Source organism: Periplaneta americana, chromosome 8 (assembly GCF_040183065.1).
Source record: "Periplaneta americana isolate PAMFEO1 chromosome 8, P.americana_PAMFEO1_priV1, whole genome shotgun sequence".
In the NCBI taxonomy this organism is placed as follows: Eukaryota; Metazoa; Arthropoda; class Insecta; order Blattodea; family Blattidae; genus Periplaneta; species Periplaneta americana.
This window is the reverse complement of record NC_091124.1, coordinates 12,478,388-12,622,566: the sequence shown is the minus strand read 5'-3', so window position 1 is coordinate 12,622,566 and position 144,179 is coordinate 12,478,388. Positions and strand designations below refer to the sequence as shown.

Below are 144,179 nucleotides of genomic sequence, written 5' to 3'. Positions count from 1 at the left end.
ATTAATCCAGTCTCTATCATCATACCCCACCTCCCTCAAATCCATTTTAATATCCTCCCATCTACGTCTCGGCCTCCCTAAAGGTCTTTTTCCCTCCGGTCTCCCAACTAACACTCAATATGCATTTCTGGATTCGCCCATACGTGCTACATGCCCTGCCCATCTCAAACGTCTGGATTTAATGTTCCTAATTATATCAGGTGAAGAATACAATGCGTGCAGTTCTGTGTTTTGTAACTTTCTCCATCCTCCTGTAACTTCATCCCGCTTAGCCCCAAATATTTTCCTAAGCACCTTATTCTCTCAAACACCCTTAACCTATGTTCCTCTCTCAGAGTGAGAGTCCAAGTTTCACAACCATACAGAACAACCGGTAATATAACTGTTTTTATAAATTCTAACTTTCAGATTTTTGGACAGCAGACTGGATGATAAGAGCTTCTCAACCGAATAATAACACGCATTTCCCATATTTATTCTGCGTTTAATTTCCTCCCGAGTGTCATTTATATCTGTTACTGTTGCTCCAAGATATTTGAATTTTTCCACCCCTTCGAAGGATAAATCTCTAATTTTTATATTTCCATTTCGTACAATATTCTGGTCACGGGACATAATCATATACTTAGCCTTTTCGGGGTGGTAAAGACTATTAACAAATAAACAAGTAAAATAATTTTTTTTCTCTCTCTCTATGAGGGCGGGAGGGGAACATCCCTGTGCACCGCGACCTATTGTGCACTCTGGGTTGAATTGCAAGCCCATCGACTCCACTAACGCCGAACTGACCGCTAACACCCTAACGACCAGTCCCACCATCCTTCCAAATCCGTGTACCATTCCACCCCGACAGCCCCCGTCACCCCAAAGCACAGTGTGCAATTTTTCCGATCTATGTGGACAAAATACAAATTTCGACTTGTTTAGTTACGCATAGGTGAATATGAATTCGTGTTCTTTAACATTTGAAGAATGTTGTGAGTAATAGCTTTTACTGATTTATCAGCGGAAAACTATATTTATAAGAGTATAAAGTTTGAGTTCTTCATAACACTTCTAGCTCCAGTTCAGTCGTAGAGAGAGAGGTTTACTGTGTGTGTGAAAAAGAGCGAATTGTTAATGATTTATTGCACTGTGAAGCATGGAATCTGTTCATATGGGTACGTTCTTACTAATATAACTTCAATTACAAGTTTATGAAGTATTTTCGTTCTTACAGTAGGGTTTAAATATTACAATTGAAAAACTTAAGCTTTTAAAGTTCTCCAAATATAATGTCAGTTTTAGTATAGCCGATCATGTCCGGTTACAACAATTCTTTTACCATTTAATACAGCATCATTTAGAGTGTTGAATCCTTGTTTTAAAGTTTGCGCGTTCTTGCGCATTTATCAGCAATTAATTTTTTTTTCAGTGGTGGGGCATACGGTAACTGTTCCATGTTCGGCTTAACAGCACAAAAAAATCATTGACTAATTAATCACTATGAGAGTGTTTTAGAACACACAATAAATGTGGGAAATGCCTGCTATTATTCGGTTGAGAAGCTTTCATCATCCAGTCTGCTGTCAAAAAATCTGGAAGTTAGAATTTATGAAAGTTATATTACCGGTTGTTCTTTGTGGTTGTGAAACTTGGACTCTCACTTTGAGAGAGGAACAGAGGTTAAGGGTGTTTGAGAATAAGGTGCTTAGGAAAATATTTGGGGCTAAGAGAGATGAAGTTACATGAGAATGGAGAAAGTTAGACAACACAGAACTGCACGCATTGTATTCTTCAACTGATATAATTAGGAACATTAAATCCAGACGTTTGAGATGGGCAGGGCATGTAGCACGTATGGGCGAATCTAGAAATGCATGTAGAGTGTTAGTTGGGAGGCCGGAGGGAAAAAGACCTTTTGGGGGGGCCGAGACGTAGATGGGAAGCTAATATTAAAATGGATTTGAGGGAGGTGGGGTATGATGATAGAGACTGGATTAATCTTGCTCAGGATAGGGACCTATGGCGGGCTTATGTGAGGGCGGCAATGAACCTCCGGGCTCCTTAAAAGCCAGTAAGTAAGTAAGTAAGTAAGTAAGTAAGTAAGTAAGTAAGTAAGTAAGTAAGTAAGTAAGTGTTTTAGGCCTACAAAATTATTTATATGATATGGAATATCAGTTTAAAACTACATTGGACACATTTTATCTAATCTTAACAAACACACAATAAAGCAGAATGCAAATCATTAGCTGGACAAAATTAATAACTTCTCTGCAGTCTAACGGATTGTCATGAAGCTTTGTACATGCCATACAGGTGGCACATATGATTTGTGTACAAAGTCTGATTACGTTTGCACAAGAAAAACTACTCCTTTATAGAGAGTGCGTTTAGACAGAGTTAATAACTTCTCTCCTATGTAACATATTTTTCTGAAACATTGTACGGAAGTTACAGGTAGCATATATTTTTGTGCACAAACTACATTTACGGTTCCATAAGTGAAACTACTCCTTTTAGGGATGCATTTAAACAAAATTAATAAATTATCTCCTATGTAACAGACGTTTATGAAACTTTATAGGCTACAGAATTTTTAGGTAGAATATATTTTTGTCTACAAAGTCTGATTATGTTTTACAAAAGGAACTACCTCTTTATAGTGGTGCATTTAGACAAAATTAACAACTTCTCTCCTATATAATATATTTTTATGCAACTTTGTACAACTACTAGGCCTACAGGTAGCATACAGATGTAATAAGAATTTATACACAAAAAGTAACTTATATGCTACCTGTAACTCCTGTACAAAATTTATGTACAGGAGAGAAGTTAATCTTGTGACACTACACCCCTGTAAAGAGGTGCTGGGATGCTTCCTCTTTTGGAACCGTAAATATAGTTTGTACGTAAAAAATATATCCTACTTTTACTTCCGTGCAATTTTTCATAAAAATCTGCTAGATAGGAGAAACGTTACTATTTTTGTCTAAAACCATCCCGTATAAAGGGGTTGTGCCTCTTGCACAATCGTAGTTAGAGTTTGTACACAAAGAATATGTGCTATCTATAAGATCTGTACAAAATATTTCATAACGATCCATTGGAATGCAGAGAAGCTATGCATTTTGTCCAGATAGATTTGCGTTATTGCACACTGTGCAACGGTCCGAGGTGTAGGCCCCCCTCTCCCGTCGGCTGGCCATCAGCTACCGCGCATGGAAATTAATTTAACAAAAATATAGGGGGGAGGGGGAACAGGAATGCATGATAGCGAGGTCGAACATGCGACCGACTGATTCGGAAACAGGCACTCCGTCCACTAGAATAAAGCCATCCGTGAAAACATTCCATATGAACCAATGCAATACTCCAGGATATGACTATACGAGTATCTCGAAATTGGACATTAACTTGATTTACTTGAAATTAATTAGACACGGTTCGTATTAGTTATGGAAATATGTTTTGCCCTGTGACTTATAAATAAAGTAATTGCGTGTGAAAATTATTTTTCTTTAACTATATGCAACTTAAATCTTAATTAATATTTAATATTTTATTATGTTTAATAGTCACACCGGACGCTATACTATACAGCACTATGATTTTGTGCGATATTATAGCTAGCGATAAGATATGAACATGGGCACACTAGATGCTACAGGGACATCACTTTATTTTTACCAACATTTTTAACATTAACCTGGCTATACTCGGAAACACTGTTTCCCCCTTCCATTACAGGAGTTTGATGTTACTAGTGCAATATGTAAACAAATCATTTTACTAGGTATAGGAGGAGAGAAAATTAGTGTATCCATTTATGTTGTAGGGAAATACGATATTACGATTTTCAGTTTGATCATCACTTTTACGGAATTTATCAAAATACAGTAGAGTAGTAACATTTTTTTTTCAAAAACTCAACATTTCAGGCGGCTATGTTCGTTATGTAATGTCTACTTTATTTAGCATATTAATTATTGATGTTATCATACAATATAAAGAGTGCATTTAAATTGAGGGGGTCATAAGTAAAGGGCTGTAAGTGCACTTAAGTTACTTTTGAGAAAATGGGGTTTAAATATTTAAGCTTTCGTAAAATCGGTGAAATTTTTTATTTAAATTTTAATGTGTGATGCGATTAAAATATCCCTTTACCACTAAAATTTTAGATACTTTTACTTACACTGGATGCACTTAACTCATGTTATTACAAATGTCACTAGCATTCCTTTGCTTCTAGCCACCTCAATTCAAAAAAGCTAATCTGAATTTTTAAACAAGTTGCTGAAAATGGTTGCCGTTCATTACAATGCAGGCTTCAATTCAGTACGCATATTATTAAAAACATTTGAAGCATATTCTCTGAAATTGAATTTATCGTTTCTTGAATATAAGTTTTTAGTACGATATTATTAATATAGGTTCTTTCTTCTATAGAAAACGCAATCATATTTATGAAACACACTATACACTGCAGTGTTTACTTCACTGCTTGAAGACTTCGAATGCAACAGCGGCCGTAAGTTTGTGTGTCTGACGGGAGCAAGGACATTAGTGAAGGGGTGAGAATGAAGTACATTCAGAAATGCAGGTACAGTAAAAATGCAAGTAAAAATAAAATGATGTCCCTGTATAATAATGGTTCGTCAGAGATATTTTCTACAAAATGGCCAAGAGGATGGATCCAGAGGAATTGTTATTGTTTGCGCTGACTTTAAAACAGAAGCGGAAGAACAGGATTCATGAAATTTATAATCGTTTTTTTCCGAAGGAAATTTAATTTTTCATCAGGATAACTAACCCGCGCATATCGCCATAAATGTTCAAAGATCGTTCACGGGAAGACCTGAAAAAGGAAGACTGACAAGTACTGTATCGAGACAACCCACTCAAAATCAAAATCAGTTGTGGGATCAAGTTCTGGCTACCTGGGAAGCATTTGCACCCATTCTTCCAAAATCAACTTTCCGACTGACTACTTTTCCGAATGATCATTTTTTCAAATGGTCATTATTCCGAATGATCATTTCTCCAAATTATTACTGTTCACTAATATCTTGAAATGAACAAGTTGCAATGGATGTACAAATTATTACTTACGGGGTACGAAAATATTAATGAATGGTTATGTATTAAAAACATAAAATTGTTTAGTCACAAGTTAAAAAGTGTTAAAATTAAAAAAAAAAGTTATATACCTTGGATAGACGGTCCGTTTCGACGTGATGTTACGTCTTCAAAAGTGTCTCCTGAACTACTGGTGATCTTGAATTCTGCGATGCGCATTTGTCGGTTGTAGGGGTGGGGGTGTGTTGCTCTTATAGTGAGGGCTGGTTGTTTGTGTGTTATGACGTATCATGACATCGAATAATGTGTGGGTATTGAACTTTAATTGTGTATTAAGTATATGTTGTGGGTGTGTTATTGTATGATTATATATTTCGTACTGTTCTAAGATGTTTAACTGTGAACTTTTTGGTGTGATGTGTAAAATTTCCATATTTGTTTCTATATTATTGTAGTCATGATTATTGTTGATTTTACACATCACACCAAAAAGTTCACAGTTAAACATCTTAGAACAATACGAAATATATAAACATACAATAACATACCCACAACATATACTTAATACACAATTACAGTTCAATACCCACACATTATTCGATGTCATGATACGTCATAACACACAAACAATCAGCCCCTACCATAAGAGCAACACACCCCCACCCCTACAACCGACAAATGCACATCGCAGAATTCAAGATCACCAGTAGTTCAGGAGACAGTGATGAAGACGCAACATCACGTCGAAACGGGCCGTCTGTCCAGGTATATACCTTAAAAAAACACTTTTTAACGTGTGACTAAACAATTTTATGTTTTTAACAAATAAAGTGTTAACGTGAACTATAATCAATGGTTATATATTACAAAGGTAAAAAATTGTCCTGGTGGAAATATATATTGGGAACTGTAAGACTGAGACAGAAGGAGTATAGGGATATTCTGAACTAGCACCAACAGATAGCGCACGTGTACTATGAGGAATGCGCTTTGCGTGTGCATTTGTTTTTCGGTATATGAACATTGAGGATTTACGTAGTGTATTAGTATATTAAATACTCTTAAAAACAACTAAAAATGGCAAATTTTTGTTATGTTCCTATATGTAAATACCAGGGAAAGCTTTTTGTCTTCAATCAGGTCCCGAAATATTCTGAATATATGCTTTAAACCTTAAAAAATATAAGTAATAAAGTATGACTTGAGGCTTTCCCGGCGTTTGATGTAGAATAACTCTTCTCTGGTTCTCAGCCAGGTGAGTTGGAGATTAGCTTCCAAGCTTTCGACGGCTAGCTCTGCCATCTTCTTCAGGGACGAAGTGATGTGGGACCACGTCTAGCCGGCATATATGCAAAAGTAGGGCTTCCCGCTGCGGGCCAATCAGGAGCTAGTTCCTAGTCCCGACCGCCAGGCGCATTCTGGTTGGTGGACACGTCAGCCAATCAGGAGCCACTTGCTGGTCCCGACTGTCCGCCGTGTGCTGGTGGTCTAAGCGTATTGAGACAACTCATCTCGCCTAAGGTATTCCGTGGTTTTCCTCAGGCGTGAGACAAATGTCGGGATGAGCCCTATAAGAAATGGGCCACGGACCTATATGCCCTTCCCCATATATATTCCACCCTTATTATAAACGATGTATGCCCTAGTTCAGATAATATATAAATAGTCTATTAAATATACGAGGTCACTCAATAAGTCGCAAATTGAAAGGACAGGGACCTCTCAAATTGCAGATTAGATTTCACGGCGCTTCTTCCGACGGCCTTCACGTGCTTTGTCATCGAACAACAGATGACGGCGTCTTGCCATTCTAACGGCAAACACCAGCCAAATCCTCCTCGCCCCGTTCCGTGATCAATTGATCAATGTCAGCCCCCCCCCCCCGCGTATGTGGTACCTAAGAGGTTACGTCCAATTTCGGCTTCCCTTTCAAAATTTTCTAGAGCTCCCTCAGGGGAGCAGCGTAACCCGGAGTGAGACTAGTGGCCAACAGGCTTGGAGCTCACATATTTAGTTTTGTACAGCCCCCAACCCCTTGCAAGGACGCGTCTTGCGTACCTTTTAAATTTTCCTCCCAATTCTCCTTCGATTTTTCGTCCCACATCACTTCGTCCCTGAAGAAGATGGTAGAGCTAGCCGTCGAAAGCTTGGAAGCTAATCTCCAACTCATCTGGCTGAGAACCCGAGAAGAGTTATTCTATAAGTAATAAAATTGGGCCTCGAAAGTGTTCGCTATTAAATAAAAGTAACTACTTCAAGTAAGGAATTGTTGACTATAGTTTCATTTTGGAAGAGGAAAAAGAAAAATTAATAAAAACATATTCAACCTCGACAGCGAGCTATGTTAGCTTAGATTATATGCAGTAGTTGTAGGAGTCTCCAAATTTTACGCCTGCAGTAAACTCTCGATAAACTGGAATGTTTATTATCCAGGACGATCCGTAGTGAAATCCATTTCGTGAATAATGTTTTTAATGTACTGTACCCTAATTATTAAAGCTATGTTTTAAGTTCAAATTTTCAAAATCATCCCACACAATATTCAAAACTGCATGTCCTTAACCTACAAAACACACTACTAATCGTGATGCTATTGCGATCATATTATATCATACTTACTTACTGACTTTTAAGGAACCCGGAGGTTCAATGCCGCCCTCACATAAGCCCGCCATTGGTCCCTATCCTGAGCAAGCTTAATCCAGTCTCTACCATCATATCCTACCTCCCTCAAATCCATTTTAATATTATCTTCCCATCTACGTCTCGGCCTCCCCAAAGGTTTTTTTCCCTCCGGCCTCCCAACTAACACTCTATATGCATTTCTGGATTCGCCCATACGTGCTACATGTCCTGCCCATCTCAAACGTCTTGATTTTATGTTCCTAATTATGTCAGGTGAAGTATACAATGCGTGCAGCTCTGCGTTGTGTCATATTATATCATCCTATTAAAAATTGCATTTGATCTTTCTGCAATTACAGAAAAAATACAAGGAATTCAATCTCGATAGTCTCTTCCCTATAAAAACACATTGGTGGCTGCATATCCTGCTTTTAGCGTACGGTTCTTAAATACTAATTATTAAAAAGGGCAATATTGACTTTCGACATGTTTCCTATTTTTTTATTCGTGCATATTGTTCTCAAAGTTCTTGTTTAGGTTCATGAACATTCAATTTACTCGTATCTATATTTTGCATTACTGCAGATTTCCCCTCCCATCTCGGGGAATAGCTCAATATTATACAGGTTTACGTTATTATTTATTGTAAATTAAATTAAATTATGAGGTAAGAAAAATATTGAATTATATTAAATTATACCAGGTTATACAAAATAATTGTAAATATAATTTTGACACGTACAGAAAACCAACAAGCGGGAAAACGTAATCAACTGAAGCATATGACAAAACATAGCCCTACAACATGTTGCGCCGCATGGAACACTCCTGCCATCTGACGGTAAAACTTCGCATAAGATATCCCTATTCAGCAAGAGCCATAACAGACAGAAATGGTGAAGGCATAGTCATTCTTAAAGGTGTTGACCTGTCGCCTCACTCTCATGCTCCGAATAGAGATGAAGCACAAGCAGAGTTGGTGAAAAGTAGAAATGAGATTGAGAAGGAACGTAAAAGCACAGCCAAGAGAGCGGTGGATAGCAGCATAAAATAGAAACAGGGCAATAACATTGGAATACGAAACATACAAGGAAGAAAACCTCCTCTTCAGTACTTAAGAAGAATTGAGTACAATTCAAGGTTCTGAAAAGGAATGAAATACAGGCCATGTAATAAATTCAGTTGTTATTGTAAAGTCACAATAAATTTAATGTTTTCTTAACTTTACTAATTATTTCATTTAATATTCTTGATTTCGGAAAATAGGTCCTATGAAAAATGGTCATCCGAAAATGGGGAATTTGGAAAAATGTTCATTCGGAAAAATTGACATTCGGAAAGTTTGTTTCGGAAAAATGACCTGAAACCCCTGGGAAGATCTCGCTGAAGACCAGAACTATTTCCGCGATCTGGTGGACTCAATGCGCCAAGTTGCCAGGCAGTTACAGACGCCGGTGGCATGTGGACAAAGTATTAGGTCCACATGTGTATTTCTTTATTTTTCTTTCATTTGTTTGTTTATCTTTGTTTTATTTCGGGAAGAAAATTGATCTTCCAAGAGTTTTTTATTCTCCTAGTCGAGCCAAGTCCCGCGCCGTGGCGTCGCGGTCTAAGGCATCCTGCGTAGGACTCGCGTTACGGAATGCGCGCTGGTTTGAGTCCTCATGAGGGAAGAAATTCTCTCATGAAATTTCGGCCAGTGTATGGGACCGGTGCCCACCCAGCATCGTGATGCACTTGGGGAGCTACGATAGGTAGCGAAATCCGGTTGCGAATACCAGCTATAACGGCTGGAGGGGACCATCGTGCTAACCACACGATACTCCATTCTGGTTGGATGATCGTCCACCTCTGCTTCGGCGTGGGCGTGAGGCCAGCAGCCGACTGGTCGGTCTAGGCCCTTCACGGGCTGTAGCGCCACAGATGATGATGATGATGGATGATGATGATTATGGATGATGATGATGATTATTATTATTATTATTATTATTATTATTATTATTATTATTATTATTATTATTATTATTATTAATCCTCGAGCCAAAGTTGGAAAATAATTCGTTACACTATTAAAAAAAAATAAAAAATGAAGGGAGGTAACATGTATAAAAATTAGTTAAGTTAATGAAAAAAAAGAGAGCTAATCGGGAATCGAATGCAGGTGGAGGAGACCATAAGCCAGCACGCTACTGGCCGCTCCACCGGAGAGTAATTATACAGGTTGTAAGGGGTACAAGTGCCATTAATTTAAGTGATGATTATTCATGTCATAAGGAAGAAAAATTGTCCTCACAATTGTTTTCTAATTGCAATATTTAACGAATTAGTAAAGTTCACAATATGCAATGTTTGACAACGTTGCTGGATGGGAGGAGGGGGTTTACAGGTAGGATACACGGTACAGCTGAAGCGGGTACAGACATACCGATACAGCTGTTGTTTACATAAAACGCGCAGCAAATACAAACTTTAAATCTCATGAATGGAACATTATGGTTAATGTCCATTTCATTTACCAATATTGCTCCATTCCTTATTGTACGTCTAAAAAATAAACAATCTTTTACTACACGAAATCACACGAACTTCTTTTTCTAGTGCAAAATTTTAATCTCTCCCGCTCCCGCTTGTTGAATTCTTTGTAAGTTCATACACATACACTTTTTGCTGGTTGAGTGGAAGTGAAGGCCTTACGGCCTTAACTCTGCCAGCTAAAATAAATAAATAATAATAATAATAATAATTATTATTATTATAAAGTAGTAACATTTTAAAGAAACTTTAAGTTTGCAGTTTGTCATATTTGTGGACATGACACTTGATGAAAAATCACTTCTTACAGATAAAACATTCATAATTGGTTGTCTAAGTTAGCTTATTTTCGTATCAATACGAACCCATTAAATTACGTTTGAAAATTGTACGTACCTATTTATATCAGATTTTCCAAGTGTTCACCGTCGTTCTGAAGGCAGGCATCACGTCTTGTAGTCCAGTTGTCGCGGACACGTTCAAGACTCCCGAGTTTCTAATAATCGTTGAGGAACTGTTACAAAAGTTCACCGATTAGGTAACCTTCTTTGAGGAAAACGTTGACGGTACATCCTTCTTGCCGCACTTGAATTACGACGACTTTTTCCATAAATTATTAACATATCATGGTATTCCTGAACTGTGAATGACATTGTAAGTTGTTTATTGAATACCCTGTACTGAGCTGTCATCCGCTCGGTAGTAGAGCTATGAACAGAGAGCTTGTACTCAGCTGATTCATACTTACGTTTGTGCAAAGTACTGCCAGCTGAATAGCCTACGTTCACGCCTAATATTAACAAATTTAGGCATGCATTTTATTTAATTTCACGAAAACGTAATAGAACATACAAACATTTGATGAGAGAGAGATGGAACGGAGAAAAATTCTCTCCGGCGCCGGGATTTGAACCCGGGTTTTCAGCTCTCCGTGCTGATGCTTTAACCACTAAGCCACGCCGGATACAATCCCGACACCGTTGAGAATCGTCTCAGATTAAGCTCCATCTCTTGGGTTCCCTCTAGTGGCCGCCCTCTGCACTACGTCATAGATGTCTATGCACGCAGGACCGAAGTCCATACATGTGTAGAGGTGCACTCAGATGAGTGACTGGTTGGCCGGGGTCCGACGGTATGGGCGCCGTCTTTAAATCACAAAGTGATTTTTTATTACGCATATCATATTTATTTTGAATTTTTCTCCGTTCCATCTCTCTCTCATCATCTGAGAAAGCAGAATATCTGCATGGAAATATCATATGTACTTTGGTACATCAAAATAAATATACAAACATTTATTTAAACTAATATTAACTCTTTGCTAGATGTATCTACCGATGTAATTGTTTTCGTAATTTTAGTAACGATATAAGCAGTATAACGCAAATAAAATAAGGAAAAATATTTTTTTCTGGGAAAACTATCGAGTTTTGACCCTATGTTGCATTGGCATTTTTTTATCCTGTAGACCGCCCCCGACGACTGTGAAAAGGACGGCACTTATACCCCTTACATTCTGTATACAGAATGTCCCATTTATCTTGTGCACCTTTTATAACTTTTTTTTTGGATAGGTATTGGAATTTTTGTTTTTGAGCGTTATGTTAGAACGAGGGGCTAACATGAGTGTTGAGATTTGGTGCATGTAACTACATTATGGTACAAGATACACGTTAAGTCATCAATTTTTCAAATAGCACTACATACTTTAATCATGTTACATTGATTACACACATTAAGACGAGTTAAAAAATGTATCACAATGTCACCTTCCTAATCAATAACAACAAAACAAAACAAAAACGTACTTCCAATGTGATAATATGCTTTGAGAGTCACAGAAGATGTTCCAAAAGGTGACCATTCACATTGATGCAGATTCGAAGGCGTTCCCCGAAAGACCATATGACTGCCCGGTATGTTGCTGGCTGAATGGACACACAAGCCTCTCGAATGCATTGCTGCATGTCGTCTAGTGTTGTCAGAATGTTCTGGTACACACTGTCCTTCACGGTTCCTCACAAGAAGAAGTCGAGCGGCGACAGGTCCGGAGAACGTGCAGACCACTGGACGTGGATTGTGGCGTCGACAGTTATTGTGGTTTGTTTACATGTTAAGACAGCAAACATACAACACAAGACGTGTATGGACGTCAGTCGTCTTTCGTTTTGTGTACGTTAATGCACAAGATAAATGGGTCACTCTGTATGCAGCACTATGAAAGACTTACAGCCGTTCGACTTGAAATAAATGAAGACGCCACACATAAAGAGTTAAAAGTAGTTAAAGTGACAAACTGCGGGAAGTTGTATGGGACATCAAAACAAACTGTTTTCTCTAATGTCATATTTTCCTCAGAGGTTTTGTTAAACAGGCAGAAGACATGTACGTTCTTCAGTTCATGACGACTCTACAAATTCACATTTTGTTGTAAGTTTTGACCTAGTAGTGCAGTGTTTTATTGAATTGGTCTGATGGTGCGAACATTAGCTGCAACAGAGGAAATAAACGATAATCCTCAAGTCTTTCACCGCTTTTGACAATCCATGTCTCGAAGATGAAAACTTTGTGTACTGTACAGGTCGATGGAGATACTTTGAACATCTTTTGCAGTGATTTTGGTGTGTAAGTGTTTTTCAACATCTTTTGCAGTGATTTTGATCTGCAAATGTTTTATAAGAGACTCAAGCAATAAAGCATGGCATAGGTTTGTCTTGCATCATGATCTAGTGTCCTCGCGAAATAGTGCCTCACAGCACAATATGACATTAAAGAAAAGTGTTTGTATTAAAGTCACATACAGTACAACCTCCCGAGTTTGTCTGTTTAATACTTAACATCCAGTATAAACGTTGTTGTTTTCTAGTGCCAAGTGTTTGACAATAAAGTCATTTGACCTCTTGCACTCCAATATTTTTCAAAGATATTGTCATGGTCAGCCACTGAAGCACAGATTTTGAGGGTTCCGAATCCAAGATCTCCCAGCTAGGTCCAATGGACCCGTCGACCAACAGCAGGTGTGGTCCTCCAGACATCCTGGGGGTTGTGTGTGAATGAAGTAGCCACCAAAACGTTAAGATATGGTGTTCACTTAAATCGGCTACAACTTGCCAACTCCAATATAAAATGAGTACCATTAAGGTAAAATTATCCGGAGGTAAAATAGTCCCCCAATCGGATCTCCGGGCGGGGACTAATTTAATGGTACAGAATCAACTAAACATCATACAATGGAATGCTGGCGGTATAACATCAGCCAGTATAAACGTAATCGTGTAAATCGCAGTCAAAACTTCAACATTTCCACCACCAAGAGACAAGACAAAACTTTTTTCTAAGACTGTACACGATTTGCGATATACGAGTAGTTTGCTGTTTATAAAAAAGTGTTCTGATATAGTTATGACAAATTCATTGATCGCACTTATCTGTAATGAGCCATTATTTACTGTTGGTTAAATGTTAAGAAAATTTGTTTGGTGAACAGCTCGCATTTTAGTGAAATATTTTAATGTTCACTAGTTAATGTTTCATTTGGGTTGATTTATCGAAGCTTGTTGAAACCGGCCCTGAATAACTAACTTTTTTCGAATATTGATATAATATTGTATGGTTTGTCTCCAACAGTTATTGTACAGGGACATCATTTTATTTTTACTTCAATTTTTATTGTACTTCAGTTTTTGAATGTACTTCAATCCCACCCCTTCTACTAATCAAATTCAACCGTCCTGCACACAGATCCAAGACCGCATTACAGTCATAGTAGCCTTACGGTCATAGTAAACAGTACGTCCCAAAAAGATGTTCGCGTTTTCCAGTGACGAAAGAGTTTTCAATATTGAATCATTTTTGCACAGGTACTGCCGTCCATTTGCCTACGTCGTATCTCGGTTTCCCCCACCAGCTTTTATTCCCCAGCTAGTGGCTGGGCTGTCTTAGCTCTTATCTGAGAACATTGATTTCTGTTAGGAATTGGACGTCTACGTAATATTATACAACTGTTTAAAATAGCTTAAATAAAAGGAGCTCGTTAAGTAATTAACTGTCACGTGATTTCCTCCCTTTCTACGACCCTAGGACTTGGACGGACAGCAGATAGTAGGTCTGAGTAATTTTGTCTTTTCGGATCGGGCAGAAGTGAAGAATGAATTTACAGTATGTAAGGTACTCTTTTATAGAGTAGGTACAGAATTATTTCAACTTGAGTTACTAGTACGAAGGACGAAACTGATAATTGGAATTAGGTACAATAGTCTGTAGTGCAATAATATGCACAAAAGAATTGAAGCCTGTATCGAAATGAACGGCCACCATTTTAAAAATGTGTTTAAATATCCATATTATGATTATTTTTCAATTTAACTTCATTCTCTATATTGTATGCTAATGTGCTGTAACAGTACAATATACGCTGCATAATTAATACGTCCGAATGGATAGCTCAATTCGTGAGTAAAAACACTAAGCGTTAATACATTACTGTATTTTGATTAAACAAAAACCTAATGAAAATTATCAAACTCAAAATTGCGATATTTCCTAGTTTACATAAATGGATGAACTACTTTTCTTCCCTCCTATACCTAGTAAAGTGATTTGTATTTTACGCCAGTATCATCGAACTCCAGTCTTGGAAGGGGGAGCAAGCGGTGTTTTCGGTTCTAGGCCCTTAATCCAAAGATATAGACAGGTTAATATTAAAAATGTTAGTAAAAATAAAATGTCCCTGTATTAATGTCACATACAATCTCCCGAGTTTGTCGGTTTAATATTTTTCATTCTGTGTAAAAGTAATCGTGTAAATCGCGGTCAAAACTTCAACATTTCCACCACCAAGAGACAAGACAAAACTTTTTTCTAAGACTGTACACGATTTGCGATATACGAGTAGTTTGCTGTTTATAAAAAAAAGTGTTCCGATATAGTTATGACAATACTGTTGGTTAAATGTTAAGAAAATTTGTTTGGTGAACAGCTCGCATTTTAGTGAAATATTTTAATGTTCACTAGTTAATGTTTCATTTCGGTTGATTTATTGAAGCTTGTTGAACCCGGTCCTGAATATCTAACTTTTTTCGAATACTGACATAATATTGTATGGTTTGTCTCCAACAGTTATTGTACAGGGACATCATTTTATTTTTACTTCAATTTTTATTGTACCTGAGTTTTTGAATGTACTTCACTCCCACCCCTTCTACTAATGAAATTCAACCGTCCTGCACACAGATCCAAGACCGCATTACAGTCATAGTAGCCTTACGGTCATAGTAAACAGTACGTTCCAAAAAGATGTTCGCGTTTTCCAGTGACGAAAGAATTTTCAATATTGAATCATTTTTGCACAGGTACTGCCGTCCATTTGCCTACGTCGTATCTCGGTTTCCCCCACCAGCTTTTATTCGCCAGCTAGTGGCTGGGCTGTCTTAGCTCTTTTCTGAGAACATTGATTTCTGTTAGGAATTGGACGTCTACGTAATATTATACAACTGTTTAAAATAGCTTAAATAAAAGGAGATCGTTAAGTAATTAAATGTCATGTGATTTCCTCCCTTTCTACGACCCTACGACATAACCACTTGGACGGACAGCAGATAGTATGAGTAATTTTATCTTTTCGGATCGGGCAGAAGTGAAGAATGAATTTACAGTACGTAAGGTACTCTTTTATATTGTAGGTACAGAATTATTTCAACGTGAGTTATTAGTACGAAGGACGAAACTGATAATTGGAATTAGGTACAATAGTCTACAGTACAATAATATGCACAAAAGAACTGAAGCCTGCATCGAAATGAACGGCCACCATTTTAAAAATGTGTTTAAATATCCATATTATGACCATTTTTCAATTTAACTTCTTTCTTGTACGCTAATATGCTGTAGACAGTATAATATACACTGCATAATGAATAGTACGTCCACATAGACAGCTCAGTTCGTGAGTAAAAACACTCATTGTTAATACTGTAATGTATTTTGATTAAAAAAAATCTAATGAAAATTATCAAACTCAAAAGCGCGATATTTCCTAGTTTACGTAAATGGATGACCTACTTTTCTTCCCTCCTATACCTAGTAAAGTGATTTGTATTCTACATCAGTATCATTGAACTTCAGTCGTGGAAGGAGGTAGCAAACGGCGTTGATCCAGAGGTATAGCCAAGTTAATATTAAAAATGTTAGTAAAAATAAAATTATGTCCCAGCATAAAACTTTTTTTTTGTAAAATTAAAATTTAAGAAGTTGTTAACAATATTCCATACTTATTGTTCACTCTGCATAAGGCGTAAGGGAATTTAAGAAAATATATCAGCAAGGATAAACGCGATAAAGAATGAGAATTGTGGCTTGCTTAGAAACTCTCATTTCATCCTGAACAAATAGAAAAACTATTTTGGGCAACTGCTAAATTTACACAAACCAAATAGAAATGATCGGGCGATATTAAAATACAAACTGCTGAGCCGTTTATACCCGAACCAACACTTTCTGAAGTCGAAATTGCGATAGAAAAGCTGAAAAATATGTCTCCAGGTATCGATCACATTCTAGTGTGTAAAATTAATAGAAGAGATTGTAACACATTATCCGGTGAAATAAGCTTGTACTTGCTATTTGGAGAAAGGAAATTGTACCAGAGCCAATAGGAGTCCATAACTGAACACTGTACAATATCTTTCAGAAGGGAGAAAAGACTAACTGTACAGCTGGCGCCAGCGTTTTTGGTGTGTGTCCTAGATATATAGTGCCCGGTTTGTGTGCATGTTGCTAGTGCAGCTGAGAATGGTACCACTTCATATACACGTCACAACAACCATTTGCCAGACACAGTTGTCAGACTGATTGCGGCAAATGTAAAACACTTGCACTTAAAATTCCCATTACTTATTTCACACGCCAAAAACCATGACGCGGACTGTAGTAACTTTCGCTGACGTCGTACAAAATTTTGTCCAATATTCTTTTGATAAAACTAACTCCATATGTAGATGAAATTATTGGAGATCATCAGTGTGGTTTTAGGCGAAATAGATCGACTATTGATAAAATTTTTTGTATTCGACAGATATTGGAGAAGAAAATGGGAGTATAAGAGTACTGTACGGGGCATTCCATGTTAAATCAACACAAAAAAGTGGACTTTTCAACCCGACCACCTCAGATTTTCATTAAATTTGGTAGATGGTAAAGAACCTTAAGTTAAGTAATTATGTAAAATTTTAGCTCTCAGTAATGCACGATATCCCTACAGCAATTCTGTCAATACGAAAAAAAAAAAATGTAAAAATGTCGCATACTATGTCAACAAAAATAATTCATAACTTCTCTTCTAATTGAGGTAGAATCTTAAACTTGGGCTTATTTTAAAGTCAAGGGATCATACGTTTCAATAAAAATAGGTTTGCGTCAAAGTAATGAATTCTTTATTGAATAGTCACGTGAAACACATTTTAACATTGAATATCTATAAATGCAGGACATAAATTATTTCGCGAAAAATGTATGTCATAGAGGTAAGAGTATTCTCCCCTTGGTGTAAGTTTCATTTTGGAAACGTTTCAGGAATATCAGTAAAAAAATATATCAATGTATTGGTTTGTAGCACTTAACCCCGTCTTACACCAACACTGCATGCGCACGAGTTCCTACTTGTCTGATAAGCTGCGTCATCGATCTGTCAGGCCGTCATGAGTGGCAGTTTATACAATACAGTCTTCAATTTATACAAAACGTGCAATCTCTTTCAAGTGCAGTGTCGTTAGTTTTCGTAGTATGTGGTAGTTTTGTGCGATGTAATGGAGTCGCGTTTTAAGTTATAGGCCTGTGTTTGCTGCAATCCCTTAGAGAAATCAGGGCACTGTAATTAGAGGAAAAATTTAAGAAGTCTTATATCGTGGATGCTTAATGTATTTCCTGATTTAAAACAGGAACAAAAGGTGTGCGCTATGTGTCGCAAAGAAATAAAAATATAATATGATGCTGTTACGCAGAATCCTCATAATGACTCTAGTAATGAAGAATACGTCGACTCTACAGCAAATGTAAGTTCATTAAATACAAGTCTTTTTGACCAAGGTGTGTTCCTTATTAAACAAGAAAGGCTACAACAAGAGAAATATAAGAGACAGAAATTTGAAAATATTGTAAAAGACAAAGTCTTCGATATAAAGATGCCGAGGAACCAGGACCTTTCTGATTCTGAAATTCTGTCTCAGTTGCAGGAAAATTTTCAAAATTCAGGTAAAAGTGAGAAAATCACCATTTTAACACTAATACCTAAAAGCTGCAGCGTAAATAATATAAAAAAGAGTTTCTTTCAGCTTTCGAATACATAATTCGGAAAGCCAAAGTCCTGGCAAAGGGAAAGGGAATTTTGTGTTCACCAAATCCGAAACCTGGAAAACCCTTGCTCGCGGCTGTTGCCGATAAAGTTAAAGAATTCTGTTGTTCTGACGAGATAAGCAGAATGATGCCTGGTAAGAAATATTTGTTGTGATTAAAGAATCAGGGAGTAAATCACATGAGCAGAAATTAATTACATGCAGTGTTTAAAAATTCTAACCATGACAAAGAAATTGTATTCTAGCTAGAGTTAGTGGACTATACTGTCTGTGTTTGTGTCCTATCAGAATGTAAAACTTATGCCGGAAGCAATTTATTTAAGTTTCAGGTCTACGTGGATTTCAAGAAAATTTTTCTTTATACTTTCCAACTTAACATTTCTTGGCAACTATGGTGTGCAATCCTTCTCATATAAATTGCTTGTTCAGGAAATGTACAGAATGTCCTGAACCATTCAAAATAAGAGAGGGTTTAGAGAAATGTTTCGTATAAAACTGCAGTGAATCAGTGACCTACAAGCAGTAGATGACGACTGACCGATCAACGCTTGAGACTATAATGAAACCCACAGACAAATTTTTCGACTGTCTCTTGGAGAAACTTGGTGATTTACTGAATCACTCATTTATATCATCTGAACAAAGTAAGTTTCTACGTGATATGAAATCATTTCTACAGCCATGCCTGCTTGTTGTGTTATGCGACTTCGCTGAAAACTATTATTTCGCAATCCAAGATGAAATTCAGTCATATCACAGGACTAATGTGCAGACAACCATTCATACTTTCGTAATATATCATAACGAATCGTCATCCGATACAGTCTCTATTAAAAATCTGGTAATAATTTCACACTGCCCGAAATATGACACTACAGCTGTACATCTGTTTCAAAAATATCTAATGGAGTCATTAAAACAAACATCTGTAATTCACCACAAAAATTATGTATTTCTCCGATGGATTCTCTGCTCAGTATAAAAATAGAAAAAAATTTCCTGAACCTCACATTACATGAAGAAGATTTTGGATTTCCAACAGAATTGCATTATTTTTGCATATCGCATGGCAAAAGAGCATGCGACGTTGTAGGTGGGACACTTAAAAGGTTGCGGCTTGTGCTAGTTTGCAGAGACCATCCGATAAACAAATAACTACCCCTAGGGAATTGTACGACTGGACAAGGCATCATCTCCCAAACATTAATATCGTTTATGTGACTAAAAAATGCAATACTGAAGAGGAAAACATGCTTGCTCTTCGATTTGCAAAATCCACGGCAGTGCCTGGAACAAGTTTCATGCAGTCTTGCTGTTTAGGATGGGTATTATACTTGCTAAGCAGTTTTAAAATGCAGTTGAAACAACGCAGCATCCTGTCTGGAAAGATGATCAGGCTATTTCATCTCAGCAATGAAAGGTAAGCATTTCTTACAGAACTTCAGGTTTAACAAAATCCATGTAACAATAATTTATTTCAGGTAATAATTTAAAAAATTCGAATTATGTACTACATGTTAAATTACATAGCGACATTCAAGAATATGATCAAATATAATTAAATACAACGAATGTGTGGGACATAATTATCGCGACTTAGACGGTTAGCTTACGCTTGCTGTGACATAATAATTTTTATCTTTATAAACTATGAAGATTCCAAGTTGAAACTTATCAGTTCATTATATCACTAATTGAGGCGTACTATATATTTTTTTCATTAAAATAGAACCCCCGCATTTTTAAATATGAATACCGTATATGAAAATTGCTTCACCATGTTTTTTTAGTGTAATTGAATACATGCAGAAAACAATATAAGTAATAAAAACTATCACATATTAAGAATGTATCACCCAATTTTTGTAAATTTATCTGGAGACGTTGTTGAGATATATAATTTTAATTGAAGCGGCGTGCTTACAAAAATGTGAGTTTTCTTCATGTTTGAAACGCCACTGACAGAAAACGAAAAGCACAGGACATATGAAACTCTGCAGTTTTAGTTAGCACGGCAGGTCAAACAAACCCTCAAATTTTGAAAGAAACCTGAGTCGGTCGGGTTGAGTGCCTTGTTGATTTGATATGGAATGACCCGTATATCAGTTATTTACATATTTAAAAAAGGGCATGTGACTCGGTTAAGAGAGAATTTTTACACGATATTCTTATTGAACTCGGTATTTCCAAGGAACTAGTTCGATTAATTAAAATGTGTATCAGTGAAACGTACGGCAGAGTCCGTATAGGCCAATTTCTGTCAGACTTTTTTAAATTCACTGCGGGCTAAAGCAAGGAGATGCAATATCACCCTTGCTTTTTAACTTAGCTCTAGAATATGCCATTAGGAAAGTCCAGGAAAATACAGAGGGTTCGGAATTGAATGGGTTACATCAGCTGCTTGTTTATGCGAAAGATATGAATATGTTAGGATAAAATCCACAAACTATTAGGGGGAAAAAAGAGAATTTTACTTGAAGTGATGAACCGTACTGGGTCACCTTGTACCATAATTCGGCCGTAAACCCTTGAATAATGATGAAAACCTTGTTGGAATAATGGGATTAACAAAATAGCTTTACCTGAATAACAATTTATTTTTATAAAATATGGTAATAACAATTGAAAAATATGAATGCAATATAAGAACAATTGGTTGCCTGTAAATATGTATCTATATACAAATACTTAAATATAAAAGAAAAGCAAACATCAATAGAGACTAGAAAGTTAATACCAATAAGGAGAGAAAAGGGGCGCGCTTCCGAACAGGGATAGCGGAATTTCCTCTAAGGTTAGAATCCAGTTTAGGTGTGTGTGTGTATTAATCGAAAATTAGGGGCTAGAAAATATTGAGAATAGGACGCATGTTTATATGATATTTTTTCGATTAAGGGTATATGTACGTGAACGACCACAAATATTCTCAGAAAATGCAAGGCTCTAAATTTCTAAAATTTTATAAGGAAATTAACTCACAATTGGACAAAAATTACAAGGTACCACAACAAGTCTTATTAGAACTTAAATATCTTATAAAGGTATAAAAAGGTTACTAATAATATTTTTAAGAATTCACTTTTTACTTCAAATTAAATTTTCCAAAATTTGAAAATTTTCACATATATTTCATAACTCCACAACCGTTAGAGATAGAATTCTGAAATTTTGTACACTGATTTAACATGCATTTATGCAAAAGGTAGACTACAATAACGACTATTTCTTGGAAAATTGAAAAATTATGTCACAAAACATTATGTAAATTTTAATATATTTTATATAGAACAAGTAAAGAATTAATTGTATTAAAGTAAATAACTCTACATGTCTGAGAGTAGTCTACTTTTTAGAAATAAAGCGTTTATTACATACAGGAAAAATATTAAAGATATCAGAGACACCATAACAATGTTATGGTTACCAAATGATGTAACTGCAGAATGTTTTTTTTCTCATACTCTGATAAAACTGGTTTGAAGAATATTATTAGTAACATTTTTTATTTTTTTTTTTTATCAGATATTTAAGTTTTAATAAGTCTTGTTGTAGGGTGGTTGCACCAATGAATGACCGGATCCAGTAAATGACCATCTTGTAAAATATATGTTTAAAATAGGAGTCAGGGCTGCAAAAACCTATCTGAAACTCCGAATTACAGAAGATCAACTATGTTTTGAAATATTCTCTCTCAGTGGTCACTCAGAATCACGTAACTGTGTATAAAATATGACAGTTTTCTTCAGGTGTGCATCAAATGTGCAATCCTGCTTGCACTCCTAATAAGGTAAAACTAATGACAACGATTCATATAGCAGCCTTTTAATGCAATTATTTGTTATTTTTCTTAGATATTAAGCAAGGAATTAATTATATAGGTATTTAAATAATGATTTCAGTAAAAAGGTAAATTCTAACAACAAAGCTGTATAAATAACGTGGGTGGTTATTCACTGGATGTGAATAATGGGTCTTCCCCAATGAATGACTACTTTGGTCATTTACTAGTGATATCGTCATATGCGTTATTTTTATTTCTAAGCACGAAATTCAAAATCTGTGACTGTTGTTTCATATGTATGTGGTAGTGAATGACCGAAAAACGAACTTGTACCAGTAAATGACCATGGTCCAAAGTTGGGTGGTCATTCACTGGAGGCTAGAGACATTTACTGGTTCGTATTCAAATGAGTTTAAATTAACAATTGAAATCCTTTAAATTTACTTTTCTGCAAATCAGCCAAAAATGCGCATGAAGGAAATAAAAAGAAGAAAACATACAGATGTTTTCAATATAGCGAAGGAGATCTCTATGCAGCTGTAGAATCAACACGTAGAAATCAAATCAGTACCAATACGGCTAGCAAAGAATATAACAATTCCAAAAGCTACTTTAATAAATAAATTACATGGAAAAGTAACAGTGGAGCGAAAAATGGATCCCACAGCTACATTAACGAAAGAAGGGGAAGGCCGGTTCGAAAATTGGATTATTGCTGAAGCCAAATTGGGATTGCCGTGCATCCCGACGAAGTTAAAGATTCAGTTCAGAAGGTTATGAAAGACATTAAACGAAATAACCCATTTACTGTAATGGTGGTCGCCCAGGGCAAAAATGGCTAGAATTTTTTTCTAAAAAGACATCCTTTTGTGACAATAAAGAACATAGAAGTTATATTCAGAGCTTTGGATATCATCCAGAGCAATCCTCTGTTTCCAAATAATCATAGATTTGTAAATATTCAGAGAAATGTTGCAATAGTAGAAGATACTCATGCCAATTTTTTGGTTCCTAATAATAGTGAATCTACAGATTCTTATAGAAATTTTGAAGAATGTTGTGATGGAAATAATGTGGAGAATGAATGTGTTGAAACTAATAGGATTACTGGAAATGGAATCCAAAGCATTATTCCAAGTGATGACCTCGACAAAGTAGTATTATTAATGATATGATTGTTGCAGAACTATCTGAGATTGGAAGTGTTGAAAGTAATATGGAGATTAGAAATGGGATCCAAAGTATCAGTCCAAGCAATTATGTTGATGGAAGTTGTATTAATGAACTAAATGCTACAGGACCATCAAATAATGTGACATCAGAAACTGTCTGAAAAAGTGATTTGCATTGGCCAAAAGTAGAAGACAATAATAATAATGAAATAATATAAAAAGAACCCCTCCTGATGTTCCATTTGCAGTAACTTCTAAAGAGTGGAAAGAGTATCATGATAAAAGAAAACTAAAGGAAGAGAAGTAAAACGTGAAGAAACAGCGTAAAGAAGATGTATACGCAAAGAAAAACAGAGAAAGAAACTACAAAGAAGGGAACTCTGAGACAAACAAAAAATAAAAAAAAAAAAAAAACTATCTGAGAGCGAAACAGAAATTGACTCTTTGTCTTTACTCTTTCGAATTCTGCACACTTCAACACCAAATTACCTTTCGTCTCGTTTCTCTTATCTATACTCTAACCACGACGTAAATACCAGATCACTTATCTGTGGCACGCTAAGTATACCTCTTCATAGAACATCTTGTTATTCATCATCTTTTACAATATCCACCTCGCGTCAATGGAATTCCTTGTCACAAAGTATTAGGGGCTGCAAGACAATAAACACCTTTAAGAACAGCTTAAAAGATAACCTTATTAGCATTTCACTCCAATCATACTGATTTAAACTATCACTGACTACATTGTTACTTTTTTCTTTAGACATCATCCTGATTGTGCTGTATTTTAATTGTCTCGTAATAATCTCTTTCTATTATCTAATATTATTTGAAATATATTAACATTCTATGTATTTTAGTTTAATTCTGCTACACAGTTTATTTCAGTGTTTAATCAATAGTTCATAGTATTTTGTTGTTTAATTTGTAAATAACTTTTGTATACATGTAACTCTCATCTAAATCAAATTGTTGGATTCTTTGTAAGTTCATGCATATGTATATACACTTTTTGCTGGTTGAGTGGAAGAGAAGGCCTTACGGCCTTAACTCTGCCAGCTAAAATAAATCATTATTATTATTATTATTATTATTATTATTATTATTATTATTATTATTATTATTATTATAATGTCACTTGTATCTGACACTGATTCAGGAAACATTGACTGTTTGAAAGTAATGTATGGGCCTAGTTCTTAACCTAGTGCTATCACTACATTAGAAGAAGATATCTATCGCAAAATGTAGTACGTTATTGTGAAACATAAAGAAACATATTTTTCGGGGGTAGTGAAGAAAAACGGATAAAACAGAATCAGAAGTGAAAGTTGTGGAAAGATGTGCACTTGATACTTGGAAATGGCCAAATGAAATTGACCAAATATAGTAAAAAGATCATAACATTGTCGCAAAAATTACTACGCTTAAATTAGCATAAAAATATATATTATTTATTCAGTGCTGGAAATAAATTTCTTAATTAAAACTAGGGCTAATTGAACAGTTTAATTTTGAGCAAATTACTTGTATACATTTTACTACATTATTCTTACAATGTAGCCTCTTGCGAGTAATTATAAAACAAATTTGTACCGATAATGGAAAATCAATCCGGTAACAAGGCCTAGTTATACATTTATATAAAATATTCTTGAATATTAAAAAATTTCTCAAGAAATTTATATTTTTATTTCAGTTCTTAAATTTAATATTATTGGACCGAAAACCATAATAGTAACCACATAAGATACAGTACACAATGTTATATCATTGCATAGAGCCCCAAACCACAGTCTATTCCAATTATCCATCATTCGACATTTGCGGTCATTCACTAGTGCTCATCTGGTCAACTACTGGAACAATATGGTCATTCACTGGTGATTTTTAAATCATAAAAATATGATGCCATAAATTTAACCAATATGAGAGAAAAATTAAAATTCACTCATTGAATGGGTAGTGCGAGTCTTCAGGAACCAGCGAAGCCTATTACTTATGTCGAACGCCTATTTTTATAAGTGGTAATATTCAAATATTTTTATCAAGGTGCTTAACAGGTCATTCACTAGAGCAACTACCCTAGTACCTTGTAATTTTTGTTCAATTGTGAGTTCATTTCCTTATAAAATTTTAGAAATTTAAAGCCTGCATTTTCTGATGATATTTGTGGTCGTTCACGTACATATGCCCTTAATACACACACACCTAACAGGGTTCTAATCTTAGGGGTAATGCCGCTGCTCCGTTCGGAAGCGCGCCCGAGTAAAGCTCTTAAGAGAAAAATATGTGAGAATAAATGTATGAAGGCCAAGAGCAACTAGGGATGAATGAGAAATTGGTAGATGCCGAAAGAGAGAGCATAAAGGAAAACTAGTTCACTCTCATTCACTATTACAAATCAGAATCTGTCATAATCAGGCTTCGGCCTAGGGACACAGAGTAACCAGTATGAGGTTTAGAGTACACGGAGTATAAATGACGTCATGACCCGTGTGGGCTGACTGCAACAGCATAGGTGGATCCGTAATGTTTATTACCGTTGTGTGTATTGCTACTTGGCTGCGGTACGTGTAACAGGCTTTGGCGTAGGGACACCTGAATGAAGGTTACAACTCACGTTAATACTTTAATGGTAGACATTTATTGTCTACACTAGGAATGTACTGTATATACTGCATCTGTACAGGGTAAATATATTTTGTGACGGACTTTTTACATGTTGAGACACGAAGTAACGGCGTGCTCCATCTCCCAGTCCACTCGACCAACACAACACTATCGCCCGTGCGTTCTGAACTTCATGCGTTTCTGTGCCCAGAACCGAAGGCTGCTCATAATTGCGCAAGTAAATAGGTCACGCAGAATCCATAACATATCGCAATATTACTGTTCTCCAACCAGGAGATAAACCGTGAAAGGAATGTGCTTACTATTGGGTCATCTATTGGAGCGAAGTAGATAGAATAATATTAGAGTTATAACGTCAGTTTAAAAATCATGTGCTCTCCTGCATATGTTATTTCCTGTATGGAGGGATTAAAAGACCAGGAGATTAACCGTGATCTAATTTTGTAACTAGGGTAGTATAAAAATGTGTATGTCAGTGTTATTGTTTGAGCTGTGAGAGCTAGCCAATAGAGATACGAGTACCCACGTGTGTGACCTTATAACATCTACATTCATTCACAGCATCACCCCGCTCCCTCTCATACCCTGGAGACTTTCTCGTGGTTGGAGTACAGTACTCACCAATCCATAACGTACATCAATGTGAACCACAATAACAATTAATTATAAACCAGTCCACGCATACATTTACTCAAAATTCCACGTAAATAGTAAATCGGCACCAAACTTCAGAATATATGAGGATAATAAATTTAACATGAAAAACAATAGCCTATGTATATATTTAGGTAGCGAATGAGGGTGAACAGAATAGTTATTTAAATACTCAAACAAGTAACAGAAGCTAGAATAATATGCGGGTGCTCCTGTAAAGGGGTTAAGTATGAACTGACTAACAGGAATAAGTTTAAATTTGAATGTTAAAATTAAACGTTATGTTTTATTTAACGACGCTCGCAACTGCAGAGGATATATCAGCGTCGCCGGATGTGTCGGAATTTTGTCCCGCAGGAGTTCTTTTACATGCCAGTCAATCTACTGACATGAGCCTGTCGCATTTAAGCACACTTAAATGCCATCGACCTGGTCCGGGATCGAACCCGCAACCTTGGGCATAGAAGGTCAGCGCTATACCACAGTCTACTATATACAGTCACGAAGCTTGAGTTTTGAGGGTGCTAGAAACAATAGACTGTGACGGTACTATTTTCAATTGCCTGTAATGAGGCGATATTAGCGATCCTAGTGGTGAGCAACTATTTAATGTTTGCACTATTTACTACGTATTGAGCTTCGCGACTGTATATACTAGAACTAGACTGTGGCTATACCAACTCGCCAACCAGGTCGATTTTAGATTTGAGCTATCCACAATTATTTTTCTCTTATGTTGAAGGGGTTAAGTAATTCTTCCATCCTTGATGCAGTTACAGTGCTCCATATTTTGTGACAAAGGGGTTTTGTTCAGTACCAAAGGAAAAAAGATTACATACCTTGCAATTTGACTTAGCCCCCTTTACATGCCCGCGAATATACTTGCAAAACCAATAACCAAATAGAAAATATCATTATCAAACCCGAATAAATGTCTTTTCCTCTCTTTAAACAACCCTTCACATTTCACAATTCCTCGTCCATCACAAACGGCTTGGTCATAACCAAACCATCCATCTCTTCGCACTTTCGGTCTGCCACAACCAAAGACACAGCTCCAACCAGTCCATCTCGCTGTCCCCAGACAACTCCCACACGTCCTTCCTTATCAGGTCAGGGCGGAAGAGATCAACTCCCAACGGAAAAATTAAAAAAACAACCAACAGGTGAGCAACCAGCCTCTAATCTATTTTAACACTAATTGTAGTAGTAAAAATTACAAATATTTAAAAAGGCCCACTACGGCAGATAAATTAATGAATAAATCCATACGAGTTAGACACCCTCTATTCAAAATTGCCAACAACGCTCTAATTGATTTACCAACACGATCCTCGAAACCCGAAAATAATCTCGTCTCCCCACATATATTAAATAATAAAAGAAATGACATACAACAGAAAAAAAAAAATAAGCTAAGAGAGAGCCATCTATAGGAAAAGGAAAAAAGTAAAGAAAACCGACCACGGAGGATCAACACGAGAAAAATCAATAACAAGCATAGAAAGGAAAATAACAGGGTGCCGGAAATTAACCGGCACAGCGAGTAGTGAGATAGATCTGGAAGTAAATCCCGAGAAAATAAAGTAAATGAATATGTATCGTGACCAGAACATAAATTAGCATGAAATAGAAATATAAAAATAGAAGTTGCAAATTTATCCTTTGAAGAGGTGGAAAAATTCGAATATCTTGGAGCAACAGTACCAAATATAAATTATAGTCGCGAGGAAATAAAATGCAGAATAAATAAGGGAAATGCATGTTATTATTCGGTTGAGAAGCTTTTGTCATCAAGTCTACTTAAAAAAAAAAACTGAAAGTTAGAATCTATAAAACAGCTATATTACCGGTTGTTCAGTATGGTAGTGAAAATTGGACTCTCACTTTGAGAGAGGAACAGAAGTTAAGAATATTTGAGAATAAGTTTCTTAGGAAAATATTTAGGGCTAAGAGGGATGACGTTATAGGAGAATGGCTAAATTTACATAACGCAGAACTGCAAGCTTTGCATTCTTCGCCTAACATAATTGAAACATTAAATTCAGACACTTCAGATGGGTAGGGCATGTAACACGTATGGGTATATTGGGTTATTTTACGACGCTGTATCAACATCTCAGGTTATTTAGCGTCTGAGTGAAATGAAGGTGATAATGCCGGTGAAATGAATCCGGGGTCCAGCACCGAAAGATACCCAGCATTTGCTCGTATTGGGTTGAGGAAAAACCCCGGGATTCGAACCCGGGCCACCTGGTTTCGCGGCCAGACGCGCTGACCGTTACTCCACAGATGTGGACAACACGTATGAGTGAATCCAGGAATTCATATAGAGTATTAGTTGGAAGATATGAGGGGAGAAAGACCTTTGGGGAGGCCGAAGTGTAGATGTGAGGATAATATTAAAATGGATTTGAGGGAGGTGAGATGTGATGGTAGAAACTGGAATAATCTTGCTCAGAATAGGGACCGATGTCGGATTTATGTGAGGGCGGCAATGAACCTCCGGGGTCTCTAAAAGCTATTTGTAATTTATTATTATTATTATTATTATTATTATTATTATTATTATTTTTATTTATTATTATTGTTACAGTGTAAAACTTGTTCACACTCGGGAGAAAAACGTACTTAAATCATTAAAAATATCTTCAGAATTGTAACATTATATTCTAGAGACATGATTTCTTCACCAGCAAGGTTATATTAGTACCTAGATAAAAGTTTCAAAAAAGTATTTCCTTTTTTCAGCCGTTGAACGCAACTGTCTAAATACAGATTCAATAGCCATCGATGACTGTCATAATTGTTTTGCGTTTCTTCCGGAAAAATACTCCAAAAGCTGTTTAAAATTATGCAAATATAATTGCATGTCCACAAAAACAAACTCTATATTTGTTGTATCATACGACACATAAGTTAACTAAATTTTTCACGATTTTTGTAATGCACTGAAATGAACCAAATTTCTTTTTGTCAAGTAATGTCTACTAGAAATCAAGTTTCCTTATAAATTCTCTGTCGACATTTTGGTCTTGCAAGCTACTATTCGAAGTGTTTAAGTGTTCGAAAAATACACATCAGCAAGATAGACCAGTCAAGAAGCCAAAGGGTATTGGCAAGTAGGTCTGCATAATCCGATTTCTCGTCTTGCAGATACCGATACGTTAAAAGTTGTGTGGTATTCACTGGTTTTAGAGTAAAATTGTCTTTTTCGATTTTACAGGAATTTATATTTGTGGAATGGAGTTAAGTAGGCTACAGGTACTGTAGTGGGGACGGGTCGCAAACAAATGTCTCGGCCAAAAATGGGTTGCATCTTCAAAAAGTTTGGGAACCACTGACCTAGAGAATGAAAATGACCAGGTCTACTAGGTCCATGGTGAAATACTAATTTTTACTTAATTTGTATTTTACTTTTTGGTACAGGGAAAATACCCTTCCTTGACAACGCTCACAAAAATACGATTATGATGATGATGATGATTATGATTATGATTATGATTATGATTATGATTATGATTATGATTATTATTATTATTATTATTATTATTATTATTATTATTATTATTATTATTATGGTAGATAGGCAATAGCTATGTTAAATGGGGTGTGGTGTGATAAGACAATAACAATTGAAACAAAACTACAAATCTATAATAGTACATAATGCAACGAGCCTATAATGATAGTAATTAAGACGCAAGTATGTTCGTTTATGAAACGAGCGAAAGCGAGTTTCATAATTTTCATACGAGCGTCTTAGTTACCAAAGGCAAGTTTCATACGACTTTTTATGCTCGACCATATTTCTAACTTGAAATTATTCAGAAGTATACATTTTATTTGTATCTGACAGAAGATCGGAAGTGACCTTGTTCATAGCTCATGAATTGTGAGATGTACGCAGACGCGAAAGTATTGATTTTTTCCGAGGAACAATAATGTCATTGACCTTGATGTAACGGAGGGAATGTAGCCTATAACCTGGAAATTGATTTAGAATTGAAAACCGAGATGACAAATTGAATGTATTTGAATATTATTTACAATTAACGCTAATTATTGTAGTAACAGAACATAACCTTCTGAGACAGTATTGGATTTCCAGCCTCCGTGACGTTTCCCTCGTCTTTCGATTGCATATCAGAGAAAAATCGAAAACCTGAACTTTAATGAATAGGTGTACTTTAATGACATGCATTAAAGGACTGCTACCAGGTGTATAATTACTACATTTCGGCATGGTCGAGCATAAATCTATAATGAGTACTATAACATATGGGGCGGAAACGTGGCATTTAAACATGAATCTGAGATTGAAACTCCTCTCCACTGAAATGAATTGTTTTAGACTTTCCACTAGACCAGGGGTCGTCAGCACAGAGCAGGCTGGGGCTAGCATCTCTTACCCGCTGGAAATGCAGCGCACCACAGTGCACTGCGTAGCTGCTAGCGGGTATGCTGCAATGGCGGTTCCTCCATGGAACAGAGGGAACAGGCTGTTCCCTTCCTCCCTGCCCCTTAACTGAGATTGTGAGATATGTCTTCATTCTAATGGATAGACCTACTTGCAGTTTTCGAAAAGCGAAAACAGCTATCGTTAGCAGGCTTATTGCAGCGAAGTGTAAACGACTCGAGCCCTTCTCGTCTGCTGTGCGTGATGATGTGAGTGGGAGTTGCAAGCAATGTTTTCTTCGAAGCAGGCTCGAGTGGACACGAACTTACCCGAGTATCGCTGTAAGCTGTAAAGTTACCTCTTCCCTCGCGGAGTATTGAGAAGTGTGTAATATACTGTTTCATCAAGCTAGTTTATTTATATAGTGATAATTCGGAAAACAATTAAGTTCGAAGAGTTTTTCGTGTAACATAATAATGTGTGTGAAATTATACAATAGTTCCTAAAAAAATCCGTACGATTTACATATTCGCGGCCTGAGTTAAATCTGACGAAATACTGGCAATGGAACAGGAGACTCCTGCCTGTTCCAACTTCAAAGAGAGAGAGCGCGAGCGTCATGATGCGAACCAAGACAGCGAGTGTTGTGTTATCGATCAGCAGAAGTCGAGAGCGTTTAGTTCGATCAATTTTGCTGAGAAAAGCGCGGTTATTTTGAATGGCAAACCTACTCCTCTCCTTACAGAACTTAAAACTAAAACAAAATCTTATACAAGACATTTTCAAAATAGTTACTGTAATTCTGTGAAATGGTTAACTGGGTGCCCGTCAAGCGGTAAATTGTAGGTTTAATTTAGGTTTATTTATTTTTAGTTAACGATGTTATATATTTAGGTCTAATAATAATAACGATAATATAATATCATTAATTTGTTTTATATTACATACTCTTTTTCTAATTAAGTTGTAAATGAAGTAAAAAAAAAGAATTGATAATGTTGCTACATCATAATACAGATTATTATTATTATTATTATATTATTATTATTATTATTATTATTATTATGTGTTGTTTCTGACCTGTTCCCCATCGAGAAATAGCACCGCACGCCACTGGTATGCTGTCTATCTCTCCCTGCTGCACGACGGTGTACATGGCACGGCACCGCGTACCCGTTGCACATTTCAGCGAGTGCTGACGACCACTGCACTAGACATTCTAAATTGGAAAAAATTCGAAACACAACCATTAGACAAGAAATGGGAGTTAATAGTACACTGTTAGATTTCCTTAGCTATAAGCAATTAGAATGGTATGGCCACGTACGCAGAATGCCAGAAACAAGATTGCCCAGACAGATTTTGGAATGGATTCCATCAGGAAGAGGAAAGAGGGGAAGACCAAGGAAAACCTGGATGGACGATATAAGAAGTGGAATGAAGGAGAGAGGCTTGGAAGAACGGGATTGGGAGGCGAGAGAAGAATGGAGGAAGAAGATAATATTTTAAATACTTTGGATACAGGAAGATGTAGTTTACATTGTAACCCTGTTAATAAATATATTATTATTATTATTATTATTATTATTATTATTATTATTATTATCATCATCATCATTATTATCATCATCGTTATCATCATCATCATCATTACACATTTATTGAAGTGGTGTAACTGTAGAATTGAAACTATATTAATAATGCACATACAATGTCAAAAACTTGCATTTTAAATTTAGTTTAAAGTGCACATTCACTATAATCAGGCCGTGTCTCAAAGCTACATTTTCAGCTGAAGTAAACTAGATTGTTGACTAAATAGCCGGATGTGACATCAGAAGTTACGATCCAAAGCTACGTAGTGAATAGCAATCAAGTCTGTAGAACAACCCATCACCGTAAAAAACAGCTTGTTACGAATCCCTTACTTTTTAACTTCGCTCTAGAATATGCCATTAGGAAAGTTCAGGATAACAGGCAGGGTTTGGAATTGAACGGGTTACATCAGCTTCTTGTCTATGCAGATGACGTGAATATGTTAGGACAAAATACACAAACGATTAGGGAAAACACGGAAATTTTACTTGAAGCAAGTAAAGCGATCGGTTTGGAAGTAAATCCCGAAAAGACAAAGTATATGATTATGTCTCGTGACCAGAATATTGTACGAAATGGAAATATAAAATTGGAGATTTATCCTTCGAAGAGGTGGAAAGATTCAAATATCTTGGAGCAACAGTAACAAATATAAATGACACTCGGGAGGAAATTAAACGGAGAATAAATATGGGAAATGCGTGTTATTATTCGGTTGAGAAGCTCTTATCATCCAGTCTGCTGTCCAAAAATTTGAAAGTTAGAATTTATAAAACAGTTAATATTACCGGTTGTTCTGTATGGTTGTGAAACTTGGACTCTCACTCTGAGAGAGGAACATAGGTTAAGGGTGTTCGAGAATAAGGTGCTTAGGAAAATATTAGGGGCTAAGAGGGATGAAGTTGCAGGAGAATGGAGAAAGTTACACAACACAGAACTGCACGCATTGTATTCTTCACCTGACATAATTAGGAACTTAAAATCCAGAAGTTTGAGATGGGCAGGGCATGTAGCACGTATGGGCGAATCCAGAAATGCATATTGAGTGTTAGTTGGGAGACCGGAGGGAAAAAGACCTTTAGGGAGGCCGAGACGTAGATGGGAGGATAATATTAAAATGGATTTGAGGGAGGTGGGGTATGATGATAGAGACTGGATTAATCTTGCACAGGATAGGGACCGATGGCGGGCTTATGTGAGGGCGGCAATGAACCTTCGGGTTCCTTAAAAGCCATTTGTAAGTAAGTAAGTAAGTCAGTAAGTTTGTAAGTAGCTAGCAAACGAAAATGCTTGAATCAATCGTTGACTTGTAGTATACTAAAACAAACATGGGTACCTCTTTAACAATTGGGGATTATGAAATCTGATGCTTTGGAAATAAAATGTGAGTTCAATGTAGAATAAACATGTTAACTTGAAACACTGACATTGTTGGTATCTGCGTAACGTTTTTTTAATACTGTAACATTTCAGGCTCTTATCTTATACACATATATTTCGATTGTTGATAGCTAAACGTAATTTTCTAGTGTCTGAGGAAATTACCATTCAGTTCATAAACCTGAGAATCAAGTTTCATGAACTGTTTACTGGAAAACTGTTTATAAACACAGAATTAAAATTTCCAAAAAAATAACAGCTGGTAAATTGTAATTAAAATGCATTAGGTCACTGGCTTCTTAATTTAGTGCTACATCGTAATTTCATGGATTTCAGAAAAATAGTCTTTGAAAAAGGCCATAATTCTAACATACATGTTCAAATCTCTCTAGTGTATAGTTTACGAGTCAGCTAGTTGTTAGTCACTGGCATGTAGTAGCCTATAGCAAGTATAGACTTGAGGTTTGACACACGGTCTCAGTAAGCCTACTATGAACTTTTATGAACTCTTTAGAATAATAAAAAACAAAACAAAATAATCCTTGGTACAATGCAAATGTTAATATATTTTAATAGTATCTAATACTTAACACACGTAATGATATAAAATCTAGTATTCAATTGTTCTGTTCCGTTTGATAGATATGTTCAATTTTAAAGGCTACAAAATTTTGTATAATCATTTGGTTCTAGGGGGGAAAGCTGTAGCTTCATTTCTGCTTCTGCATTTAGCCTATTTCGGTAATTTGTTTTCAGGATAAATACGCATAGAATCCAGACATGAAACTTATAAATATTATATTTATTTTTTAGATCTTTAATAATATTAATGATATTAATAATAAAGAAGTGTAATAATTAATACCTTATTTTGTAATTATATAATAATAATAATAATAATAATAATAATAATAATAATAATAATAATAATAATAATAATTGGTGATTTTGAATTCATTTTTGAAAATTCCAATAAGTCGAATACGAATTAAAAAAGAATGGTATTGAATCATATGACTTATTTTAATGTAAATTATGCAATTATTAATTTACATTATATTTTAACATTGTTAACGTTTTCGCCATTCAGTACATGACATCTTCAGACATTGATATAATTAGATATATCTTGTGCAAAAATACACTGCATTAAAATTGTAGTGAAGATTTTTACATAATATCGAAGTATAGATTGTTGAAGTCGAAATTAAAAAAAAAATAACGTTAACGAACAGTGAAACAACTTAAGTGTACCAATTAAAATCAAAATTTCAAAAATCCATAAGGAGAGTCCACTGCAAGAATGATGGATGTCATTTGGAATACATTTTTCAGGAGAAGCAATTGAAAGTTTGAAATGCTTAGTGCTCAAAGCTTAACTGTGATTTTCCGATCATTACTGGACAATGACTATCAGTGTTAATGCCATATAACTCTCTATGTACATTCTATATGTCTTAAGCTATGCATTGACAGTCTTGGTTCATTTTCGACAAGAAAGTGACATCCATTGTTCTTGCAGTGGACTCTTCATATTTAATCGGAGTTAAGTAATGGTATCATATTACGCTAAAATAAATGTGCAGGAACACTGTTAATAAAATGTGTATATCACTTGTATTACCTTTTAAATTATAACGTAAATTTATAATTGTATAATTTACATTGAAATAAGTCATATGATTGCATATCATTCTTTTTGAATTATCAGTGATGTTTCATATTTTTATTGATTCGTATTTTCGTGAATTTGCATTCATTTTACACTATTCTTCAAATTTAATATACTATTTAAATACAATTTACGATTCACAGAATTACAGACTTTCAGAAACGCTGCATTATACGATTTATGTTGTTTATATGTGTTGCTAAGGAAGGATAATCATAAAACAATGTACTAATATATTAAAACCGAAAAACCTCAATGTCTTCAGTAATTTTTAAATTGTGTCGCGCATTCGGTAGTATTTTTAAATGTGCCTGCCCAGTCGAGGCTTAATTATCAGCCCCCAATATACACATTTATGCTATTCCTAGAATCGTTGTTGACGCTACAAAACGTAAATGATTTTATTCCCTACTTACTATTGCAGTCTTCAAGCAGAAACCGTAATAAAACTTAGAAAGCTTACCTCAGTGGGAAGAGGTCCATTCTTGTTGTCCCATGAGAATCGAACCGAGCTCTTCAATACACATACTCTCCATAAAACGCTAACTTTGCTTGATTTCACTGAAATCACATATCATCATGGCGGTCCAATATGTCATTTTCATTATTGAAGACGGCATTGTTACGCGCTGAGCGATGAACGCCAATTCCATAGAGAATGAAAAAATGGAACTAGCGTCAATGAGTAGAAGATGTAGGTAGCGTATAGAGAATATTCGCTGTTGTAGGTAAGAAAACTTTGATAGTACTTGGGTTGAGAACTTTCGACCTAATGTTAAATGTAGTCAACCGGCCGGGCGGGGATTTAAATATTGTGGTTTTTTAATTTTATATTTAAAACGCATTTTTTAAAATAGGCGGCCACTTACCGGAATTGATCAGTACACCGCCTTCGGATTTTTATTCTTTGCATTATTTTAAATGGAGCATCGCTCTCTTGGCCGTACCGTCTCTGTCCGCATGACTAGATTCCGTTCAGAATTCTTGCCAGATAATTTATTCTAAGTATTTCAACTCATAGCTGGTTAATTCTTATAGTAACACAACTTCCTTCACTACTAGAACCTTTGGATTTTAATGTTAACAGATGTTAAAACATTAAAAATAATTTTAGGAGTCTGGAAAGATTCTTGCCGTGAGCGGAGTTTTATCTTCATCCTACTGGGCTCCTTGTCTTACTTTCAGACATTCAAATAAAGAAAATCTCATCCAGAGAATTGGCGTCTGGAAAGGTTCCCAAAATGCTGGCTGCGTTTCCACGTTGGATGGTATTCCTATTCGTTGCCGTAGTTAATTAGTGCAGTGAGGGTCTCCAGTAACAGTCACCAAACTTCTACGAGAGATAATTTGTATAAACAAAAGCCTCCCTAAATAAGGGTTCGATAGGATGGCCTACTAATCAATTCATAAAGAATAATAAGTAAACAAAACAATTTTGTGACACTTGGAAAGAAAAAAAAAACATTAAGATAAGAAAACGTAGGAAATCATTTACAATAAAAATTTTGTTGGGTACAAATGATTACTAATTATAGCTAAGGATGATTTTAACACGTGAGATCCTTTGGCATCAATCGTTGCATCAGAAATTTTATATTGTTTAAGTTGATTTAAAGTTTCACGTGGGATCGTGTCACGGGCACCGAACATGAGCCCAAAAACTGTCCAATGTGTGATGTGGTATTGTGCTCCAAGATGCTGACAACAAGGCTCATAAATGACTTGTTTTTCACGACACACCTCTTGTGGCTGTTGCTCATGCATCTCAAAACGGATTGTGGGATCAAGAATGACACCCTTATCCTTCTGCCGATCAATTATGATGATATCAGCACGTCTAGTAGAGCCATCAGAAGAGACGCAACCAACCTCCTCATAAACCTCATAGGAAGCATTCTGACGGATTGAAGCTGCGATGAGAGAACGAACCGTATTATGTCTGTTGATTCGGAGCAATTCTCCATGATGGCAGAAACCCAAGACGTGAGATTTCCATACGGTCAAAGATCGAAATATAGAATGTCATGGCAAATTATATCGCGGTAATATTGAAGGATGTTATGTTTTTATTTAACGACGCTCGCAACTGCAGAGGTTATATCAGCGTCGCCGGATGTGCCGGAATTTTGTCCCGCAGGAGTTCTTTTACATGCCAGTAAATCTACTGACATGAGCCTGTCGCATTTAAGCACACTTAAATGCCATCGACCTGGCCCGGGATCGAACCCGCAACCTTGGGCATAGAAGGCCAGCGCTATACCAACTTGCCAACCAGGTCGACTAATATTGAAGGTATATGCTATTTTATTAAGGTCAACAGTATAAAGAGCTTTATGAAATTAGAATAGCAATATAAAATGGAAAAAGAACATATGGGATGAGGTTGGAAAATAATGAATTAGCCAGGTATGTCCTCATTTTAATTAAGTTACAGAGCTATTCATTTTATTTCCAGGTTCAGTTCGGAACACTACAACGAAATAATGCGCTCTAGCGGTAAGTTATAACACTATTTGATGATTCATTCGGAAATGTGGACAAGTGAGCGATACTATAATAAAAATCCGAACACAACGAACGAATTTTCATTATTCGATGTAAACTCCACTCCCGGCCACAAGCTTTTGCTTCATCGGGAGTGCGAATCAAAAGAGTACCATTATTATGATCGTTCAAATAAATTATTTTTTTTTTCCGGTAAGTGAAGTCTACCTTAAGTTTCCTGAAGAAATTAATAACGTACATTTTATGATGCAGTTATGCATTGCTTTCATGTTATACTTGATTTTAATCGGTATAAAAACCACAAATCTTCGCTTTTTCCGATAATATTAATTTTACTACTTACTGCACCATTGACCAATAGCAGTTCTCCGTTATTTCTCTCTGTATTTACTTACTTACTGGTTTTTAAGGAACCCGGAGGTTCATTGCCGCCCTCACATAAGCCCGCCATTGGTCCCTATCCTCAGCAAGATTAATCCATTCTCTATCATCATATCCCACCTCCCTCAAATCCATTTTAATATTATCTTCCCATCTACGTTTCGGCCTCCCCAAAGGTCTTTTTCCCTTCGGCCTCCCAACTAACACTCTATATGCATTTCTGGATTCGCCCATACGTGCTACATGCCGTGCCCATCTCAAACGTCTGGATTTAATGTTCCTAATAATGTCAGGTGAAGAATACAATGCGTGCAGTTCTGTGTTGTGTAACTTTCTCCAGTCTCCTGTAACTTCATCCCTCTTAGCCCCAAATATTTTCCTAAGAACCTTATTTTCAAACACCCTTAACCTATGTTCCTCTCTCAAAGTGAGAGTCCAAGCTTCACAACCATAAAGAACAACCGGTAATGTAGCGGTTTTATAAATTCTAACTTTCAAAAGCCTCTCTGTATTGACTAATTTTATAAATTCATCAACTTATTTCGCATTTTAAGTAGGATGGATAACGTTTTCTCCACTATGTGTATAAGTTCTTCTTGCTAGATTTGTAGCCATAGGTCTGTCGAATATGTCTTCATCATAGGCTTTGTATTTAGCGACATTTGTCATCGTTTGACGGTGTACAATAACATCTTAATTGTGATTTTTTTCTTTACCTAAAAGAATGCCATCTTTCGTAGTTGATATTAGTTTTGCATTATAAGGTTTCACTGTACACCACCACACTTCTTTCTGAAAAATCCAATGGAATTGGACTTAACATATCCCCTAGTGTCACTGTGATGAATTGTCGCATGTAGCAGAAATAGGGAGAGAAAGATGTGAGGGTTGGTCCGACCGCGATGGACAACTGCGCTGCTGAATAAACAAAATATTGGCAGTTGCCCAACTTCGTAACAATTTCTGGGTATCTGAAAGGAGGTGTAATATTTTCAGTATATAATTTCTGAGTGTTTGAAAGAGGCAGACTATTTTTGGTATACAGTTTCTTGGTGTCTGAAAGAAGGTAAAATATTTTTGGTATAGGCATACATTTTCGGAATGTTTGAAAGAATGTAAAATATTTTTGGTGTACAGTTTCTGAGTGTTTGAAACAATGTAGCATAATTTTGGTGTACAATTTATGAGTGTTTGAAAGAGGTAGAATATTTTTGGTATACAGTTTCTGAATGTCTGAAAGATGGTACAATATTTTTGGTGTAGACATAGGCCTACATTTTCTGAATGTTTAAAATAATTTAAAATATTTTTGGTGTACAGTTTCTGAGTGTTTGAAAAAAAAAAGTACGGTAGCATAATTTTGGAGTGCAATTTATGAGTGTTTGAAAGAGGCAGAATATTTTTGGTGTACAGTTTCTGAGTGTCTGAAAGAAGGTATAATATTTTTTTGGTGTAGACATAGGCCTACATTTTCTGACTGTTTAAAATAATGTAACATATTTTTGGTGTACAGTTTCTAAGTGTTTGAAGAATGTAGTATAATTTTTATGTACAATTTCTGAGCGTTTGAAAGAGGTAGAACATTTTTCGTATATAGTTTCAGGATGTTTGAAAGGACGCACAGCATTCTTGATGTAGGTCTACAGTTTACGAGCGTTCGAAATAATATGATATATTTTTGGTGTACAGTTTCTGAATATTAGCAAGGATGTGGGATATTTTTGGTATACACTTTCTGAGCATTTAAAAGAGACAGGGTATTTTTGGCGTACCGTTTCAGGTGCCTGAAAGGTGGTATGATAATTTACAATTTCCGATCGTTTGAAAGAATATAGAATAATACTTTAGTATACTGTTTCTGAGCGTTTGAAAGAGGTGGAGGTATTCGGTTTCTGGGTATCTGAAAGGAGCTTATTATTTTTTGTATATATCAACAGTTTCCGAGTGTTTGAAGGGAGGTATAATATTTTTTTAACTTGGTTATTTAACGACGCTGTAACAACTACGAGGTTATTTAGCATCGATGGAACTGGTGATACCGATATGATATTTGACGAGATGAGGCCGAGGATTCGCCATACATTACCTAACATTTGCCTTACGGTTGGGGAAAACCTCGGAAAAAAACCCATCCAGGTAATCAGTCCAAGCGGAAATCGAACCCGCGCCCGAGCGCAACTCCGAATCGGCAGGCAAGCGCCTTAACCGACCGAGTAGGTCGGTGGCTCGGTAGAATATTTTTGGTGTGTAGTTTCTGAATCAGTGAAAGGAGGTAGAATATTTTGGGTGTGCAGTTTATAAATGTGTGAAAGGAAGTAAAATGTTTTGGGTGTGTGAAGAGAGGTAGAATATTTTTAGTATGCATTTCTTGCATATCTGAAAGAAGACAGAACATTTTTTTAGCAATTCTCAGTGACTAGAAGAAGGAAAAATATATCTGGTGCGCAGTTTCTGGTGTCTGAAAGCGGGTAGAATATTTTTAGTGTACACTTCCTGGATGTGTGAAAGAAGGAAACATATTATGATACTGTTTGTAGCGCCTGTTTCTACAGCGTCACAGAATGTACGACGAAATTAATTATTTCGTTGGAACCATTTTGAGTAAATCACTATTCTTTGTAAGTGGTTTATCCAATTTATTTCTATAATTTTTCGTTAGATTCCAAATTGAGTTTTTATAATATCTTCATTCTGTCCGACATACCGTGTGTTTCTTACAGTTCTTCTAATAAATTTCAAAGCAGGTTCTGTTCCATTAACTTTCATTTGTTTTTCACATCGTCCATACCTCAATATTATACACCCAAAACTATCGAGCGAAGATTTTATGGACTTTTAATCTGCTGAATTGTAGATTGTTTTAACTAATAAAATTCTTTTGCCATATGTATTCTTTATATCAAATTTCACACACATTCTGCATCAGTTCTACCATCAGCAAATATTTTTATGGGAACTGAACGAGTGTCTCACGTACCTTTCCAATCACAAAGACTGGTGAGAACAGCTGTTATGAAGGCGCGTTAGTAATGGAGCAATATTAGAATTAAAATGGAAGTAATCTGAGAAAAATGTATTCTACAACTGGTGTTACTACCAAAAACCTTTCACTGGGAAAACTGAAATGAAAAAACTGATCCATTAGTAAGAAGTTGCCAGTTCAGATAAAAATGGATCCATTTTATAAGTTTCGACTGCAAGTAGATCACGAATTAAGCACGTGTACACCTGAATCAACAATTGCTATGCATGTTTTTGACTGTCATAGCCTGACATTTCTCACCTCTCAAGGTGAGACTAAATAGAAAAGCTTTGTTACTAGCTGTGTAGTAAATCCCCTTGCACATAGAAACAAGACGAGGTCGTATTTTTGGACTGCGTGGTAGGGCAATTGATCTGTCAGGCATCTCAATTACTTTATTAAATCCAATCTGAAGTCCTTGTTTGAGTTGGGATAAAGCCCTGCCTTCCTGCGACGCACTCCGCATTCAGTTGGGACTCGGGAGCAACGCCACAGGTTCGAGGTGAGTGCATAGTTACATGCATGTAAAGAATTCATCTACTGACAACGTAACAGTAATAGTGGTCAAGTATTTTGTTTCAAATTCCTGCTTTGTTTTTCACTGTCCTCTATTTTCCTAATACTTTTCAACTTTATTTTTCCGCTACCCACTTCTCCTAGTTTTCGTCATTTCTTCTATTTCCCATTCTCATTTGCTTTAATGTCATCTTTCTTCTTCCATTTCCTGCCAAATTTCTCTTTCTCGGTTCCTTTTCATCGTCACTTTCACGTTCATGTTGCTATTATTCTTTATCATTTTCATTTTCTTCATTAGCAAATTCGTCTTTTGTCTCCTGTTCACCACAGCCACCACTTCCATCATAATCTCTACTTTCACCAACGTTACCACATTAATCTGATTCCTCATTTTTATTGTTACTCCACTTTTATTTATTCTTCTTATCTTCTTCTTCCACTTCTTTCTGTTATTTATCATCTGATTCTTCCTTAGTCTTGTTATTCCATTTCTTCATCTTCATTATTATTCCTTTTCTCTTCTCTCCTTTATATTTCCTCCTCATAATTTTCCTTCCCTTCTTTCTGTTACTTACTATCACTTGATTTTTCTTTATTTTTGTTATTTCATTTATTCTTCTTTATCATCGACCTTTTTCCTTTCTGTTCTTTCCTTTTCCCCAACATCAGTCCCTTTATTTGGCATCTGATTCCTCCTTATTCTTGTTATTAAATTTCTTCATCATCATTATCGTCCCTTTTCCTTTCTATTCTTTTCTTTCCACCCTCATCAATCCTTTCTTTCTCTTCTTTCTTATTTATCATCTGATTCTTCCTTTTTCTTGTTATTCAATTTCTTCTTCTTCTTCTTCGTCGTCTTTATTTTCTTTCCCCCCTCATCAGTTCCTTCTTTCTCTTATTTATCATCTGATTCTTCCTTACTTTTGTTATTATATTTCTTACTTCTTCATTATTGTCCCCTTTCTCTTCTCTCCTTTATTTTCTTCATCATCTTCCTTCTCGAATTTGTTGTTTTACTTACCATCAACTGATTTTTCTTATTCTTCTTATTCCATTTCTCTTTCTTTATCATCGCCCTTTTTCCTTCCTCTTCTTTCCTTTTCCCCGCATCAGTCCCTTATTTCTCTCCTTTTTCTTATTTGTCATTTGATCCTTCCATATTGTTGTTATTCCATTTCTTCTTCTTCATCATCGTCCTCTTTCTTTCCTCTTCTTCCTCATCAGCTCTTCCATCCTCTTCGTTCTATTATTTATTATCTCCGATTTTTACTCATTCTTGTTATGCCATTAATTAATTTATTTAGTAGATTTATTTCTACTGACCATAAAGTATTCTCTTCCACTCAGCGAGTATTAGAACAATAGTAAATATAAAAATGACAGAAATACAGGAACAATATACAATTAATTATGATGATGATGATGATAATAACAATACCGGTAATAATAATAATAATAATAATAATAATAATAATAATAATAATAATAATAATAATCAGCGCTTTTTTTTTAGCCGGAACAGTCCGGAACCCGTTCCGGTAAACTTTTTGCCATTACAAATTCCAACAAGATATATTTTATAAGCGAAATTGAAAATTAAAATTGCCGCCACTGCCGAGTCCAAGAGTTAACATTTTCTCATTAATATCGTTGGTGCAAACGTAACTCATGCAATCTAGTGCTGCCATCTTCCGTTATTGATCCTGAATCTATAGCTCGAAATCGCAAAATTTCCGTTATGCTTAAAATCGATGAGCTCCGTTTGGAACTTATTGTAATATAAGGTATGTAGGCCTAATATTTTTAAACCTACGTTTTTGTTGTATAATGTGATCGAATGATAGAGTTCCGGTAAACTTTTTTCCAGAAAAAAAAAAGCACTGATAATAATAATAATAATAATAATAATAATAATAATAACAATAATAATAATAATAATAATAATAATAAGAAAATGAAATCAAGTTTAGTTACATATAATTCTAAGAATCAAACAATTATATTAATGTAAATTGAGCTAATTGTTAAGATAATGAAGAAAATGTATAATTATGTTAAAAATAAGAATCATATATTATAAAAAATTATATTTTGCGAAGGCTCACAATCTAAGCAGTCTTTCTGACAAGAGGGTTTAATTTATCATCATTCTCATATTTTACCATCGTTGTCGTCATCATCATCATATCATCTTTTCTGTCTTCTTTCTTTTTCCCTTATCACACCTTCTTCCTATTCTTTATCTATTTATTATCACCATTAGCTGGGAATAGATCTTAATCCTTAGACTCGATCAGGCAATAGATGCTTGCTGCTTCACATATCGCTCCTGTTGCTGTAATCCAGGTTGCCAGATACAGAGTTCAGCTCCGTCAGCTCAAATAGGATGAGGGAAGGAACTGTGGCAGAGGGTGGTTCTGCCTTAAGTGCTGCCGATCTGAAGTTGCGTTCGGGCGCGGGTTCGGTTCTTTCAGAAGTTTTTTCCAACCGTAAAGCGAATGTCAGGTAACCTCTGACGAATCCTCGGCCTCATCTCGCCAAATATCATCTCGTTATTACCTATCCCATCGACGCTAATTGACCTAATAGTTGATATAGCGTCGTACATTAACCAAGTAAGAAAAAACGATGGTCTGAGGGTGGAAACTGATCAGAAGCCTTGAAGAAGCAATGAGTAACCCAAAGATGAAGGAATTTTGGCGCTGGCTCTACACTTAACTGTAACGTAACGCAGTTTTTTTTCTTCGAAGAGCCCTTCCGCATAGAAGTATTTACTTCAAAAAGTAACAGTCTTTATTTGGGATAAAAAAATACAAAATGGTCATGGACTAGAAATCGAGTCTAACAACATTAATTGTATTTGGTTCTATGCATGAAGAGAGAAACGAAATGAGCGGCCTAGTATGTCCTCAGATACGGTACTTAAGTATTAGGCCTAAATGCAAAATTGTTTACACTTTTCTTACAAATATTGGAAATCGCAATAGTTCTAGTGCGAAGGAGAAATCTCAGGTAGACTCAACAACTGCTTGTCAACATCATGGCCAGAGCAAGATATAAGTTGCAATAAAGGGTTAAAGAACATTTTTGTGGAGGTTTCGGTATGTTCTTTCTGATTATGTTACTGTTTTTATTCTATTTCTGTCATTTCCATGAGATACAGTGAGGTGAACTCAGTATTTTTAATCAAAACCGGATAATTCCATATCATACTAATGCCAATATTTTCATAGTCTTTTTTGCACCAAAAAAACGGACATTTCCATTTGCAATTGCCAATCCATTCAAAATCGCTCATTTACACTTCTATGTTCAAGAGTGATAATATCTTATTGCTAATAGAAATTGTTAAAATGTTATAATATATTAATTTTTTCATGATACAGTAGAATGAAGCGAAGGATATCTAGAGAGATAAGCTTTCAATTCTTAATTTTATATTCATGCAATGTGCATTCACATAGTTGAGCTAAATGTTGTTTAATTGAAATTATTATAAAAGTGTTACGGTACGGGTGATTATGTACCAGCCAGGCCGCCATATTCCTGCAATAGAGATCCTGGACACACATTTTCCCCGTTAAAGTGTGAAGTGACTCATAAGAACGTGTTCAAAATTTAATTAAAACATACATTCAACTCCGGATATAGTGAACCTCTGCGGACTTGCATATTTCGTTCACTATATCCGAGGTTCACTATATCCGAAGTGTCTCTCCCCTAACCTTAAATGGCAGAAATGAATGAAATTGTGAACAAGAAAATAAAATATTTCATTTTTGTGGAATGCATTGCACTGTATACTGTTACTCACAGTTGATTTACTTAAACTATGCTGTCGACCCACGTCCGCTTGCGAAAGACCACGTTCAATGTCACTTATAATATTCGCTTTAACTTATCTTCCAAAGAAAACACTTTACGCTTCGACATTTTTATACAGTACATTCACTGTTGGAACACTAGAAACAGACTGATCAGTTAGAAATGACAAATGCTGTTATAGTGTGACTGCGTACTCAGCCTTGGAATTTCTCGGGTCACTTAATGGAAACTGGGAGAGGGTTGATGTTTGTAAGCCTTCGAAATCTTACCTTCACTTATGCTCTGGACATAATAATAAAAGAAGGCAATTTTATTTTCCGTTGTTTCGATGCTATCCGTCATAATGGAAATGTTTCTGAGAACAAAAGACAACCCTTTGAATTAACAGTAGAGTAGAGTGCCTGAGAACAGAATGTTAACCCTTCGACGGTGGAGTGAGGCAAGGTCGTCACGCGTAGCCTGGATTTACAGTACAGCTCATTGTCCAGGAATCACTAATCCTACCTTTTGTTCTTTGACTAAAGGAGTAAGAAATTTAGAATGTTGTTCTCAACACATTATTTCAATTTTATACAAGAAGGTCTGACTTCAAATAACAATTTGTCAGGATACAAGGTTCACTACAACAGGAAATATTAATGAACTTTTTAATTTATGCGGGCCGGGACCAACGATTTAGGTTCACTATAGCCGAATGTTCACTATAACCGAGTTCACTATATCCAGAGTTGACTGTATTATATTTGGTAATGTAAGTTGCCCACGTTCCCTGGATTCCTGCTGCTGGAAGATTGCCTGGCCGATGCTTACTGCATAATTACCATGTATACGGGTGGAATTCATAGTCGTCACTTATAAAATGAGTGAACCCTTAAGTAATAAGTGTTTGCTTATAATAAGGGAACCCTTAAGTCAATTCCGAATTCATAGACAACACTTATTTTCACGTTATGAGTGCTCACTTACAGCTGCCGGACATGACGTCATAACAAAAGCTGACTCTCATTGAATTAATCGAAAGCAGCTCTACATGTGGAGTTGCTATAACAACGAGTTATCAGTATTATTGTACTGAATAAGTTATATACAGCAATACTTTCATGATATGTTAAATTCTAGTAGCATGTTAGTTATGGTTATAATCAGATATCCTACTAATTGGAACACATGTTCTGTAATAGTGAATTTCTTAAATAAACAAATTAAGCCTATTAGGTCTACTATATAATACTGTATATAGAATTTATTAAAATAGTGTTATATTAACTCTGTAATTTGCCAATTATAGCTACATTTTAAGTTAGAATTTATAAAACAGTTATATTACCGGTTGTTGTGTATGGTTGTGAAACTTGGACTCTCACTCTGAAAGAGGAACATAGGTTAAGGGTGTTTGAGAATAAGGTGCTTAGGAAAATATTTGGGGCTAAGCGGGACGAAGTTACAGGAGAATGGAGAAAGTTACACAACACAGAACTGCACGCATTGTATTCTTCACCTGACATAGGAACATTAAATCCAGACGTTTGAGATGGGCAGGGCATGTAGCACGTATGGGCGAATCCAGAAATGCATATAGAGAGTTAGTTGGGAGACCGGAGGGAAAAAGACCTTTAGGGAGGCCGAGATGTAGATGGGAGGATAATATTAAAATGGATTTGAGGGAGGTGGGGTATGATGATAGAGATTGGATTAATCTTGCAAAGGATAGGGACCGATGGCGGGCTTATGTGAGGGCGGCAATGAACCTTCGGGTTCCTTAAAAGCCATTTGTAAGTAAGTAAGTAAGTAAGCTACATTTTACATTTTTGGCTATGATATCTATACTTAACTCTTTTTAATTTATTTTCAGTTGGTATTTTTCATTTATATCTAGATCTGTGTTTCTTATTTAGGTAGTATCTATTTGTTTTTTTAATTTGTAATTACACTTGTATCTGTTTTATCTCTTTTTTCATGTTATATGCAATTCTATGTTTTTTAAACAAATATCTGTACTGTCTACTGTAATTGGGGCTTTGCCCTGTTATAGACATAAATAAATAAATAAATAAATAAATAAGTAAATAAATAAATAAATAAATAAATAACTATCAATTTGGCTAGAGCAACAACTTCGAATTGATCTGAAAACGATATCGCTTCTTAAATTGCAGTTCACTATATATTTCCAGAGGATTCTCCATGTCTCTAATATACCTTTTTGGGACACATATATTTTCCTCATTTCGTTCAACAAACTCCACAAAATCCTCAAAATCATTCTCAGTATCCATTTTGAAAATGAGTGGTCACTTAAGGGTACAGATCAGCTCACTTAAGTAATCACTCATTATGTGAATGAGGGACAATTATGAATTAGGAATGAGTATAAGTAACCACTTAAGGGTTCACTCATTTATAAGTGACGACTATGAATTCCGTCCTACGTCTCGCAAGCACGGAATACCGACGGAAGGAATGCGAATCAAACACTGCGATAAGGAAGAGCGGGCGACAGGAAAGATCACGAGATAACTTGAATGATATTCAAAAGTAAAGTCTGAAGAGAAATGGCATCTATAGAATCAGTCTTGCGTTGTCATAGTTACATTACGACTTTAGTTTGTTCCACTGCATGTGAATACGTGTCTTGTATCGCACGGTATTATTATTTCATTTGTAAACATATGTTGCGCGTTTAATTAGCTTCGAATTTTTCTCTTGCTACGTTCTTTATTTCCACAGCGATGTCCTCATTTGTTCATCTTCTTGGAAGAGACAGTACTTCCATCGACTAGCATCTCTCCCTCCTCGGTGTGCCTACATACACACGTCAAAACAGACAGCAACGCCACCATTGCTTTTGGGTAATCGTTTCTTGCGCGAGCTATACAGTATATTATATTCGTTACGCCATAATACCGTTGACATAAGCGAAGTCTAATTTTTACTGTTATAAATGTCAAATAGCTTTTTTTTTTGGAACAAAAGTGAATATTTTCCTCTTATTTCCAAACAAAACCGGATATTTGCAAAATATTTTTGTCTATAAAATGCACAGAAAATGACTAAAATCATGATTATTGACACCATTACAACAACGGACGTAACATGCACGACACATAAAATTGTCGTTCACTTTGGGGTAAAGCGTAGGCTCGATACAATTTTTTCTACTTCCTGAAAAAAAATACTATTTTGCAAGTGACCAGTTTTGTCCGCAACCTCCACAGCTGTAATGGACAGAACGGCCTGGGAACAGGCCTTCACCGAATACCTCCTTTCCAGTGTTTTTCATTACATCACTATCGCTGTGCCATCATTTTAACACTGTGGCTATAAATCGTGTAGGAAACAGATTGTGTTGGTAAATAAATCGTAAGAATTATGCAATCTATGAACTTTGATCAAGAGATATAACTTATTTGAATTGTGTCAGCTCGGTCGTTAACATTGAATCATTTTCCTGTGTCGAATACTCACCATTGTGACTGTCTACTGTTCATTTGCGTTCTGACAGCTTCTTAACCAATTCTTTCTTTGTAATTTGTCAGAAGTGCAGGTTGTTACCAAACACACTGACAGCTTGCCAACATGTTTATCAAAACGAGATACGATGGTAAGTACTATTCGTTAAAATAGTCAGGAATTATTACAGCTTTTGGGCTCAAGTTACAGCAGCTAACTCCTGATGCTAGAAGAATGGCTGTATTTAGTAGTGGAATTTGTAATGGATTGAAAGGATAAATTCTTATTGGTGGCCATAAGGATCCAATATCAATGGTAGGAGATAAACTTTAGTTTTATAGTGGTCCCTAAGTTTGGGAATGGGGTGAAAATTTATGAGTCTATTCATAAGAATTACCTTCCAGAATAAGATTGTCACATTAGGCGAAATATAACCAATCAGGTTACTTCCGTCCTCGTTTAGCTATTAATTTTTCAATTAGGCTACGCTCGTCTTTTTTTTTTTTTTTTTTTTTTTTTTTTAACTATTTAGACTTTCATAACTACCGTCGGCCTGGGTGGCGCTGTAGGTAGAGTGCTGGCCTTCTCTGGACAAGGTTCGATCCCGGCCAGATCGATGGCATTGAAGTGTGCTTAAATGCGACAGGCTCATGTCAATAGATCTACTGGCATGTAAAACAACTCTTGCGGAAAAAAAATTCCGGCACACCGGTGACGCTGAACATCGGTAGTTGCGAGCGTCATTAAATAAAACATAATTTACAAGTTCATTTTCCGTACCTTCCATCGTTGCGAGAATAAAAATATGGATTGTGCTCGAAATTCGGACATATGACAGTACAAAATAAATAATGCATTTAATCCCATGTGTTAATATAAAAAGGTATCAAAAACGATAAATTGTTTGAGTGATTGATTGATTTCACGAGGGCAGAATCTGCGAGAGATCCTTGCACTTAGGCCGTTTAGGCCCATTGCGATGATTGTCTAACTCCGACGGATGATCCGGATGGCATTCGCGAATTCGACGCTGACAGGTGGACCATCCTGCCTCAAACCCTTCCTGTATCAGCATCGGAAAGCCATACTACACTCAGACTTCACCCCAGCCTACTTTTACTATTGCGGATGATAGATAAAATGAGGGGGATGAGGAGTGTTGGTGAAATGAATGATGAAAACGGGAGTACCCCTAGAAAAACCTTTTGAATCGTCTGTATTGTCCACTACAAATTCCATCACGGCCTGGCCGAGCATCGAACTCGGGCCATCTAGACCGAAGGCCAACGCGCTAGCACTTGAGCCACAGACGCGGCCCACAAAGACCTTCATGTTGAGCCTGGATGACAGGCAGCGCCCAGAAGCCAGGACCTCCGCGTAACTAGCCAGGTGTTTGCAGGTAAAACTAATAGCCTGGAAGAATTAACGAACCTAAAAGCACGGTACTTTTTTATGTCTAAAAATAATTTCGAAGATAATTTTTTATTAAACATAATTCAGTGTACTATATCCCAGTGGTATTCAATCTATGGTACGCGTACCCCAGGAGTTTACATTGTTTTCTTTTAGAATATCAACTCTTGCATTTCCTTCCTTCAATAACAATTTACATAATTTATTATTATTATTATTATTATTATTATTATTATTATTATTAACATTTTATCTCTTTTCTTCGCCATCATCTTGTCTAAATCTTATCGCCTCTTTTGTAATAACAGATTCATTTATTACGTATTTCCAGTTTAATTCATATCCTACCGTTCTAAATACACTGTTATCTATCCTTCCCTATCTGTCCTCTTCTATTCTCTTTATCCTAACTAAATTGTTTCACTTGCTTCATCCTCTTTCCTATTACATATTGCATATTCCTTTCGTTATTTATTTGTTTTATGACTATTACTATTATTATTATTATTATTATTTTCTTTTTCTGTCTCTATTCTCAAATTCACCCCTACTCTTATTTCTCCTTTCTTAGACATTTTCCATAATTTTTTTGTATACATTTTCATTTTCTCTGTTTTACACACTTATATCCTTTATTATTCGTCTATTATTCTCTTCTATATTTATTTACATACCTATCCCTTTCATTTCGTTTCTACTTCCTAATTCCCTGTTTCATTGCTTATAGAGCTATATTAAATTAGGTTTAAAATGAAAATAACAGAACACGGAACTGCTGGAAATTGGTTCAATTAAGAGGGAAAATCTGAATTCTGACAAAAGGAATAGCAGCCATTTTAAATAATTAAATTATGAATTTAAATTCATGTTAGAAAAATGAAAATTATTTTCATAGTAATATTGAAAAAGGTAGGGATTTCTGTGTATTAATTTACAACTGTGTATCAGCTACGTACACTGAGAAAAATATTTAATATGGGCAACTTTTCAGTCCTCAAAGCTTACTTACCCCCGAAAAGTTCTTGGTAAATAATTCTTTTGGAGAATAAACAATTGATATGGAACTATGTTTTCTTACTCAGATAAAGGAAATCCATTTTACACGATGGAGACCTTGGAGCCTGGACAAGACATACGGCCTAATCTCAGCCAGCAGATGGTAGTCGCTATGATAGAACGCCTCTACGGCTTCAAAAATGTGGGAATCGTGGAGCTCAACGGCTATGATGACAGAAACTTCCATGTGGAGGTAAGAATTTTAAAATCCAGTAAATAGTATTTTCGACTGAAGCCCAAATTATTCCATGAACCAAAATACTGTAACTTGCTCCAAATCGTCATCAATGATCGTGTGATTACCATGCTTGTCATAAGATCACAATTTCGTTGTGTTCATACCTGACATAGAGAGATGGATTTTTAAGGGACAATCAATTTCCTCAACATGTTGTGTTCGTTCGAAAGAAAGATAAACTTTAAGGCGCGTTTCCACTATTAAACATTTAACAACAACATGTTAAATGTTAAATTGTTTACCGTTAACATCCCAACGTGTTGATTGAACATGTTAATGCTAATTTCATTTAACACTTTGTCCACACTGTTAAACATGTTAAACTTGACTTTCTTTGCGTAGTCCACCATAAACAGTCTATGAGATTTTAATATAGTGTCTTATTTTCAAACCTTGGACAATGGACTCAGATGATGATCTGACTTTTGTAATTGCCTCTATTGCTTGTTACAAGGCTTTGAAAAGGAAGAAAATGAGAATGTGGATGCGGCAATATCTTAGTAAAAGACACTATGCAGGGTACATTCTAAACGAGCTTAAAGTTGAATACAGTATCGATTTGGATTCAAAAACTTGCTGAGAATGTCAGAACACGATTTTAATATAGAGCTGCAAAAATACTTCCTGTTACATCAAAGAAATACACAAATTAAGAGCAGCCATTTCATCTCGATTAAAAAAATTACAGCGATTGATTATCATAGGACCTATGACATGATGGATGTTAAAGGAGTGGATAATATCGTGTAATTATTCTTTCCGAAGTTTTACGAACGTTAACATACATCACCAAATACGACCATTGCTGACGTCAACATAGCATTAACGTTTAGCATACGACGAGAGTGCGAAAACTCTATAGTATTCTCGAGAACAGTTAAATAATAATTCCAGGTCTCTAAAACAGTCGGCCTTCTTAGTTTTGCCCGTGTATTCTTTTGCAGACTCATTCCACAAACAAGGTATTTCCATCAGTGCATTAATTTTATTCTAATTACTTTCTTTCGTCCACTCCATTACTTCGAACAACTTACAGCTAACACCAAGGACCAATGATAGTATAAAAATGATCAAGATACGCGCCACAAAATCGGAACTTATAGTTGTTGCTATGGAAACTGTACGAACTTTGCCATATTGTACCAACGCCGCACGAGCAAATGAATTGACTTTACATTTTTTTTTTCCTCGTTGTTGGTATAGCGGAGGCACCGATTTTGGCAGATGACCTCGATGACATTTCCAGTAGGCGAGCCAATATTGTTTGTGTAAGCTGCGAGAATGAGATGCGATAACATTCTGAGTCGTTCATATTTTCATAACAGCAGCTCATATCAATTATCCTTATTATGAAACACACCACGGTACAGTCCTACTCATAGAATACCTTTAATAAAATGTAAATGACTTCCGTTCGCAATGATTTTACAATACGTCGCCTACATTTTCTAAATTAAATTAATTCTTAATTAAAAGGAAAAAGCATTGCATTGCGCATATATATAAACCTACCCTTACCAGATCAATATACAAGATTTGTCTAGTAATAATCTAGGGATCGTCTACTGGTGGTGCGACAATTCAAGTTAATAAAATTACGATTCTTCTTAATAATCAAAATATAATTTGGTTAATTGGGTAAAATTGCATGCTGCGGAAGTTAGATTTATATAAGAGTATAATAAATAGGATTGTAATGGATAGTACAAGGACAATAATTTCTTCACACGCGCATTGTGAATAGAACAGAGAAGAAAGCATTTTAAAATATTCGAAATCGTACAAAATATCGGAGAAACCAATTTTCCCTGCACAAATTGCACCAATTGAAAAATATAATTACCATTCACAATAAATACTGTATTTTATGGATTCTAAAAAGTTGTTTATTAATCTTAAACTAGAGGTATTGACTGATGACTATACTAAATTCCAGCACAACATTCATTCAGAATATGTAGAAATTACACTTTGGATTTTACTATACCTTGACCAAAACTACTTCCGACTTGACAGTTTACAGAGAAGGGGGAGCAGTGTTGTCATGTTGCCCATCTTTCGTGTAAGCGAGCGCGCTGCCGATAGAGTGCAGTGATGAACGGCTGACATGAACACATACATTCCTAACCAATTTATTGAACACTAGGCATTAAAATTTGTGTATATTATTTTTATTAGTCTATTATTATTATTATTATTATTATTATTATTATTATTATTAAGCCTAGTAGTAGTAGTACCGGTATTCTTCAATGTAATACCGTTAGAAAAGCGTCAAAAGGACTGTAAACTGTAAAAACAGGTTAAATTTGATACGAAGCCTCTACTTTTATGAGTGTCGTTATTCTTCAATGTAATATTGTTAGAAAGGCGTTGAAAACATTGTAAACTATAAAAATATTTATGATTAAAAATCTGCACGGCCTTTTTCTTTTCCAATATCGATAACAGTGCTCTTATTAATTTTAACACCAGCAGCAGTTCTCATCACGACTTGTGCCAAAGGTAAAAGAGGTCCGCCATTATCTTTTTCCCTCTCAAAATACTCTCTTACGTTACAAACCATCTCTCGCGCTTGACTATTTAACGGACACCTTGTACAATATTCTTTGTTCTCCGCCTGCCTTTCCTTCCTTCCTACATTGCACAAGTCACCTGTTTAGAAACTCTCGCAGAAACTAGAAAACGCACGCTAGCCACACACCCCACCAATGACAACGAAGGTAATACGTGCAATATAATTCAAACACATTAATTATCGATACTCTAAAACAATAATACAACTAAATAATATTTTTAATTCACACAAAGCACGCGCTAACCAGCCAACTCAAAGTCATTCCGGGCACTGTATTCACCACTAGGCCGTGGTATTCACGTGCAGCTTGTAAACACAGACACGGCAACACCGTCCCGTTACCATGGTTACGCGTCTCTCGTGATTGGTTGATTTGAATGGTTGCCATGGTAACATGATAAAGGCGCCATTTGTCAGGTCGGAAGTTGTTTTGGACAGACCATAAATGTATATACCTACTATCAAAAGGTGTTAAATACTCCCTTAAATACCTGTGCGATATCCGATGTTTAATTTTTTTAAAATATAATTCATAGTACTGAAACTGCCATATTGAATTTGCACAAATTGTATTATTCGTAATTTTCGTCTCGAAAATCCCTGAGATAAATCTAATTTAATTTTTCACCCATTTTTGTCCCACTCCACTACTTTAGGGACAAAGTCGGACTAAATAATACCTTGTTCGTCTTCTGTGATCGCAAAGATCCCCAGATATCGCCTTTCATCGAGATCGGATGACATGAGATTTCTCACTCCCTTCTATCTTTTCATCAGTACCTTAGGATATGGTATTTAAAAAAATCTAAGAATGTTTAATCAATATTGTAGAGAGTAACCTTCATTTTAAATTTTACGTCTCTAGTTAAATATAGTTTAGTGAATTTTTAAAATCGTCGACTTCTTTCTCTCTCCTCTCTGCTCGGAAGTAAAAAAAAAAAAAAACTGAAGTTATTTCAAGGGAGTAGCCTACATGAAATTGAATTTTTTTACTTTCCTTATACATTTTAGAAACAACTCTGAGAGATGAGATGAATAGTCTAACCCAATTTTATGCGTGAATCTTTGTTTTAAATTTAAAGGCTGCACGTCTGCTGGTTAAAAAAAATAAATCGGTATAATTATTTTGATCATTACTGCCTTCCATTTTCCATCCCTTAATGTTCGTATTTCGTAAAACACAGTCTTATCTATTGACTTACTTACTTACTTACAAATGGCTTTTAAGGAACCCGAAGGTTCATTGCCGCCCTCACATAAGCCCGCCAGCGGTCCCTATCCTGTGCAAGATTAATCCAGTCTCTATCATCATACCCCACCTCCCTCAAATCCATTTGAATATTATCCTCCCATCTACGTCTCGGCCTCCCTAAAGGTCTTTTCCCCTCCGGTCTCCCAACTAACACTCTATATGCATTTCTGGATTCGCCCATACGTGCTACATGCCCTGCCCATCTCAAACGTCTGGATTTAATGTTCCTAATTATGTCAGGTGAAGAATACAATGCGTGCAGTTCTGTGTTGTGTAACTTTCTCCATTCTCCTGTAACTTCATCCCGCTTAGCCCCAAATATTTTCCTTAGCACCTTATTCTCAAACACCCTGAACCTATGTTCCTCTCTCAGAGTGAGAGTCCAAGTTTCACAACCATACAGAAGAGCCGGTAATATAACTGTTTTATAAATTCTAACTTTCAGATTTTTGGACAGCAGACTGGATGATAAGAGCTTCTCAACCGAATAATAACACGCATTTCCCATATTTATTCTGCGTTTAATTTCCTCCCCAGTGTCATTTATATTTGTTACTGTTGCTCCAAGATATTTGAATTTTTCCACCTCTTCGAAGGATAAATCTCCAATTTTTATATTTCCATTTCGTACAATATTCTGGTCACGAGACATAATCATATACTTTGTCTTTTCGGGATTTACTTCCAAACCGATCGCTCTACTTGCTTCAAGTAAAATTTCCGTGTTTTCCCTAATCGTTTGTGTATTTTCTCCTAACATATTCACGTCATCCGCATAGACAAGCAGCTGATGTAACCCGTTCAATTCCAAACCCTGCCTGTTATCCTGAACTTTCCTAATGGCATATTCTAGAGCGAAGTTAAAAAGTAAAGGTGATAGTGCATCTCCCTGCTTTAGCCCGCAGTGAATTGGAAAAGCATCAGATAGAAACTGACCTATACGGACTCTGCTGTATGTTTCACTGAGACACATTTTAATTAATCGAACTAGTTTCTTGGGAATACCAAATTCAATAAGAATATCATATAATACTTCCCTCTTAACCGAGTCATAAGCCTTTTTGAAATCTATGAATAACTGATGTACTGTACCCTTATACTCCCATTTTTTCTCCATTATCTGTCGAATACAAAAAATCTGATCAATAGTCGATCTATTACGCCGAAAACCGCACTGATGATCCCCAATAATTTCATCTACGTACGGAGTTAATCTTCTCAAAAGAATATTGGACAAAATTTTGTACGACGTCAACAAAAGTGATATTCCTCGAAAGTTACCACAGTTGGTTTTGTCCCCCTTTTTAAAAATAGGTACAATTATGGACTCCTTCCATTGTTCTGGTACAATTTCCTTTTCCCAAATAGCAAGTACAAGTTTATAAATTTCGCTATATAATGCACTCCCACCCTCTTGTATTAATTCTGCTGGAATTTGATCGATACCTGGAGACTTGTACTTTTTCAGATTTTCTATCGCAATTTCGACTTCTGAAAGCGTGGGTTCGGGTATAAGGATTAATATATTTCCATATACATATATATTTCCATATATATAACATATTATATTTCCATTTCGTACAATATTCTGGTCACGAGACATAATCATATACTTTGTCTTTTTGGGATTTACTACCAAACCTATCGCTTTATTTGCTTCAAGTAAAATTTCCGTGTTTTCCCTAATCGTTTGTGGGGTTTTTCCTAACATATTCACGTCATCCGCATAGACAAGCAACAAACCCTCTCTGTTATCCTTAACTTTCCTAATGGCATATTCTAGAGCGAAGTTAAAAAGTAAATGGATAGTGCATCTCCTTGCTTTAGCCCGCAGTGAATTGGAAAAGCATCAGAAACTGGTCTATACGGACTCTGCTGCAAGTTTCATTGAGACACATTTTAATTAATCGAACAAGTTTCTTGGGAATACCAAAGACACATATAGACTACTGTAATATTTGTTTAGTTTTTTGAGGTGACTGTCCAGAGTGCACAAATACTCGGGCGTGCACGTTTACTCTCATGTCCTGCCCATTCCACTGCGACAGAGATAACAGCCGATCTTGCAGCGGTGAGGAACTCGCTCTCCAGTGCACATAAAGAAAATCCATCTGCGAAAAACCCTGGCGCGACCTATAACTCTATAGCATCTATTAGATGCTTTATGGTTGTGCTAACAGATAGAGATATTTGTCAACAATGTGACGCTGAAACTTGTGTTCAGGTTAATGCCCAGCGACAGTCCTGATGTATTTTATATTTTTGATAATTGGTTAATTAATATTAACCCGGCACACTCACAATCATACAAATTTCCAGACTCTAGAAACCCAGGTAATTTTTCTTCTTCAAGTAAAATTCACCGAGAGCTGAGCCCGGGAATCGAACCCGGGACTTCCAGTTCTGTAAGCCAGCACGCTGACCAACAGACCACGGAGGCAGTCTTGACTTGACATGTTTTCGATTTCTGCTGGAAAACACGCCAACATGTTAAAAGTGTTAAATTCAACATACTTAGTTAACATGTTAAGTCAATTGAGGCTTGAAATGTCCATATACATTTTAAATTCAACATGTTATATTTAACATGTTGTTGTTAAATGTTTAATAGTGGAGACGCGCCTTTAGAGTTCTGATTTGTAGACTCACTGTACGTAAAAGAAGAGAGTCTCTTGATTGTGAGGACGCCAGGAAAAATTATCGGTCGGTTGTTCTTGTCAGTTTGCTATTTTACGAATAGATGTCTTTGGTAGGCCAACGCCTTGAGATCACAAAAGTGCTATTTGCACGAAGTAGAAAACAATCTATTTTTTTAAATTCAATTAAGACTTTAACAAAGAAATATCAAAACGATACAACAATAATTTTTAAATACGAGTGCAACAAACCAATGAATCTCAGTGACAGCGAATGGGCAATCGAATTTAAAGCAGCATGATCGACGGCAGTATCAATTACCATTACAGAGCCTTCTTCAGTTACAAGCCGGAGCATGGGTAGGTTTGGCAACGCTGAGTGGAGGCGGGCGGAGGCGAAATAAAGGCATGACGTTTGACGTTTTAGTGCTTTGATTTCGACGTCACATGTACATTTTCGACATTAATATGGTACAGAAGTAAGTGCATATGATCACGATTCAGTGTATTGATGTACGTAATTTATTACGGAATCCGAAATGGTATTTTGTGCGAGATCGTGCGTATTTGCTTGTTTTCCGCACAGAACCAATACGCGGTAAGTGTGAAATACCACATTCAGTATTCCCAACGTAACACACATAACAATTTCCCTCTTCTTACCGCTTAAGCGCCACATTCATTTTACTGCTTTAGGCTTTTAACATATTATTTTTAGAGACGTTTAACATAGTAATAATTATAAATTGGAAACTTACCACTGCAATTTCACCTAAATTGCAATGTTAATTATTGTTTTTAAATATTTGCGAAAATTAAGTAAAGTCTACTACTCCACGAAACTTATTGCATTCCTGATACAAGTAACATTAAGGAAGCCGTGAAAAAATCAACAAGATTCCAGATGCCGATGTTATTACTGCAATATGTTATATAAATAATATTGTTAAAATATTAAAATGAAAAATAACTCATTACATAACCTTACCGTTTTTTTTAAGTTCGCATTTATAGACTGGGGCAAAAAAAAAAGACAGACGTATATCACGGCCTGCTGGAGTATAGTAAACACAGAAAACATTTTATAGCAACAATGTTGAAGAAAGATATTTTGGTTTTCCGAAGTTGCCGTCATTAAACAGAAACCAACATGGAGATTTCATTGCAACTAATTAGAAATTCGTCTTTCAGGTATGTAATAAACGATCTTCGCACAAAATAATGTACGATACACGAGCGGTATGTTTGTTTTCATGTTCTCGGAAATTAAAAAAGCTCAACTACGTTTCGCTTTTTCAATCTTTTCCTCGACCATGAAAACGTCAACATACCGCTCTTGTAACGTATATTACTATTATTTGAGTTTCAGAATACCGAGTAAGTACTTGCATACAGCCACTTATAACTTAAAAAATTAAAAATATGTATTTTTTTATTGATGGTACAAGGGAAAATAAATAAATACTTAAACAAATGTTACTTGTATAAAAATAAATAAATAACGACGTATTTTCGCAATACCCTATTCCAGTCAATTAACCATTATGTAACTAGTAAATTGTCTATGTTTTGTCGCTTTATGTTGTTTCACCTCTGACGGGAAAGGTCTAGGATATCATATATATTTCATTTTCATGTTATTATCTGTCGTGCTTTTCTATAAATATTTCATATGCCCAGGAAGCCAGTTTTAGTTTGAACCTAGCCAGTCACCATAACAATACCGTTATCCTAAATTATTTGTTATAAACTTTTAAAATATAATTTTAAATAAATATAACTGCAGAAAACAGGCTAAGAATGTAAATTATGCAAATAAAATAAAAATGTAACCAGAGGAAACTACTGACATATTGTAATATAAAGTATGAGGATGTAAATACAGTTAGACCAAGTATAGGGTGCGTCAGAAAGAACGGATGGATTTCAAACTATCGATACGCAACGAGGAGAGAGATATAGTGAGGGGGACCACGATTGTTGGGTCAGCCAGAGAATGCAGTTTCAGTTGAGAACATGGTGTTGGTCTGGTGTACAACGTGCTTTCATCGTAGAGACATTTTTGAAAAATGAAGAGTCTGTGATCGCCACTCAGGACTCATTTCGACATCGGATGTCACGCTAGGATTCCAACTCGGAATACAATTTTGCGGTGGGTGGCTTCATTTCGTATCACAGGTTCAACATTAAAGAAGAAATCACCTGGACGAAATTCTATTGCACTGAGATTGTCCGAGGCTACGGTAAGATCTCGCGCCCTGCGACTTCTTTCTTTGGGACCATTTGAAGGCGTAAGTTTGTAAACATCGATCGCATACACTGGACGAACTGAAGACAGCGATTCGTGAAGAAATCGTGGCAATTGCACCAGCTATGACTGTGAAAGTGATGGCGAACATCAGAAAACGCCTCGATGCCTGTATTGAAAGCCAAGGACATCATATCGATAATGTTGTTTTCCATAAATAAACTGCATGTATTGGTGAATATGTTGATAACAATAAATTTTTGATTTGATGAATCTTTAGAATTTTCTTGCCATGTGAAATCCATCCGTTCTTTCTGACGCACCCTGTATAAAGATTGTGAAAAAAAAATGTGGAAACATGAATGAACTTTAAATCCTCTAAATACGAAGTGAAAAGAAACATGTTTATAACTAATTCATTACAAAAGGAATAATATTAATAAACAAACCTTGAAAACCAACAAAGTGAGTGTATGCATCTACAAATTACAGCTAATTCTGACGTACAGCAGGCATTCCGACTCTTCAACAAAACTGCAACATTTATGGGATCACGAAACAGCTGTTTTCAATGAACTTGAAAATCAAGGCGTAACTTTATTGATATGGCAGTTGAGACCCAACAATTTGGTTAGAATTCTGATACATCACAAACCACAAGACTATAAAAATGCAGTTTATACAATATTTAATATTTAGAAGAATAAATTGCCAATCATTTTGTCATTATTAATAACCGTAAAAATTGCCAAAGACTGTAGCCATATTTTAATTTATTGTCTTGTTTTTATCGTCATCACGCACTTAGTTTATAATACATCAACAATTAACGTTTGGTACGACCGCCAAAATAATTCCATCGATACACACTTATATTGTAACATTAATTTACATTGAAAATCGGCATTAACACAAACACATGTTCTGCATCGTAGGCCTCCGCTTGACATTTAATTACAGTGCTGCAGACTATGGCTCCGGCTTGTAACTGATGAAGGTTCTGCCAATACCCGTTACGCAATCGTATATAATTTGTATGTATGTATTTATTTACACTGCAAGTGGGCAAGCACCCGGTGGCAGTGGTATACACAATATAAACAATACACAATAAAATTACAATACACAATACAATTATACAATACACAATGCAATTTAACACAATAATTACAATTAATAATAAAACATAAAATAACCTATTTGAACTGGTAATGGAAATTACGGGAAAACGGCTGAACGGATTTTAATGAATGACACCTCATTTTGAAGCTTGGAACCCAACAATTTGCGAAAAAATAGTAGTTTTCAGTGAAATTTCAATTTTCCTACATAATTTTCCTATTTTCCAAAATCCATCTGACGTCAGTTTTGAGAACTAATAGCTTTTCAGAATACAGGCCTTGACAAGAATCCCAGTCCCACAGTGCGGCAAATTGGACAATACAACATAAATCAATTTGTAAAATACAGGACTCCAAAAATGGCTCTAAATCCCTGATGTTGACCATTGTTTTGAGCGCGGCGTGTGTGTATGAGAGCGCACTCAGGCGTGTGCGTGTATTTGTGTTATTGTACGAATGTATCTAAGTTATATTTAAAATTGTATTTGTGCAAGTGTTTTATGTATTAATTTATGTATTGTATATCTACGTATCTTTCCTTGTCTCTTGTCCTCAATGTATCGTGTTCTTAACCCATTTAAGCCCAGATTATTTTTTTTTAATTTTTGTTTCACATATCATATTAAATGAGTCAGAGGGACGTTGTAAGCATGAGGAACTATGAAAATACTGATTTTGTTACTTCGGTAAAAATTTATGGGGTGGGTCGATAACGACCCACTAGGCACTTCCTCGAGAATTTGTTCATTATAATGTTTTGATGATTTATTGTTTTATTTATGCTTTTGCGTAGTATGCAACTTGTTAAATTTAAAAGTAATGTGTAAACAAATCATTACCATATTAAAAACGCATACGATTTTTTAAAAATATTTATTGACTAATAATTATAATTTCCCTGAGAGCTACATTCACATTCACATGTATTTTACATTCACAAATCTGAAAGGAAACCTTGTACTGGAAGAAATAAATAATTTGAAACACAATAAATTATGGTACATGACATAAGGTCCACACCTGTGGAGTAGCGGTTAGCGCGTCTGGCCGCGAAACCAGGTTGCCCGGGTTCGATTCCCGGCTGGAGCAAGTTACCTGGTTGAGGTTTTTTTCCGGGTTTTTCCCTCAACCCAATATGAGCAAATGCTGGATAACTATCGATGCTGGACCCTGGACACTTTTCACCGGCATTATCACCTTCATCTCATTCAGACAATAAATAACATGAGATGTTGGTACAGCGTCGTAAAATAACCTACTAAAAATACATGACATAAGTCCTTAGTTCTACTCATGATATGGTGCATCTCTGACATGCTTTTACATTGCCACAAATCTTGTATCGGCGTCTTTGTTGTTGGGCTATAGTGCCCACAGTGATCCTTTCTCCGGTGTTCTTTGATGGTATCGAAGGAACTAACTCGTCTTCCACTCTTTGGAGAAGTGTCATAGTTTAGGCTTGCGTTATTTTGTGGCCGAAGGCGAGTGCATCCAAAGACTTTCCATATGATCGACAGACTGAGAAGCCAAGCATTGTTCATGCACACATCTAATAACCACGAAAGTAATGGTATGTGCCATTTTTTCCACGTAGGTCAGAAGTATGTATTCCACTCATATTGCAATTATATTTACGGAAAACATAAGGCAGACGAACTTTGATTTCCTCTTCTTGTAAAGGGGCTACTTCATATTCAATAGACATGATGCTCACCTTTATTTCTTTCTCGCTTTATTCTACGTGTCGGTGGTGGAGAATTCCCATTTTCATTGCTGATAAGATCTGAATCTTTTCTAATATCGGTGCCCCTTCCTCATATGTCTGGTAGCTCTGTCACTAACTCTGCTGTGGCTTGTAGTTGAGCTCGGTTGGAGTCCTTGCAATCTTCATCTCCTGAATCTGCATCCGTTATCCTCAGGCAGACCAATGAATATATCTGCCCCATATTTTCTGATTGTCATTCACACTCGGCTCTCATAGGTGCCGCTAGTGCCGAGAATTATGAACTACTTAGTTCGTCAAAGACTATCCAGAATGCATCCCAAGCAGTGAGATATAACATTACACAAATAAAACAATGTTTTAAACGAAAGCGGTAATAAGCCTGAGATATTCTGAGAAATGCTATCAGAATTATCATTCCCAAAAGCACTCCTAATTCTTACACAAACTTCTATTGAGGTAGTTGTTCGTAAAAACATCGCTCAAAGGAAAATAATAAGAAAACAAAATGATTTCATAATGAAAAGCTATGTGAAAGGTAATCCTCGAGTAAGTGCTTAGTGGGTCGTTATCGACCCACACTAAATTCTAAGCCCTACTGTACAGCAAATAGCGTAAATATTGACGAAAACGTACAAGATAATATTCTCCTGAATCTTCTTGGCAGGAAACACTGATTGTTAATAAAATTCACGGATTGAACAGAGTTTTTACTCACTTTTTCTTCTCCAAGGCAGACGGTAGTTGCGTCATATTTATTCGGAAAGTTCCCGCGCAATAATGACGTGGTCTGTTGGTTTCCCGCGTGTTCCACAAGTGCATTGTACTTTTGTGCATTTAAGAAAAGTAAATACGTTGTGTTGCCTAGACTAATTCGCGTGGAAAATAATTTTAATCAATGGGTCGAAAACGACCCACCTGGGCATAAATGGGTTAATGTCTTTGAGGTTTTGTTCTCCTAATTTGTTAGGCGAACAATGTATTGATTTATGTAAAAGGAACAAATGCACAGACAGGGATTTTTAAAAATATCCGAAAGAAGAATCCAAAAAGGATAGCTGCCCTTGAAAAAGGGGTACCGAGCGGTAACAGCACCTAAATTAATTGTAGGTCAACAACATTCTATTTTAAATTTTAATATGTCTAAGTATATAAGAAGGGCAGCACTGCTACTTACAGACCTGTTACTAAATCTACGTATTACTCTGTGAAAAGATTTATTAAATCTACATACTTAGACTTCAACAAACAAAATTTGATAACACAATCTCAACGGAAAAAATGGAACTCTCTGCATCAAAATCCACAGTTAATTCCAGGCTGCAAAACGGTATTTGTCGAATAAAGGGGGGAGAGCCATTAATCCTTCCCATTGAAGGCTTTAAGGAGCCAACCTGGAAAAATACCCAATGTCCCATCCCTACCTTCCCATGGTGCAGCTGTTAGTAAGCATAATTTTACAAGCTGAACTAAAGGGAGGGGCTACTCATCAATTAGCACTGGTCAGCTTGATGAGTTATTGGCCGAATTTGGTATAATTTTCCTCTATTCAATACCTAACTCTCTCTTTACCCTTTCCTATCCAGTCCTCTGACTGAACTTTTACTTTCTTCGACCCCGACAGTATTAGAGCATTCGAGGCCTAGGGGTTCATTTCACTTTCCTTCCTACCCTTCCTACTTTTCTGTTTCTAGTGCTGACCTGCTATGGCACTAAAATCGTCCTCCAGTGGCTTAAGGAGGGAAAGCTGGTGATCAACAAGATCTCACCAACTAGGTCCAGTGGACCCGTCGACCAACAGCAGGCGTGGTCCTCCAGACATTCTGGGGGTTGTGTGTGAATGAAATAGCCACCAAAACGTTAAAATATGGTGTTCACTTAAATCGGCTACAATTTGCCATTTTCACTCCAATATCTTTGAAAAATATTGGAGTGCAAGAGGTCAAATGACTTTATTGTCAAATGCCTGGCATTAGAAAACAACAACAACAGTTAATTCCCGATTTACCACGAAAATCCTCTGTAGCTGCATTTAGATTGGCAACAGGCCATGATTGCTTGGCCAAACACCTGCATAGAATTGGAATATATCAGTCCCCTAACTGCCCTGCCCATTGTGCAACTCAAACCAAGAAATGAATTCAGAACACCTTAAAATCTGTGCTTCAGTGGCTGGCCATGATAATATCTTTGAAAAATATTGGAGTGCAAGAGGTCAAATGACTTTATTGTCAAACGCCTGGCATTAGAAAACAACAACAACAACATATTATAAGTGTATATATAAATATATATATATATATATATATATATATATATGAAGAGTCCACTGCAAGAATGACGGATGTCATTTGGAATACATTTAGCAGGAGAAGCAATTGAACGTTTGAAATGCTTAGCGCTCAAAACTTAACTGTGATTTTCCGATCATTACTGGACAACGACTATCAGTATTAATGCCATATAACTCTCTATGTGCATTCTGTATGTCTTAAGCTATGCATTGACAGTCTTGGTTCATTTTCGACAAGAAAGTGACATCCATCATTCTTGCAGTGGACTCTTCATATATATAAGACAAACATTAAAATAAACAATTCTAGTGGCTTTAGATAGAGATTGAGAACCATAATAAAATTCCTATACACAAAATCCAACATTACTGAAACTATTCATGACCTTCAAAAAACCTAACACAGCTGTATTAATAAGATGAAGTAGCCTACATTACGTGAATCACGACCCTCCGCACAACACTACGAAATGAACTGCAAGATGTCCTACGGTATACGTTTTTGCTGCGATGGACGCACATATTTTTAAAAATTTTTACATCGTAACATGTAATACTGTCTTCATGCATAATTTCACTTCTTGAAACGTTGTTACAAACATCATTTTCTACATAGTCGTTTATGAGTTCTTAATGCACTTACATTTCTAAACGTTCTACCACATTTTCTTGGTCGACCAGCTACACTCATAATTATGAACTAATAACGAAGAACTAAATTCACAACATAACACTATTACTTTTTAGTAACACCAGATAAAAAACACATGTACAATATTGAAGCACGAAAAAAATACGTGACAGTTGAAAGATAAACAAATCAATATTATCGAGGTCTCGAAAAGCATGATATTGTGACGTCAACATCTCGCATGTACAGAAGGCTTCGATAATCGATAACTAAATTTATGAACGTTTTAAGGAAATACGATGTTTTATTGTTTGAAATTTCATTATTCGAAACGTAGCCTTTCCTATACACAAAGCCCCACATTACTGACACCATTTATGACCTTCAAAATGCCTCAAAAAGCTGTATTAATAACTTAAATGAAGATAAAGTACATTACGTGAACCACGGCCCTCTGCACAACACTACGAAACGGACTGCAAGATGTCCTACGGTATACGCTTTACTGCGACGGTCGTACATATTTTTTATATGTAAAGCTTTTTATGAACTTCGCTACAAACCATTTAGATGTTCCCGCAATATTAATATTATTAGCTTTCGAATGAGACATCACACAACCTCCCAGGATGTATAGTTTTCATAAAATTTTCCGCCACATTTCAAATTAAATGTATAGATAATGGATGCTATGATTCCAGAATTGCCAACAGATTCTCTGATATAATGCCAATAGATCGATCTTCATTTGTCTCCATATTGGTTACTAAAAATTTCAAAACTTATTACGAAGGTTATATTATCATGAATAAAATTTACAGTTCTGATTCCCTGTTGTGTAATTTTCTTAGTACAGTTATTAAAAACTACAAAACTCAGTATGGTTTGTTGACATTATTTCCATTAAAAATGAAATATTACAGGTAATTGTACGGTGTATTATTGTCACTAATGATTCACATTAATACCATTATTGATGATATGAAAATGAAACCTTTTGAGGTTATGCAAGTAAACGTAGAGAATAACTTTCATTAGATCTTAATTTCTATAATTTTCTGAGTAACGGTATGTCAATAAAAGCTACAAATCTTATGTAAGACATAAATAATATTGTTATTAAAAATGAAATACTTTTATAGTTATAAATCAAGTGGTGTGAGTTTTTTCAGATATAATAGCGGTGTGGTGTAGATATGTATGTGTGATTCGCTAATTATCCTAGGTAGAGGCATTATTAATTAATTGAGTCATGCTTCATATTCTGCGTATTTAAACTATATCAAATAATTTGTATTTCTTTTGGTTTAATCGATCAGATTCGTAAACGCTATGAAGTACAGATAATAATAATAATAATAATAATAATAATAATAATAATAATAATAATAACAATAATAATAACAATAATAATAATAACAACAATAACAACTGCCTCCCATTGGAGGTAGCCCAGAAGAACTCAGTATACTCTCCTACATGAATTTTACAATATTAAATGTTTACATAAATTTTGTAGAAAGAAAATTAAAATAAACATACATGAATTTTAAAGTGAAGAAAAAAATTAAACAGAGTGAATATGATGACTCAGAATTTGGCAAGAGCGTTTCAAAACTGAAGTTATGATGTCAGCAGTAAGTGTCTGTGGTAGTTCAAAAGTCTTCCTGAAGCTTTCAAAGAACTTGGGAATCATACCACGAGCTCCAATAAGAAGACCAATCACCTCAATGTCTTCAAGCTGGTATTTTGCTTTGAAGTACCTAATCAACTGTTGGCAGATAAATGTTGATCTTTTCTTTATTGACATCCTCCGGCTGGCTACTCCCCGTTTCAATCCTTATGGTAGGATCAATTATATATCCTTTCTTGGTAGTCTGGGAATATGCTATGATGTCAGTACGTCTAGAGGAGCCATTAGTAGAAAGGCAAAAAACTTGCTCTTCTACTATCCAAGACTTTTTTCTTAAAGCAGTTGCAATTTATTAAGGATCGAAGATGATGGTGTTTGGGATTTCAGAGGAGTAAACCTCTGTTACACTGACCTTGGTCGTGGGCAAGGGTTTCAGTGCAGCCATGTCTGCACTGAGATCCGTCCAAAGAGCGACCAGGTACTCCTCTAACTGCTGCTAAATTGGCATTCATTTTGAGGCAGTTTACCCCATTCAGATGTAGATAGTCCAGACTTATTAAAAATCCAGGCGTTGGCCGTACGAAAAGTAGGACATTAAATTCCTTGCTGACATGAGTTAGTTTATTTCCCACAACCAGCAACGAATAAAACGTTGAAACAGCTAATGATTTTCGATGAATGATTTTATTTACGATTTATATTATACGATTCTACAACTCTGCTACAGCATTCGCCTCATTTTCAGCATCTCAATGGGTTCCCCACAACAGCCTCTACTGTTGAAAATACGTGAGAAAATATATTAAATAACTTAATCTCTGATCTTCAGCGAGTATTACAAGCTTATGGCCAATAAATACGTCACTGATTGAAGATTATTATGCTAGCGTTTTAACGTGGCCATAATGATGTTCTGCATTTACTGGTATCTAATACACTCCAAAATGTCATATTCTTACCAACAATCTGCGATGACCTGAAATTATCTACTACTTTACTCCCACATGAAAAAAACCGCTGATCGTATTGACATTGATACTTGCGTTTCCGCATTGAAACTCAAAGAAATGAAGATGGATATGTCCAAGAAAAGCATTTGGCGTAAATTCCATTCTGTGAGAAGTTTTTTTTTTTAACTAAAGGTCTTTCGTAGGAGCCCTGTATAGGTGTAAGAGGTCAACGAACTTAGGTCTGTCTCGCTAGGTGAGCTACATTTCACCTCCCTCTCCAGCTACGACGTTGCAATCTGCACGCTTCGTTCAGTGGATTGAAATTGGTGGTTTAAAATTAAATTTACACGCAAACCGTCCACGCTATTGAAATACGCCAAACGGATAAATTATTATTTATTAGGCTTTCTATCTACATAGACAAAAATCACCATCTTACTCGCATTAGTCATCGAATGAGAGGGTGTTAAAACATTTGGGGAAAATATTTTTTTTCCCCCCAAATGTTTAACATTCTCATATTCAGTAACTATTGGGAGTAGAATCGTGATTTTTGTCCATATAGATAGAAATTCTAATAAAGAATCATTTATCCTTGCGACATATTTCAATAGCGTGGACGGTTTTCGTGTAAATTTAATTTAATTTAATTTCAAGGGCATTGAACGATGCGCGGAGATTACAACGTCGCAGCGAGAAAGGGAGGGACAGAACTGAGTTCGTTGACCTCATACATCTTTATTAAGAGAAGAAAGACGACTGTGTTAGCGGCGATGTTGCCAGACTGCTGATACTTTCAACTTAATTTTCTAATTAGCTATGCATTTAATCACGAAATGTAATATAGGTTTTGTACTTCTTTACGTGTACCCTATCGCCCCTTTCAATCTGCAGGGTTATTTCACTTCCGCCCTGTATATTAACAGTATCTGTTTTCTATCGTCATACAATGTAACTGATTTGGAATAAACACGGACTGGTTCAATATTAATAAGTAATGGCCGGTTTTTAATATTGCCTTGTATTTTAACTATGATGTTGTATTTTACAACACAGACACTGGTTATTTATTAATAACCTAATTGTATAACATACGTTATTTCTATTTTGAATAGTTTAATAGCCTGTATTTTTAATGTTAGTGTTTCACGGTCTTACTAATAAAAACTCTATATAGACGTTTAACTGTCTTATACTTATACAATGAGTAGCTCGTTTATAAGTCGTGTGTAAATTCCTTACTAATAATCACTACTGAGTGTTCATTTCAAAGTGTGTCATGACGTCACTGTTGTTGGGTCACCGATTTGAAGCGAGTTTCAGCTTATATGTTAGAGAAGTTGCCTATTATTTAAGGCGTTCTTCAATCTGAACTTGAGAACGTGTACGGTATAACTTGAATGTCGTAGCAACAGATGGCGGTCTGTACGGTCTGTGTGCTACCATAACCTCTTTCGAACTGTGTTTTGCGCCGGCAAGTCGTACGCAGGGTATTTGTTATCATCGGTTGCGTATGGTAACATTCCACAACACAAATCAAAATGCTCCGTGTCCATGTTGACTTACGTATTTGTTGACATTAACTTGATGTCAACAAATAAGTAAGTAATCGTCTTAACCCTCTCCCCATATCCCGACAGTAAGAAAAAAACTCACTTCAGTACGTGTTTCCAAACAGTTCACATTCTTGCCACTACTGGCGTTACCGTAAGTATCGGTAAGTAATCTTCAGAATGAACGCCGTACTTGCTAGGCAACTTCTCTCGCAGTTAGGTAATACGCCTCTGCGGAAGTGTAGGAAGATTGAATTTTCTAGATTCATCGACTAGCCACATGACGACATACAGCGAGCCATGACACATTTTGAACTGAACACCCAGTACATACGTCGTGTATAACGGTATAACTGTTACAAGCTACGTCATAGTTTCGTCATTACTTCGTTACGAAAGGTAATAGAATATGTGAGGTTCTCTACTGGATCCGGTAGAGCGCTCTAGTGTGGCGTGTTAAATATCGATAGTACAACTGGCTCTAATCGATTACCACACTACATTTTGGTCAAAGAGTACAAGCTACAGCAATATTATTCTAATAATGCTATGATCTTTGGTTTGTTGTTCTGTGGTTACAAGGTAAACATCATCATAAAATGACAGTCGATACGAACAGCTGTTAAAGGGACGGCCATTTTTTCCCTAAATACAACGCTTAAACAAGGGGTTTCGTGTATATAACTACTGAAAAGTAATTCCCATTTTATAGTTACAGCCTGTTTATACGTCCATAGCTTATTCACGGTTTATTAGTAACGTTTTCTGTCTCAACTCTGCATAAGTCTCGTATAAAAACTATACATGGTTTATTAGTAAGAATGCTAATGTTTAATACCTGTACACGGAATTATACAGTTAATTCATCAGAGGTCTCCACAATACAGATATTTCGCGCAAGTTGCATGTGGGAACCAGTAGTAATAAAGTGCACGAGCGTGTAAATGGAACTAAGTAGCAACAATATGTCTTTTCGATTGCAGATTGAAGAATACGACGAAGATTCTGATGTCTGGCCTCATGGGTACGTTCTGAAGGTGATAAATTCTCTAGATTCACAGAACACTTCTTACGTAGACGCGCAGACAGAAATGGCTTTATATCTAGGTAACGTTGGATCTGTATTGAAAATGGGAACTAGTATATTTCTGTAAGACACACCACTGATAAATTTGATGGACATGTTGCAGGAGCTCGAGGAGTGACTTGCCCGCAGCCCGTCAAAAACCTTTCAGGAAATTACTATTCTCTGGAAGAAGGTTTGTGCATTCGTACAGAGAATGCTGAGGGATTATGAGGTGGTACTCTTTCTCCATTGCTTTCTTTTCTAACAAATTTAATTTAATTGCATCATATGTAGACCTACGGCTATTTCCATGGATTACATACTAATGCTTTCTGTAGGTACGTTAGGCAGCATGCAGTACTCGGGAATAGTAATATACGTTACAAGAGCGGTATGTTGACGTTTTCATGTTCGAGGAAAAGATTGAAAAAGCGAAACGTAGTTGAGCTTTTTTAATTTCCGAGAACATGAAAACAAACATACCGCTCGTGTATCGTACATTATTTTGTGCGAAGATCGTTTATTACCTACCTGAAAGACGAATTTCTAATTAGTTGCAATGAAATCTCCATCTTGGTTTCTGTTTAATGACGGCAACTTTAGAAAACAAAAATATCTACTCGTATACTTCAGCAGGCCGTGATATACGTCTGTCTTTTTTTTCCCCCCAGTCTATAAATGCGAACTTAAAACAAACGGTAAGGTTATGTAATGATTTATTTTTCATTTTAATATTTTAACAATATTATTTATATAACATATTGCAGTAATAACATCGGCATCTGGAGTCTTGTTGATTTTTTCACGGCTTCCTTAATGTTACTTGTATCAGGAATACAATAGCTTTCGTGGAGTAGTAGACTTTACTTAATTTTTGCAAATATTTAAAAACAATAATTAACAGTGCAATTTAGGTGAAATTGCAGTGGTAAGTTTCCAATTTATAATTATTACTATGTTAAACGTCTCTAAAAATAATATGTTAAAAGCCTAAAGCAGTAAAATGAATGTCGCGCTTAAGCGGTAAGCAGAGGGAAATTGTTATGTGTGTTACGTTGGGAATACTGAATGTGATATTTCACACTTACCGCGTATTGGTTCTGTGCGGAAAACATGCAAATACGCACGATCTCGCACAAAATTTGTGCTATTAAACATCACGTTGCCATGACAATTGACACCGTCACTATTCCCCCCCCCCCCATTGCTGATTCTATAGCAGACGAGTGAAATCTCGAAGAATTCACTCGCTACAGATATGAATACGGTGCTAATTCAAATGTCTATGGTTCCTGCGTGTCTATGTTCACTCTACGGATATGAATGGAGTGTCACGTCAAATAAATAAGGGAAGTACATATGAGTTTTTAGGCTTTGGCGGTGAAGGTATTCAGAAGTAGGCTTCTGGGTATTCCAAAGTACCCTGGAAATTAACATTTTCAAACTTTCGAAACTGTACATAGGTTTCATCATCAGTGCAAATGGGTACGGCGAGAAGAATTTTAATTTTAATTTTTTTTTAAATTTTATTTTATTTAACTAGCTATAATTAATTACAATAATTATTAGTCTTAGCCAATAATATAACATAAAATTTACAAGGACAGCTTACTAAATAAGTAACTTAATTCAAACCATAAATAACACACAAGAGCAAAAAAGAAGAAAGAGAAAAAGAGAGAAAAAACACATTTAATATAAATTGACACTCAGACAGAAGCCAGTGATATTCAATAAAAACATGAATATAGTCGACAGAAATAAAAGGTAAAAAAAATACATACATTTGTTAATTTTATATGTCATCATAATTTTACATATTTCTTTTCTAAAAGCTTCAATTTTAAAATATTTCAAATATGGAAAATGGTTTGTAATATTATTACAAAGTTTCGGGCCGAAACTAGCACCATGTTCAAGTGCTGCACTTGTATGACATTTAGGCTCAATTAATGGGAAAGTAAACTTTTGTCTTCGAGTACGATATTCATGTCTATTAGATTTGTTTTATTTGATTTCTGTGGTAGTAAGTTAGTAAACTATATTTATAAATTTCTTCAATAGTTAATAGTTTAAAATTTGTATAAATTGAATTTGTTGGGTAATCCATATTTTTAGCTGACAAATTTTTATTAATCTTCTGTGTAATAAAATTAATGAATTAAGTACAAATGATGCTACTCCACCCCAATTTATTATACCATATTGTATTAATGAGTGTACTGAAGCTAAATATATTATTGTCAATGCTCTCTTAGTGATAAAATTTCGAAGTATTATGAATTTATAAATTGTCTTTCTTATACTTGTACACATAAAATGAATTTGTTTATCCCAACGTAAATATTTATACATAATAATTCCTAAACATTTGACTTGTGTGTAAGATGCTAGATGTGGGCAATTACAGTAATTATTTGTTAATTCATTACATGATATATTATGTATTACTGAGTGATAATTATTCATAGTTGGAGGTAAACTTTTCGTTTAGATGCACTATTCTTTACGATGTAAATTATACAATACATTTTATTGCCATAGGACTTAAAGGTAACAAACACATAGTTCGCCTACTCACGTACCAGCCAGGCCAGATTATGAACCAGGTGCCATGCACAGAGCAGATGTTTTACAATATCGGCAAGTTTGTCGGACTCGTCGACGAGGAGCTCAAGGTAACATTATTTCATTATTTTACTCAATATACGAGTAATTAGAATTCGGTTCGTTGTACCTATCAACTGTCTAGTAATCCTCGACTGCACCAACCGGTTAAGATGTTTTCTCCGCAAAGCAATTTCGAAGCCAGAACAGAGAGAAAAGAGACACAGCTTCACGGGAGCATGGGAAAGATCGGTCCTAACCTTCATCACTGCAGGACGTCGTATTGATTAGGGACAAACATCATAGCCAAGTCAGGGTTCGATCTCACGACCATAAATTTCATGCACTGCTAAAGTTGCGGCTGAGCAGCTTTGTTATTAAGAGAAAACTTCTGAAGAGAATGATGTATTTCGTGCCTCTTGAAAGAGTGAAAACAGTCTAGTATATACAGTCACGAAGCTTGAGTTGTGAGAGTGCTAGGAACAATAGATTGTGCCGCATTGTCTGTAATGAGGCGATATTAGCGATCCTAGTGGTTAGCAACTATCTATGGATGCATATTTACTACGTATTGAGCTTCGTGACTGTATATACTAGACTGTGGTGAAAGGGAGACTGCAGGCTAAGTAATCAAAAGAATTTACTTGATAATGCGTCATTTTATCGGTATTTTGCATCTGAGTGCATATTATCTGATATAAGCTATGATTTTTGTTTTATTGATGGGCATTTTCAAGTTGTATTGATTAGAAATTATCTATAATTTATGTACAGTGTGCGCACTAAGTCCGTATACACATTACATTACAGTTTGTATACACATTACAAAAGGCGCAACGTACTGTATCTCTTAGGAATCCAAATCATCAGTATGTGTCCCTCTGTCTCTGCATAGTCGAATGCACGCCATGTTCTCTTGTTCATGTTAACCACATTCTTGGTGTCACTGTTTGGAAAACTACGTGCACCGCATTTTACAGTTCATCAGCGGGAGCTGCGATAAATCGTGCATTCGTCAGAAAACAGTATCTTTGCCTGCTGAGTGATTATTAGACATTTTTGCACCATTCGACCACAAGCGTCCACACGTCTCTCCAAATCACCTTCTAATAATTCATTATCATTCAATGTACGCCAACACTTCAATTTCAGGTTCAATGTCATGTGTTTCCTGATGGTTGATTCTGGTATTCCCACTTCAGCAGCAGTGGATGGTCTTCCACTTATCGGCGTCCGTTGTGAAAGCTTTCTTTTCCCACAACAACAAAGTCTTCCTTATCGGTGCTGCCTTTTCAAACCGCGCAACGAACTCGTCCATGACATTTCTAAATGATTTGCCATTAACGTGACGCCCATAGACCCACACCGGCCACCAAACGTTCCTCAATTTTTTTTTACACGTTTATTTGTCACGTACAATTTTTACATGATATATGACATGAGTTATATAATACTATTTACACTATAATACCCGAGATCTTGTGACACATTAATTATATAATAAACATTTTATCACAAACACAAACACAAAAACACAAACACAAACACACAAACACACACAAACAAACACAAACACACACAAACAAACACAAACACACACAAACAAACACAAACACACACAAACACAAACACACACAAACAAACACAAACAAACACAAACAAACACAAACACACACAAACAAACACAAACAAACACAAACACACACAAACAAACACAAACACACACAAACAAACACAAACACACACAAACAAACACAAACACACACAAACAAACACAAACACACACAAACAAACACAAACACACACAAACAAACACAAACAAACACAAACAAACACAAACACACACAAACACACACAAACACACAAACACACACAAACAAACACAAACACACACAAACAAACACAAACACACACAAACACACACAAACAAACACAAACACACACAAACAAACACAAACACACACAAACAAACACAAACACACACAAACAAACACAAACACACACAAACAAACACACACAAACAAACACACACAAACAAACACAAACACACACAAACAAACACAAACAAACACAAACAAACACAAACAAACACAAACACAAACAAACAAACACAAACACACACACAAACAAACACAAACACACACAAACAAACACAAACACACACAAACACACACAAACAAACACAAACACACACAAACACACACAAACAAACACACACAAACAAACACAAACACACACAAACACACACAAACAAACACAAACACACACAAACACAAACACACAAAAACAAACACACACACACAAAAACAAACACACACACACAAAAACAAACACACACACACAAAAACAAACACACACACGAAAAGAAAAAAATACATTTTTAAGATTGTACTACGATAAAATCTGCCAAACTATGACATTTATTTAGACAGTATATGAACATATGAAACCAAATATTGTAATACTAAAATATATTCGATCTTAAATAATTTTTGGAGGCTTCAATTATTCACATAATCGCCATATCTTTTTATACAAATTCCTGAGTTTTATTTTCATATACTAAGAATGTTTTTCTTATTTTCAATTATTAACAAATTGTTACGTCCTTTTCTTCTCAGTTTCCTTTCAGCTTCCATTAGTAACTTTTGTAGTCCAGCTATCGTTGGATTGTTGTCACCGATCATGTAGTGTAAGTATCCCATAATTATCCATGTTAGTGCGAATTTATTGCTGTGGGTGGGCATTTCCAGTTGAAGTACCATCCTTCGAACGTCGTTCGGGTTGTCCGTGTGAGAGGCATTTATTAATTTTCGACACAACCAAGACCATACTACAGGTCGGCATGTTGTTAATCGATGGTGAAGAGTATCAAAACTGCCACAGTGTTCACATAGAGGCGAGTGCGTGATGTTATGGTGGTACTTTTTTGCTTCTGTTGGAACAATATCATTTACTACTTTATATGCACTTGTTTTCCAATCAGTTGAAATATTTGGTAGTGTGAAGATTTTCCATATTCTTTTCCACTTCACATTCGGGTATTTGGTCATAGTGGAGGGAACGGTTTCTTTAACAGCTAATAATGACGTATATAAACTCAATCGTGTATTCACTTGTGTCAGCCATTCCTTCAACTAACTACAAACTAAAAATGCTGCAACGCATTAAGATTCTCAGAATGTCAACAATGGACAGCAATGTGTCAACCTCACCAGCACGAACATGGCCCGTCAGCTTGAATTTAATATACTTACTTACTGACTGGCTTTTAAGAAACCCGGAGGTTCATTGCCGCCCTCACATAAGCCCGCCATTGGTCCCTATCTTGAGCAAGATTAATCCAGTCTCTACCATCATATTCCACCTCCCTCAAATCCACTTTAATATTATCTTCCCATCTACGTCTCGGCCTCCCCAAAGGTCTTTTTCCCTCCGGCCTCCCAACTAACACTCTATATGCATTTCTGGATTCGCCCATACGTGCTACATGCCCTGCCCATCTCAAACGTCTGGATTTAATGTTCCTAATTATGTCAGGTGAAGAATACAATGCGTGCAGCTCTGCGTTGTGTAACTTTCTTCATTCTCCTGTAACTTCATCCCTCTTAGCCCCAAATACTTTCCTAAGCACCTTATTCTCAAAGACCCTTAACCTATGTTTCTCTCTCAAAGTGAGAGTCCAAGTTTCAGAACCATACAGAACAACCGGTAATATAACTGTTTTATAAATTCTAACTTTCAGATTTTTGGACAGCAGACTGGATGATAAAAGTTTCTCATCCGAATAATAACACGCATTTCCCATATTTATTCTGTGTTTAATTTCCTCCCGAGTATCATTGATATTTGTTACTGTTGCTCCCAGATATTTGAACTTCTCCACCTCTTCAAAAGATAAATTTCCAATTTTTATATTTCAATTTCGTACAATATTCTGGTCACGAGACATAATCATATACTTTGTCTTTTCGGGATTTACTTCCAAACCTATCTCTTTACTTGCTTCCAGTAAATTTCCCGTGTTTTCCCTAATCGTTTGTGGATTTTCTCCTAACATATTCACGTCATCCGCATAGACAAGCAGCTGATGTAATTCCAAACCCTCTCTGTTGTCCTGGACTTTCCTAATGGCATACTCTAGAGCAAAGTTAAAAAGTAAAGTTGATAGTGCATCTCCTTGCTTTAGCCCGCAGTGAATTGGAAACGCATCTGACAGAAACTGACCTATACGAACTCTGCTGTACGTTTCACTGAAACACATTTTAATTAATCGAACTAGTTTCTTGGGAATACCAAATTCAATAAGAATATCATATAAAACTTCTCTCTTAACCGAGTCATACGCCTTTTTGAAATCTATGAATAACTGATGCACTGTACTCCCATTTTTCTCCATTATCTGTCGAATACAAAATATCTGGTCAATAGTCGATCTATTACGCCTAAAACCACACTGATGATCCCCAATAATTTCATCTACATATGGAGTTAATCTTCTCAAAAGAATACTGGACAAAATTTTGTACGACGTCAACAAAAGTGATATTCCTCGAAAGTTACTACAGTTAGTCTTGTCCCCCTTCTTAAAGATAGGTACGATTATGGACTCTTCCATTGAATTTATATAGATAATATAATTTAATTTAATGAAAGTGTATACGGACTTTGTGTGCAGACTGTGCAGAGGTGGGAGAAAAGTCCCACTAAACCATTTTAAAATCTGTGCATGGATGAATCCATATGTGCATGAAAAATGTCTGTGGTACTCGTACGACGCCTAACGGACATATTTGGAGGTGTGATCATGACGGCAGATATTTGGCGGACCTGAGAGAAACTGTTACACATGGAAATTTCCAGGCGTTTCAAGAGTGAAAGATGGAGAGAAGAATACAGGAGTATTCGTGTCTAGGAGAGACTTGTGGCTTTCGTGAGAGGCCACATACCGGAAAAACCACGATGATTTCAGGGCCGATATTGGTACGGCGACAACGAGCAGAAATAACTTGCTGAAGTGAGACAAGTTTTCGGCACGGGATTATTAAAGATCCGAAGCGAAGTGGGTGACCTTCCACTGAGCGGGTAACTGGTGCTGTCGCCACCGAGTCAGTGGATCGATCTCCGATAAAAACAAGTTGATTGCAAGTGCAGCGATCAACAGTGTGAGACCAGATGAAGGAAGACTTGGAAATTAAATAAATCTTTTCGCCCTGTAACTATCAATGAATTAACAGAAATAGATTTCGATAGCGTATGATATATGCCTCCATGAAGTTACCCATAGTTTTTCCAGTATGGGTCAGCTTGTGAAGCCACATAGAAGCTGTAAGTCTCTCCTCCAGACTGAAAACTCTCGTATTCGCCTTGCCATTTTCACTCTTGGGATGGCTGGGAATTCCCTTGTGTTATGATTTCCCTCACGTACGTCAGATATATCCCGCCATGGTTACACATAGAAATACATCCTCCAGATGTCATGCGAGTATCACCAACATATTTTATATGTAGAGATTTGTTTTGCTGGAATAATAAAAAAGTATAATGGAACTCTTCGCCCAGTCTGTACAGCTCGGTGTAAATTACTTTCAGAGTCTGCCAAAATTATTTGATTGTTCAAACAAATAAATATGTAATAAAAATATAAGTTGACTAGAATACAAACAATACACTTTGTATGCTATTAAGAAGAAAAATGGTCCTTTGTTTGGAAGCATAGCGAGTGATTTCATATTTATATTGCTTTTGATTTATAGTCTCTTTTTTTCTCTCTATTGTTCTTTCTTTCTTCCTTAAACTCTTTTTCTTTTTGTCTTCCTTTATTTTTCTCCTTCTTTCTTTTTATCTTCCCTTCTTTTTTATCTTTCCTCGTTCTCATTCTTTTCCAATCTTTTCCCCCTTTCTCTTTTCCTGTCTTTCTTCATTTCTCTTCTTCTGTCTTTTTCATTGCCTTGCCTTTTCTTTTCTTTCTTCTTCTTTTTTTCTTTTCTCTTTCTTCTTCCTTTTCTTTTCTCTTTCTTTCCTCTTCCTTTTCTGTTCTCTTACTTTCCTCTTCCTTTTCTTTCCTCTTCCTTTTCTTTTCTCTTACATTCCTCTTTTCTGTTCTCTACTTTCCTCTTCCTTTTCTTTTCTCTTCCTTTTCTGTTCTCTTACTTGCGTCTTCCTTTCCTTTCCTCTTCCTTTTCTTTCCTCTCCCTTTTCTGTTCTCTTACTTTCCTCTCCCTTTTCTGTTCTCTTACTTTCCTCTCCCTTTTCTGTTCTCTTACTTTCCTCTCCCTTTTCTGTTCTCTTACTTTCCTCTCCCTTTTCTGTTCTCTTACTTTCCTCTCCCTTTTCTGTTCTCTTACTTTCCTCTCCCTTTTCTGTTCTCTTACTTTCCTCTCCCTTTTCTGTTCTCTTACTTTCCTCTCCCTTTTCTGTTCTCTTACTTTCCTCTCCCATTTCTGTTCTCTTACTTTCCTCTCCCATTTCTGTTCTCTTACTTTCCTCTCCCTTTTCTGTTCTCTTACTTTCCTCTCCCTTTTCTGTTCTCTTACTTTCCTCTCCCTTTTCTGTTCTCTTACTTTCCTCTCCCTTTTCTGTTCTCTTACTTTCCTCTCCCTTTTCTGTTCTCTTACTTTCCTCTCCCTTTTCTGTTCTCTTACTTTCCTCTCCCTTTTCTGTTCTCTTACTTTCCTCTCCCTTTTCTGTTCTCTTACTTTCCTCTCCCTTTTCTGTTCTCTTACTTTCCTCTCCCTTTTCTGTTCTCTTACTTTCCTCTCCCTTTTCTGTTCTCTTACTTTCCTCTCCCTTTTCTGTTCTCTTACTTTCCTCTCCCTTTTCTGTTCTCTTACTTTCCTCTCCCTTTTCTTTCCTCTTCCTTTTCTTTCCTCTTCCTTTCCTTTCCTCTTACTTTCCTCTTCCTTTCCTTTTCTCTTACTTTCCTCTTCCTTTCCTTTTCTCTTACTTTCCTCTTCCTTTCCTTTTCTCTTACTTTCCTCTTCCTTTCCTTTTCTCTTACTTTCCTCTTCCTTTCCTTTTCTCTTACTTTCCTCTTCCTTTCCTTTTCTCTTACTTTCCTCTTCCTTTCCTTTTCTCTTACTTTCCTCTTCCTTTCCTTTTCTCTTACTTTCCTCTTCCTTTCCTTTTCTCTTACTTTCCTCTTCCTTTCCTTTTCTCTTACTTTCCTCTTCCTTTCCTTTTCTCTTACTTTCCTCTTCCTTTCCTTTTCTCTTACTTTCCTCTTCCTTTCCTTTTCTCTTACTTTCCTCTTCCTTTCCTTTTCTCTTACTTTCCTCTTCCTTTCCTTTTCTCTTACTTTCCTCTTCCTTTCCTTTTCTCTTACTTTCCTCTTCCTTTCCTTTTCTCTTACTTTCCTCTTCCTTTCCTTTTCTCTTACTTTCCTCTTCCTTTCCTTTTCTCTTACTTTCCTCTTCCTTTCCTTTTCTCTTACTTTCCTCTTCCTTTTCTTTTCTCTTACTTTCCTCTTCCTTTTCTTTTCTCTTACTTTCCTCTTCCTTTTCTTTTCTCTTACTTTCCTCTTCCTTTTCTTTTCTCTTACTTTCCTCTTCCTTTTCTTTTCTCTTACTTTCCTCTTCCTTTTCTTTTCTCTTACTTTCCTCTTCCTTTTCTTTTCTCTTACTTTCCTCTTCCTTTTCTTTTCTCTTACTTTCCTCTTCCTTTTCTTTTCTCTTACTTTCCTCTTCCTTTTCTTTTCTCTTACTTTCCTCTTCCTTTTCTTTTCTCTTACTTTCCTCTTCCTTTTCTTTTCTCTTACTTTCCTCTTCCTTTTCTTTTCTCTTACTTTCCTCTTCCTTTTCTTTTCTCTTACTTTCCTCTTCCTTTTCTTTTCTCTTACTTTCCTCTTCCTTTTCTTTTCTCTTACTTTCCTCTTCCTTTTCTTTTCTCTTACTTTCCTCTTCCTTTTCTTTTCTCTTACTTTCCTCTTCCTTTTCTTTTCTCTTACTTTCCTCTTCCTTTTCTTTTCTCTTACTTTCCTCTTCCTTTTCTTTTCTCTTACTTTCCTCTTCCTTTTCTTTTCTCTTACTTTCCTCTTCCTTTTCTTTTCTCTTACTTTCCTCTTCCTTTTCTTTTCTCTTACTTTCCTCTTCCTTTTCTTTTCTCTTACTTTCCTCTTCCTTTTCTTTTCTCTTACTTTCCTCTTCCTTTTCTTTTCTCTTACTTTCCTCTTCCTTTTCTTTTCTCTTACTTTCCTCTTCCTTTTCTTTTCTCTTACTTTCCTCTTCCTTTTCTTTTCTCTTACTTTCCTCTTCCTTTTCTTTTCTCTTACTTTCCTCTTCCTTTTCTTTTCTCTTACTTTCCTCTTCCTTTTCTTTTCTCTTACTTTCCTCTTCCTTTTCTTTTCTCTTACTTTCCTCTTCCTTTTCTTTTCTCTTACTTTCCTCTTCCTTTTCTTTTCTCTTACTTTCCTCTTCCTTTTCTTTTCTCTTACTTTCCTCTTCCTTTTCTTTTCTCTTACTTTCCTCTTCCTTTTCTTTTCTCTTACTTTCCTCTTCCTTTTCTTTTCTCTTACTTTCCTCTTCCTTTTCTTTTCTCTTACTTTCCTCTTCCTTTTCTTTTCTCTTACTTTCCTCTTCCTTTTCTTTTCTCTTACTTTCCTCTTTTCTGTTCTCTTACTTTCCTCTTTTCTGTTCTCTTACTTTCCTGTTCTCTTACTTTCCTCTTCCTTTTCTGTTCTCTTACTTTCCTCTTCCTTTTCTGTTCTCTTACTTTCCTCTTCCTTTTCTGTTCTCTTACTTTCCTCTTCCTTTTCTGTTCTCTTACTTTCCTCTTCCTTTTCTGTTCTCTTACTTTCCTCTTCCTTTTCTGTTCTCTTACTTTCCTCTTCCTTTTCTGTTCTCTTACTTTCCTCTTCCTTTTCTGTTCTCTTACTTTCCTCTTCCTTTTCTGTTCTCTTACTTTCCCTCTTTTTTCTTTTTCTCTTTATTTTTCTTTCTTTTTTTTCTCTTTATTGTCTTTATTTTCCTCTTTCTTTCCATTTTCTCTTTTTCACTTTTTCTCTCCCTTTCCTTCTTTTTAACCTCTCCTTTTATACCACTTACAATCCAATGCGGTGTAGGGTATGTAGCTATGGACCAACACTTCTCACGCACACATTGCGGGCCTTCCTGATCTCGTGGTTAGTACAGTGAAGGGCCGCTCTGAGACAACACATGGCAAGGGACAAACACCCAGTCTCGTGTATAGAAGATAAATCTCTGTCACTGCCCACGTCGGGAATCAATCCACGACCGCTTGGTCGGAAAGCGAACAAACTATCCACAAAGCCATAACGGCGGACAATATGTATAGTTCACGAAAATAATTTAAAACGGGAATGATAAGATAAAAGAACTGAAGTGTTACAAAACGTGACAGATGTATGAAAAAGTGCAAGTTGTATTTATGACACCGGCTATGTTTTGTTAAAATTAATAGCTCTTACTCGTAAAAAGTTTAACAAGGAAATGTAAAATTTACAAATATTATCCAACAGGTTTCGAAGTCTCCAAAGTATAGATATATATATTTTTTTCTTTTAGGGCTTTTTTCATCCTGCATATGACAGTAATAAAAGCGTGTGGTCGCTGGAGTCCCTACCTTTGTTGAGGAGGTTCACATTCGCAGTGAAGGACTCTGAGAGGAGTTCGCTGGTCAATTCTGTGATAGACGCCTTCGAGACTGAAGTCGTGGAGATCATTGACACTCTGGAGAAAGGTAAGCGAGCGCAATAGTTAAGTTCGAGGTTTCTGTAATGTGAGGTTTGTTAGTTTACTTTATCATCTCGTTTAAGGCGCTTTCCTGCCGGTCTGAAGTTGCGCTCGGGCGCGGGTTCGATATCCGCTTGGGCTGATTACCTGGTTGGGTTTTTTCCGAGGTTTTCCACAACCGTAAGGTGAATGCCAGGTAATCTATGGCGAATCCTCGACCTCATCTCGCCAAATACCATCTCGCTATCATCAATCTCATCGACGCTAAATAACCTAGTAGTTGATACAGCGTCGTTAAATAACCAACTTAAAAAATCATATCGTCGTTGTTCCTGCAATAACTCCTATGTGTAAAATATGAAATTTTTCAGTAGGAAGAAAAAACACATCTATTCTTCTATGGCAGTACTGCATAGGAGATTGTGAATTCTTACATTTTCGAAAGAAAGAAATATAATTACATATAGGAGATTTTATGCCATTAGGAAAGTTCAGGATAACAGGCAGGGTTTGGAATTGAACGGGTTACATCAGCTTCTTGTCTATGCAGATGACGTGAATATGTTAGGACAAAATACACAAACGATTAGGGAAAACACGGAAATTTTACTTGAAGCAAGTAAAGCGATCGGTTTGGAAGTAAATCCCGAAAAGACAAAGTATATGATTATGTCTCGTGACCAGAATATTGTACGAAATGGAAATATAAAAATTGGAGATTTATCCTTCGAAGAGGTGGAAAAATTCAAATATCTTGGAGCAACAGTAACAAATATAAATGACATTCGGGAGGAAATTAAACGCAGAATAAATATGGGAAATGCGTGTTATTATTCGGTTGAGAAGCTCTTATCATCCAGTCTGCTGTCCAAAAATCTGAAAGTTAGAATTTATAAAACAGTTATATTACCGGTTCTTCTGTATGGTTGTGAAACTTGGACTCTCACTCTGAGAGAGGAACATAGGTTAAGGGTGTTTGAGAATAAGGTTCTTAGGAAAATATTTGGGGCTAAGCGGGATGAAGTTACAGGAGAATGGAGAAAGTTACACAACACAGAACTGCACGCATTGTATTCTTCACCTGACATAATTAGGAACTTAAAATCCAGACGTTTGAGATGGGCAGGGCATGTAGCACGTATGGGCGAATCCAGAAATGCATATAGAGTGTTAGTTGGGAGACCGGAGGGGAAAAGACCTTTAGGGAGGCCGAGACGTAGATGGGAGGATAATATTAAAATGGATTTGGGGGAGGTGGGGTATGATGATAGAGACTGGATTAATCTTGCACAGGATAGGGACCGCTGGCGGGCTTATGTGAGGGCGGCAATGAACCTTCGGGTTCCTTAAAAGTCATTTGTAAGTAAGTAAGTAAGTAATAGGAGATTTTATTATTTGCTTATCACTATTTAAGTTATTTAATAGAGGAAAAATCTGATAATCGATAAATATGTCACATAGGAGTTATTGCAGGAACAACGGCAATATGCAATAACAATATTATAACTATTGTGGTGCTTATACTAGTACCTGCGGTAACTTATCATAAAGATATGCTCTTGATACTTAGTAGCTGTGGAGTATTTTCCCGTGATATGAACACATACAGGCCTAACTATTCGTATAAATAAACTTAACATGATACTAATAACATCTCTTCGAATCACTGAATCTCTTATAAAAATGTTTCTTAGACAATACCATTAACCTGTACGCTCGTTCTTTCATTTATTCATTCATTCATTCATTCATTCATGTGTTCTGCCCAAGGGCAAGTTTTTCACTGCAAACGTAGCATTCTCTAATCTTCCCTATTTTCCGCCTTCTTCTTAGTCTCCACATAGCCTATTATCAATGTACGTATCTTAATGTTCTCTGTCATCTGATATCTTCTTCTGCCCCCAACTTTTCTCCCGTTCACCATTCATTCCAGTGCATCCTTCAGTAGGCAGTTTCATCTTAGTTAATGGCCCAGTCAATTCCTTTTTCTCTTCCTGATAAGTTTCACCATTATTTTTTCTTCACCCACTCTTTCTAGCACAGCTTTCTTTCTTATTCTGTATGCCCATTTCAGACGCTCAATTCTTCTTCATATGACATTTCAAATGCTTCTAGTCTTTTATCTTCACTTCGTCGTAATGTCCATGTTCCTGTTCCATACAGTGCTACACTCTACATAAAGTACTTCACTATCTCTTCCTTAGTTCTTTTTCCAGAATTGCACCACATTAGAATCGTCTTGTCAGTAGGTGCCGCATGTTGAAACTCCCGCCTCAAGGCACGCTGAACTCTCACTACACTCCGTGTGCTATGGTATTCCAATACACACAAACTAAGTTCCTGTACCCACCATAACTCTCTAAATGCTACAGAATTCACAGTGAGTTAGAACGTAAACATGCACACTATTTAACACAATTTGCTTTTATCTAGCAATGCCACAATGACAAGCGAAAGAGCGGGAATAGAGTCTTTTTTTTTTCTTATGGTGCCATCTATTGTTTTCCGCCAACAATTACAATTACACATCTCATGAAATTCTGCAAGCCGTTCTTTCTAATGGCACCGGTATGAATTTTGTAATATACATAGTTACAAAATTATAGCAGTTTATAATCACGGAATGTTTCTGAGCCCTATTATTTATAATATCTATTTTCCAATCAAAAGCATTTTTACATTAAAATATAGCTCGTCAATATTTTAAATCTTACTTACGATGCACGTTTTTGTATATCACATTATTTGGAATACTTTTAATTGAATTATTGTGCTTTATATACAGGGTGTTTAAAAATACGGGGCATAATTTCAGGTATGTATTTATCACATGTAGATAATCAAAATATTTCATTACAATATGTGTCCGGAAATGCTTTATTTCCGAGTTATGGCCTTCACAACATTCAAATTCACCGGAACGTTTTTCTTTCCGCAGGTCGTTGCCGTCAAAGGAGACATTGAGAGGGCACTCTGACAGTTCATTTCGAGGCGAAGGTTACATTCAGTGTTGTGTAGGCGTTAGACTGTGCGACATGTATTCAAATCAAGAGCTGGCAGAGATACACTTCATGTACGGTAAGGCGGATGGCAATGTTGCGCTGGCTCGTCGTTTGTACCAGGAGAGGTACCCACAGCCACAATATCCAGATCGGAAGACATTTGTACGTCTCCATTACCGTCTGTGCGAGTATGGAAAATTGAACTCTCCTGGTTTGGGAAGGGGACCACCAAATCTACAACTCCAGAAGTACAGGAGGAGATTCTGGAGGCTGTGAACATATCAGCACACGAAGGGTAGCGTTGCAAGTCAATGTTCCTCATACGACTGTCTGGAGACTGTTGAAAGAGTATCAATTGTATCCTTATCATTTGCAACGTGTACAGGCCCTGTCACCAGCATCCTTATCATTTGCAACGTGTACAGGCCCTGTCACCAGCAGATTACCCTGCACGAATTAGGTTCTGTCAGTGGTTATTGCAGCAGTGTGGTGTAAATCCGAACCTTCCTGCCTTAGTATTATTTACAGATGAAGCACAGTTCACACGAGATGGCATAACGTTCCGGTGAATTTCAATGTTGTGAAGGCCATAACTCGGAAATGAAGCATTGCCGTACACATGTTGTAATGAACTATTTTGATTGTCTACATGTGGGAAATACATACCTGAAATTATGCCCCATATTTTTAAACACCCTGTATATGTTGAATTTATGCCGACAACTGTACTTTTTGGAGCTTATTAAAAAAAACGGCCGGGCACTTCTTGTTTCTGAGAGTGTACCTGTGTAAGTTACATTTGTACGTAAGCGTGTACGCGTGTAAAGTCTTAGACAAAAAAGAAAATTACGGCTGTCATACGCAAAGTCCCTTCGGAAGACTTCATTTGATTTCGTGAGAGCTGAGGTTCACACATGAAGGAGTTTCTTATGCACTACTCCGTTCTGTTGTTTTTTTTTTGTTGCTATTTATGTCTGTTTATAGATGATGTGTTACCAATAATCTATAACGAAGATATATTCAAGGAGTAAATTAGGTGCAAAATAAACATCCTTTCCCAAATCGTGCGAACCAGGCGCTGCCCGACATTTTTTTGTGTCTAAGACTGTAAATATTATGCATATATGAGCAATAATATTGCTAAATAAATAACAGCATGAGAGGAGAAGAAATCGTGATGAATTCATCGGTCTTTATCACGGCCTGTCGTCCACACCTGTGGAGTAACGGTCAGCGCGTCTGGCCATGGATAAATATATAATAGGATGCGAAACTTAATGAGTTTCCCGTAACACATACTAGAGGCGCTGTTGTAGAAATTGATCTTGCTGCCGTCTATTTCTGGGAGGGGCGTTATTACATCTAGCAGCGCACCAAGTAGCGAAAAGAGTAATTACTCCATGCATTTAGCAGCGCACCTGGTAACGAAAATGTTAAACTGTGCAGAAAGTATTCCCTCCCACCCTCATCGATATTCAAAACTAACCCAACATTTACAGTTTTATTCCTCACAGCATATTCTACTGAAAATTCTTACCGGAGCCAACAGGAAGATAAAAGAGACGATGGTTTTACACTACCCGATTAAAATATAACCAGACAGAGACAAAAAATAAAGCAAAAGGCTAGATAATTGGGATTGTATTCTTTGGGTATTTAGTGTAGAGCGCAATGGAAAAGTCTGCAAGAACTACTTAGATAGTTCAACTTATTATATTACTATTACTTTAAAATACATTCAACACTATTTTTACAACGTCCATAAACATCACTGTTTCACATACACTACTTATACACACGTAGTATCACAGTATCACTTTATGTTCACTTATTAGCAAGTTTCAGTCCGCCATCTCGTCTCTTCGACTCTCCCGTACAGCAATATCTCGAACGGATAAATAGAGAACTCTGGGTAATGTACCCAACACGTAGTTCTAATATTCACTACCTACGACGTTGGGCGCTGATCACCTTATTTCAAACCCCCAAATCCAGATGGTGCTGACCGCAGTTTCGCATCCTATTATATATTTATCCATGGTCTGGCCGCGAAACCAGGTGGCCCGGGTTCGATTCCCGGTCGGGGCAAGTTACCTGGTTGAGGTTTTTTCCGGGGTTTTTCCTCAACCCAATATGAGCAAATGCTGGGTAACTTTCGGTGCTGGACCCCGGACTCATTTCACCAGCATTATCACCTTCATCTCATTCAGACGCTAAATAACCTAAGATGTTGATAAAGCGTCGTAAAATAACCTACTAAAAAAAATATAAAAAAATCATGGCCTGTCTGTTCTTCCAGATGTCACATCCTGTTTTTGAAAACTGCACGTCGCGTCATACAGAAATCACTGCAACGTGCATTAACGATCTTGATAGGTCGCTGATATAATCCCGTGTTTCTAGTATATTTTTGTTTTTGTTTTCTTTTTTTTTTTTTTTACTAAGGTCTGATACATGGAGACATGAACGAACAGAACGTGGTGGTGAGTTCGAACCCCGACGACGGCATCTGGGATGTCGTGGCACTGCTGGACTTCGGGGACACGCAGCGCTCGTGCTACGTGTTCGAGCTCGCAATCAACATTTGCTACATGATGCTGTTGGCGGCCGACGACAACCCCATTGACGCGGGGGGACACGTCATCGCGGGCTACAACACCGTGCGCTCCGTACCAGACGAGGAGTTTCAAATTCTCAAGGTTAGCATTATGGACGGATGAATGTCTATCTGTAGGTACACCACACAATTGAGAATATTCATTCTACGTCACAAGACGCTACTGGGGCAAATCTGAAATATAGTACAGCATTTATTACTATCATCAGATGAACAACTACTTTGTGAATATAATAATGTATCTCGTATAATAATAATAATAATAATAATAATAATAATAATAATAATAATAATAATAATAATAATAATAATAATAATAATAATACTAATACTAATAATAATAATAATAATAATAATAATAATAATAATAATAATACTTACAAATGGCTTTTAAGGAATCCGAAGGTTCATTGCCGCCCTCACATAAGTCCGTCATCGGTCCCTATCCTGTGCAAGATTAATCCAGTCTCTATCATCATATCCCACCTCCCTCAAATCGATTTTAATATTATCCTCCCATCTATGTCTCGGCCTCCCCAAAAGTCTTTTTCCCTCCGGTCTCCCAACTAACACTCTATATGCATTTCTGGATTCGCCCATACGTGCTACATGCCCTGCCCATCTCAAACGTCTGGATTTAATGTTCCTAATTATGTCAGGTGAAGAATACAATGCGTGCAGTTCTGCGTTGTGTAACTTTCTCCATTCTCCTGTAACTTCATCCCGCTTAGCCCCAAATATTTTCCTAAGCACCTTATTCTCAAACACCCTTAACCTATGTTCCTCTCTCAGAGTGAGAGTCCAAGTTTCACAACCATACAGAACAACCGGTAATATAACTGTTTTATAAATTCTAACTTTCAGATTTTTTGACAGCAGACTAGATGATAAGAGCTTCTCAACCGAATAATAACACGCATTTCCCATATTTATAACAATAATAATAATAATAATAATAATAATAATAATAATAATTCTTTATTTATACTGGCAGAATTAAGGCCACAGGGCCTTCTCTTACACAGTACCAGGTCACAAAGTATATAACCAGTTAAAATTTAACAAAAAGTTAAAGAACAGAATACTAACATATTACAAAAAAACACCTGAATAGAATTGGAATATATCAGTCCCCTAACTGCCCATTGTGCAACTCAAATGGATTCGGAACATCTCAAAATTTGTGCTTCAGTGGCTGACCATGATAATATCTTTGAAAAATATTGGAGTGCAAGAGGTCAAATGACTTTATTGTCAAACGCCTGGCATTAGAAAACAATAACAAACAACATATAACAAATAATAATAATAATAATAATAATAATAATAATAATAATAAAACCGACACTAAACAACATGAAAATAATACCATAATAGAAAAAAAGAAAGTAAAATACATTGGAATATAGTAAAAGCAACTCATTTAGTACAAATGGTTAATATGGAAAACGTAAGGAAGAATATAACAAATGGAATGTAATAAAATAATAATAAAAAAGAAAAATACGAAAATTAAATAAAATTCACAATAAAAAGGCTATGATAATAAATTCATCGGCTGATAAAGACAACAAAAAGAAGAAAGGAAGAAAAGAAATATGTAGTCTACATTTTTACAAAACTATCGCAGAAAAAAGGGCTTATAACTGAAAGGAATCTGAATTGAAAAAGTGCAATTTTAATTTATTCTTGAAACTAGACAATGTCCGACAGTCTCTGACATCTTGTGGTAGAGAGTTTCAGAGATGAGCTGCAGAGACGGTGAAAGATGAAGAGTAGAAGGATGTCGTATGTGTCACATAACATTAAACCTTTCAAAACATTTTCATTTCTATTGTAATGACAGCTAGAAAGTTTATACCGTAATTCTGCTGTTGAACTTTGACTGTAACGCAACCGAATGCATAGCAGCACGAGACGCCAACATTTAACGAAGAATAATCCGGGAAAAAATAAACGTGTTACACACTCCTGTTTGCATAATTATTTAGTAACAGATGTTTATTTTTTGGAATGATGTATAATATTAACATTACGTAAATATTACAGTAAAACCCCGATTATTCGTCACCCTATTAACCGATTGTCGGATTGTCCGACTGTCTTCGTCTTTCTTCTTTTTTCTACAGAAATAAATGAAGTTCTGTACATTATATTAGCACGTTATTTTTTTTAGAGAGCATTATTACAAGATTTCGCCCTTACACAGTCCGGTCTACTGTTCAAGTTGTCGTACTGTGTAACTTCTATATAAAATTTCTTCCACGTGTGTCAAAAGAAATCATGTTGTACTAAATAGGCTATCAAAAAGTGCAAATAGAGTGGTTTGGGGAACGAGAAACTGTGGCACATCTCAGAATACGAAAGTGGAATCACAACTGTATGCGATTTAATAAAAATCAAAGATAATGTGTATAAATTGCCGGTACGTAAATCTACAAGATGATACGTCTACTCTTCCTATCTTCCGACAGACAGCAACACAAGGAGTCTTTTTGCAACTTAACAACCAGACTTAAATCTGTGAATTTCTGATCCACTACCTAGCGTATTCGATACAAGACCATAGAGGAGGAACTTACGAGCGTGTAAGTATATTCACTAAATTTACGAAAATCTTTTATGGTATGGATTATTCGATTTTTTCGATTAACCGTTCAGCACACCCCCTTCATTACCACGGATAATAGAGGTTCTACTGTACAATAATAACAGAACAGCTCACTTTGTTTAAACTTATATACGAAATATAAATTAACAATATTGTGAATTTTATTAGTAACAACAATGTAATTTATTCGTCAGAATAATAATTCCTTTCTACAATTCGCCTTAAACGCTCTCGTCAACAATTGGATTTTTACTCACCACAGTATTCGTTATAGCACTCCACCGACGACAATGACAATTTACTTGGACTAGTACGAGCAACAATGAACTGTTAATCTTAACTAATATTTACAAAGCACTATTTACAAATCAGAACCATCAGTTCTCAGTTCACAGTTCTTCTAGCTCAGTCACTAGAGTTCACAGTATCTCGAACCACAGACCTTCAGAGACAGTCCACTGTACTCGAACTCAGGTCCCTCCAACTGCGGTCCACTGCACTCGAACTCAGGTCCCTCCAACTGCGGTCCACTGCACTCGAACTCAGGCCTTCGGATGCTGATACAGTTGCGGACGCACACTCGAATCGAACTCCGGTACACAAGACTGACTTGCTTGCTCTCGCTTACTCACTGACTGAATAACTGAAAAACTGCTGTCGTTCCTTCGCGACCGTAATTTATAACCACAGCGACGTAGCCTCGAAAGTTCGAATTCGCGAGTCTTCCACTTCGACGGATTTCTAGGCCTCTCTAGGCAAGCAGAAGATGCGCGCGCAAACTCCCTCTCCACTCTCTCGCCGCGCGCCGTCCCAAAGTGCTCCGCGCGATCTGCTTACTTGTGGGACGCTGGTCGTGAGTTCGAATCTCCCGTCGCTGTCACAATATTCTTCAAACTATTCACGACTCTACACAGCTCCACAGAAGGCCACTATGCGTTGTTTATGTGAACTGTGTATCGTCTGTAGAGAGCGGGAGCTGGGCGAGGCACAGATGTCTATAGCAGGGGTCGTCAGCACAGAGCACGCTGGGGCTAGCCTCTCTTACCCGCGGAAAACGCAGTGCACTATAGTGCTCTCGTAGCTGCTAGCGGGTATGCTCTCTATCTCTCCCTGTTTCACGAAGGTGCACACGGCACCGCGTACCCATTGCACATTTCAGCGAGTGCTGACGACCACTAGCCTATAGCCTACTCTTCGATGTATTCAACTGTAATCTACTGTTTTGGTACGAACTTCCTATCTATGCTCATAAAACATCGCTTTAACTGTATCTCCTGATTCTTGAGCAAAATACTTTTTGGCAATGAACGGCGGGCTAGCCCGTCATGTCAACCCTCAAACTGGAGGAGCAGTGGTTTATTATTCGAGATCACTTTCCCCTAGAGAAAGGCGTTTCACTGCAACCCTAGATCACATATACCCAGACTGCTCGGCCTTATAGGCTTTGACGGTAACAACTTTTGTCAGGTTTACTATGCTGCCTTTTAGTTGTTAAATAAGGAGTCATGTCATAACTTCCATTTCAATTGCATTAGCGATTGCACTACCATCTCGTGTTCGTTTACGGCGAACTGATGGCGATCCTAGCGGTTGTTCTCTTCAAAGTGCTACAGATTTTAACATAGGGATGAGCAATCTGTTATACACGTATATGATCTAGTCTACAACTTACGGATCCCCTTTGCTCGACTTCGTAACGCCGGGTAAGAAACCTGTACCAAGTAGGCCTACTGGCAGCCGAACCAGCTGATACCGAAATTTTTTATGAGACGTAAGTCCATCTCCCCACCCCTCTTCCTTTTTCAAGTGAGCTTGGGACCGGCTTTGGCGGAGTTAAACTTGCTGTTATTAGTCTACGATAAATAAATATTAGCCAACGGCGTGGCTCAGTCGGTTAAGGCGTTTGCCTGCCAGTCTGAAGTTGCGTTCGGGAGCGAGTTCGATCCCCGCTTGGGCTGATTACCTAGTTAGGTTTTTTCCGAGGTTTTCCCAAACTGTAAGGTGAATGCCAGTAATCTATGGCGAATTCTCGGCCTCATCTCGTCAAATACCATCTCGCTATCACCAATCTCATCGACGCTAAATAACCTATAGTCACGTCGCTGTTATTTTTGGCGTGGCTCCGCCTCTTTTCTTACGTCCTAGTAAGAGTAGGTTCTATAAAGAGTAGGTACATATAATTGTTCGCCATTTTAGTTCTTTCATTGCCAATTGCGGTTAGCAGACGACGCTATTTTCCGCACCGTTAAACATTATCACGTCGTAGTAACTATGATAATCGCATTGTAAATTTTAGGTTTCATAGATAAATATCTAAGGAAAGCATAGAAAAAATTCGAAATCAAAACGTTTTTTGGGAAGGGAGAAAAAAATTACTAACTTCGAAGTGTCATGTTCAAAATAGACATTGACACCTTCAAAAGTTTTTCTATTTTTAACTTTAGATGGGAGTCAAAGCGAGAGAAATATTTAGAAAGAATTACTTTTAAAAGTGATTCCTATTCGAAATCTGTACCGTACTAGTTTCCCAGTTCCTGGGAGTAACATATGCGCGGACCTCACTTTGCAGAGTAACAACTTTGGTCTATTAGAACTGTGGATTCTCATAGAAAGGCCGGCCGGCCCTTCACCCCAGGCCCCGCGCTTTGTGGGACTCGCTGCCGGAAAAAAAGTCAATCTGTCGATTACGTTCTTGTTATAATATTTAATGTGAGAAACTTAAAAATAAATACGTAGCTAAGTAATTGTTGAGATAGCTTTTGTATACCTAACGAAATCAATTGTTGACTATAATGTTTAATGTATGTGGATCAAATGTTGCACTGTTTGTTGAAGGTTTAATTACCGGAGTATCTAGCTGCACGACTCCAAGTCGATTGTTACCCTTGATTCTATTATTATTATTATTATTATTATTATTATTATTATTATTATTATTATTTTAAACAAATACACCTAAAAGAGCGCGGAATTAAAATCTGTAGGCCTACTGTTGTAAATTCTCGTCTGCTTGCTGCAAACGGCAAGGAAAGAACGAAAATGGCGGACGATTATACCCAGTATCTATACAGCCTTAGGAAGTCCATAACGAAATCAACAGCGAAACGAAAATGGCGGACGATTATACCCAGTATCTATACAGCCTTAGGAAGTCCATAACGAAATCAACAGCGAATGACAAGACGCACATGTTTAAATGTAGCCGATTTGCAACGTGATTGGCTGCCGGAAATAAGAGCAACGGGACTATAATATAGTGAGGATCACATAAGAACAGTTCCTAAACAGCAAATATTGCCGTCTTGTCAATGTTGCCAACTGTTACCAGATATCACACGATCCTTCGTACTAAATGACTTATTTACTTACCGTACTTTATGTTGGAAGGTTATTCTAAATAATTCAATAATTTGTAACATATTTTCTTAGGCAAACTATACGAGAAAGGGATCAACATGTATCATGTATTTTGTCTGACAATAGGAAATTCATTGGCTTGACTAAACAATTGACTCACGAGACCTAACCTAAAAATGTAATTTGTTTGACCACATGAAATTATTATACTAACTCCGAAAAGTTGCCTGACTATAGTCTTGAATTATGACCACAACGCAACACTTAAAATAACTATTATTTATTAATATTAATACTGATATTAATTAATTATTAGTATGTTCAAATTTCACTAGTTTCCAGTAACAGGCTCAGAAATCTAGTACAATTTCAATTTCATGGAACTCCAGAACCGACAAATATTGTCGATATTTGTCTCAGCTGCCAACATACTAGTTACAAAATCACTATCATTTGTAGTATATGTCAGTATCGAAATTTGAAACGAAGTTGGCAGAAGAAAATTCAACCTGCAAACTATAAAATCACCACAATCCACTAGCACATGTAGTAATGGGGGAAAAATGGTTAGGTTTCACCCTTAGGGTATGAAGTGAGCTGACCCGGACTATAGATGATACAGCGTCGTTACATAACCAACTAAAAAAATGAATAAATATTTGGAACTCCGTATTTATAGGAACAGTACATATATCCATATTCTTATATAAAACTCAAACACAGACTTTTGTTTTGTTTCAGACTTGTGTATGCGGTCGACTGTGCCAGAGTTTAGTGATGGGAGCTTACTCATACATGCAAGATCCAGGGAACGAGTACATCCTGAGCTCATCACACAAAGGGTGGAAGGTTCTAGAACAGCTCTGGAACACACCACAGAATATTGTCATAGATCGGTGGAAAAGAATTATTACTTCGTATAAACTGTACGAATCGTAAGTGCTGCATAAGGAATCTTGTACAAAATATTGGCAGGAACTTTGAAATGAGAAACATTGCTATAAAATTACAAATGTTATATATTGTTGTTCAAAATGTATAAAGTATTTAATAAAATGAATCTATTAAGACCATATTTAAAAAAAACAGTCAATATTCTTCCACAAACGTTGTAGAATTCCATATGTTATTTCTTAGAAAATCAAAGAATTTTATAATAAACAATATTGATGCTTTTGTTCCACTGTGTGTTGGCTGCTGTACTCTCAAAGATTCAACATGAGTGATTTAGAAGAGAGAGATTAATTTCTCTGGTAACAAAATAAAGAAAGTTATCAGGTATAAGAGTTCAGTTATGAAACGAGATAATGTTCAAGGTGAAATTTAATTAAATTATGCTGGAAATGCTGTTGATACAACAATACAATGCCCCCAACTATAAAGGAAATGCCACTTAGTTTCTGATGGTTGCGGTGGCCAAAACCGTAACCATAGTAGTCTGGTTTCTTTTGGCGATTTATCCAAGTGGTAAATTTAACGAGATTCATTACTATTTCCCAGTGAGGGGACATTTATTTTTATTCTGTGGCAGAGAATTTGGTGTTGCAGAGAGGGTTATTAGAAGACGAAAGCGGATCCATTACTTACACTTGAAGATTATAACATGATACGTTCTTCTACATCAAAATTTAAAATCGTAAATATAAAGACTGTAGATGCAGGGACGACTTTCGAAGGGGGGCTGCGGAGCTGCAGCACCCCCAGACATTTGTGTCTCATGTCTCGTTTTATGTTGTGAAATACATTTATTATACAGTCTCTATTTAGCGGCTCGAATTTTTTTTTTTAATTTCGCTCTCATTGATATGCACGCAATCGTTAGTGAAGTCACTTCCTCCCCTGGTGATGCCAGAGCGAAACGAGAGACAAGGACGGATTGGTGAAGCCACTTCCTCCCCTGGAGCTGCCAGTCTCATCTCGGATGCTTTGCGCGTTAGTTTTACCCCTCACTCTGCTGCCCCTCGCCGTGAATCCAGAGTTGCCAGGCGCTGCAAAATTTACAGCAGTTTGTCAGTAGCGCGCAGTTTTGAATACATTTTCTTTAATGTTGTGAGTATAACAAGTGCAACAATGTTTAAATCTGTACAATATTTACAGTCTATTCAGTTCAGTACCTTAACAATTCAGGAGAAATGTTCGATAAAGACAAACTAAAAACGGAACTCACTGTGTTGTATCAGAGACAAGAATTCAGAAATATCAGTGACGCAGTCAAGCTCTTGCAGTTTCTTCTATCTGAGAACTTGCAGGCCTCATTTTCAGAAGTTGTGGAACTACTACGCATAGCTATCACCATACCAATGACAACTTCCGAACCAGAACGTTGCTTTTCGTGTTTGAAAAGAGTAAAATACGAGGGGGATCCAGGAAATAACGACCGTTTTGTTGTAATAATTAAAAAAAATATATTTATTTGAAAAAAACAAAGTCTGTTACATAACTGAAGCTTCCTTTACTTCTCTACATAATCACCACCTACATTTAAACATTTGTCGTATCTGTTCACTAGCTTTAGAATTCCCGTGTTATACTCCTCTGCCGCCAGTTCATTAAGCCAGGTGTTCACTGTCTTCTTCAACTCTTCATCACTTCCAAAACGCGTACCACCCAGAAAGTCTTTCAGCTTAGTGAAAAGGTGAAAATCGCTAGGAGCAAGGTCTGGACTATAGGGCGGATGATCAAAGATTTCCCAACCGAATTGATCCAGCAATTCTCGAGTTGAAGCAGCAGTGTGCGGGCGGGCACAGATTTTGTGGTAGCCAAGATGTTGCGACACAATTTCACCAAGCAAAGAACGAGAAATGTCAGGAAAGGCAATATGCAATTCGTCGAGTGATGTGCGCCTGTCTTGCAAGATTCTGTCGTTCACTTTAGTCTTCAGGTCTTCTGTGATGAGTGATGGACGTCCGGGTCGAGTTTCATCGTGGACATTTGTTCGTCCATTGTTGAACATTTCGCACCATTTTCTCACATTTCTTTCATTCATTACAGTATCACCATACACTTCTTTCAATTGCCGGTAAATTTCTGCAGGTTTCAAATGTCGGGCATTCAAAAATCGAATCACACTCCTCACCTCACAGTCGGCGGGATTATCAATCACGTCGTTCATTTTGAAGTAACACAAAATGCACAATGGCGACTTGTTGCAACCAGTACTCACAACATTATGAGAACACATGTTAAGGAAGCCAGTTGACCTTCAAACAAGGAAGGGGAGTCAGCTGCGCGGCGGGAATGCTCGAACGGTCGTTATTTCCTGGATCCCCCTCGTACTATCTCAGAAATACGATGAGAGAAGAGGGACTGACGGCATTAGCTATGTTTTCCATTGTAAAGACTATATTAAACGACATATCGGATTTTAATAAGATGATGATTCAAAAGTTTGCAACCTACAAGACAAGGCGCATGGAACTAATCTTTAAGTAAGGTAAGTTGCTTGGTTTATTTTTGTATGCAGCCCTCCTGAATTCAATACCCACGAGCCGCCACTGTGTAGATGTGTCCCTACAAGACATGGTAGCCAAAAATTACAGAAAAAAACACTTTCTGTTCAGTCACAAGCAAAAATACCGAAAGATGCGAAAATATTATCCCAAATTTCAAAATAATTTCATTTCGAATACTGTGTACAAGTAAGCCCGGTACTGTGATTGCATCAAACCGCATAGATGGTCTTGCAAAAGATGAGTTATTAACTTATAACTAGGGAAAGTCCTCATAATGCTCCATTACTGCCTGATACATGTGCCCATAGTGTTAAAATCCTCATCAATACTAAAAAAATGGATGGCGTAATAAATAGCTACAATGTATATCTACAGAGAAAAAGGACATCTACAATAGCGTAGGACAGACCAAAGTGCTGAATTAGAAGAGGGTTTCTAAGACTATGATTCTCATTTTCTGAAGAATATACACATTTTCCCCCTTTTGTTGCTCGTTTATTATTTTAATTTAAACATATTTTCTGAGCATTAAATATGATTTTACAATATAACATTGTTGATTGTCTCCATTTAATTGGAAAGGGCCATATCTCCACTTTTAAACATGTATGTTCTCAACTAAAATTAACACTGTTTTTATGAAAATTTTATAATAAAATTGGCATAAAATACGAGGAGATGACAAGTTTCGCTTACGGGTTTTATGTTATTTTGTTTTTATTTTCTCCTGTAAAATTTGAAATATGGATAATATACCTTTTCCAAATAACTGATTTAATTATTAGTTTTAACGTAGACTACGTCTTCGTTCGCAATGCATATAGGGAACAAATTTTTTCAGTGTATCACGAAATTAGACTAGATTAGAAACTCCTGTTGTGAGAGAACCAACAGACATCCAAATAAACCAAATTGCTCTTTAGGGTAGGGGACGAAAATGTCTGACATATGCAGTCTGACCAGCGAGTCATCTCTGTAGGAGTGGTGGGGTTATCGACAAGAGGGAGAAATCATTGTGTCAAGCGCCCAATAAACGGCTGTAACTCGGGAACAACACATCCTATAGAATTCGTTTTGGTATCATTCGATTCAGATGTACAAGTTCTGCTAAGGTAATACAAGTTTCGAAAGTTTAGACAAGTTTGAACGAAAATAATTTTGAAATAATTGTGTTCAAATGCGCTAGGTGAAATATCGAAGTATATGATAATATCATGAATATATCGTAGCCAATGTAAAGCTTTTTAATGATAAATAAAATCTTGTAAAAATGAACACTGTAGTTTCATTTTATCTCAGCAAACTTCTCAGACGTATTCTATGTGAAAACCGTTGCTTACGAGATTATACAAGCTGGCGGATAGCGCGATCGAGAGTAGGTCTCTGAGAGTCATGACAATTTCTGCCGCTAGGTTCGCCTCGCTGTGCTAAGATATGATGAATAGTTCCATTACTAAGCGTTGTTTATCGTGAAAATTCTTTGATTAATTTTGCATTACTGATCGAGTACGAAGATTATAAACATAACAAGCATATTACAGTCTTATTTGAGATTTATTGATGACTTGTTAAATATCAGTCTACAGGTTTTCAGCGTCATTTAATGGAATTTACAATTTTGTTTCCCGAAAGTCTGAATTTGTTGAATTAAAAATTTTGCTTCCAAACTACATTGTTCATATGGTTCATTTACTTTGGCAAGTTGATTGTTTTCAGTTCCGTGTTTTCCCTTCAGATTTAGTTCTCTCTAATTTGTTATAATTGCTGAAAGTGAACTACCGGTTTCTGCTACTTTCAGACATAATTATTGTTATTATTATTATTATTATTATTATTATTATTATTATCATTATCATCATCATCAAAATCAAACTAATATAGTTCTTAATTTGTCTTACCTTAAGGCAATCAGTAGCGTTATTCGAGGAAAAGAGTATGATTTACCATCATCATTTATAGTGACGAAATATTCCACGACAATGGTTAATTATTACTGCTGAATATTGACACATATACGATTTGCATTATTTAGGATACAACATACGCAGCAATGCGATTTTAATGTTGAGCATGCCGAGTTTAGTGTAACGTACTCCCCTCATCCTCCAAGCCAAATCAAATATTATTAAGACATTACGAGTAATAAATAAATAATAATTACTACAATAATTCGTTGTGATAAGGTACAACTATCACCATATGGTGTACCGAAGATTTTTCTTTATGCTTTCATTAAATTGACATGTCATGAGTGACGACAGAAAACTGCTCAGGGGAGCGAGATTCAGACATTACTAAAAATTAAATGGGGATCGGGGAGAGCAGATGCGCAAGTGCCTATGGGCGGCAAATTCTAAAATATATTGTCCCTGAGATATTTGTTCATGTTTTGGGAAATGTTCAAATTCGAAAACCATTTCTAATCACATATATTGCAGTCTAACTTCCTAATTAATTTAATTCTAACTCCTAATTTAAAAACTGTTTACACACACTAAAATATCATAGCATTTGCTATTACTACCCACTACTGGATTAATCTTGCACAGGATAGGGACCGATGGCGGGCTTATGTGAGGGCGGCAATGAACCTGCGGGTTCCTTAAAAGTCATTTGTAAGTAACAGTTTAATCAGCAGGCCTATTAGATATTTATTTCACCGTTGCAAGTTGTGCAAGAAAAATAGCACATTTGTACTAATCATGTATTGTGACTACTGTTTGCTTTAGTAAAAATCCTAACACTTCAACGTCAATGTATTAAAAAAAAGAAAGAGATAAGTTAGGCCTACTTACAAATGATTAAATTATGAAGTCAGGGAAATGGAAGATAATACAGTACCTTAATTCATTGGAATAATAATAATAATAATAATAATAATAATGAATACGTGAAAAGGGTAGACTACAGTGTTCATGTAAAATATATTAAGTTTCTTTCATTATTTCCGAAAAGGTACGGTGTATTAATTGAACAACAGAAAGGTAGTACCTTCGTTTCTAATATATAATGTCTTTTAATATAAAAAATGACACCCTTTCATAGTAATATAATTGAGATGTAGAAGTTTGGAAATTACGTCTATTACCCATAAAATATTGTACGAAGCATTTAATAAGCAATGGTGAGTCCTTTAAATGTCCCAAATGTCAATGTCGTGTAAGTGTTCTGCTTTGAATATTTAGGATGGAACAGCGCTCCGAGCGGCGGAATTGGCATTACGAGGGAACCACTTCAGACCCGTATTTCAAGCGCTATGCGCCAGCTTGTGTAATCTCGTAAGCAAAGGTGAAAACATTGCGGTTGTGCCAACGTGTACAGCCCTTTACGTTCTATTTCTGGTTATGTACCCGCACAAACAAATAATAAGTTAGAAGTTATTACTAGCATTTATCTCTTTCTGTCGTTCTCTTTCTTTTAAAATTATTAGTTAATTTTACGTATCTTTAATATTTATCACTCAATATAAAGAAGTCATGGTTATCATAACTTGAATACAAAATACGAGTTAGATATTTTATTCACATTAGACAATATAGATAAACACAGTTATGGAGTTATAAAAGAGTTAGAAACGGAATAAGAACAAAGCCAGGTACCGGTACTTCATAAGTCAATAGTTGTTTTAATAAGTAATTCTTAAAGAACAGCCATAAAAGAAATGCTGGGAACATTTGGAAGAAGATTATCTAAGTTTGGAAAAACTAAGTGTCAAGATTTTCGTAAAATTCTTACAGTTAATGGAAAATGGTATTCTGTTACAAGGAATGAAAGTGCATTATGTCGAAGGAATAATACTAAGAATGAGTTCTCAAATATTGATGCGTTACTGCGTAACAATAGTAGAAACAACAGGTACGCATAATATAGGTAGTGTTTTTAGTATAGATAAAAACAGAATCGCCTAATTCATAAACTATACTTACTCTTTAATCTATTTCATCATGACCCTAATGAACCTTGTTGACCAATAGTAGAGCAGAGAGTCTATTGAACTTTATCATGATAAAGTCAACATAAGGTTTGTTTCTGCAGCAGTTTCCAACGGTTTGAAACCTCATGAGCATGCGGACTTCAATTTTACACAAAGGAAATTCCACGTGCGCATGCAAACTGTCGGAAACTGCAGCAGTAACAAACCTGTAGTCAACTCTTATGTAAGACCATTTATAAACTATGCAACAGCCAGCAAGAAAGCATCGTACCAGTTAACTATCACCACTTGTCCAAAAGGAAGTGTGAAAGACAGTGCTAGTGAAAAAAATATATATATTGTTGCGAGTTTTTTTGTTTCACGACATATTAATATTTGAATTTTTTTTATTTAATTTGGTGTGCGTTTGATTAATATTAGTTGGTTATAAATAGACTTCGTTGAATTGCCACACGCAGCATGCAATCAGGTTGCCGATGTACGGTAGTATAGAGGAGGTGAGCGACCGCCCGTTCTCGTAGTATAAGCAGTTCATGTTAAGAGTTGTGACCGGTCCAAATAGACGAAGCAGCCACAGCTAATGTATAACTATGTAAGCACTTGTTTTTGCATTACTGTGGTTGGAATAGTCAAAGTTTAACATTTGTTCAATGCAGACAAGAATTCAATCAAACATATTACAATGAGAGTGTTGCTGTTCCAAACAATTGCCCCTGGAATAAATACCCTTACCCCCGCAGCCAGTCTTGACCCGTTGGGGAACGTGGTTGGATTCTGTTAATTATTATGCAGAACATTACGGAAAAATAATGGAGGTAATTGATGCATTGGATAGCACAGAGAGGTTCCGCTGTTGCAGCTGTAAAATCATTGCTTTCTGAACAGCTATTGGAAGATATTCTGTTCATTGATTCTAATTTTAAAATCGTGTCCAAAAGCATCATCCTGTTAGAATCATCGTCTAAACTACAACTCTCAGAAACCCTTAATGTAGTGGATTAAGTAACACAAACCATTATTCAAAATAACAATTCACTAGTTCTGTACTATCAGGTCACGACAAGATGTCTGAAGTTGGTGTACTAAAAAGTAGTGACTTTCTATTCTTCAAATATGCACGTATTACATCGTGTGAAGTTGAACGTACATTTTCCCAATATAGAAACTGTTTAAATGACCATCGGAGGAGGATACTTTGCAGTCGCTCAAAATATACTTAACTGTTCACTGTAATGTACATATTCAAAGATGATGTATCTTATATTATATTTTAAGAGTTAATATATCTCACTATAAAATAATTGTGTATTTACATGTTTAGACATTTCCTACTTCAATTATCATTCATTATATTTCTTGAATGCAGGATACAGGTTTTATTGTAACCGCAGTATACTGCTCAGTGTTTACATCAGAGGCATACTCCATCCGTTGCACGTTCCCTTCTCATACAGTCTATACAGCGTGCACAGTAAACCTTGCGAATCTCGTGGCAATTCCACGAAGTCTAGTTATAAGTATACTTAATAATTGAGGTCCCAAATAAAACAACAGCTCAAATCGCTTTTTTTTTTTGTTGCGAAATGGGATTTCTTCAGATGTTATCTTTGCAAAAGCAGAGTAACCTTCCACCGACAAGAAATAGCCTAGGTCTATGTATTTATACGTTTTTGTGACATCTTGATCTTTGTTTCCATGTAACAGTGTTCCAAATCTAACATTTAGGCCACTGCTTCGTTGTCTGCATTGCCAACTTGGGATCGTGTAGGTATTGCTGCAAAGTCACTGGGTTGACAAGTCTAACAATTTTGCTCTCAGAATTGCCTGTAAGCTACAATGTTCTTTGAAAGCCAGAAGTTCTTATGAAATCGTACAAATGTCTGTCAGATCCAATGTAGCTTGTAAGCTACGGGTCTCTGGTATATGTTCCTTCAATTTTTTAAAAGCAATCTAAAACCATTTAAAAACATTCATTCAAAGCACAAATATAGAAAAAGTGATTTTTTTCTATCAACAAAATCTTCTCGATATGAAAGGGTTGAAATGGAGGGTATTCATCAGGTGAACGAAGTTTCAATGAATCTGATGGAAATTCGTCTGAAAAAAAATTGATTATATTTTTCTTTTCTTTTTTACAATAATTACAGTTATAATTTTTGCCGTCCAAAATCTGTCTCTGGAGAATGTGAAGAGTAGGATACCAAAATGTTGGATAAAAAGAACAAGTTCTTGACGTTTTGAATAGGAGGAACATTCTTCATAAATGAAAAGCAAATGACTAGGATCACTAGAGTAATTTTATGATATTATGAAATTTCCTAATGACCGATGTTTAGATGTAGGCTGATTTGGTTTTTTTTGTCTTAAATATATTTTGTATAGACTTGTTTTTATTATTTATGTGAACTTGTATTAATTTAGTATATTCATAACGAAGCACAGTTTAGATCAGTACAGCAAAGAAAAACTAAAATAAAACAACATATGTCAAGCTTAAATAACCCTTAATTATTCTCTATCCAACCAGCATACAAATATTGAAACTTGGTGCTATATTTAGTTTGATAATGTAAAACTATAGCCTACACCTTGTTAATAAAATATAACCCAGAAATGAAAAATTCAAGAAAAATCTTCTCCTGTAAAATTTAGTTTTCTCAATTTTGGTTGTTGTTTCACTTTTTTTCTTCTCGTGAGCACTTCTTCATTTAAAATTCAATAACTAAAGAATTATTCGCTCTAGAAGGATGTGGTTTGTCTTGAATTATGGTGAAAACTACGCTGCTTACGCTGGCAGGATTTGTTGCTATGACGTCGCTCTTGTTTGGTATTAGAAGTGCTAAGAACTCATGGAAGTTTCCACGTTTGTAAAACTGCAAATTTTTACTGCGATTTCTGAAAAAAATTACGTTTTCTTGTAAGACTCCAATTTTCTCAAGAACCGCTTAAACCACTCGTATAACTCTGAAAATTTTATAACTCATTCATAATGTTATTGTGAAAATGTGGATCTACTGTGGTAGAGCTAGGACAAATAATGACAGTTTAAAAATAAAAAATAAAAAACAAAAATTATTACGAACGTTAAATATTAGATTTTGTATTAAAACAACATTTGCCTTGGCGTTGAAATTAATATTTATACTCACTTGCGTATTCGGCAATTAGTGTTTCTTCGTTTGACTACATTATTATTATTACTAAATTGGGAACGATCTTTCTCCCTTGTTTTATTTTCCTATGAAGTCTCATACATTTTGCGCGAATGTTCCTGTAAAAGTGTTTGTGCGTGACGTTACACGTTTGCAGTTGTTAAGGTTATCGCGTCATACTCTCAGTATAGCTATTACATAAGCCAACTCTTAATTTCTAAACGGTAAGAGATAAATCTGTACTGTTGAAAAAGTCGAATGTATTAATGTATTTCATTCGCAATATATCCACATTCACCTTTTATCCCTAGCAAGCGGTTAAAAGTCCGTAAAATTAGGAAAAGTATGACATGTATTTGGGTTACTGCGTAAGCAACGTAGAATTTTATTTTGAGAATAAAATAAACAATTTATCAATACAGGTCTTTATTCTTTAATTTAGATATAACACGTTTCTATAAATACGACATACGTATTAAGTTAACAGCATCCAAATACGGGTTACGTCCGTATTAAGCAAAAATCTGTCCGTTTCATTCTAGTTACCTTCTAATAATGGCGTTATTCAACGTTAAAATGACATCGAATTAAAAAAACATATTATAGCTTGCTTTGGAGTAATGGTATTTTGATAAAAATCATCTGTGTACTTACAACACAGAAACCTACTGTATATTCCGTAAAATTTTCATTTCACCATTTTGGATATTCTCAGAATGGGAAATTAGTTTGGTAAATTTAACATTAGCGGGATAGGCCTTTCATATCCCCTTTAATATACTGTACATAACAGTCTCGATGTAACTGCAAGTAAAGTTAGATTTTTTTTTATAGCAATGAAAGTTATGCCTCATTCCATAGTACTTGCTCGAAATGTTCTTCTGAAACATAAGTCTAAGTATAATAATAACTTGTAGTAGATGTTTAAAGTATCTACCCTGAATCTGGTTATCCATTACACCGTCGTATCGGTGATTATTATCGAACTCTGTCGAAACATTACTGGACTGTGTCGAATTTGATCAAAAGCAGCGAATATTCGCTTAGTCAGTCCTATCAGGTGTCAATTCGAGTGGTGTACACTTCGCATGTTCCCAAAGAAATAAAAAGATTAGAACGTGAAGTCGGGTGATCACGGTGGCCACGCAGTATGTCCCGCTCTCCCTATCCATTTCTCTCCGTAGATGTTCAGATGTGCTCATACAACCAGGCTGAAGTGAGTTGGGACGACATGTTGGAATCCCTGTCCTCGTACATCATAAAGGATACATCCTCCACGAACAGCAGAAATGTGTTCCGAAGGGCGCTCCGTTGAAACTGGGCAGCAAAATAACAGACCACTTGTAATCTATCCGCAAGGATATTTGAAGAAATAAATGAATAATACATATCATAATAAATTAATTGTAAATGTGACTAAAACATATCTTTTTTTCCATGTCGCGTAGGTCCTAAACGAGATATCGCAGAACATGAGTTGTTTCACGAAACATTATCCTCATTGTGAGATCTATCGATCACCAGAATTTGTCTCAGGTGTCCTGAAACACACTGTATAGTCGATGCTTATGTGAAAAATAAAATTTCAACTGGTGCATAAGAGTTCGCAATAAAATTTTCTGTGCAAGATATTAAAACAAAAACTATCAAAAAATAGACTATACAGGGTGTAACAAAACATATAATTACTCGTATCAAAACTTTTGGAAAACATTTCCTATTCTAGAGTATGGCAATTTTTATATGGACATAGGACCAAAAAGGAATTTATTTCCTGGTTGAATCTCTCTACTATTTTGTTCATATTATGATGCATAAGCTTGCTATTTTTGTGTAGAGTGCTGCCAGAACTGTCGTGTGCATGTGCAGCACAACTCCATACTGGAACAGCTGTTCGAGCAAGTCCGCTCTTGAGGTAAATCTACTACAAGTTATTACGTTACTAACGTACAGCTTAAAAAAAAGTGACAGCTCTCTAGAATCTAAATTCCCTTTGGGTATCTTCACTACAATTCACAGACAGGCGATGTTATATGTTGTTGGACCACGTGGCCTGATTTCTACAGTTATAATATTGAAGTGTTCTGCATGCTACTATTCTAGCCTAGTGGTAATTTCCGGGCTGGTATTCATATTAGTGCTTTTTAGGTTTTTTTCTAGTTTTTTATTGCCCCTGTCTCTTTTGTGACTGTTTTAGTATTTAACATCAGGTTCACGAATGTATTATGCCATGACTTTGTCGTTATTTATTACGACATTATGGCTGCAAATAGAAATAAAGAAGGATTTTATTCTCATCAAAAATCTCTTTCGTGGCAAAAACGAAACAAACTTACTGGCGTCTGCCTCAGAAAATTCAAACAATTAAAAGTTAAAACAGAAAAAAAAACACAAAAAACAAAATAAAAAGCCACGATTCAATATTTAATCCATCTTCCTCCAATCTCGATCACATTTTGCAGTCGAGTGGGCATGAAATCGACTAGTCTTTTCAAATAGCGACTGTTCTTTTCGTATTCCCCTTGTCCTCTTCGTATTCCCCTTGTTCTCTTCGTATTCCATTTGTTCTCTTCGCATTCCCCTTATTCACTTCGTATTCCCTCATTCTTTTCGTATTCTGCTTGTTCTCTTCGTATTCCCATTGTTCTGTTCATATTCCCCTTGTTCTCTTCGTATTCCCCTTGTTATCTTCCTATTCCCCTTGTTCTCTTCGTATTCCCCTTGTTCTCTTCGTATTCCCCTTGTTCTCTTCGCATTCCCCTTATTCACTTCGTATTCCCTCATTCTTTTCGTATTCTGCTTGTTCTCTTCGTATTCCCCTTGTTCTGTTCATATTCCCCTTGTTCTCTTCGTATTCCCCTTGTTCTCTTCCTATTCCCCTTGTTCTCTTCGTATTCCCCTTGTTCTCTTCCTATTCCCCTTGTTCTCTTCCTATTCCCCTTGTTCTCTTCCTATTCCCCTTGTTCTCTTCGTATTCCCCTTGTTCTCTTCGCATTCCCCTTATTCACTTCGTATTCCCTCATTCTCTTCGTATTCCCTTGTTCTCTTCCTATTCCCCTTGTTCTCTTCGTATTCCCCTTGTTCTCTTCCTATTCCCCTTGTTCTCTTCGTATTCCCCTTGTTATCTTCCTATTCCCCTTGTTATCTTCCTATTCCCCTTGTTCTCTTCGTGTTCCCCTTGTTCTCTTCCTATTCCCCTAGTTCTCTTCGTATTCCCCTTGTTCTCTTCCTATTCCCCTTGTTCTCTTCCTATTCCCCTTGTTCTCTTCGTGTTCCCCTTGTTCTCTTCGTGTTCCCCTTGTTCTCTTCCTATTCCCTTTGTTCTCTTCGTATTCCCCTTGTTCTCTTCGTATTCCCCTTGTTCTCTTCGTGTTCCCCTTGTTCTCTTCGTGTTCCCCTTGTTCTCTTCGTATTCCCCTTGTTCTCTTCGTATTCCCCTTGTTCTCTTCCTATGCCCCTTGTTCTCTTCCTATTCCCCTTGTTCTCTTCGTATTCCCCTTGTTCTCTTCCTATTCCCTTGTTCTCTTCCTATTCCCTTGTTCTCTTCCTATTCCCTTGTTCTCTTCCTATTCCCCTTGTTCTCTTCCTATTCCCCTTGTTCTCTTCCTATTCCCCTTGTTCTCTTCCTATTCCCCTTGTTCTCTTCGTATTCCACTTGTTCTCTTCCTATTCCCCTTGTTCTCTTCCTATTCCCCTTGTTCTCTTCGTATTCCCCTTGTTCTCTTCCTAATTCCCCTTGTTCTCTTCCTATTCCCCTTGTTCTCTTCCTATTCCCCTTGTTCTCTTCGTGTTCCCCTTGTTCTCTTCCTATTCCACTTGTTCTCTTCGTATTCCCCTTGTTCTCTTCGTATTCCCCTTGTTCTCTTCGTATTCCCCTTGTTCTCTTCGTATTCCCCTTGTTCTCTTCGTATTCCCCTTGTTCTCTTCCTATTCCCCTTGTATCCCAGGCATTCTGGACGAGCTTTCACAAATCATCAGGATGTCTTGTAGTGCCCACATATTTTCCAAAGGGTTCAAGTCCGGAGAGCGACGAGACAAGTCTACCAGTTCGATATTCTGTCTCCTAGCAAACCAGTCTCGAATCAATTGAGATTTGTGGACTGGATGATTATCCTGCTGAAATTGATGAATTGCAGCAGGATATAACTACCTAGTATAAAGAACCATATAGCGTTCCAGCAACCGTTAGTATTTCTTCTGGTTCAGTTTCCCACGAATGCGATGGATTGTGTCCACTTCACGACGAGAAATCCACCCCCAACACAACACAGACACTCTACCACTGCGGACACGAATGGCAGCATATCTGTGGTCGAATCGGGTGCCAGGAGGACGATATAGAAGAGTGCGTTCTTTCTTTGTAGTAGAAAAGGTGACTTCATCAGAAAAGATTACAATTTTTCAATCTTGATCATCATTTCTGTGAAGACTAAACGCTCTTCCATATGTTCCTCCTTATCGACTTCCCTACGCATGGCACGTGGACATCTCAAATTGGCGGCCATTAAACGATTTCTCACGGTCTGGTCGTGGCCAGGGAAATTAACAATTGCCTTCAAAGTAGCAGCAGTATGAAAGTGATTCCTTTCTAAATCTGCCACTAATCTGGCGTCCTGTTGTGGTGTTGAAACATTCCTTCTACCACTCCCAGCTTTTCGGCCAAACATTGCCGAAGGTTGTTAATTTTGCACCCATCTCCGAGCTGTCATTTCTGAAAAGTGGAAACGTCTATCTGTCTCGGATGCTGAAAAACCAAGGTGAATCACAGCCCGTATTACACTTTCTTTCGTTCCTGCTCCTATTTGTGGAGCCATGTCAATCAAAGTCGCAGGCAGAAATGTTGTCATGGTTTCCTCGAAGAATCTTAGCCACTACCAAAATCTTAAAATAATGGCGAAGAATTCACCATTATAAAATATACATTCTTTAATTATAAAATAATATTATGAATACATGTTACAGTCTTATTAATATCATTTGCAGACATAAATTCCAAAGAGTTAGAAAAAATATAGTTCATAATGTCGACCTCAGAGCCATAATTTGATTTCGGAAGACCTGCATTGAACTGTATCCACAGAATACGTCCTTAATAATTGCTTTGATTATAGTTACAAATACTACTGTTGTAGTAGCAGCAACTACAAATATTATTGCCATAAACGTAACCTTTTTATATCATTATTAAATATCCAGAACATAATCCAAATTAATGTTAAGTTGTAGTGTTTCTGGAAATGCTTTGCATTACATCAGTACACAGTAAATACCGTAGCTCGACGGAAGAACGTCGGGATTTAGATGTCAACGTCTCAGGTTGAAATTCTCATCACTTCTTTTCATTTTATTGCGTTACAGGATAGTATAATATAATAAGAAAATACTAGCACTAGTATTTTGCAGCTGTATTGCTCCAAACCTAACATTAAATTTATATTACTTTTATCTCTGAAAAACGATAACAGAATATAAATGATAAATTGAATATTATTTATATAGCTAAAAAACGATAACAGAATATAAATGAAAACTTGAATATTATGTATATTGCTAAATAACGATAATAGTACATTATGCAACGAGCCTATAATGAAGGTAATTAAGAAGCTAGTATGGATATTTATGAAACGAGTGCAAGCGAGTTTCATAATTTTCATACGAGCTTCTTAATTACCATTATAGGCGAGTTTCATACGACTTTTTATGCTCGACCATATTTCTAACATGATATTATTAATTTTCTTTGTATCTGACCTTGACCAATGTCCCGTATGTTGTGAGATGTGCGCAGACGCGAAAGTATTGATTTTTTCCGAGGAAAAGATGTTCACATTGACCTTGCTAGGCCATAAGAACCTACAGTGATAACATTGACATTAAATTAGACATTGAAAAACAAGATGACAAATTGAATTTATTTGAATATTATTTACAATTAACGCTAATTATTATAGTAACAGAACATAACCTTCTGCGACAGTATTGGCTTTCCAGCCTCCGTGACTTTTCGCTAATTCTCTTTCGATTGCATATCCGAGAATAATCGATACTTGAGGTTTTATAACGGTAGAAAGCTGACCTGTCATTGGCTGAACAGTTGTAACCTGAGTCGTCATTGGCTGAAAGACCTGACCTTTAATGAGTAGGTGTACTTTAATGATATGCATTAAAGGTCTGCTACCAGGTATATAAGTACTACATTTCGGCATGGTCGAGCATAAAGAATATAAATGAAAACTTGAATATTATTTATATCGCTGAAGACCGATAACAGAATACAAATTCTAATATGAGTATTACTAATCGCTAAAGAACGATAACAGAATATTAATGATAACTTTAATATTATTTATATCGCTAAAGAACGATACCAGAATACAAATGATAATATGAGTATTATTTATATCGCTGAAGAACGATAACAGAGTATAAATGATAACTTGAATATTATTTATATTGCTAAAGATAAAGAATATAAATGAAAACTTGAATATTATTTATATCGTTAAAGAACTATAACAGAATATAAATGATAACTTGATTATTACTTATATCGCTAAAGAACGACAACACAATATAAATGAAAACCTTAATAATATTTATATTGCTAAAGAACGATAACAGAATACAAATGATAACTTGAGTATTATTTATATCGCTAACGAATGATAACAAAATAAAATGATAACGTGAACAAAGCTCGAACTCACAACCTTCGAATCATTAAGCGAGCACTCTACCGCTGCTCTACGAGACACAGAAATCGAATGACTCCTGCTTAAACACCATAGTTCCAAAACTCCTTCAAGTGCGTATCTACAAGCGCATGCTTCGTGTAACATCATCGTGATCTGAAGAGGATTTAGAATATATTCGCTGTTCACGAGTGCAATCACTTTTTTTTTTACAGCTGTACACAACCCAACCAGAGGAAAACAAATGTGCCCGAAACATCATTATGTGGTGGGAAAATGAATTCTGGGGGAAATAAATTTGTGAATATATTGTTAGAAAGATGGCTTGGAAAAACAACCAGGGAAATAAATTGGTGTACTGTAAAAATATTTGAAAAATATATTATTATTATAGGATTGTAATACAATAGTGATACAATTTTGGAAAGTAATTAGATAGACATTTTACGTATTTAACTGTAACAACTTATTGCCAATACTTTAGGAGTTATTGGCCGTAGTGCAGAATTATCCGCCAATTCATTCACCTCTGCAATCACTGAAATCAATAAAATTAAATTAATCAGAATAATATTGCTTATATATTTCAGTACATTACCAACTCTGCACAATCTTCACGATAAACTAGCGTCAATAGAGCGTAAAGAGTGTGAAGGGAAAGAGTTCATGGCTGTTTTTGAAGACATTGTAAGAGATCTTGCAACAATACCGGATTATCAAGACAGTTTTGAAGCTGCCGACTGGTTAGGAAAGGTAAGTTTCATAGATGAAGAATGTTGTCTCTCATACATTTAATAGTTGGTTTACCAATGTATTTTGAAATCCTACTGAAACTATAAGTCAAAGGATAATGCGACAATAATTTATTATATCGGTACTTTCACATTAAAATAAACCAAATTGTAGATTTTCATAGACATACATTTTATTTCTTTTACAATAATTGGTAAGGACAACAAAAAGTGAAATTTCAAAATCGTATTCTTTATCATTCCTATTAAATTAATTTATAATGTGTATTTTTTTACAACAGGCAGAAATACTTCTTTTGCCACATATAATAAAAATACACTTAAAGGACGTTTTGAACACAGAAAATGTTCCGGAACTAATTACATTGTTTGTTAGGAATATGACCCGATTCAAAACGCTACTACTCATGTTTCATTCTTGTGTACGCCAATCCTTTTCCCACTGCCACGTATACTATGTATTTTATAGATAGATAATTACATCTTGACTCCTCTCGGAAATATACCAAAGCGACATAAGAGTAGAAACTCTGGCTGCAGTGTCCGCCTCCTCGTTTCCAAAGATAATAAAGTGACCAGTAACTCACTACTCCGGTATCAGAACTGAAGTTAGGAATGATCAGAAACTCATCACTCCGGCATTAGAACCTGAAGTTAGGAGTGCATGGAATAGGCCCTAGATTATTAGTAGATCATTAGAATAAAAAGAATGAAGGAACTGAATGATAGTGTAAATGTTATACTAAACAACAATGTAGTTTTATTCTCACAACAATAACTCTTCCCTTTCTACAATTTAATTCTATTCCCGTCAACAATGGGATTTGCACTCCACACAGCAACACAGTATTCGTTATTGCACTCCACAGACGACAATGACAATTTATTTGGATTATTGAGAATAACAATGAACTGTTAATTTTAACTAATGTTCACAAAGCACTATTTACAAATCAGAACTCTCAGTTCACAGTTCTTCTAGCTCAGTCACTCGAGTTCACATTATCTCGAACCCCAGACCTTAGAGACAGTCCACTGAACTTCGAACTCAGGTCCCTCCAACTGCGGTCCACTGCACTCTAACTCAGGTCTTCGGATGCTCACACAGTTGCGGACACACACTCAAGTCGAACTCCGGTACACAAGACTGGCAGGCTTGCTGTCCACTGACTGTAATAACACTGACTTAATGACTGACTCAAGTTCACTTCCGTGTCGTAACTTACAACCACACCATAGTTGCGAGAAAGTACGATTTCTCGAGATTTATACTTCGACAGACTTCTGGACGATTCTGTTCGGGAGGGTCCGTCCCCCCTTCACCCCGCACAGCGAAGCACTACCAGCTTTGCGTCCCCCCTTGCCTCGCGCCGTAGTACACCGCCCCTCTGCCCTCTCAGAATGCAGACGCTCCCCTTACATCCGCCACACCTAAGCGACCAACGTTTCATCTGCCGCGCGCCCTGTCGGACACGCGTTCGAATCCCGACGCAGCTGTCACAATATAATATTGGATCAGAGCAAATCAGGAATGTCATAATTTCTTTTCTTTTTTTACTAAAGTTATATTTCAGACCTTTATGATTATGCCATATTATGTTTTGAAGATTATTATTCTTTTTTGAAAAGTAGTATCGGTATTTTGAAAGTACTTTTAAAATGTAATATGCATTGTGCTAAGATATATTTATCCGTTAAAATGTCATATTATTATTATTATTATTATTATTATTATTATTATTATTATTATTATTAATTAAACCTTTTTCAGACAGTCAAATTAAATGTCCCTGGAGGAAAAATGGCACGAGGAAAAGCGCTGGTGAAAGCATACAAAAGTCTATTACCAGAACAAGAGCAAACACCAGAGAAAATTCGGCTCTCCATAGTAATGGCTCTATGTGTAGAAATGGTAGGTAAATATTTATCATATTCGTGTACAGCATGTACTTTTCACTAGCAGGAAGAGATTCTTCAGTGACAGTATCATTTGGAAAGTAGCGATCTTTTTGGCCGAAAGATAGCTTGCTTACTTGGCAATGGCCCTTCACAAGAATATGAAGCGGACGTACTGTATGTAAGTGCGGTAAGTGCAAGGTACGAACAGGAGAAACTGGTATATGTATGGAGATGGAAGAGCATGACCACTGGTCTCTATAATGCTTATTAGCCTACTGCCAAATAGGTTTCTTCCCTACATTACAATAGTAATATACGTTACAAGAGCGGTATGTTGACGTTTTCATGTTCGAGGAAAAGATTGAAAAAGCGAAACGTAGTTGAGCTTTTTTAATTTCCGAGAACATGAAAACAAACATACCGCTCGTGTATCGTACATTATTTTGTGCGAAGATCGTTCATTACATACCTGAAAGACGAATTTCTAATTAGTTGCAATGAAATCTCCATGTTGGCTTCTGTTTAATGACGGCAACTTCGGAAAACCAAAATATCTTTCTTTCAACATTGTTGCTATAAAATGTTTTCTGTGTTTAGTATACTCCAGCAGGCCGTGATATACGTCTGTCTTTCTTTTCGAACTTAAAATAAACGGTAAGGTTATGTAATGATGTATTTTTCGTTTTAATATTTTAACAATATTATTTATATAACATATTGCAGTAATAACATCGGCATCTGGAATCTTGTTGATTTTTTCACGGCTTCCTTAATGTTACTTGTATCAGGAATGCAATAAGTTTCGTGGAGTAGTAGACTTTACTTAATTTTTGAAATATTTAAAAACAATAATTAACATTGCAATTTAGGTGAAATTGCAGTGGTAAGTTTCCAATTTATAATTATTACTATGTTAAACGTCTCTAAAAATAATATGTTAAAAGCCTAAAGCAGTAAAATGAATGTCGCGCTTAAGCGGTAAGAAGAGGGAAATTGTTATGTATGTTAGGTTGGGAATACCGAATGTGGTATTTCACACTTACCGCGTATTGGTTCTGTGCGGAAAACAAGCAAATACGCACGATCTCGCACAAAATAAAAAGCATGAACCAATAAAGAAAAAATTTTCTTAAAACAATACAAATAAAGTGCCTGAATAAAGGATGTTCAGAATATCTACATTTTGAGCTAATGCGGCTAATTAAATATACATTATGTACTTTCAATTTTTGTTAACTAATAGCACTCATTTAATTACAGCTTCAATCAAGTTTTCAAATAGTAGACGATATGATGGATGACTCTACAGTGAGAAAAAATCGACCGTGTTGGCACCGTGTTAATGATATTGGAATGGTTGCTGCAAATGATGCAGAAATTGTAGAATGTGCAGTGTACAAAATACTGGAAAAATACTTCAGTGATAAACCTTATTATTTGGATACGCTTAAATCGTTCCACGACGTAAGTTTTACTCTGTTATATTAGATGTTATATAGAAAACGTGGATAAAGAAAATTATGAATATTTAATGTTTATAATTCCAGTTCGTAATGAATGATGACTACTGATTATTAGGGCTATGAAAAGGGAGCAGTTAAAGCTAGTGATGGTACCGAGTATAGCTGCGGCGGGTGAAATGGGGTGAATTTCCCCTACAACTTGACGTACGCAGCGTACAGCATGTACTGCTTACGTCAAGTTGTAGGGGAAATTCACTCCATTCCACCCGCCGAAGCTATACTCTGTACCATCACTAGCTTTAACTGCTCCCTTTTCATAGCCCTACTGATTATGTAAAAAAAAAAATATATATATATATACAAAACTAGCCGTACCCGTGCGCTCCGCTGCACCCGTTAGAAATAAATATAAAGTTATTACATAATTAAAATACGACATTTTATCCAGGGAACATTCGTGTTTGATAGAAGGATAAATTGTTTAATATGTTACTTAATTTAAATTGCATCCAAATAATTAAAATGCGATCATTTTGGTCCAGAGACACTAATTTGGTGCAATGACAATTCCTTTAACATGTTTCTTAATTTTTATTACATGCAACCATAGTTTAATGAAGATCGACATCATTTAGATTTAATGTGTATATTTTATTTTACTTGTTATAGGTTTCCATTGAATTATGGTAATAACTTAATTTTAACCCTTGTTTTCTACGTATTCAGTAAATGGCGCTTGGCCCATTACGGTGCTGAACCCTTCAAATAACTTAAATTTATATTATATAATATTACATTATATTATATTATATTATATTATATCAGAAGTTACTGTAATAACATTATAGCATTATGTCCATCTAGAGAAACTACATTTTCCAATGGTGAAATAATAATTAATTATACAAATCGGTTAATTTAGCTTCCGATATTACTTCATACAAACACAGAAACATTCTCTGTAGGCTATCTTTCATAGCTTTCGATTGTTGCTGTCCAAGGCCCCTTATAGAAAAGTCATTTGTTTTTTATTTCATTATACGGCCTTAGATGGCAGTTATTTTAATTTTAAAACTCATTTATCTCATGAAATATCAGTCCTATCAAAATTGTTCAAGGAATGAAACTTATCGCAAATTATTTTAAAGAAACTTTTGTTATGTAACATTTTTCAAAAAATCAATAATAAACGAGATATTTCGATTTATTTAATTCAGGCCCCCTTATGACCCCCCTTTTAAGTAATGTATTTTGAATGCCATATAGCCTAAAATCTAAGTTACAACGAACTTAATTTATATTCCAATTTTCATCGAAATCCGTTCATCCATTATCGCGTGAAAAGGTAATAAACATACAAGCATACAAACAGACAGACATACAAACAAAAATTTCAAAAAAGCGATTTTCGGTTTCAGGGTGGTTAATTATATATGTTAGGACCAATTATTTTTGAAAAATCGAAAATTACCAGAAAAATTTCGGCTACAGATTTATTATTAGTATAGATTATGAAATGTACACACTGAAGGAAAATTGGTTGATATTCCGTCTACCACTCGAAAAATCAAAACATTTTACTATTTAAACATTTAAAATCCAAATTTTGCATATTTTCTAGGAAATATGATTCAAAATTAAGAATATGACAACATTAAAGATTATTTATTATTGCCTTTTCGAGGAATTGTATTATAATGACGATACTTGTTTGAGTTTTGGCAAGCATTTACTTGTAATGATATTTATTCCACTTGACCATGTATGATTTTAAATTTTCAGATTACATTGAAAACTGTTCTTGGTCAAGCGTTGGATGTCAATGTCGCAGCGAAATACTCCGGAAAAGTTCCAGATTTATGCACATATACAATGGAGCGTTACCGTGTTATAGTGAAATATAAGACATGCTATTTTACGTGCTGCTTCCCATTTGCACTCGCTATGTATATGGTATGTGTTATTAACAATAACTTCATAAAGTTTTATTATAAAAATAATATACGGTATTTAGGGTAACCTAGCTGTTAAAAATAGTGGTATACATGCATTTATTAAATAATTTTGTCTTAAGGGTACTGGGTAGTGACTTCTACACGATCTTAATATATATTTAAGTTATCAAGTAATCTATATTGTAAATTCTAAACCAATATTTAGGGTCGATTTCACCAACATGTTGCTAATCCACAATTAACTAATTGTATTTTAACTTAAATAGGAAGTTAAATCGTATTTAATTCCTTTGCATTTTACCAAACTAATACACATTTAAAATAGAGTTAATTAATTTAATTCTCAGTTAAGTCATCACGGTCTTCGGAATCGTAGTAAAATCGTAATTCCGAAGGCCATGTGCCTTGTTAATGTAAGCAGTGATCTTTATAGGGAATATATTTGTTATATTATGACAAAATGACGTCATAAACAGAGATAACCTCAAAACATATTAAAATCATCGAAAAAAAAGACGGATGGGCAGACTTTAGAAGAAAAGAAGAAAGGTTGGAAATAAGTAGAAAGAGATTTCAATGTAGGAAAACCTCATCCCAATGTCTTCAGCAGTATTGATAATAGCTATGAAAGTAGATGCAAGGAAATATCATGCAATAAACAAAATGGAAGGACTTCATGGATTGGCACTATTCCAATGCCTTCAAATGTAATATTAAGCCTACATGATAAACATGTTATTCATATTATTACTTTAATTGCCGTATTTTAGGCAACCGAAGACTGATTAAACCTTTCTTCAATAAATATGTCATTTAAATAATATTATGAAGTACGTACTTAACTATCAGTTAGAAATTCTAAATCACCTTCACCTATTCAAAATACAGCCTACAATGCTTATGTCGTGCTTACTCTAAACCGCATTTGCAGATCTTTTTCGTCCATTGTATTAAAATAATCTTCTCTTTCGGAAATTATTTTCGCCCGTATTGGTGAGATACCATCATTTTCAAATATAAAATCCATCTTTGTTCTGGCCATGATGAAAATTATTATCGTTAATGCAGGATTAATTATTTAAATGATCAAATATTGACCAATTAACTTAAATGTAGTTTAATGACAGCTTAACCCAGATAAACCTACTGACCTATATGTAGGACGGCATATATTTTCTCAATTTAAATCTATCTCTTTGACTTCCTACAATTTGGCAGTCCTGTTGCTAATGTTACAGACATCTATTTAGTTGTTGATGAGACAGCCGATGTTGCAAGTGTTCATATCCCAGTGTACTTGTGTTTGAAAGTTGTCTGTGTCTTACCATGACAAACACTTCGTAAGTGTAATTTATTTTATTTACTTTTAAGTGGAACTAGAACTTTGTAATTTTATTTGTACACTTATAAGACATGAATACAACGTATTATTAAGTAAGACTGCAATTTACTGTGATTACTTCGCGTTTATAATAGGCTAAACTGAAGCGGCCTATATGTAGGACGGTAGGATGATCCGCGTACATTTGTGTTAAAATAATTTTGTCTTTTTAATATTTAAAATTCTGTAATCCAGCAATATGTATGTTACATAGTGAATAAAAAAAGCAGATTTTCAAGAGCACCATGGTTGCAAACAATTTAGCAAGAATAAACCCATCACCCTGATGCAGCCTATCACTTTTTCTTCGATAACTTTTTCACTAGTATTCCTCTATTTGTGGAGCTAGGAAAGCGAAAAATCAGAGCTACTGCTACAACTCGAGACAACAGGAAGTCAAACTGCCCCTTGGTGACTAATCGTGAGATGAAGAAAAGATAGAGAGGATCTTATGAGTTCCAAACAGCTGAAGGAAAAGTTGTCCTTTGCAAGTGGAACGATAACAGTGTCATTACTGTAGCATAAAATGCCGTGCCTGTGAACCCACTGCAAAGTGTCTCTAGAAGTTCAAGACTTGAGAAAAAGAAAATTCAAATTTCTCAGCCCAAAAATCTATCTGCCTACAACAAACACATGGGTGGAGTTGATTGTGCAAATCAGAATATATCATTGTATAGAACTGTCATTCGTGGTAAAAAATGGTACTTCCCCATAATCATGCAGTGTATTGACATGGCTGAGCAAAATGCATGGCTTCTTCACAAAAATAATGACGGAAAGCTGGATCATCTGTCATTCAGACGACAAATAAGCGCTCAACAAAAAGAGGCACAAGCAAGGCATCGCGAATGGAAGATGCAGATTCGAGATACGACAGGCTCGAACATTTGGTGATCTAACAACTGTCAAACCAGGTGTAGAGTGTGTCATCAGAAGACTTCCCGTAGGAAGGAAGTGTGGCATTGGCTTACATGTCAAGTGTTTTCTTGTATATCACACTAATGTGTAGTAAATATTCAGAACTTCGCATGTATGTGACAGTTTATTTATGTCATCACTGTGGTTAGTTAATTTTCATTTTCAAGTTACAATATTGCACAATTTACCGCTGAATTATATATGTGGATTTATTTTGTTGCAATTCACAGTAATGAACACTGAATGTTCATATTACTACTTTGCTCACTTCAAGAATATATAAGAGAAAACAATTTGTGTTTACAGTTTATAATATATTATCACAAGAATGAGTTAAAGTATTCAGTCTAAAATTACATTGTTGCACTATATTATTGTAGTTTTGATTGACATTGACATCACAACTCGTTTTATCTGCATTCACTCCTACATTTCGGACAACTAATGCATATTGCCCAAATGTTCTCCCTATATCCTACCGACCTATATGTAGGACACCACTTATTTAAAAAACCAATGCCACGATTGCACAGGGGTTGTTAAAAAACTATATAAACGAATATTTTAAGTACGTTTTATAAGGATATGATGAAATTCATAGTAAGAAACGTTTCAGGCTTATCTGGGTTAAAGTCCAATTTGTGTTGGTGAAATGCATTGTCTATTTAAGTGTTAATTAGAAAGACTAAGTAACAATTAAAGTTAAATAAGCTTGGTGAAATCGGCCCTTAGACAAATATTTCATCCTTCGTGAAACAGAAAAAAATATACTTTGATTAAGAATTTTCTGTCATTAATTCAATGCATATATATATATTTTTTTCTTATGTAATGTTTGTGATATTCATAAACCTATAGGTCTACTTATTGTGTGGTTTCGTAACAACCTGTTTTCTTACGGTGATGAGTTATTAGCCCTTCGCCCAACCCCCAAGCATGTAGCACGTATGGGCGAATCCAGAAATGCATATAGAGTGTTAGTTGGGAGACCGGAGGGAGAAAGCCTTTGGGGAGGCGGAGATGTAGATGGAAGGATAATATTAAAATGGATTGCAGTGAGGTGGAATATGATTGTAGAGACTGGATTAATCGTGCTCAGCATAGGGATTGATGGCGGGTTTATGTGAGGGTGGCATTGAACCTCAGGGTTCCCTAAAAGCCTTACGTATAGGTCCAAAACACTAAAAATGTAAATAGGTTCATTAGTTTTAAAGAAATATGCACTTAAGTTTGAAAAATCTTAATTAACGGAAAACAGCATTTAAAGAAAATAGGGCGGTATGAATTACATGCAACGCCATTTTTAACGAGACCATTTAAATATCTTACTTACAGAGATATACCCGTAATATATATTTTTAAAGAGCAATTCTTTTTAAATTTTCTTTTGGAAATCAAAATAAACATTGGAGTTTTTACTCTAAATCACTACCCAGCTTTCGTAAGTCAAATACCTGTAATCACTATGTTTTTTTTTTTTTTTAATTTCTCTCTTTCATAAAGTAGAGTTAAAATGTCGTATTAAGAGTGAAGGGTTGAGATAGTAATCATCATCATCATCATCATCATCATCGTCGTCGTCGTCATCATCAAGTATTAATCATCAGTGGTCTGTTAGGTCTCTAACCATTCTACTCTTTTTGGGACTGTCTGAGTTTTTAAAGACTGAGTTTCTTTGGTGTAAGCAGATTACAAATTAATTTCCAGAGCTGGATAAAGTAATTACAGATCGTCGCTGTGATTCCAAAACCTCGTAAATCCAGTGTCCGCTGAAATAGAGGTTTCGGGTATTCATCCATAGTGTTCTGCTCAAGGGCAGGTCTTTCACTGCAAACACAGCAGTCTTTTCTATTTTCTGTCTTCATCTTTGTCTCCTCATATGATCCATATAATATATAATATAGTCTATCGTCTGACATCTTCTTCTGCAAGCGAACTCTTCTCCCGTTCACCAGTCCTTCCAGTGCATCCTTCAGAAGGCAGTATCTTCTCAACCAGTGACTCAGCCAATTTCTTTTCCTCTTTCTGATCAGTTTCAGCATCATTCTTTCTTCATCCACTCTTTCCAACACAGCTTAGTTTCTTATTCGGGTATAACGGTACCAAATATCGATCCTCAATGGTTTAAGAACGCTTATAAAAGAAGAAACAACACATTTTCCGCAAATGACAAAATACAAAACAAACACTTAGTACATTGCAATGATGGCATACCTGTTAATACAAAACATCGTATAATTAATGTTTGGGTATATACGTATACGAGTTTTTGGTGCTTTATACTACTAACACAAAATCTGAAAAGAAATCATTTCGAGGTTTTATTAGTTATATTTTGTGGAAGCTCCTACTTGCTCTCCAGTGAAACATGTTGTTTTCTGGAGTTACGAGGTTTTGGAAATACAGCAGCGATATGCGAACAAGTATAAATGTAGTTAGAAATACGAAGTATAGTTTCATACAGTAGCTAAAAAAGTGTCTCCAACTGCAGCAATGGTACAGGGACATCATTTTATTTTTACTTCAATTTTTATTGTACCTGAGTTTTTGAACGTACTTCACTCCCACCCCTTCTACTAACGAAGTTCCAACTGTCCTCCACACAGAATAGTAAACAGCACTGAGTTAGTGAGTATAGTACGTTCCAGAAATATGTTCGCGTTTTCCAGTGACGAAAGAGCTTTCAATATTGAATCATATTTTCGCTCAGGTACTGTCCGTTTGCCTACGTCGCACCCCGATTTCCCCCCCCCCCACCTGCTTCTGCTCGCCCCTCTGTAAAAGCTGGGCTGTTTTAGCTATTTCTGAAAACATTAATTTCTGTTAGGAATTGGACGTTTACGTAATATTATACAACTGTTTAAAATAACTTGAAAGGGTCTCGTTAAGTAATTAACCGTCACGTGATTTCCCCCCTTTCTACGATCCTGCGGCATAACCACTTGGACGGACAGTAAATAGCATGTCTGAGTAATTTTATCTGTGCGGGTCGGGCAGAAGTGAAGATTGAATTTACAGTACGTAAGGTACTCTTTTATAGAGTGGGTACAGAATTATTTCAACATGAGTTACTAGTACGAAGGATGAAACTGGTAATTGGAAATAGGTACAACAGTCTATAGTGCGATAATATGCACAAACGAACTGAAGCCTGTATCGAAATGAACGGCCACCATTTTCAAAAATGTGTTTAAATATCCATATTACGATTATTTTTAAATTTAACTTCATTCTCTATATTGTACGCTAATGTGCTGTAGACAGTATAATATACACTGCATAATGAATACATTCGCATGGATAACTCAGTTTGTGAGTAAAAACATTTATTCTTAATACAGTACTGTATTTTGATTAAACAAAAACCTAATGAAAATTATCGAACTCAAAATCGCGATATTTCCTAGTTTACGTAAATGGATGAAGTACGTTTCTTCCCTCCTATACTTAGTAAAGTGTTTTCTTTGTGTTTTACGCCAATCATCGAACTCCAGTCGTGGAAGGGGATAGCGAACGATGTTTCCGGTTCTCTAAAGGCATAGCCAGGTTAATATTAAATATGTTAGTAAAAATAAAATGATGTCCCTGTTCAATTGTATATATTTTTCTCCAGGCTGGTTTGAACAATGAAGAATTACTTCGACATGGTAACAACATTTTGATGGAGATCGGTCAATTTGTGCAAGCTTATGTAAGTAATAATTTCATTACTATAACACTATCCGGAAAATAACTTGCCTTCACATACGGCGCGCTAAGTTTTGTCGGTAACGAGCCATTTTTTTTTTAAACGTAGTATGACTTAGTATGCAATCAGCTGCAGTCAAGTGAAGGTCGTTCGCCTCTTACTTACTTAATAGCGACAGTTCAAAATGTGTCCAGCCAGATGTGAGGTACAGCCGGTAGTTAAATTTCTCCTAAAAATGCTTTAAAGCAGTTTATGTCCACCAGAGTGCTGCATTGGAGTTAAATCGCTCGCTTGAACTCGGTCGAGTGTCGCACCCTCCAGTGAGATACGATCGGTCGTGATACGCTCGTAATAAATAGAAGCACAGTACAAGGTCATCTCACCGACATGTCTTATCTTGTATGGAAGGCGACAGATAAGATACACGTATGTTTTGCTCACACGGTAAAAATAAGGCTTTATTTTCTGCGTTTATGACAAACATTTAATGGAACGTGCCAAAACAGGAACATGAAGTTATAAATAAAATAAACAAAAGGTATCCCCGTAACATGCCATGAAGGCACTTGGGGGGCATGGAGGTAGAGCCCCATGCTTTCCATGACCTCGGCACTAGAATGAGGTGGTGTGGTCGGCACCACGCTCTGACCGCCTTTTACCCCCGGGGAAAGACCCGGTACTCAATTTTATAGAAGGCTAAGTGAACCTTGGGGCCGTTCTGAAAGTCTGGCAACGAGAAAAAATCCTGTCACCACCTGGGATCGAACCCCGGACCTTCCAGTCCATAGCCAGCTGCTCTACCAACTGAGCTACCCGGCCGCTCAGTTATAAATAAAATAGTATGAAAAACTTCGATATACAGTTATTATTGCTAATTAATAATTATTCAATATTTGATTTACCACATATATAATATGATAGGTCCATACATAGTGTTCCGCCTATTTACTGCGACAAAGTAGAAACGTTTTACAAAATATTATTGATATGACAGTAGATTAATAACAATATTAGTACGGAGATAACATCACAGAAAATATAATAAAACGAATAATCATGCTGCACAACTGTTACAGACGCAAAGATTGATACACTAATTATTAGAGATTATTATTATTATTATTATTATTATTATTATTATTATTATTATTATTATTAGAAAACTTGATACAGTTCTTGCATTATCGTGATTGTGTTCTCTGTTTATAATAATTACATTTACATCCAATAAAATCTATCAGATGTGGCAAAAACAAAATCACTCCTGTGTGAGGGGGGGGGGGAACTTTTACCTACAACATTTATATTACATTTTAAAACAAGTTTTGTAGTTGTACTATGGAGAGGTTAGTTAAACACAGCAAATTTTTGAAATGATAAACATCTATGATGTTACTACACAGTTCATCACTGTAACAAGAACGAATGTCTAACGCTCGGCTTATACCGTTCGAGGATTTATCGCTCGTGACAATTTTACCCATCATGCATGTGCGCTACCTATCGGATTATGCTATGAACTACTTGGCGCTCGAGCGAAAACGTCCGATGCAGACCTCTGATATCCACAGTAAACTTATGGAAACTGCGTAGACAAAAACCCAGTCAATGAAATGTAGTCATAATTACTCACGAAAAAGAAAGAAAGAAAGCAGTCAAACATTCTCTCGTAAGAAAATCATGACCACTATGTTTCGGAAAGAAAAAAAGTACTACTGATGTCTTTATTGGAACGAGATAGGCCTACCACAAATCAATCAGGCATTAAAGGAGTTAAGAAGAACCATTCAGCTTCCAGGAATGATACAGGCGGCAGAATTCCATGGCGAGGGTATCCTAAAACTCTAGAAACGCTACAATTTGACTGCAGGCTACGTTCAAAAGGATTCAATGTTGTAGTTTCAAATTGTGTAGAAGAAATGTCTGCAACTTAATTAATGTTTTTATTGACCAGAAAGTTGCTTTCCGGATAGCCTTCGTATATTAATAAAATTGCTTTACGAATGGATACAGAGTGTATCCGCAACTTTGGGCCAAATTTCTAGGACAGATAACGAATGTTATAACGTACAAGGAATAATTTGAGGTAAGTCCAGTAACATTTACGCGTAATTTAGAAGTTCTGATGTTTTATATTAGTTGGAAATATGTTTACCTGGAAGTAGACAACACTTGTAATATTTAAGCGATTTCTGTCGAAGTTAAAGTGTTATAAACATATAAAACATGTAATTCAATCTTTAGGCCTATAGCTTTTATTATTTAATTAATTTATTACACGCGATTTATTGAATAGTGCTTTATCTATAGTGTTATCCCCAACATAATGTAATTCTACAGAAGGTGTTCAAGTGGTGTCCTCCAACTTGGATGCAAGAGTTGTCTCATTAACGACTGTCGCATTCTAACATTGGCGTTATTGTATGAATAACGTCGCACGTAACTAAAATTTTATTCTTGCAACAATTTTTTCTGTTAAGTTTATTTTACACGCTTTAACATCTGTGATTATATCACTTGAACAAGTTTCTCTTCTATATTTATTGATGTTTTGTAAGTAAGACATTAAACATAGTGCCATAGGGAGAAATCTACAGCAGTTAAGTCAGGGGAGCGTGCTGGTCATTAAACAGGGTCTCCTCCTCCAATCCATCTCTCAGGAAAATACTGATTGAGATATTCACGAACTCTATACGTGAAATGTGCCGGGGAGCTGTAATTCTACATACACGCTTTCACAAAAATTAAGTGGAACGTTCTCTAGAAACTACTGGAGCGTCTGGTTCAGAAATTGCTCATAAAATTCTAAATGAGGTATTACAGGACTTTAATTCCTGATCTAAAATTACTCCTTATAACATTCTTTATTAGTCCTAGAATTTTGGCACGAAGTTACATAAACATCCTGTATAAAGTTACATATAATCACAATCTGTGGAGTAACGGTCAGCGCATCTGACCGCGAAACAAGGTGACCCGGGTTCGATTCCCGGTCGGAGCAAGTTACCTGGTTGAAGTTTTTTCCGGGGTTTTCCCTCAACCCAATATGAGCAAATGCTGGGTAAGTTTCGGTGTTCGGAATCATTTCACCGGCATTATCACCTTCATCTCATTCAGACGCTAAATAACCTAAGATGTTGATAAAGCGTCGTAAAAAATAACCTACTAAAAATACACAATCTGTCACTTTCCTCGGACGGTAAGTAATATTGATAACACTTTGAATAATGCCACCGAATATCTTCAGAAGGCAAGGATACAAATTCTGAGGAAGCCTAATTTTTCTGAAGTTTAAATATTGTATTCGTTGGAAAAATATTCTATCTCGATATACCGTTAATATACAAAGAGAGTAAAAAAACAATGCAGCGGAATTTTGCATTTGTATTGATTACATTTATTACCAGACTGTGTATGCGGGATGACTTAAGGAAAAGTGAAGTTGTTTCGTATCAGAGGATATGGCACGTGCCGCGTCGTCCGTCTTTTGTGTACCTGGCGAGTACAGCAGCGTACAAAACGAAGGAACCCCGATCTGTTCATAGTAACATTGCAACGCAATGTGTGCAGTTGTGTTATCCTGCTCAAGTATTTAGTACGCGTTGAATAAGTTGTGCTGATCCATTCATAATGTCGAAGGCAAAACGATCAAATCGCTCTGAGATACGAAATGCAATTAAGAAGTATGGGAGTGACATTTTATGTATTAATGAATACAATAGGCCTATCGTGTGTAATGTAAGTAAAATTAAAATTAAAACCAGAACAACTCAGGCTATAGAGAAACCTTGCAACAGTACTTCACACAGAAAATGCGTTGAAATGAATTCTGAGGAACCATCATCATCATCATCATCATCATCATCATCATCATCATCATCTAGTTGTGTGGGTCTAAACAAAATGTTTTGCAAAGACAGGTGCAACATGATGCTCAGTGCAAATATTCCTCTAAAGAAATTGAGTGATCCCCATTTTAGAGGTTTTCTTCAGAAATTCTCTCGATACAAAACCTGTTTAAGCGATAGGCGAAGACGATTCAGCTTCGACAACTCACGAGAATATATCGTCGTTTACTGCAACGCTGGTAATTGCATCAGTGATGACGAGGTATGTGCTACAGTACTTCATTTTTCTTTTCCTTCTGACTGTACGGAGATACAGTAGCATGTTGACGTCGTCTGTTTACGTTTAAAACCTGTTGAGCCAATGGTGCGAATGAAAAAAAATTGTAACATATAGTAAATGTGCACCTACATTCAACGATAAGTCATCCCGTATCCACTGTCTATTTATTACTTTTTGTCCTAATATGTTTACGTACATGTAATCATATTCATAAATAACAGAAAAAATATTGAATGGACTTACTCGTATTTTGAAAACTCATATATATTGTTACTTTCTTTTCCAAAGGATGACTATTTGGACTGCTTCGGAGATCCAGCTGTCACCGGCAAGATCGGCACCGACATTGAAACAAGGAAATGCACTTGGTTAATAGCCACAGCAATGCAACGAGCCACTCCTGAACAGAAAGCTGTATTAGAGGTGAGGTTAGAAGTTATTTTATAACTGGCGTAAACGGGTTTCGTTTATTACGGCGCCGTCTGAAAAGTGCATGAGCAACAGGGTTGCCAGATACAGGAACTGGAACCGTCATACCAACATATGAAAATTGTCGTACTTCAGCATAAAATTGTCGTACATTTCTCAGCTTCCTAATACACTGTGTCCGGGACAAAATTTACCAATAAGAAAGTTTAATAACTCGCGTAATAATGGAGATAGGAAAATGAAATTTGCGGCAAATGAAAGAGGGACATTTTAAGTTTTATGTGTGATGTTGGCAACATTTGGTCATTGTTGTTGACATAGCTGTAATTAAAATGGCGTTCACAGTGCAACAAAAAGTTCAATGCTGCTATTGGCTTGCCGAATTCAAGTATCCGAAGATAGTGGAGAGAAGATTTAGACAACAGTGGCCTCAGAAGCAACCACCAGATAGGCACACAATAATAACTTGGCATAGAAAGCTTCTTGAGACCGGTTCTCTTGTAGAGAAAACACCACGCGGGAAGAAAGTGACAGAAGCGCATGTCGACAGAATTCAGCAAGCTTTCCAACGGAGCCCGTGTAAGTCTGTTCGCCGTGCCAGCAGGGAACTTGCAATTCCAAAGTCAACTATCCACGATGTTCTGCACAAGAGGTTACGTCTGCATGCATACAAGATTCAATTGGTTCAAAAGTTGAAACCAAACGACTTGCCTGCACGATATGATTTCCCTAGTGAATGCTGTTGAAAATTGATATTGAAAATGGATATCTGCAGAAGGTCGTGTTTAGTGATGAGTCCACCTTCCACGTCTGTGGGATCGTCAACAGGCATAATTGTCGCATCTGGGGATCAGAAAATCCGCATGTAGTGAGGGAATTGGAAAGAGACAGCCCTAAGATTAATGTTTGGTGTGGACCTACAGCATGGCCTCCCAGATCCCCAGACCTAACCCCACTGGACTTCTTTTTTTGGGGATACATAAAAGACATTGTGTACAAGACTGTAGTGGCAGATTTGGAGGATCTGCGTCGGAGAATTGCCGCTACCTGTGCAACTGTCACTCCATGGCAAGAACTTGAATATCACCTGGACATCTGTCGTGCTACAAGAGATGCACACATAGAAGTTTATTAGTGGTCATTCGAAACTTTGGAAGTCCCTTTGTCAATTCCCGCAAACAGCATTTTCATCCATCAATTATTTGGTGAGTTATTAAACTTTCTTATTGGTAAATTTTGTCCCGGACACCCTGTATATATAATTCTAGACCACCGCTGTAGAGTAATGGTTAGCATGTCTGACTGTGAAACAAGCAGGCGGGGTTCAAATCCTGGTTGAGAAAAGTTACCCGTTTGTTGAGGTTGTTTTCGGGGTTTTCCCTCAACCCATTAAGAGCAAATGCTGGGTAACTTCCGGCGCTGAAGTCATTTCGCTGGCTTTATCACCTTCATGTCATTGACGCCAGATAAGCATCGCAGTTCATAAAGAATCGTAAAATAAACCTATATTTTTATAGCTTATGTCTACCAGTAAATTTTAGTTCTAATTAAGAATAGATAGATAATTTGTATAAACAAAAGCCGCCCTAAATAAGGGTTCGATAGATCGGCCTACTAATCAATTCATAAAGAATAATAAGTAAACAAAACAATTTTGTGACACTTGGAAAGAAAAAAAAAACATTAAGATAAAAAAACGTAGGAAATCATTTACAATAAAAATTTTGTTGGGTACAAATGATTACTAATTATAGCTAAGGACGATTTTAACACGTGAGATCCTATGGCATCAATAGTTGCATCAGAAATTTTATATTGTTTAAGTTGATTTAAAGTTTCACTTGGGATCGTGCCACGGGCACCGAACATTTTTTTTTATTTTAGTAGATTATTTTACTACGCTTTATCAACATCTTACGTTATTTAGCGTCTGAATGAGATGAAGGTGATAATGTCGGTGAAATGAGTCCGAGGTCCAACACCTAAAATTACCCAGCATTTGCTAATATTGGGTTGAGGGAAAACCCCGGAAAAAACCTCAACCAGGTAACTTGTCCCAAACGGGAATCGAACCCGGGCCACCTGGTTTTGCGGCTAGACGCGCTAACCATTACTCCACAGGTGTGGACTCACCGAACATGAGCCCAAAAACTGTCCAATGTGTAATATGGTATTTTGCTCCAAGAGGCTGACAACAAGGCTCATAGATGACTTGTTTTTCAAGACACACCTCTTGTGGCTGTTGCTCATGCATCTCAAAACGGAATGTGGGATCAAGAATGACACCCTTATCCTTCTGCCGATCAATTATGATGATATCAGCACTTCTAGTAGAGCCATCAGGAGAGACGCAACCAACCTCCTCATAAACCTCATAGGAAGCATTCTGACGGATTGAAGCTGCGATGAGAGAACGAACCGTATTATGTCTGTTGATTCGGAGCAATTCTCCATGATGGCAGAAACCCAAGACGTGAGGAAGCGTTTCTTGCTCGTCGCATCTTCTGCAACGGGTTGAGTCAAGAGTTCTACCAGGGAGAGTACGTACAGGTATTGTATTACAGTTCATCTTAATGGCTTGCGTCCACTGACTGCTCTAAAGTTTTTTTTTTGGTTGAGGTCTACGAATTACCTTTCTTCCAGTGAGAATAGAAAACAACTCCCAAACCTTTACTTTTCAATTTGCTCCATTGATGAAAAGAATCTTCACGCAATGCTTTTCTTAGTTTTTGAGAAGAAATACGTTCAGAGCACTTGCTTACTGTTCACATCACAATGACATTCAGCATCAGGGGCGGCTTTCGAAGAGGGGCTGCGGAGCTGCAGCACCCCCACACATTTGTGGCTCTTGTCTCGTTTTATGTTGTGAAAAACATTTATTATACAGTCTCTATTTAGCAGCTCGAATTTTTTTTTAATATCTCGCTATCAATGACATGCACGCAATCGTTAGTGAAGTCATTTCCTCCCCTGGTGCTGCCACAGCGAAACCAGAGACAAGGACTATAGGGTGAAGCCACTTCCTTCCCTGGAGCTGCCAGTCTCGTCTCGGATGCTTTGCGCGTTAGTTTTACCCCTCCTCCCTGCTGCCCCTGGCCATGAATCCAGAGTTTCCAGGCGCTGCAAAATTTGCAGCAGTTTCTCAGTAGCGCGCAGTTTTAAATACATTTTCTTTAATGTTGTGAGTGTAACAAGTGCGACAATGTTTAATTCTGTACAATATTTACAGTCTATTCAGTTCAGTACCTTAACAATTCAGGAGAAATGTGAAATTAAATGCCCATCAGTTGAATCTCATAATGGAAAGAGCCGCTAAACAAAATACAAAGGCTCGCATATTTTTTGATAATTTATCCAGTATCCCTGCTTTCTTCTCTCGATCTCCATACAGTCTGTATTAGATTAATGTGTTTCAAAGACAATTACATCAGCTGGGGCAACAAGATGGATTTAAAATAAGAATAGTAAATGTTGTTCATGAGAAGAAGGAGCCATTGCTAGAATGTTTTCAAACCATAATGGAATCTAAAACATCTAACATCACAATAAATGAGGCAAGCGCTCTGGTGCGTACTCTTGAATATCCTGAATTCAATTTCTGGCTCAGTTATTTTTTTCACTTATTGATGTATCATGTACTCGTATATATATTATACAACCAACTACAACATCGCTAGTTAGATATTTCTAAGGTTCAAATCTGCATATAAAAAATTAAATTATGGTTTATTTAACGACACTCGCAACAGCAGGGGTTATATCAGCGTCGCCCGGAATTTTGTCCGCAGGATTCTTTTAAATGCCATTAAATCTACTAACATGAGCCTGTCTCATTTAAACACAACTTACAAGATAAGGCGCATGGAACTAATCTTTAAATAAAGTAAGTTGCTTGGTTTATTTTTGTATGCAGCCCCCCTTAATTCAATACCCACGAGCCGCCACTGTTCAGCATTGAAACAAATCATCACCCATTTCTTCATCATCAATACTGTCATCCCCGTAAAACGTGCACGGTGCCGCTTGGTTAGAAACAGCTTTGTTATGTTTAAAGTCAGCAGAAATTTGATCTTTGGCGAGAGATATTTTAGTAACAATCAATGGGGCGCTCACAATTATATCAAATTAATTCCCCTACAGTCGACTCAAACCCGACACCTCTATGTCGGAGCGTTCTTAATGCTACTGCGGTTCTATTTCAATGACTATTACACTCTTACTACGTCATACTACTTTCGACCAATAAAACGGTACGAAAGGACGTATTTCAACCAATCATGGCTGCTTATCGCACAATTTTATCGCGTCCCTAGCATTTGTTTAATTTTATCGCGTCCCTAGCATTTGTTTCTTTGTTTGCCAACATTTGAAACTGTGCTAGTCTGGACGTCAAAAAAAAAAAAAAAAAAAAAAAATATATATATATATATATATATATATATATATATATATATAAAATTACAAACCACTCCAGTCGATGCACAGCAGTTTCAAATATGACTCGCATTGGCATTCAAGAACAAGAATTAATAAAAATCACTGATCATACCTATGCATCTTTTGAAATTCGATTTACAATAAATGAAGAGCACCATTCGGAAATCCTAAATAAGTTGAATACACCATGTAGGCCTAAATCAACGAGTTCCACTTCTATTACGCACACGTCCAATATAACATCAATTGAACCACCAACCACATTCAAATTTGAAAATTGTACATTCAACAATTATTCCTTTTAAAATTATTCATTCGGAAATTCTGAATAAGTTGAATACACCATGTAGGCCTAAATCAACGAGTTCCACTTCTATTACGCACACGTCCAATATAACATCAATTGAACCACCAACCACATTCAAATTTGAAAATTGTACATTCAACAATTATTCCTTTTAAAATTATTCATGTTTATTTTTTATGTCATCGTCGTTAATTAAAACTTTTCTGACACTTGTGTATATTAGTTAGGTTATGTTATAGCTTCTGCTATATGATATTATGAATAGTCACGTATCAGAGATTGTTTAATATTAAGATTTATTGAAAATCATCTGTCAAGTGACGTTGATTACTGGGATTCGGATAATTGAAGTGGAATGTTGCTTTTTAATAAAAATGAAACTGAATCAACAAAGCCTTCTTGACTAGTAACATTGCCATCGTGTATAATAGATCGAGAACTTCTCGACGAGAAGGCATTGCTCACTACTGCCATCTAGCATGCATCTAGCGTAATATTTGTAATGTTGAGATGGTACAATAATACATTTGAATACAGTTGTATTTTCGTAAGTCAATTAATATTTTATTGTATTGGAGTACTTCGTTACTTCTAATCTTTATATACTTTCTTCTAATCGTGTAATAGTCAATTAAATCCCACTCGAGTTCTGATTTTCTCTAGATAAATCAAAACGTCTAGTGAGATTACTGTTGATAAAAGACTTCCTTTGTCGAACGAACAAAGAAGTAAATAAAATTAAACCTGTATTACTTTGATGCAGCAGAAGATATCAGATGATTGAAGATTTATGAATCATATGACGAGACGAAGAGGAAGGCAGAAAATAGAAAAGATCGGAGAATTCTGGGTTTGCAGTGAAAGACCTGCCCTTGGGCAGAACGCTATGAATGAATGAATGAATGAATGAATGAATGAATGAATGAATGAATGAATACTTTGATATAACCGCGTCGTGTCGTGACATAGAGCTGAAGATGACAAATTATGACTTACATGGCAAGCATAGTTACCAGATCGATTTTCAAAGCATTTTCCTCCTTTAAAAGCATGTTTCTTTTATATTAGTCAAGGGCATATTTGATGAAGAAAACTTGTCTGAAAGGGACGAATTAACCATCAATTTTATTTTAATTATAAACCAACATTAAAGTTCCAAAATAATTTTTTCCCTTCAGTGAAACAGTCGTACAAAATTACGTACAGTCGACCTGGTTGGCGAGTTGGTGTAGTGCTGGCCTTCTATGCCCAAGTTTGCTGGTTCGATCCCGGGCCAGGTCGATGGCATTTAAGTATGCTTAAATGCGACAGGCTCATGTCAGTAGATTTACTGGCATGTAAAAGAACTCCCGCGGGACAAAATTCCGGCACATCCGGCGACGCCGATATAACCTCTGCAGTTGCGAGTGTCGTTAAATAAAACATAACATTTAACATTAAAATTACGTACGACATAGAGTGGGGTCGTATCTCGTACAATTACTAAAAAAAATCGTATGCGTACGACTATAGTCGTACGTATGGCAACCCTGATGGGCAAGTGACAGCCCGCCAGCTTTCGGCAATAAAATCTCGCGACTTATACATTGCATTATACATAATAGTGCATTATGCAACGAGCCTATAATGAAGGTAATTAAGAAGCTAGTATGGATATTTATGAAACGAGCGCAAGCGAGTTTCATAATTTTCATACGAGCTTCTTAATTACCATTATAGGCGAGTTTCATACGACTTTTTATGCTCGACCATATTTCTAACATGATATTATTAATTTTATTGTATCTGACCTGGAGCAATGTCCCGTATGTTGTGAGATGTGCGCAGACGCGAAAGTATTGATTTTTTTTCCGAGGAACAGATGTCCACATTGACCTTGCTAGGCCATAAGAACCTACAGAGATAACATTGAAATAAAATTAGACATTGAAAAACGAGATGACAAATTGAATTTATTTGAATATTATTTACAATTAACGCTAATTATTATAGTAACAGAACATAACCTTCTGCGACAGTATTGGATTTCCAGCCTCCGTAACTTTTCGCTAATTCTCTTTCGATTGCATATCCGAGAATAATCGATACTTGCGATTTTATAACGGTAGAAAGCTGACCTGTCATTGGCTGAACAGTTGTAACCTGAGTCGTCATTGGCTGAAAGACCTGACCTTTAATGAGTAGGTGTACTTTAATGACGTGCATTAAAGGTTTGCTACCAGGTGTATAATTACTACATTTCGGCATGGTCGAGCATAAAATAAAATAAAACATAATGCTTAGCGCTAGAGCCCAAGGCCAACCAGCCAACTGCTGGCCTCATATTCACGTACCTCAGCAGTAGTGATAACCTAATCAGTATGGGAATAACGTGTGATTAGTACAATGGTCCCGCAAGGCGTTATAGCTGATTTGCAGAACCGGATTTCGCTATTAACTGTAGCTCCTCAAATAGGTCTACGTCACGATGCTGGATAGCCACTAACCAAAATTTCATGAGTAAATTATATACATATATACACTGCCTCTACAGGGTGAACCTAAGAATGCCATTCATTTCAGGGGATTATTCTTTGAGGTATTTCAAACAAAAAAGTTCAATACAATTTTGCTCGTTTTTGCTTTCTTTCCGAGATAAAAATTATTTTATATAAAACATTTCAATGCGTGTTTTGGGAAAGCCGTTGATTTAGTATCCAATATGCTCAATAAATTTAAGAGCGCAGTGTATTATGATAATAAATTATTGAAAGAATTTTAGTTTTGTCCTTCAAATGTGCAGAAATTTAATCCGAACAAATGTAACTTTTCGTTATGAAAAGGAATTTTAAAATATTACATTTGTTAGGATCAAATTCCTGCACATTTAAAGGACCAAAGTAATCCCCTGCCGTGACTAGTTGTAGATTACGGACCTAAATGTTCATTCCAATATTCCACAGGGAGCTGACTGTGTCCTTTGTCTTGTGTTCTGCAAGTGATTAACTAATTTCTTAGCTGACTATATGACCAGAGAGCATTCGTTTCGTCAGACGTTTCTGACGTAGAACTATATCTCATTAGGCATGGGGTGGGTAACTTAGAAATTGAATTATCTTTGTCTTTTCCTTGTACCCATTTTATAACCGTAGTACTAAATTGGATGAGTACACTCATTCTGTTCCCCTTGTACTCATTCTGTTCCCCTTGTACTCATTCTGTTCCCCTTGTACTCATTCTGTTCCCCTTGTACTCATTCTGTTCCCCTTGTACTCATTCTGTTCCCCTTGTACTCATTCTGTTCCCCTTATACTCATTCTGTTCCCCTTGTACTCATTCTGTTCCCCTTGTACTCATTCTGTTCCCCTTATACTCATTCTGCTCCCCTTGTACTCAAACTGCTCCCCTTGTATTCATTCTGTTCCCCTTGTACTCATTCTCTCATTGTATTCCCCTTGTATTCATTTTATTCCCCTTATACTCAGTTTATTCCCCTTGTATACATTTTGTTCCCCTTGTACTCATTCTATTTCCCTTGTACTCATTCTATTCCCCTTGTACTCATTCTATTCCCCTTGCATTCATTCTATTCCCCTTGTACTCATTCTATTCCCCTTGCATTCATTCTATTCCCCTTGTACTCATTCTATTCCCCTTGTACTCATTCTATTCCCCTTGTACTCATTCTATTCCCCTTGTACTCATTCTATTCCCCTTGTACTCATTCTGTTCCCCTTGTACTCATTCTATTCTCCTTGTACTCATTCTATTCCCCTTACACTCATTCTATTCCCCTTGTACTCATTCTGTTCCCCTGGTACTAATTCTATTCTCCTTGTACTCATTCTCTCATTGTATTCCCCTTGTATTCATTTTATTCCCCTTATACTCAGTTTATTCCCCTTGTATTCATTTTGTTCCCCTTGTACTCATTCTGTTCCCCTTGTATTCATTCGGTTCCCCTTGTACTCATTCTATTCTCCTTGTACTCATTCTATTCCCCTTGCACCCATTCTATTCCCCTTGTACCCCTTGTAATCATTCTGTTCCCCTGGTACTAATTGTATTCTCCTTGTACTCATTCTCTCATTGTATTCCCCTTGTATTCATTTTATTACCCTTATACTCATTCCATTCCCCTTGTACTCATTCCGTTCCCCTAGTAATTCTTGAATTCCACTTGTTCTCCCTGTATTCTCCTTGTTCCACGCGCTGTTCTTAACTCTTGTAGCTAGGCCTATGTAATGTAGGCAGGATAATAGAACTACAAACCTGTCAACAGGTGATCGCATCTGTATTTAGTTCTACGTAAAGGCATGCAGTACAGCAAAGTTATGTGCCTATTGATACTTCTTGTTAGTTTGGTTAAACGTAAGTCAGTAGAAAATTAAACTAACAGTTCTTAAATTATGTATCAGATGTACTAATAGATTCTGTTTTAGAGGTAACCATTTCAGAAACAGAACTACGTATCCATACTATCAGATTCCTGGAAATTATTGATGATCATCAGACATCGGATTCTAGGGCAAATGCCTATTTTGTTTCTTTAGGAGAAAAGTAAAAATAATTATTAATATTTGTGTTTCATGGAAATTGAAAGGTATTCAAAGAGTTTTATAGTGCCCTAAAATGCCCTAAAACGGTTATTAGAGCCTAATTTGTTAATATTCGCCTAAAAATGCCTAACTCACTGTAAAGTTTCGCATTTTACTCTTACTTTTTATAATTTATACATGCATTCACTGCGAAATTTAAGGCATTTAAAAAGTGGAAAGTTTGCTTCACACCGGCCATGAAACCATTGATAAAGGAAACAAAATGTTTTGAATCTCACGACACTCGCAATAGATTTCACCGAATTTAACATGTTTGGAAGCATAAATGCCGACAAAGAACCAACCTTAGTTTTGAAGCAGGCAACAATCACAACATGTGCTGCTACCGATTCAGAGATATACTATACTATAAAAATGACTGTTTTCGGTCTGAAACCGATTAGATGTACTGCCCTTCAGAGTGTCATAAAATCACAATTTTTGGAGAAAGAATGTTTTTGAAATATTTATGAAAAGTCGTAAAACTGCGAATTAGTAGGGTAAACCGTTACAAAATATTTAAAAGAATGGCCCTCCTAGTGTTAACACTACCAGGAAATGCAACAATAAGTGGAACTTTGTATTTTTGTCCAATTGAATCTCAATAATAACGGTTCATTTGAATGCTCGTTAACAGTTGCTCTTTCCCTCACCTTATTTGTGTTGAGAAGTTTTGAGCGGTAGGACGTTTTCCTGTGAAGTTTAACGCGATAATGCCGAAAAATATAAGTGCAAAATCTACATTGATCCGGCAATGGCTAACAGAATATTCAGAATTCACTTATGATGGAAAAATAATATTCTGCAAGATTTGTAGCAAAAGGTATGTAACAATAGTTGAAATATATAAATTCTATTAATTTTAATGAGTAGGCCTATAATATTTATACATTGACGGAGCTATCCTGAGGTATAATTCTTTTTAAAACCACTACACTTTAACCTTTTAAATTCCGATAGTTAAAGTATTTGCAGGTCATTAAAATTTTGATTGTTCGAACCCACTAACTTTGTGATAGAAATACGGCAATACAACAATTAGGATTTTATTTTAATTCAGTTTACTTTACATTTTTAGATTTCGCAAGAAAAGAAGTGCCACCTAAAGCAGCATGTGCAAGGAGCGGCTCATAAGGCTAAAGCTCAGCAGAAAAATCAACTGCAACAAACTTTACTAACACAGCCTACTTCATCCAATTTCAGCAGCAATTTCTATGCTGATTTAACCAGAGCGTTTGTTGCTGCTAACATTCCCTGGAATGCAATTGAAAATCCGGTTTTAAGACAGTTTTTACAAAAATACTGCAAACAAAATATCCCATCTGAGTCGACCCTAAGAAAAAATTACTTAGACAGAATATATAATGAAACTTTAGCTTCCATTCGGGAGGATATAGGTGATTCTTACATATGGGTCTCTGTGGATGAAACCTCAGATCCCATGAATAGGTATATAGCAAATATGGTAGTAGGAAAACTTAGTCCTGATGGACCTTCGATTCCACACCTCGTATGTGTTAAGGAACTTTCGAAAGTGAATAGCCAAGCCATTGCTTATTTTGTAAATAAAGGCCTACAGTCTTTATACTCAGGTAATATAGACGATTCTAAAGTTCTGTTGTTTTGTACTGATGCTGCCTCATACATGGTTGCTGCAGCTCCACTTCTTAAAACATTTTATCCTAACCTCACACATGTAACCTGTCTAGCACATGGCCTTCACAGGGTTTCTGAAACAATCCGGAATGAATTTCCTCTTGTCAATTCGTTTATTTCTAACACAAAAAAATGTTTTTGTAAAGCCCCATCCAGGATTTCAATATTCAGAGAGAACTTTCCAGATATCCCACTCCCACCTCAGCCGGTTGTTACACGATGGGGAAACCTGGATTCAGTCAGTGGTGTATTATTCTAAGTATTTTAAAGAAGTGGTCACAGTTATTGATAAATTACCTGAAACTGATAGTGCAGCGTGTGTGAAAGCAGTGAAAGATTGTCTGAATGACTCACGAGTGAAAAACGATATTGCCTACATAACATCAAACTTTTCTTTCATACCTGCAAGCATTGAACAATTAGAACGTGAAAAACAATTTCTTTGTAGCCAAATAGCAATAGTAAAGGAAGCTGAAGTGAACATACATTCTGCTTTGGGCGAAACTGGGAAAAAAGTTAAAAATAAGTGGGACAACGTATTAAATAAGAATGTAGGATTTTCATTGTTGGAAAAAGTATCAAGAGTGATATCGGGGGAAAGTGTAAATGTTCCAGTAAGTATTGATGTTTCTATTGTACCTAATTTAAAATTTGCGCCTCTCACATCAGTTTCGGTTGAAAGAAGTTTTTCTGCTTTCAAAATGATTCTCAGTGACAAAAGGCAAAGGTTAACTGTGGAGAATTTAGAAAAAATTCTGGTGGTGTACTGTGCAGATAATTATAATAAAGTCTGAGCATGGAACTGAATTTCAATAACTCAAAATGAGTAATCTTGATATCAATAATCATTATTTCATTAGTTTCAATATATTAAATTTGTGCAGCTCTGTTTATAAATATAATATAGTATTCTTTTTTAATGTTTAAACATACTTTTTTGTGCGTATTTTAGTGTATAACTAAAAATTTCAGTGAAAGAAATAAGTATGATACCTTGATGTGCCTAAAATGCCTATTTTCATTAAAATAGAGCCTAATTTTACAAATTTTGAGCTTATTTTAGGTGCCTAAAACTGCAATTTTTAGTGCCTAAAAATCCGATGTCTAATGATCATGCATTTGTGATGCTGTACTCTACTTTCCAGCTACATACTTTACTTCCAGATTTGGCTTGCAGAAGAATATAATTTCTCTTTTTCTTCAGAAGATAAAAGATCATTGATATCATTGCTAGGCTAGCTTAATTTCAGAGTGTATTAATATGTAGCTTTTTTATTTTTTTGTCAGGATTGCTATGGAATTAAGGATCCATTGAAAGTTTCAGCAGTGAAGAAAATTTATGAAGAACTTGATTTGCATTCTGCATATGCTGCTTTTGTGCAAGAGAAAAATGAAATAATCAACAATCTCATTGATCAACTTCCACAAGATTTACCAAAACAGCTTTTCTACGATTTAATGTGTATTCTAAGAATGTAAAAGAAATGGTTGTGCAAGTATTAGTTACAATTATTATTATTAGGGTTGTCAGAAGTGCTGCATAAACACGACAATTATTTGTGTTATTATTTTGCTCCTATTTTTAGATTATTTTTATCTTTGTTGGTTTGGTTTCTAATTCGTTATGTTCTTTATTCAGTGATTTTGTTGAGACTTGTATTGACTTTGTCAGAAAGACCTTAAATGTATTAATCATTTTTCCAATAAATTACACAAATTTGGTCAGTGAATGTAATTTAAAAAATAGCCAAGAGATGCAAATAAATCCTGAACAATGTAAAAGAAAGTTTTCACATGAAAAATGGTATTATGAGCTTCAATGAATCGAAATTGGAGGAGCAATTTTCAGAGTTTGTAATGCTATGTTGTGTTTTATAATAATTAATGCTAAATGGATAAAAGAATGAAATTAGTTGGATATTACCTCTATAGAAGCTATGTTACACCATAAGTGGAAACTAGACTGGAACTGCAAGTAGTTTTACAAGCAAATTCTTGAGTATAATGAACTGTTAGAAGAGCCAAATCTTTAAGAAAACATAAAAAAGATGTGTAATACGGAGATCGGTACGGTACTCATAAATTATATTTTAAGGTAAACAATAACTAAATTTTTGTATGTCTATGTTACATCCAATATAATATTATTATTGTCGGAATATCTATGATAAGAACTTTGTGTTAAATTTTAACGTACCTTGTTAACATGTTTCGACCTATTTTCGGCCATCTTCGGAACTGGTCGTTGTTTGTCTTGGAGCCTCTTGTTTCCTAGGCGCCAAGACCAACAACGATCAGTTCCGAAGATGACCGAAAATAGGTCGAAACATACAGAGGTGTGAAAATTATTAGAATAATCTTAATTTTAAAGGTTTTTTAATAGTTCCTTCACAAATATTCATTGAATTGATGAATATTGGTATATAATATTGCTATACTGATGTAGGATATATTTACTACTAACAATGCCGGAAAGCATTGTTGTACATTGGTATTTTTCTTATTTTACAATTGTTATGGGAATTCAGAAATTATTATATTATGTTGGCGGAATTGGAAACATCAAAAATTAATTAAGAAATGCTTTAAACAAATTGTTCTTTGCGTTTACATTGTTGTGAAGGTTCAAATGAACGTATACATCTGTTTCGTGCATATAATTTTTTATGTTTCCAATTCCGCCAACATAATATAACAATTTCTGAATTCCCATAAAAATTGTAAAATAAGAAAAATACCAATGTACAACAATGCTTTCCGGCATTGTTAGTAGTAAATATATCCTACATCAGTATAGTAATATATACCAATATTCATCAATTCAATTAATATTTGTGAAGGAACTATTAAAAAACCTTTAAAATTAAGATTATTCTAATAATTTTCACACCTCTGTATTAACAAGGCGCGTTAACATTTAACACAAGAAAGTTCTTCTCATACATATTCCGAAGTGATACAGTGTTAAAAGTTGTGTAATCAAGATGTATTATTATTGTATCTCAATTTATATAATGTAAAGGGAATTCATAAATAATTAAAATTTAACTGAGTATTCTGCATTTTTATTTCCTAAGTTTCACAACCATATTTACAATATAATGAATCTGTTCTAACAGCATTAGTTTGATACCGTGTAATTTGCAAGATATTAAATAAACAAATGAGTCACTGGCACAGTGATTCGTAATTGTTTGGTTCTTCTGTACTCTACAATTAACAGTCACTCAATCCTCTTTAGATTCTCATAGATTATTCAATGTAATTTTCAAGCTATGCATCTTGTACATATACATTAGTACAATTAAGAGTCACATAAGATTAGTTGATAAAAAGCTAACACGGTCGTGTTTTCAACGTTGCCAACTCTTACTAGATATCACCAAATCAGATAATAATAATAATAATAATAATAATAATAATAATAATAATAATAGTCTTACTTATTTACTTATTTGCCATAATTACCTTTATATTGGCAGGTATTTCCTAAATAGTTCAATATATAAAATAAATAATATATTTT

At 36.0% G+C, this 144,179-nt stretch overlaps 3 protein-coding genes and 1 non-coding gene across 5 annotated transcripts; 2 read left to right on the top strand and 2 right to left on the bottom strand.

Annotated features, from left to right (window-relative positions):
• Window positions 1–11,110: 11,110 nt before the first annotated feature.
• TRNAS-GGA (transfer RNA serine (anticodon GGA)) lies at window positions 11,111–11,182 on the bottom strand. The gene has a single exon. It is a non-coding gene; the product is annotated as a tRNA-Ser (tRNA).
• Window positions 11,183–42,154: 30,972 nt separating this feature from the next.
• Window positions 42,155–96,923, top strand: LOC138704492 (hydroxylysine kinase). Of its 2 annotated transcripts, none has more exons than XM_069832415.1 (8): window positions 42,155–42,267; window positions 52,052–52,218; window positions 71,865–71,988; window positions 72,072–72,140; window positions 74,492–74,625; window positions 84,076–84,250; window positions 89,691–89,944; window positions 96,572–96,922. In XM_069832415.1, the coding sequence occupies exons 2-8, from the start codon at window positions 52,075–52,077 to the stop codon at window positions 96,767–96,769; spliced, it is 1,098 nt and encodes a 365-aa protein (XP_069688516.1). In that variant the 5' UTR covers window positions 42,155–42,267; window positions 52,052–52,074; the 3' UTR covers window positions 96,770–96,922. The 2 variants fall into 2 exon arrangements, with proteins under 2 accessions (XP_069688516.1, XP_069688515.1); XM_069832414.1 differs by lacking the exon at window positions 42,155–42,267 and adding an exon at window positions 49,575–49,707 and having other exon boundaries at window positions 96,572–96,923.
• Window positions 82,357–82,965, bottom strand: LOC138704357 (uncharacterized; the record flags this gene model as incomplete). The annotated part of the gene is made up of 2 exons (XM_069832196.1): window positions 82,357–82,407; window positions 82,912–82,965. Coding segments are annotated over 2 exons (105 nt in total), but the record flags the coding sequence as incomplete, so codon positions are not given.
• A 5,545-nt stretch (window positions 96,924–102,468) lies between the features above and the next one.
• On the top strand, window positions 102,469–142,870 carry LOC138704377 (farnesyl pyrophosphate synthase-like). Its single transcript, XM_069832207.1, has 9 exons — window positions 102,469–102,560; window positions 108,206–108,283; window positions 113,654–113,816; window positions 115,587–115,727; window positions 116,975–117,178; window positions 118,960–119,130; window positions 125,045–125,122; window positions 129,536–129,670; window positions 141,941–142,870. The coding sequence occupies exons 1-9, from the start codon at window positions 102,469–102,471 to the stop codon at window positions 142,130–142,132; spliced, it is 1,254 nt and encodes a 417-aa protein (XP_069688308.1). The 3' UTR covers window positions 142,133–142,870.
• The last annotated feature ends 1,309 nt before the right edge of the window (window positions 142,871–144,179 follow it).

Coding starts and splice junctions, on each gene's coding strand:
- LOC138704492 (XM_069832414.1), top strand. CDS start 49,683: ATGTTTATCAAAACGAGATACGATG. Junction 71,989..72,071: donor AGAAATGGCTTTATATCTAG/GTAACGTTGGAT, acceptor GACATGTTGCAG/GAGCTCGAGGAGTGACTTGC. Junction 89,945..96,571: donor AGGAGTTTCAAATTCTCAAG/GTTAGCATTATG, acceptor GTTTTGTTTCAG/ACTTGTGTATGCGGTCGACT.
- LOC138704377 (XM_069832207.1), top strand. CDS start 102,469: ATGGAACAGCGCTCCGAGCGGCGGAATTGGCATTACGAGGGAACCACT. Junction 113,817..115,586: donor CTGCCGACTGGTTAGGAAAG/GTAAGTTTCATA, acceptor AACCTTTTTCAG/ACAGTCAAATTAAATGTCCC. Junction 115,728..116,974: donor TGGCTCTATGTGTAGAAATG/GTAGGTAAATAT, acceptor ATTTAATTACAG/CTTCAATCAAGTTTTCAAAT.